The 133,827-nt window shown below is 44.1% G+C and overlaps 3 protein-coding genes and 1 pseudogene across 5 annotated transcripts; 2 read left to right on the top strand and 2 right to left on the bottom strand.

Moving 5' to 3' along the window:
- Window positions 1-18,408: 18,408 nt before the first annotated feature.
- LOC308251452 (uncharacterized protein) lies at window positions 18,409-117,139 on the bottom strand. Its single transcript, XM_080674860.1, has 4 exons — window positions 117,074-117,139; window positions 24,908-25,034; window positions 24,188-24,260; window positions 18,409-22,403 (listed from the first exon to the last, which is right to left on the bottom strand). The coding sequence occupies exons 1-4, from the start codon at window positions 117,074-117,076 to the stop codon at window positions 19,763-19,765; spliced, it is 2,844 nt and encodes a 947-aa protein (XP_080530986.1). The 5' UTR covers window positions 117,077-117,139; the 3' UTR covers window positions 18,409-19,762.
- On the bottom strand, window positions 74,374-79,498 carry LOC308251453 (uncharacterized protein). 2 transcript variants are annotated; one of them, XM_080674861.1, is made up of 3 exons: window positions 79,375-79,498; window positions 78,918-78,978; window positions 74,374-78,081 (listed from the first exon to the last, which is right to left on the bottom strand). In XM_080674861.1, exons 2-3 carry the CDS (start codon window positions 78,926-78,928, stop codon window positions 76,209-76,211), a joined length of 1,884 nt encoding a protein of 627 aa, XP_080530987.1. In that variant the 5' UTR covers window positions 78,929-78,978; window positions 79,375-79,498; the 3' UTR covers window positions 74,374-76,208. The 2 variants fall into 2 exon arrangements, with proteins under 2 accessions (XP_080530987.1, XP_080530988.1); XM_080674862.1 differs by having other exon boundaries at window positions 78,918-78,975; window positions 79,375-79,495.
- Window positions 84,487-85,162, top strand: LOC308251259 (small ribosomal subunit protein eS8-like; annotated as a pseudogene). Its single transcript has one exon. The product of its transcript is annotated as a small ribosomal subunit protein eS8-like (transcript).
- LOC308252283 (high mobility group protein B1-like) lies at window positions 108,910-110,048 on the top strand. Its single transcript, XM_080676653.1, has one exon. It carries the CDS (start codon window positions 108,949-108,951, stop codon window positions 109,594-109,596), a length of 648 nt encoding a protein of 215 aa, XP_080532779.1. The 5' UTR covers window positions 108,910-108,948; the 3' UTR covers window positions 109,597-110,048.
- Window positions 117,140-133,827: the final 16,688 nt, after the last annotated feature.

The raw sequence follows: 133,827 nt of genomic DNA, 5'->3' as shown, positions 1-133,827 counted from the left end.
ACAGGGAAACAGAGGTCTCTAATGACACATTAGATCCAATAGTTTTAATTGATTTACATAGAACATTTTACCCCAAAGCAACAGAATATACATTCTTTTCATGTGCATATGGAACATGTTCCAGGACACACCACCTGTTGGGCCACAAAATAAGTCTCCATAAATTTACAAAATTTGAAATCATATCAAGAATGTTCACAAATGACAATGGGATAAAAGTAGAAATCAATTACAAGAAAAAAAAAACCTGAAAACCAGAAACACTTGAAGGCTAAATAGTACTCAACTAAATAATGAAGAGTTGACAAAGAGATCAAGTAAAAAATCAAAAGGTACCTTAAGGCAAATAAAAATGAAAAGACAATGACCCCATATCTAAGGGACACAGCTAAAACAGTTCTAATAGAAAAATTTATAGCACTATAGACAAAGCTAATAAACAAGTAAATCTCAGTTTAAAAATATAACCTTACACCTAAAGAAACTAGAAAAATAACAACAAGTAAAGGAAATAGTAAAGAAATGAGTAGCCCAGCCACTGTGACTCAATGTTTGAGCATCGACCCATATACCAAGAGGTCCCTGGTTCGATTCCCAAACAGGGCACATGCCTGGGTGTCAAGGTTGCTGGGGCTTGAACCCCAGCAGGGAGCATACAGGAGGCAGCAGATCTATGATTCTCTCTCTCTCCGCCCCCTGTCTCTTCCTCACTTTCTAAAATCAATAAATCTTAATTTAAATAATAAATGAGCGCCCTAGCCAGTTTTGCTCAGTGGATATAGATCGCTGGCCTGGGGACTGAAGGGTCCCAGATTCAATTCTGGTCAAGGGCTCATACCTGGGTTATGGGCTCGATCTCCAGTAGGAAGGAACAGGAGGCAGCCGGTCAATGATTCTCACTCATCATTGACATTTCTCTCTCTCTCTCCCCTTTCCTCTCTCTAAAATCAATAAAAATAAATAAATAAATAAATAAATAAATAAATAAATAAATAAATAAATAAGCAACCACATAATAGGGTCTAAAAATATATAAAAGATCAATGAGCCCTAGCCAGTTTTGCTTAGTGGATAGAGTGTCAGCCTGAGGACTGAAGCGTCCCAGGTTAGATTCCCAATAAGGGCTCAAGCCTAGGTTAAGGCTTGATTCCCAGTAGGGGGCATGCAGAAGGCAGCCAATCAATGATTCTCTCTCATCATTAACGTTTCTCTCTTTTTTTTAAAAAAAAAAATTTCTTTATTGTTGAAAGTATTACACATGTCCCTTTTTTTTTGTGTTTATTTGTTTTAATCCTCACCTGAAGATATTTTTCCATTGATTTTTAGGGCATGTGGAAGAGAGAGAGAAATATCGATGTGAGAGAAATGTATCCATTGGTTGCCTCCTGCACAAGCTCTGACCAGAACCTGGGCCCAGGAGGAGCCTGCAACCGAGGTACGTTCCCCTGACCAAAATCTAACCCCGGACACTTTGGTCCTCAGTCCGACGCTCTATCCACTGAGCCGAACCGGCTAGGGCTCATCATTGGTGTTTCTATCCCTCTCTTCCTCTCCCATCCTCTCTGAAATCAATAAAAATATACTTAAAAAATAAAAATAAAAAAGAAGAAAATATTTTTTTAAAAAGATCAATGAAACCAAGAGCTAGTTCTTTGGGGGGGGGGGGGGATACACAAAATTAATAAAACTTTAACTAGAGTCATAAAAAAATAAAGGATAGGATCCAAATACATAAAATCAGAAGTGAAAGAAGATAAGTGAAAAAGAAGCCACAGAAATACCACAAAAAATAAAATATTACAAATAACGATATGCCAACAAATTTGAAAATTTATTAAAAAGGATAAATTCCAAGAAACATACAATCTTCCAAGACTGCATAAGAAGAAACAGGAAATCTGAATAGACATATAATTACTAATAAAGTTGAATCATTAATCAAAAAGTTCCAACAAACAAAAGCCCTGGACTGAATGGCTTCACAGGTAAATGTCACCAATTTAAAAAAAAGAATTAACACCTATCCTTCTCAAACTATTCCAAAAAATTCAAGAGAAGGGATGGATGGCTCCCAAACTCCATTTATGAGGTCAGAATTACATGGATTGCAAAATTAGACAGGCCAATATCTCTGATGAACATAGATGCAAAAATCCTCAACAAAATATTAGCAAACCAATCCAGCAATATATTAACAAGATCATATACCATGGTCAAGTGGGATTTATTCCCCGGATGCAAGGTAGCTTCAACATTCTCAAATCAGTCACCTGATACACCACATGAACAACAACAACAACAAATCATATACTCATATCAATGAATACAAAAAAAGCATTTGACAAAATTTAGCATTTATTTATGAATAAAATTAACAGCGAAGTGGGGTTAGAGGGAATATACCTGAACCTAATAAGAGCCATATGTAACAAACCTACTACAAATTAATTAATTAATTAAAATTTTTACAAAAGGGGAGGGCAGTTCTGCTGCACCACTGGGGAGGGAGGGATGGGGACGGGACCTGGGTTTCCAGGGTTCCGGGTGGGAGAGGAGGGGAGGTCAGGGATTGGCACGAGTTTGGGTCGGGGGCGGCAGGTGAGGGTCCACAGGTGGGACAGGCCCTGGGAGTGGGACCCAGACCTCTAAGTGCCTCTACCTTTGCCCCCGAGGCTGGGAAGAGCCCCACCCCTGCTGGAGCCAGTGGTGGAGGCCCCGTTGGTGGAGGTCTAGGGCCCCCGGAAACTCCGACCAAAGAGGGGCGGCGGCGTTGGTCCCCACAAAGTCAAGCAGTTGTTTGAAAAGTTGGATGATGGTTTCAAAGCTACTTGGACTTAGCCTGTGCCTGTCGTAGCCAGAAAAGCAGACTCACTCACTGCAGTGTGTTTACTGAACACTACTTGCTGGAGAAGGAGGAGCCCACTCCTCAGAGGAGCCTGATGGCTCTGACCAGTCTGGCCAACCTCCATGTCAATCTCCCACATGATAGAGGAGCACTTGCTGCAACCTCTGTAGCCCTGGGAGATGCCTTCTTAGTGCACTGGTTGTGCTCTAGCCTCTGGAACCAAAGGGCATGTCTGAATTCCAGCTCTGCCCCTGGCTAGGTGATGAGGTGGCTCTGAGACTGCACCTCACTGACCCGCACAACAAGGAGCTTAACTGACCAACGAGCCCAGCTGCTGGGCTCTGAAGTGCAGCCCTGCACCTGTGCCAAGGCCTTGCTGCTTTCAGAGCTCAGCGGCCAAACATGACAGAGATGCTAAGGTAGGCCTGTTTCTAGGAGACACCATGTTAGGGTTGCCGAAGGAGGAACACAGGAGGCCAAAGTGGTAAGGGATTATAAATTTACTAGGGGCCCAGTGCACGAATTCGTGCAACTTGAAAGTAACTGTGGGCCGTGATGCTGTGGTGGGCACAGGGGCTGGTCTTGCCCCTTCCTCCGTGCCCCTGCCCAGCTCCTCCCACCGCAGGCCCTGATCCCCAGTCTGCCAGCAGCCCTACTCCTGCCGCCACCACTTCCACCACCACCACCGCTCCCATGCGCTGCCGGCGCCAGCCCCACTCATACCCACTAATGGTGCAAAGCGATTGGGGCCGGCACCAGCAGTGGGTGCGAGCAGGGCTGGCAGGCACCATCAGCAGGTGCGAGCAGTGTCTGATGCCCCACCCTAATTGCCCCTCAGGAAGAGAGGGAGGTGGAGAAGGCCTCAGGGGTGATCAGGACTGGCAGCCGCTGCTGGCACCCAATGATGGCACCAAGTGAATGGGACTGGCACTGGGCACCGGCAGTGGGTGCAAGTGGTGGCTCTGGCACCAGCAGGGGTGCAAGCAGGGCCAGCACCAGCAGCAGGTGCGAATGCCAGGCAGGACCGCAGCATGTGAGAGCAAAGAATTTTCAGTAACCACAGGAGGCTCACTTCGATGACAGCGACCAGTGCCCCAACTTGGTCTGCCGCCCCCGTTCACCTGATCCACCATCCCACCACAGCTAACAACTGCCATGTTCCACACATGCCCCCTGGTGGTCAGCGCACATCATAGCAACTGGTTGTTCGGTTGTTCTGGTTGTTCTGCCATTCAGTCTATTTGCATATTAGCCTTTTGTTATATAGGATAAGATCATCTGGAGACCTAGTGGGCTGAGCCCCCAAATGGCTCCAGCACCCAAAGTCAGAGGTTTTTAAAGGACTCTAGACGGGCTTTCTCTGGGTAGAGAATTCTCTGTGCAAGTGCAGATTCTGGGAAACTCGGAGGGGAGAAATAATGGTCTTAGCAAGTGGAATGTGGTCTAAGTAAGTGGAATGCCCATTGTGAAGTGGCCTAAAGGTCAGTAACCAGGGGAGAGGGTATTGATTCAATTACTTGATCAGACCTAACATTCCAGCCTTTTTGTTTTATGGAATAAGGAGGAAGGTCCTATCTTCCATATTGACTTCCTGCTGAGGGGGGACATGGAGATCACAGGGGAATGGACTTTGATAATCCTGGACTGGACAAGGGGTCGCAGCAGCATGATTTCCCTGAGAGACTGGTTGGTGAAGGCTAGAAAACAGTCCTGTTGAGTGACGTGGGAGGTAAAAGCTGGTGCTGGGGTTGCCACAGCCTCACTTGTCTGGTTTTGCTGCTTTTCTGGGCCTGGAGCTGAAATACACCTGAGGTCTAAATGTTATCTTTAGGGAGGGAAAGCTCAGGGGTCTAAGTTGCCTGACTAGTGATATGAAAGGGGAGGATAGGTTACCCTGGGGGTGAGGTTCTTGTTTTCCCAGTTCTGGCCCTTGTGCATCCACAGCTTTCTGGTAGGTCCTGAGACAGGATTTCAAACTAGGTAGAGCAGTGGTTAAGCTCCCTATGGCAGTTCCAGCCCCTGCTGTGATGGCAAGGGTTAGGAGGAGAGGGATTATCTGGACTGCCTTTTTGTGTCAGATATGATGGGCTACCGGGACAGGTAAATACTGATTGTTGGGGACCATATCTACATTGGGTGAGAGATAGAGGAGACTACAGGTTCCTGTCCAGTCGATCAGGAGGCAGATGTATGTGTGTGTTTTCCCTACGGAGGAAGAAAAATCCCTGATCATGGAGACAAGATGAAAGGTATAGAGAGAAGAGGTGGACTAAAGGATATGAGGTTCCTTTTCCCCGTTCCATCCTCTGAGCCAAGAGGGTAGTCACCAGGGCATTACCAATAAGGGGTGACAGATGAGTGGTTGAGAGTCTATTGCAGTGAAAGTGGCAAGGGGAAAAGAGAAAGGGGAGGAAAAGAGCAGTTGGAAGCCTGTGGCCTGGATGGTTGGATAAGAAGTAAAACAGACCGGCTATAGGAAATAACCATTGGCTTCCGGGGAGACCTGGTAGTCAACTCACTGGTAGTTCTAGGTTAACTGTGCTGTTGCAAGGTGATGATGGGAGATGGCCTATTGTTATACTGCCCTGTGACCTTGTAAAGCATATAGGGGCTTGGGCGATTAGTGGGGTGTGTGGAGTGATAGGACTTGTGACTGGGAGGGAGGAAGGAGCTACCTTAGTAAGAGACAGAATATAAGTACAGAAAGGAAGAGAGGCCTGATTTGTCTGGGCTGTAGGATAATTACCTGGAAGGGTGTCTGCCTTTTTGAGAAATATAGTTACTTTTTCCTTCTTATAAGTTAGAGTGATTTTTGCCTGATTCCATCTCTTGATTGGGATAGGGATGGTGGTATACGCTGAAGAGGAGAGGGAAAGGCAGAGCCAGCAAACCCTGGCAAAGGTTGGATTGGTCTGGTTTAGGAGGGAATGGGTTAAGTGTTCATTCGAGATGAGTGGAGGTGAGAAGTTTCCTTATGAGGTAGGAGAGGAGGGCTGGAATAGGATGAGAAGGAGAGATAATCCCCACTTCCAGGGCCGGGATTGTCCCAAGGAGGGAAAAGGGTATGTTCGGGACCTAGAAAGAAGGAAATCTCATCTCATGGTACTCGAAGTCCCCTTGTAGAGGGATGTCCCATAGAAAAGCGAGAATCTTGATGCAAATGAAGAGGGGTAGTAGCTAGGACCTGTAGGATTTGTATTGGGAGAGGAGGTGGGCTTCCCGGGAGTCAGGGTTGGTTGGGTCAGTACATAGGGGGCACGTGCATAGGTGCTCACACATTCGTTCTCTTCCTCTGGGATGTGGGTAAGACGGAGTCTGGTGGGCCCAATCTGGTGGCTGTAATACTTAGGGGATGGAGGTGATTTGGGAAAGGAGGAACCATGGGGAACGCCCTGATAGTTTAGCTGGAACTGGGGCAGTTAAGAGTTCCTGATAAGGGCCTTGCATCAGGGCTGTAAATTACTGATGGATGGATTTCCTTTAGGAGGTCCCAGTCCCCTGGCTATAGAGGAGCAGGGGGACTGTCTCCTGTAAAAAATCGAGGGAGGACCTGATCAGCACGCTCTCTCAGTAATTGTCAGATGAGATTTAAAATGGGGACACAGCCCTAGCTGGTTTGGCTCAGTGAATAGAACTTTAGCCTGTGGACTGAAGGGTCCCAGGTTCAATTCCAGTCAAGGGCACATGCCCGGGGTTGCCAGTTCAGTCCCCAGTTGGGGGCCTGCAGGAGGCAGCTGATCAATGATTCTCTTCCATCATTGATATTTCTATATCTCTCTCCCTTCTCCCTTCCTCTCTGAAATCAATAAAAATATATTTTAAAAAAATGGGGACACAGTCTCCTAGAGGGGTCCCTGTAGAAGGGAAGTTTCCTAATGAGAAGGGTCTTCCATACATGAGTTCAAAGGGACTAAGAAAGGATGGTGCATGGGGGTTGGGGGTTGCCCTTATGTGCATAAAGGCTAGAAGTAGGAGAGTAGTTTAAGGTTCTTTAGTTTGGAGAGTTAATTTAGTTAGTTGAGACTTAATTAAGGAATCTGCCTGTTGTACCTTGCCTGAAGATTGGGGCTGGGTTTGGCGGCGGGGGGGGAGCGTGTAAGTTCCACTAGATGTTTAGAGTTGAGGAGGCCTGTTGAGTTACTTGAGATATGAAAGCAGGCACATTATCTGATTGTAATGAGGTGAGTAGGCTGAATCTGGGAATGATATGCTGAATGAGAGTTTGAGAGACCTCGGAGGACTTTTCAGACCTAGTGGGGAATGCTTCTACCCAGCCTGAGAAGGTATCTACTAAGGTTAAGAGATATTTGTGTTTTTTAATAGGGGGCCTGTGAGTGAAGTCAATCTGCCAGTCTGGTCCAGGGATTTGGCCCCTGGACTAATGAGTGGGGAAAGGAAGTCTAATCTAAACTGTCCTTGGGGAGATACTGAGTAACAAGTAGAACAGGTTTTGGTGATACCTTGCAGTAGGAAAGCTAGGCTAAGACACCTGATGTGGGGTTTTAGATTGTAAATGGGTCCCTGGCGTACGTTAACAAATGAGCCTTGCTGAATTCCGCCTTCCGGAATACACTCCAGGCCCGCTGTGCACAAAGAGAGGCTTGGGTAAATACTTGAGGGTGCAGATTCAATTGCTGTTGTACATCAACATATGGTCCCCGCCCCTGCAGCATGGGGGCCATAATGTGACCAGCACCTGCTAAATTGTTTTAGTTAGTCTTCTGTTCACAGATCTCATCATATTCTGCTCTCCATAATAAATATTGACTGGCGTCTAAAGTCGTTTTAGCCAAAATATGCCAGTCCCAAGGCGTCATGGGAATTTTCAGACAAGGCATTAAAGCAGACGTCCTCAAACTACGGCCCTCGGGCCACATGTGGCCCGCTGAGGACATTTATCCGGCCCGCCAGGTGCCACTGCCTGTCCTGCTTAGCAGCCGACTCGTCCCCGGCCCGCAGTGCGCATAGAAATTTGTTCATTTTTTTTTTTTAAACTATAGTCCGGCCCTCCAACAGTCTGAGGGACAGTGAACGGGCCCCCTGTTTAAAAAGTTTGAGGACCCCTGCAAGGAGTCCTTTTGTAAATTGACTGTTAGCCCCTTTTTCTCTAAAACTTTTCCTTACTTCTTTAAAGGTATTAAAGGGGAGTAGCACATGAATCCTATTACCTTGCTGATCTTGTATAACTGGGCAAGCGAAAAGCTCTACTTCTAACATAGCTTGACTGACACAGGATCCCATAAAGGAGGATCTAGTTGATGAGCCTTCCCGCGCCTGAGGCAGGGGATCAGGAAAGGGTTCCTCTGGAGGCAGGGTCTTAGGTATTACAGGCTCTGCAGGCCCTACTACAGGAGGAAAGTGCGCGGGGTGGGGGGGGCCGCAGTAAATCCTCCTGGTGTTCTGAAGGCTTTTTTTTTCTTTTTTTAAAATATTTATTTATTTTATTTTATTTTTTAAAATAAATCTTTATTCAGATTATTACAATTGTTTCTCCTTTTTCCCCCATAGCTCCCCTCCACCCGGGTCCCACCGCACCTTCTGCCCTTACCTCCCCCCCACTGTCCTCATCCATAGGTGTATGATTTTTGTCCAGTCTCTTCCTGACCCCCCATCCCCCTTTCCCCCTGAGAATTATCAGTCCACTCCCTTTCTATGCCCCTGATTCTATTATATTCACCAGATTATTCTATTCCTCAGATTTTTAATTCACTTGATTTTTAGGTTCACTTGTTGATAGATATGTATTTGTTGTTCATAATTTTTATCTTTACTTTTTTTCTTCTTCCTCTTCTTTAACAATACCTTTCAGCATTTCATATAATACTGGTTTGGTGGTGATGAACTCCTTTAGCTTTTTCTTATCTGTGAAGCTCGTTATCTGCCCTTCAATTCTGAATGATAGCTTTGCTGGGTAGAGTAATCTTGATTGTAGGTTCTTGCTATTCATTACTTTGAAAATTTCTTGCCACTCCCTTCTGGCCTGCATAGTTTCTGTTGAGAAATCAGCTGACAATCATATGGGTGCTCCCTTGTAGGTAATTAACTGTTTTTCTCTTGCTGCTTTTAATATTCTCTCTTTGTCTTTTGCTCTTGGCATTTTAATTATGATGTGTCTTGGTGTGGTCCTCTTTGGATTCCTTTTGTTTGGGGTTCTGTGCGCTCCCTGGACTTGTAAGTCTATTTCTTTCACCAGGTCGGGGAAGTTTTCGGTCATTATTTCTTCAAATAGGTTTTCAGTATCTTGCTCTCTCTCTCTTCTTCTGGCACCCCCATAATTCTGATGTTGGTACGCTTGAAGTTGTCCCAGAGGCTTCTTACACTATCTTCAACTTTTTGGATTTTTTTTCTTTTTACTTTTTCGGTTGAGTGTTTTTTGCTTCTTTGTATTTCAATTCTTTGACTTGATTCTTGTGTTCCTTCGGTCTCTGTATAATATTTTTTATTTCAGTCAGTGTATGTTTAATTTCTAGTTGGTCCTTTTTCATATCTTTGAGGGTCTCGTTATATTTATCAGCCTTTTCTAGGATATTCTTGAAAAGCCTTATAACCGTGGTTTTGAATTCTATATCCAGTCCTTTGTTTTCCTCCATTTCTTTCATTTGTGATCTGTTTCTTTGACGCCGCATTTTCACTGCTTCCCTGAGTTGGTAGGGTAGATGTGTGCTAGGTTTCCTATATGGCCCAGTGGGTCGGCCTCCCCAGTTAACCTGAGGTGGACACTCTTGGTACACCCCTTTGTGGACTGTGTGTACAGCCTTGTTGTAGTTAAGTCTTGATTGTTGTTGGTATCACTGGGAGGAATTGACCTCCAGGCCAGTTGGCTGTAAGGATCAGCTGTGTCTACGCTGGGAGAAGTTCGGTGCTGGAGACAGCCTTATAGGATTAGACTTGCCAAATTGCAATAGCCTCTGTGCTCAGCTTGGATGGGGTGGAGTCTCAGGGCGGAGCAGACAGTCTTGGCTTCCAGTCAGCCTTGCCCTTGCGCGCGTGCGCGCCACCAGACCTCTGCCTTCCCTGGCTCCCAAGTCTCTGCCCGAGAGTCCAGATTCCCCCCACAAGAGCGTGGGTGCCCAAGGGCTTGCCTGGAACTGGGGTTCAGTGCAGTCAGAACTGTGGCTCAGTGCAGTCAGGAGCTTCTGACTCCCTTCCACTAGGGAAAGCCTGTGGCAACCTCCACAGCCTTTGTGCGCACTGGCACATGTGCGCCTCCAGTCCTCTGCCTTCCCCGGCTCCCGAGTCTCCGCCCAAGAGTCCAGATCCCCCCCCCCACCGTAAGAGTGTGGGTCCCCAGGGGCTCGCCTGGAACTGGGGTTCAGTGCAGTCAGAACTGGGGTTCAGTGCGGTCAGGAGCTTCTGACTCCCTTCTGCTAGGGAAAGCCTGTGGCAACCTCCGCAGCCTTTGTGCGCACTGGCATGCGCGCCTGCAGACCCCTGCCCACCGGGGCTCCTCCGGGTCTCCCCCGGGTCTCCAAGTCTCTGGGTGCCTTTCTCTCTACCTGACAGTCCCCCTGTATGAGCCTGGGTCCACGGGGTTTCGTCCGTGACTGGGGTTCAGTGCAGTCAGAACTGGGGTTCAGTGTGGTCGGGGGCTTCCTTCCCCCTTCTGCCAGAGAAAGTCAGCCAGGCTCTCAGCCGCCTTCCTCTCTGCGCGCACAAAGACCCTTTGCCGTACCTCCAATTTTCTGTGAGCTTTTCTCTTTCCTTCTAGTTGTAGAATTTTCACTCAGCCAGTTTTCCTGTGGCTCTGGATGGTGTCTGTTCTGTCTTTTAGTTGTAGTTTTGAAATTGTTGTGCAGTTTAGGTGCTTACCTATGCCGCCATCTTGGTTTCTCGCTGTTCTGAAGGCTTTTGATCCTCAATATGAAGTGGGCATAGTGCAACTCGAACAAGAGCCCACATAGGTAAAGATGACAAGGGCACTCATTTTCCTTGGGCTGCTTTCTCTTTAAATTCCTACCTATTGCCCTAGCCAGTTTGGCTCAGTGGATACCACGTTGGCCTGCGGACTGATCAGTCACAGATTCAATTCCAGCCAAGGGCATATGTCTGGGTTGCAGGCTCGATCCCCAATAGGGAGGCGTGCAGGAAGCATCCTCAATTCTCTCATCATTGATGTTTCTATCTCTCCCTCTTGCTCTCTGAAATAAAGAAAGATATATATATTTTTTAAAAATAAATTCCTACCTATTGCCCTATCCGGTTTGGCTCGGTGGGTAGATCGTTGGCCTGTGGAATGAAGGGTCCCAGATTTGATTCCAGTCTAGGGCACATGCCCAGTTTGTGGGCTCAGTCCCCAGTAGGGAGGCGTGCAGGAAGCATCCTCGATTCTCTCTCATCATTGATGTTTCTATCTCTCTCCCTCCCTCTCTGAAATCAATAAAAAATTTTAAAATAAATAAATAAGTTACTACTTATTTGTTACAGAGATCAAGGTCTAGTGTTCCAGCATCAGGAAACCAAGGATTATAAATTATAACAGTCTCCAACGGGCCCTTTCATTGTTCTTCTGTAACCGAGGCACCATTTGCTTTTAATAACTGTTTAAGTGAGAAAGAAATCTGTTATTTTGTGGACAGCTGCTGTCCTATTGTGAAACCTTAGCTGAAAAACATACCCTCAAACTTGGCAATCCCAAGTGGACTCCAATGACTTATGCACAGTTACTCTTCATTTTAGAGTTTTCCACCACATCTCAGTGGGTTCCTTGGTCTTCACATGGGGCATCACTTTGCCAGGGCTCACCAGCACACCCTGAGTGACAGATGAATGACACAGGATTGCTGTGAAAGAGAGGGCAAGGGACTGCCTGGTTAAAGGAACCAGATAGCCTCAATCACCTGCCTCATCAGCTTTTATCATAACAGCAATTTGAGATAAAGTTTATCTTTTAGATACAATTAGTAGGGTGAGTAATCTTGGGAGGACACACATGTCTCCAGTGACGTTTAAGCAAGGGCACCTAAAGATTAAGCATAAAGATTCCAGTAAAACACCCAGGGGCTCAGACATGTTTGGAAAAGTCAATGCAGGCTCTGAAGCCTTTGGCATGGTCCCCCGACTTTCGAGATTCCTCCTTGCAGTCTTTCCAACCAAGTTCTGTGAATCTACTGCAGGTGACGGAGGGGATGTGTAAGGGGGTGAAGGGTCAAACCCCCTTAGTCTGCTGGGTCAAAAGTAGATTCAGAATCAGAAGTGTTAGGGGTATGATGTTTTGTGTGAAGGAGCAGAATCTGATGGGTAGAGCCGGACTGACAGAGAGAGGGTGGAGACTGGAGGGTGAAAAGGCCTGGATGTAGGGAATCTCTAACCATTTTCCATTTCGGTGACAGCAATTATCACAATTGTGCAATGTGTTAAAATTGCAAGTGCTGTTTCACTGTTTTGATTTCCATTTTCTGCATTTTTTCACATGCTCTTGACCATTTGCGTATCTTCTTTGGCAAAATGTGTATGCAGATACTTTACCATAATTTAGACTGATTGATTTCACTTTTAAGAAGTAGGTTGTGCCCTAGCTGGTTTGGCTCAGTGGATAGTGTCAGCCTGAGGACTGAAGGGTTTCGTTTTGATTCCAGTGAGGGTACATGCCCAGGTTGCAGGCTGGATCCCCAGTACGGGACGTGCAGAATGATTCTCTCTCATCATTGATGTTTCTATCTCTCTCCCTCTCCCTTCCCCTCTGAAATCAAGAAAAATATATATAAATAAAATCTCTTGAGCAAAACATGTTACTAAAAAAGAATTAGGTTGCAAGAGGTCTTTAGATATTTCAGACACAAGTTATTTATCAGATAGAAGATTTGAAAAATTTTCCCCCACTCTGTGGATTGTGTTTTCCCTCTATTTCCCTAAAAATTTTACTCTAATTTTGGTAATATACACAGAATAAAATGTATACTTTCACCATTGTAAGTGTATAGTCAGGAGTGTAAAATGCACTGACATTGTGAAACTAATCTTTGGAATTGTTTTCATCTTGCAAAAACGAAACTCTACTTCTTAGATGACAATTCCTCCTTCTCCCTTTACCCCAGCCCCTGGTAACAAGCATTCTACTTTTGGTCGCTGTGAATTTGACTATTCCAGGTACCTCCTACAAGTGTAATCATAGTGTGTGATCTTTTGAGACAGGCTGAATTCACTTAGCACATGCCCTCAGGGATCATCCCTGTTGCAGCATGTCAGATTTGCTTTCTTTTCAAGCTGCCTAATGCTCCTGATATGTGTGTCCATTTTTTTTTTAATGTATTCAACTGTTGATGAGTGGTTATTTACTTCTACCTTTTGGCTGTTGTGAATAATGTTAATATGAACATGTATCTGTTTAAGTCCCTGCTTTCTATTCTACTTCTAGTCTGAGAAGTAGAACTGTTCATCAGTTTGTAATTTTTAAGTCATTACAATGTTGTTTTTCATACCATGACAAAACACCATATCCCCAGGAGTAGCACACCGGGTTCCAAAGAGTGTTGATGCGTAAGTCATTAATTTGATGAATTTGATTACCTGTTTCCCCCTCACTAAATGTTCCTTAAAAGGGGGGCAGCCTAGGGACCTTGAACCACAGACAGGTGACCTTGGAGACCCAACAAAATAGTGGAAGCTGTTGCAAGACCATGGGTGTGGCTCATTTCTGACTCTTCAAGTACAGGGGGTGTGGCTCCAACAAGGGGACAGGACACCACTTCCTGCACCTGTGTTCTTCAGGGAAGTGGGAAATCACTAGCGTTTTGAGACCCTTAGTGAGATTTGGTGCTGCACTGCATTCTGGGAGACAAGTAAGGTGAGACTGACCCCGGGGGTGCTGAGACGTCATTTGCCACAGGCCATGGAGATGGAATTGTGGAGCGTTATTCCACAGGAGAAGGCACCAGCTTTGGTGGGTGGGCTGCACACTGTAGAGGCAGATCTGAGGTGAGGAGGCCAGGTGTGGTCAGCACATGCACTTCTAAAATCACAGGGGAGTGTGCACAGGACTTAGGAAAGGCTCTTTAGGGACCAGTAGGCTCCTGGGGGGCTCCTAGAGGCTAGGAAAAGGCAGGGCATCCCCTTTGACCTTGGTGGATTGGAGACTTGTGAAATGTGCTTCCTGGCATAAGGGGGTGTTCATGGCACAGAGAGGCGTGTTCCTCATGACATGGGCTCTGGGTTCTGTCCTGCTTTACCTCAGAGTCACCTGGGGCTACATTTTGCCAACATTAGTTGTCTTCCCAAACACTTAGGAAGAAGGAAATATGAACATTAAACTACAGGGACCACCTGTGTTTATTTTGACGTTAGATTTGGCTATTTCCACCTAACTGATCCCATAGCAGGAAACTGACAAAGTGGGACAGGTGTTGCATTTAAACATGTTTCCCAGAGAGCAGGCACAGAGTCAGCTTGAGGACTAGAAAAGGCCTCAAGACCTGCCTGGGAAGGATTAGGTTAGGACATTCCCAGGCTGACCTCACTTGTGCAGACCAGTTAGATTCCCCATTTCAGATCATAGCATTTCCTGAATAGGACTCCAGAACCCTTGTGTCACCTCAAAGGTGGGGGCCAGGAGCCCTATCCCTGTCTCAGCAGTTGTGTGAATGAGGGCAGTGGTTGCCCGAAAGGGTGTTTCCTAAAGTCAAATTCAGTATCATGAACGTCCTGTTGTGACCAGTGTTCTTCTCCAGACCTCTCAGTTCTTCATCAGAAGGACGCCAAGGTGGTGGAAGGAAGTGTTACACATGCAGAACAAGTTTACCGTTTTTTGTTGTTTCACATTGTTTTTAATATTTGCACATACTGTTTCAAGAGCAGTTATGAGTTTTCACGAATGCAGTTACACCACCATGAAGATGGAAAGCACTCCATCAACCCAAAGGACACAGTTGTTGTGGCTGTTTATACTGTATCCGTTTTTGAACACGGATTTGTTAGAGGTTCCTCCAACCCTGGAGCTTTTCCGGAATGTCATGCAGTGAATCACCATGTTGTCTTTTAAGTGCTGTTTAGAAACTTTGACACTGCATTTGCAATGGTACAGAATTATACGACTCTAGCAAAGTTCTTCTAAGTTAAAGTTTTTTATTTTGGACAATTTGGCACACATTAGGACTTCAAAATGGAGATTCTACTATTATAAGTTATGTAAATCGGGACAACATTTCTGCTTGCCTTTCTTCATTTGCATGGTGGGAGGAATGCTGGGGGCAGGGGGTCATAGGAGATACCAATGATTATGAAATCATAAAATATCTACACCGCTAAGAAAACATAAATTAGCACTGGAAAAAAAGAAGAGGGACCAAGTCTGGACGTCCTTTGCTCTTCAAAGAAAAGCAACACCTTTCCCCCATGTTTCATAACATCTCCTGGAAGTGTAAACATGGAAATGATCCCGGAAACAGCAAAAATGAGCATGGACGGCTTGGTGCCTTCTGCTGAAACAAAAAAAATTTCAGCTACTCCTCTTATCAGAGGCACAGAAAAGGCCCTAGATTGAGGATATCAAATATACCTGCTTTGCTGATACTCTGCCTGCAGGTCACCTTAGATCATTATCCTCTGAACAGCAATGGCTTCCTGGTGTTTAAACCAGAAAACCACCTTAGACATGCACAGGAATCACTGTACTTACAGAAAACCCATGATGGGTACAACTGTGCAGATGACCAGAACTTTCTTCAACTGGGAAGAACTCAAAAAAAGTTTCAAGGGGTACACAAATGTGTCACTCTGTTTGAATAGTGACAAAATGATATGCCATTTCAAAAGTGACTTTCAAATTATTTCCATTGGTTTTAAATAGGAACACCATGGCCTAAAGCAATTAGAAGTCCCTCATGTCACACACCCATGCCCATATTTTTAATCAAGTAGCACATGCTCTGAAACATGGAACCATGTCTAGAGCTTTCTGGAAAACCATTGCTGTGAAACCAGGAAGGCAGAACTTTGGGGATGTTTGTCCATTGTTTAAATCCACACTCTAGCAGATCCACAAGTCTTTAAGAAGTATTACGTGGGAGGAAAGTTGATTGATGATGATACCCCATTTACTGAGGCTCCTACCCTCCATAATGAAGATACATAATCCACCCCAGTTCACAATTATCTCACCTGTCAGAGTTTCTGGTTACTTTCAACTTTTTTTCTTTTCTTTTTAAAGTATTTATTTTTTTGTGTTTCGAGATGGAGAGTGAGACAGAAACATCACTGAGAGTGAACATACATCAGCTGCCTCCTGCACACACCATACTGAGGATCGAGCCCCCAACCTGGGCATGTGCCCTGACCATCAATCAAACCATGACTTCCTGGTTCATGGGCTGACGCTCAACTACAGAGCCACACTCACCTGGCAAAAACTTCATGTTCTAAGACAGTCAAGTTTTTTTATTTAACCATTATCTCCTTTCCCACAAAAACATAAGCACCAGCAATGCAAGAAATTTTTTCTTTCATGCCTGTATATCATGACCTGGAAAAGTGTGCTAAATTGGGCATGTTTTCCATGTAAATTGCCTGGCATGTGCAGGACGTTGACATTATCATCATGATCATACGTCCACCTTGGCCAGGCAACTCAGTTGATTAGAGCATTGTCCCAATATGCCAAGCTTGTGGGTTCATTCACACGTCACACACAAGAATCAACCAATAATTACATAAACAGATTGATGCTTCTCACTTTCTGTCTCTCAAATCAACTTTTTTTTAAAAGGTGGGGGGAAAAGTCAAATTCCATCAGCAATAATGGCTTCTTGGAAGAGAGAGAAATCCTAACTTTGTTTTCTTGTTGGTTTGTTTTCTTTGACAATATTCCCAAATTTATAAACCTCAGATGACCCATAAAGGAGTTAACAAGTTACAGATCTTGTTAAGAAATATGTGCTTTTATATTAAAATTATGTAATATAGATACTGAATTGTGGTACTTTTTGGAAAAGTGCCCAATACATCATAGTAAATATTTCAGTATTTGGGTAACAACTGGTTGCTGGCCTGTTGAAAAGAAATACATCTTGTTGAACATGTCACACGTCCATCATCACACAGAGCTACTCCATGACCACAGTGAATCAAGACAACAGCAAAGGCATTCATGTCTGCACATGTGATCAAGGAGAACAGGTTTCAAAGGAATAAAAATAACGAACTTTGCTTTTCTCATTAATATGATCTGTGCTTCTTACAATTTTGGTTTAGCATTTTTTCAGGCTTCAAAAAAATGATTATCATTATGCAAGATAGAAATAAGTTCATTTCCTCCCAGAATTCAATGCAGAAAAATGTATTGCTTCCTTGAATGGAAACCATATTGTCTATTACAAAGCAAAATATAACAAGAAATCCTTTTAAGGCTGCTGTTACTGTTACATCCTCAGGAAGTAACAAAACACCATAACATGTCTTAGCAAAGGAGTGGTTGGGAAACAGTTAATATTTCATTAAAAATTACAGAAGCACTGCCCTAGATGATTTGGCTCAGTGCATAGAGTGTAAGCCTGTGCACTGAAGAATCCCGGGTTGATTCCAGTCAAGGGCACATGCCCGGGTCCAGGCTCGATCCTCAGCAGGGGGCATTCAGGAGGCAGCTCATGAATGATTCTCATCATTGATGTTTCTCTCTATCCTTCTCCTTTGCTTGTTGAAATCAATAATAAATTTTAAAATTAAAGAAGCATTAGAAAAAAATGCACATAATTTGAATCACATACAACCAAAGATACATGAAAACATTGAGATTAGGCTCAGCTCTGAGTGACAGCACACATCAGAGTCTGCCTGAAATGACGAAAGTGCCAGTTCTCACATGGAAGGACTGGCTCAGAGCCCTCACTGCAGAGGGTGGTACAAGAACAAACTGTCACGGGGCTCCTTGGCACTGCACCATTGCAGCTGTCACAGTGGGATCTGAATCGCAGTCAGTAGTAAAACCAACAGGACAAGATGATTACTAGTCAAACTAGACCTCATGCAAATGCAAACTAGATAACAGTACGTACCTTTCAGAAAACAGCCCTAATCATGACCGTCTACGTTTGTTGCCTGGTGGACACCTATGGGCTCGCAGGAAAAGCCAGCCTATGCTGGGACTTTAATGTTGAATTGTGAACATCTGTAAATCTTCCACCTGACATCAATGGAAGTAAAGCACTGGCTGGCTGTTTTGAGGATATTCTTGGCTGCCAGGGCAAAGACTGAGAAAAACAAACTAAAATATTCTCCTCTTAATGTGAACTCCATACACAATTCCCAGCCAAAAGCAAAACACACACACACACACACACACACAAAGACACACAAAGACACACGAAACTAAACACAGTGGGACTCTACAGTGAACAGTAAGTATGTACAAATATATGGTAAATACTTATTGACTCAAATAATAGTGAATATCAAGTACAATTGAAAAATTAAAAAAGAACATACAGGTGTGTAGGGCCTATTCATTCAATACCTGTCAGGGCACAGGGAAGAAAACCCATTGATGTTTCCCTCTACTTCTCTGTCTTCCTCACTCTAAAGCATCAATTTAAAGAAACGAACAAAAAAAGAATGAGTACTGATAATGACCAAATGTGTCAAAAGTTTATAGGACTTCTTTAATGTTGTGAGTGAGTTTTGGGGAGTATATGACTTAATTGGCAACAGGCTTACATGTACCAGTTAGTTACACTAATGGGATTTCCTTCCAGTGCAGTTTTCAAGCTACTCTGAAAGTATTTGTTAAAAATTTTAAGTTTTTTTTTTTTAGTTGTCAATTATACAGTGTACACTCTCACAAGGGATATGAGGCAACATGAAGGTTTTCCTACATTTTTACATTCAATACAGTTCTTCACTTTAAGTGTTTTCATGATGTTTCTGAGGAAAAGGGACAGCTGAAGGCTTTCCCACCTTCTCTACATGTATACACTATTTCTCCAGGTGCATTCTTCCACGTCCAAGAAAGGCTCTCCCACATTCCTTATGTTCATACACTTAGTCTTGGGTGTGAGTCCCTTCATGATTTTGTAAAGAACTAGGATGGCTAAAGGCTTTTCTACAATCTTTACATGACAGGCCTTCTCTTCAGTGAGTTCTTTCATACTTTACAATAAAATGGAAGAAATGAATGCTTTCTAACCCTCTAACATTTCTAGGGTACATCCCCAATATGGATAATCATACATGATGGCACAGCTGAGAGATAAATGAAAGCTCTTTGTTATTCTTTACATTAACAGTGTTTACCAATACATTTTGTTTTCACATGTCTGTAAAACTAGTTTGGAACCTGAAGGCTTTACCACATTCCTTACATTGATATGGCTTCTCTCCACTATGAGAATTTTTGTGAATTTGAAAGGATCTGGGATGACTATAGGTTATTCCACATCACTTGTATTCATAGGGTTTCTTCCCAGTATACATTTCATGTATCTGAGAGAAAAGGCATGGCAAAGAGGTTTACTTCATTCCTTATCCATGAGGATTCTTTCTATCATGACTTCTTTTGTCTTCCAAGATGTGTGATGCAAATGAAGGTTTTCCCACACTGCTTTCATTCATAAGGTTTTCCCCTAGTGTGTCCTTCCATGCTTTCTAAGAGACTTGGAGAAACTGCAAGTTTTACCAAATTCCTTACATTCATAGAGCTTTTCTCTACTGTGTGTGTTTTCACTTCTGGCCCATGACAGAGTCAACCAATTGGTGTTTCTCTCACATCAGTACTGCTCACTATCTTTCTCTTATATTTCCACTCTAATGGAAAAATATCCACAAGTGAACATAAAAAAAAAAGAACAAGGATTGTCAAAGGCTTTTCTACAATCTTTATATGATAGGGCTTATTTTCAGTGTGCATGCTTTCATTCATTATGCTTTCTCTCCACTATGAGTGTTTAGTTGAATTGGAAAGGAACTGGGATGAATAAAGGCTTTCCCACATTGCTATCATGCATAGGGTTTTTCCTTACTATGAGTTCTTTCATGACGTCGGAGGGAAGTTGGATGAGAGAAAGCTTTACAACAACAGTTACATTCATAAGGTTTTTCCCCGGTATGAATACTTTCATGAACTCGGAGGGCACATCGATCACGGAATGTTTTACCACATTCTTTACATTCATGAGGCTTCTTTCCATCATGACTTCTTTTATGTCGTCGAAGAGAGGTGCCATAACTGAAGGCTTTGCCACATTGCTTACATTCATAGGGTTTTTCCCCAGTATGAATATTTTCATGAAGTCGGAGGTAAGATTGATCATGGAATGTTTTACCACATTCCTTACATTCATGAGGCTTTTTTCCATGATGACTGCTTTTATGATTTGCAACAGAGCTGAGACAACTGAAGGCTTTCCCACATTGCTTATATTCATGGGGTTTTTCCTTCTTATGAGACCTTCCATGACGTCGGAGGGAAGTTGGATGAGAGAAAGCTTTACAACAACGGTTACATTCATAAGGTTTTTCCCCAGTATGAATACTTTCATGAACTCGGAGGGCACATCGATCACGGAATGTTTTACCACATTCTTTACATTCATGAGGCTTCTTTCCATCATGACTTCTTTTATGTCGTCGAAGAGAGGTGCCATAACTGAAGGCTTTGCCACATTGTTTACATTCATAGGGTTTTTCCCCAGTATGAATATTTTCATGAAGTCGGAGGTAAGATTGATCATGGAATGTTTTACCACATTCCTTACATTCATGAGGCTTTTTTCCATGATGACTGCTTTTATGATTTGCAACAGAGCTGAGACAACTGAAGGCTTTCCCACATTGCTTACATTCACAGGGTTTTTCCTTATTATGAGATCTTTCATGACGTCGGAGGTTAGTTGGATCAGAGAAAGCTTTACCACAATGGTTACATTCATAAGGTTTTTCCCCAGTATGAATCCTTTCATGAAGTCGGAGGTTATATCGAAAAAGGAATGTTTTACCACATTCCTTACATTCATGAGGCTTCTTTCCATCATGACTTCTTTTATGTTTTGCAAGAGAGCTGAGAGAACTGAAGGCTTTCCCACATTGTTTACATTCATGGGGTTTTTCCTCATTAAGAGACCTTTCATGACGATGGAGGTAAACTGGATCAGAGAAAGCTTTACCACAATGGTTACATTCATAAGGTTTTTTCCCAGTATGAATACTCTCATGACGTCGGAGGGAATATGGATCACAGAAAGTTTTACCACATTCCTTACATTCATGAGGCTTCTTTGCAACATGACTTCTTTTATGTTTTGCAAGATCGCCTCGATAACTGAAGGATTTCCCACATTGCTTACATTCATGGGGTTTTTCCTTCTTATGAGACCTTTCATGACATCGGAGGTAAGCTGGATGAGAGAAAGCTTTACCACAATGGTTACATTCATAAGGCTTTTCCCCAGTATGAATACTCTCATGACGTCGGAGGGAATATGGATCACAGAAAGTTTTACCACATTCCTTGCATTCATGAGGCTTTTTTCCATCATGACTTCTTTTATGTATTCCAAGATGGTTGAGACAACGGAAGGTTTTCCCACATTGCTGACATTCATAGGGCTTCTGTCCAGTATGCATTCTTTCATGATATCGAAGGGAACTAGAATACCTGAATGCTTTCCCACATTGCTTACATTCATAGGGTTTCTCCCCAGCATGCATTATTTTATGATTTCTAAGAGATGTGGAAAAATTAAAATGCTTACCACATTGCTGACATTCATAAGGTTTTTCACCAGTATGAATTCTTTTATGTTTTCGAAGCGAAGTTGAATGTGAGAAAACTTTGCCACAAAGCTTACATTCATAGGGTTTTTCCCGAGTATGAATTATTTCATGACTTCTAAGGAAAGAGGGATAAGGAAATGTTTTACCACATTCCTTACATTCATGAGGCTTCTTTCTGGCATGACCTCTTTTATGACTTCCAAGAAAGCTGAGAGAACGGAAGGCTTTCCCACATTGCTTACATTCATAGAATTTCTCACCAGTATGAGTTCTTTCAAGATTTCTAAGAAAAGTGGAACTGAAAGCTTTACCAGATTTCTGACATTGATAGGGCTTTTCTGCAGTGTGTGCTCTTTCATTTTCTCCAGGGTACTTAGGAGTACTGAAAGCTTTTCCACATTGCTTACTGTGATATGGTTTCTCTCCACTATGAGTGTTTTTGTGAAGTTTAAAGTAAATGAGATGACTAAAGCCTTTCCCACATTGCTTACACTCATACGGTTTCCCAGCAATATGCATTCTTTCATGATTTCTAAGGGAAGGTGAATAGTGGAAAGCTTTCCCACTGGGGCTGCCTTCATGGCTTTCAATATGTTGGTGATGCCTGAAAGCTTTCTCAGGTTCCGTACATTTATAAGGGTTTTCTTTATATTCCTGACACAGGTACAGTTTGGGTCCAATGTGAGAGCTCAGGTGGTTATTCAAGGATAAATAACGCACGAAGATTTGCCTACACAACCTGGACTTCGGTTGTTTTATTTCAGTAGGAGTTTCCTTCTTTTCATTATGATTTGGAGTCTGGCTGAAGATTTCTCTGCAGTGACTACCATCCTTCCTTGTACAGAGTCTCTCTACCATATGATTGCTGTAAAAATCAGAAGTATATTATTAATACTCTGTTAACAATTTAATATTTATTAATAGTATGATAAGGACATTTTTACCATTTTCAAGGAAAGTGGGGGGTTTCTGTACATTCTGATTTTTGAAAGTGGATATCCTAAAACCTCTGAAATAGGCTGGATCATAAATATTATGAAAACACTTATACAGTAGGTCCTCAGGTTACATTGGAGATCTAATCCTTCGGTATGATGGGACGCAATTTTCGCCGTGAGTCAGAACCCACCTACATAAGCACCTATGTCATTCACATGGAGCACGTACACAGCAGTAATGAAGTGAAACAGTAAAAAAAATTTAAAAGAAAGATACCAATTCCTGAACTTTACTTGTGGTAAATACAGTCCTATATAATAAAGAGTAATTTGCAAATTGACCATCACATCCTCACAATATGGCTTCCTACGACCAGGGCGGTAGGGGGATTAGTGTGGGACGACTAAATGACTGAACAAATAGGCTATGTAGGGTGACCAGGCTGGCTAGGGTGGCTGTGAAGGTTGATCAGGCCAGCATGGGGGGCAGTTGGAAGCCACCAGGCCAGCAGGGGGGGCAGTTGGAGTTATTAGGCTGGCAGGGGGGCAGTGAGGGGTGACTAGGCCAGCGGGGGCAGGGGGGTGGGGAACAGTTGGGGATGATCAGACCGGCAAGGGGGAAGTAAGGGTTGACCAGGGCGGCAGAGTGGGGCAGTTAGGAGTGACCAAGCCAGTAAGGAGGGGGAAGTTAGGGACGACCTGGCCAGCAGGGGGGGCAGTTAGGGGTGATCAGGCTGGCATGCAGAGGCAGTGAGGGCTGATTGGGCCAGTGGGGGTGGTGGTGGAAGTAGTTAGGGGTCACCAGGCAGGCAGGAAGGTAAGCGATTAGAAGCCACTGGTCCAGGTTTTTAAACCAGCAGTCGGACATCCCCCAAGGGGTCCCAGATTGGAGAGGGTACAGGCTGGGCTGAGGGGACCCCGCTCCCATGCACAAATGTCATGCACTGGGCCTCTAGTAAATAATAAAAAACATAATGCACATATGTCGAAATGACGGAATTTATTTTATTTTATTTTTTTATAAATAAATGGGAGATGGCGACGTAACCACAAAAGGACATACGTCGAGTCCGACTTAACCCAAGGACTGCCTGTTTTCATTACCAGTACTTCTGTATATTGTTTTTGATGAGATTATTCTATGAATCAATAAATTTAAAACTGGGCTGATACAATTGGATTACCTGTTTTTAAGCTTGTTTTATGGACCGTGCCCATGTCGCTCAGTGGTTCAGCATGGACCCACCCACCAGGGTGTTGTCAGTTCAACTCTCTGAATGGGAACATGGCCAGGTTGCAGACTTATTAATCCCTGTGTAGGGCATGCAGGAGGCCGCCAATCCATGTTTCTATGTCTTTCACTCACCTCCACTCTAAAACCAATAAAAACATATTTTTGCACCACTGGCATGGCTCAGTGGTTGAGCGCCAATCTCTGAAGCAGGTCACACTTCAATTCCCGGTCCAGGCACATGCCTGGATTGTGGACTTGATTCCGAGTGTGGGGCGTGCTGGAGGCAGCCGATGAATAATTCTCTCTCATCATTGATGTTTGTCTCTCTTTCTCTTTCTCCCTAACTTTCTGAAATAAATAAATACATATTAAATAATTGAATAAGTAAATGAAATAAATATATATAAAAAATATTAACAACAACAACAAAAAAGATGCTCTTACAAGGTAATGCTTTCTCATGTCAATGCGACTCACCTAAGATTCATCCCATGATTTTCATACTGATCTTCACTGTCATGGTCTTCCCATTTTTCTTCTAAAATACATGCTAGAGAAAGCATTATAAACTATTAAAGGATATTAAAATGGTTAGACTTTAGGTACACAATGAGCTGTGATCATTCATAGTTTAATTAGCAATGTATCCCCTTTCCACATTTAAATTCTTGAAATAGCATTGATGAGCAAGGAACACTAGTTTTCCAACTGACTAAATAAGTAACAATTGTTGCCGGCCAGAGTCGCTTTGTGGTTGACGGTCAACCTATTAATCAGGAGGTCTGGGGTCAAATTCCCAGTAGGCCCGGTTTGCAGGCTAGATCACCAGTGTGAGGCAAACAGGAAGAAGGAAATCAGTGACTCTCTCATCATTGATTTTTCTATTTCTCTCTCCCTCTCCCTTCCTCTCTGAAATCAATAAAAATATATTAAAAGAAAAAAAAAAAAAAGGCCGAAACCGGTTTGGCTCAGTGGATAGAGCGTTGGCCTGCGGACTGAAGGGTCCTGGGTTCGATTCCGGTCAAGGGCACGTACCATGGTTGTGGGCACATCCCCAGTAGGGGGTGTGCAGGAGGCAGCTGATCGATGTTTCTCTCTCATCGATGTTTCTAGCTCTCTATCCCTCTCCCTTCCTCTCTGTAAAATATCAATAAAATATATTAAAAAAAAGAAAAAAAAAGAATTTGTGATAACTACCTACTGATGCGAGGTTCCAGAAGGTTTCCAGCATCACATCTGTGTAGAGTTTCTTCTGGGTTGCATCCAGGAAAGCCCACTCCTTCTTGGTGAACTCCACATTAACATCCTCAAAGGCCACCGAGTCCTAAAACATCCCACATATGCATGGGTGAGACAGACAGCACTGCGAAGCTATACATACTTCATGAGAAGTTTGTATGGTCCCCAACATTCAGTCTATGACTTGATTGTAAGACTATCAAGACTTTATTTGGCTTTAACTGGTTTGGTTCAGTGGATAGAGCATCGGCCTGTGGACTGAAGGGTCCCAGGTTCGATTCTGGTCAAGGGCATGTACCTTGCTTGTGGGCACATCCCTAGCAGGGGGTGTGCAGGAGGCAGCTGATCAATGTTTCTCTCTCATCGATGTTTCTAACTCTCTATCCCTCTCCCTTCCTCTCTGTAAAAAAAAAATCAATAAAATATATTTTTTAAAAAAGGCTAGTTATTTGCCACATTCACTTCCTGATGAACACCTGGAATTTATTGATATGATTTTGTTGTGATCACATCAAGTCTTCATTGCTCTCTAATGTCAGGGTAAAGAGCACCTTGAACAACATCTATATTTATAAATTAAAATACTTCCATTATGCCCATGGATTCCTTGTTAGAAAACTCATCTCCATTATAACCACCATTTGATATAGCAGACCATGAAACATACTGTCATATTTGCATAAAGTTTTAATGACTATGAATAAAATAAAGGCCTGGTAGCTTTCTCTTCTATTCTTATCGCCAGTGAGGAGAAGCCAAGAGGTGTGTGGAAATTCAACTTGGAACAAAATGTACTTGGCCATATTGTCCTGAAGTACTTCAGAGTACAGTAGGTCCTTGGGTTACATTGGAAATCCGTTCCTACGGTGCGACATAATGCGATTTTCGCTGTAAGTCAGAACCCACCTACATAAGTACCTACGTCACTCACATGGAGCAAATACACAGCAGTAATGAAGTGAAACAGTAAAAAAAAATTGAAAGATAACAAGTCCTGACCTTTATTTGAGGTAAATACAGTAAATAATAAAAAACCAGTTTGGCTCAGTGGATAGAGCATCAGCCTGCAGACTCAAGGGTACCAGGTTTGATTCCGGTCAAGGGCATGTACCTTGGTTGCAGGCATATCCCCAGTGGGGGGTGTGCAGGAGGCAGCTGATGATGTTTCTCTCTCATCGATGTTTCTAACTCTATATTCCTCTCCTTTCCTCTCTGTAAAAAATTAATAAAATATATTTAAAAATAACAACAATAAAAAACAGAAAGCACATGTACATACATCGAAATGATGGAACGCTTTTTTTTTTAATAAATAAATGGGAGATGGAGACGAAACCATGAAACGACATACATCGAGACCGACGTAACCCAAGGACTGCCTGTATTAGAAGTAGTCAGATACACCTGAATGAATGAAAATATTCTTGAGGATTATGAATGATCATTTCTGGTAGTAATATTTGTTAGTTTGACCTTTTTTTGCCTCTCTCATTTCATGGGAATAGGACGTTAGAGTTAGAGCTCAGGCATGAGAAAGACACAACTTCGCCCTCTACTAAAGTCCTCTACTGATGATTTTTAGGACATATAGACATAAATCTATCTCTCTTTCTATATATAAAAAGGTAATATGCTAAGTGTCCCTCAACCCGTGGCTATGACACACACTGACCACCTGGGGGGGCAGACGCTTGACGCAGCTGGCGCTGTGATGCACACTGGCTATTTACAAAGAACGGCACCACAGACCTGGCACCGACAAAGCAACACTCGGCTTCCCCCAAGAGGGACACAGGCCCCGCCACCACGTGGGAGCAACAGCCCACCAAATCATAGCCAACACTGCCGAGACCCCATGGTGCACAATTCAGCCCACAGTCCAGACCAGCCCAAAAACGGTGGCTATGATCACCAGGTAATTTCGTCACGAAGTAATGCCTGGCTTCTTCTCCCTAGAGACGAGTATCTTTGGAATTTCTTCAGCCCAGGAACACAACTTGTTTATAGCCAGGTGCAAACATTTTACACTTTAACCAAATATCTTTGAAGCATTTTCAGGTGCCTCATCTCATTTGATCCTCAGAGAAGTCCTGGAGTAGGTAGATAGGAGACTCGGTAGAATCCTATTTTCATTAGCCAGAAAATGAAGATTTAAAAGGTTAAAAACTTAACACGACTAAAAAGAAGTAAAAAATGGTGGACTAGAAAATGACTTCAGGTTTTCTCAATGCGCAGAATACAGTTTAACACTGCTAGAGGAAAATATTTCACCCTTTGTTCTCCCTGCGTGATCTACAATAATATTGTGCTTCATGTTGATATTATTGTTGTGTCACTGACAATTACCTGAAAGAGAAATTGGGCTGCTTCACTGGGCTGGAAAAACTTTAGTTCAGGGGTCCTCAAACTACAGCCCATGGGCCACATGCGGCCCGCCGAGGACATTTATCTGGCCTGCCAGGTGCCGCTGCCTATCCTGCTTAGCAGCCAACTCGTCCCGGGCCCGCAGTGCGCATAGGAATTTGTTCATAGTTGTTTTTTTTTAAACTAGAGTCCGGCCCTCCAACGGTCTGAGGGACAGTGAACTGGCCCCTGTTTAAAAAGTTTGAGGACCGCCGAAACCAGTTTGGCTCAGTGGTAGAGCGTCGGCCTGCGGACTGAAAGGTCCCAGGTTCGATTCTGGTCAAGGGCATGTACTTTGGTTGCGGGCACATCCCCAGTGGGGCGTGTGCAGGAGGCAGCTGATCGATGTTTCTCTCTCATCGATGTTCCTAACTCTCTATCCCTCTCCCTTCCTCTCTGTAAAAAATCAATAAAATATATTAAAAAAAAAAAAAAAGTTTGAGGACCCCTGCTTTAGTTAAATCAGAAAGCAGGTCTAATTAAGCAAGTTTATCTATATACATAAAGCTCTCGCTGGCACCAATCACACGCGTGTGTTTCTGTCATTGTTGTTCGTGAATTTCGTTGACACTTATATTACGGAGAGAAGGCAAATAATGATATTAAAATATTTCTTGTAATTAATTTCCCTGCAATGTGCACAAATTTGTGCACTGGGCCTCTGGTATATATAAAAGCCTAAGCGACCATCTGACTGCTAGCTATGACGCACAATGACCAACAGGGAGCAGACTCTCAACACAGGAGCTGCAGAGCTGCAGTGACTTGGCAGCTGCAGTTCTCAGGTGACATACCCAAAAACAGAAAGGAGGGAGCCCAAGTTCAGAGTGCGTCACCTAAGAACGGCCCTCTCGCAATCCGGGTTCCCTTGGGGAATGTCGTAGAGCCGGTTTCAGTCCAATCCCCACAGGCCAGGCTGAGGGACCCTACTGGTGCACAAATCCATGCACCGGGCCTCTAATGAAATCATAAGATCACATGCAAAAAAAGTCTTTCCGACAGAATTTAACAATGTAACCAGGGCCTGGACCCGAGGAGCAAATTAAAACTTGGCATGTATAAGGCCCTTTATTAAAATATGCTACTAGTATATTTTCATGTTGAAACAGCACACGATGACAAAATACATAAGGGGCTAGGGGGTACTGAAAATATCAGGTGTGAAACTGTAAAATTTACCTAAACAGTATGTTCTATAGCTAAAATATGCAAAGTAAAATTAAATGTAAACTGTAATTGGAATGTACACTATATGTTTTTTATGGTTGGAAAAAATTAATATCACTAAGGTGTTCATACAACCCAAAGCAATCTATAGATTCATTGCCATTCCTATCAAGATACCAATGGTGTATTTCACATAACTAGAACAAATATTCAAAAATTTTATATGGAACCACAAAACAATATTACTGAATACCAACAGTAATACTGAGAAAGAAGAACAAATGTGGATGAATCACACTACGTAATATTCAACTCTACTACAAGGCCATAGTAATCAAAACAGCATGATCCTGGCATAAAAACAGCGTATAAATCAGTGGAACAGAACAGAGAACCCAGAAATAAACCCATGCCTTTAAGGTGAAGGAATACTAGACAAAGGAGGCAAGAACATACAATAAAGATAGTATCTATATAATAAAAGCCCAGTGACTGTTACGGCAGGATGACCAGAACGGCCAGTCGCTATGATGCGCACTGACCACCAGGGGGTAGACACTCAACACAGGAGCTGCCCCCTGGTAGTCAGTGCGTCAGAAGCCGGGCTCATGGCTGGGGAGCGCTGGTGCGACGTGCGAACCTCTCCCGCCTCCGGTAGGCGCAATCTCCAGTGAACAGACTGCAGTCCTGACGCTCAGGTGGTGAAGGTGCAGCCAGAATGACCACGGATCAGCCGCTGCCAGCCCCTGGAACTCTCCTTTCAGACCCTGGGGCTGCTCCGAGCACCTTACCTATTGCTCTCTGGGTCTGCGGATGCGGGCTCAGGAAAATTCCAGAGGCGCTTCTCGCACATACTGCCTGGGCCGGCTCCCATCTCGAGAGTGAACACCAGTGAAGTCCAGCCCAATGACCAACACCCACACATGTCCATAGGCAAGCCCTTAGCAACTTTCACCTACCACCCAGCCTCGGCTCCATCTCCCGGAAAGGTTGGAGAAATGGATAGAGAACATGTTTGAAGAAATAATGGCAGAAAACTTCCCTAACCTGATAAAGGAAAAAGTCACACAAGTTCAGGAGGCACAGAGAACCCCAAGCAAGAAGAACCCTAACAGGCCCAGGCTGAGACACATAATCAAAATGCCAAAAATTAAAGACAAAGAGAGAATCTGAAAGGCAGCAAGAGAAAAGCAAACTGTTAACTACAAAGGAGTTCCCATAAGGATGACACCGGATTACTCATCAGAAACTCTACAGGCCAGAAAGGAAAGGCATGAAGTACTCAAGGTAATGGAAAGCAAGAATCTTAAACCAAGATTACTATATCCAGCAAGGCTATCATTCAAAATCAATGGTCAGGAGGGCCTGGGGGGAAGGGAATAATGGCGGCGGAATAGACAGACGTGTTCCGAGCCTTGTCCCGGAGCAGAAAGAAAGAACAGCTGAGGGTCGCACAAGGAGTGTTTGTTGGCCGGTTGGGAGACAGCTGAATTCCAGAAGGAGGTGGGGGACTGCTGAACGGGGTTCCCCTGACCTGGCAGCACCAACTGCGGCTGGGTCCCCTCCCGGAGCTGCGGGGTTGGACGCGGAGTCTGCGCCATCTTGATCCGGAAAGTGGAGCTTATCTGAAGCCTGAGAATCCACAACTGCGGCACCCCAGGAACAGCTGCGAGCCCCAGAACAACGCTCCCCAACTGGCGCAAGCACACGGGTTCAGAGGAGCTCTACACTCCACCACGGAAAGGTCAGATTTCGCCTGGGATAAGGTGAGGTCTCTGGTCCCGGAGGGAGAGAGGAACGCGCGTTTTGCGGGAGCTGGAGGACCAGGGAAGTCTGTGCCTAGAAAAATCCGTGGCTGTAGGGGCTGGCGTGATCTGTGATTGTGGAAAGGGGTCCTCAGAGCTGCTAAGAGAAGGGCACTCTAAAAAGCAACCCATTTTGATCTGAAGTGCAGGGACACCCTAAGAATTTCAGGCAGTCCAGACTTACGCGCAGCCCCTGCGTTCCCTGGGTGCCTGGGCTTACGCGGAGTCCCGGAGTTCGCACAACTGAGCTTTTTCCTCTTGAAATTCTGGCCTCTGATTACTAAGCCCAATACATAGGATCACCCAGTTGGGGACACCCTGGGAGACTGCAGGGGAAGGTTGTTTTTCTGGAACCTGGGGATTGGAGCTGGGCGTGACCATCAGAGAGTCAGCTCTGAGGCAGACCACTCCCACAGGCCAGTGGCGAGTGCGGGAAAGAAGGCTCTAACACTGCCTAGAGAGGCCATAGATAGACCCGGAAGTTAATCCAGAAACACTGCCACCCAGGGGCTGAATCACAAATTGACTCTTGTGTAATCAAAAATAAAGGAATACGAGAAATTAAGACACACCGCCTGCTTAAAATCAGGACTGGCTTACAACACCGAAGAGCAGTGGATCGCAGGGAACTGCAATACTGTCTGGACTGAGAAACAGGCGTGCCAAACAGAAAAACAGAGGAAGTGAATGACCTTCACTACTTCACATTTTATTTTTACCTTTTATTTTTTTATTCTTTTTTATTTTCATTTTTTGCATCTTTTAATCAAGAAACTTTTTTTTCTCTTTTTTCATCACTTGATTTTACCTTTTTAATTATTACATTTTTATTTTCAATCCGTATTATTACTACTGCTATTTTATCTTTTTTTTTTTTTTTAAGTGTCATTTTATTTTCTCTTCATTTTATTTTGGGATTAGGGTTCTACATTCTATTTCTATCTTTCCTTTAGCATCGTTTTACTCTATCTCAACTCTACCTTTAGGCCATCACTCCCCTCCTAACCTCCCCCTTTTCAGTGTCCTGTTTATCTTACCCTTTTACTGCTTTAGATTCTCCCTATTCTTTCTGTTTACCCCTTGTTAAAATTTCACCCTACTTACATATCTAATCTCCAATCCCCTGCTCCAAGTCCACATACACCTCTCCCTTCGCTGTCTGAGCTATCCATAAACTTGTCCTTCTCTCTGTCCTTTTGTTGTTGTTTGCTTGAATGTAGATTATATCCAATTTTTATGCTTTTTTGTGAGATTGTTTTGCTTATTCTTCTTTTGTTTATTTTTTTGTTTGTTTTGTGCTTCAGCTTTCCCTTGCCTCACTCCGTATTAGTTGGTGTTGTAGTTTGTACTAATCCCCAGGCACTTGTTGCTGGCATTTGCTGGGATTAGTGATTGTTCTATTGGAGTTTTATCCCCAATATATATAGTCTGTTCCCCTATCTCTCTTAGTCACTTTCTTGTCTCTCTTACTTTTTTTTTTTTCTTTTTTTTCTTCTCTTTACTTTCCCTTTTCCCAATTTCATTTTCACACAACTTTTTTCTTTTTTTCTTTCTTTCTTTCTTTTTTCCTCTTCTTCTTTCTCTCCTATCACCTAATTTGCCTTTTTCTGGTGGTCACCTTTATTGGAGGTTATTAATATCGTGAATACATTCCTGTTCAGTGCCTTGTGAGTTGTACCTGGTAGTGCTGTATTTTGTGCCTTTAAATCAACCCAGGAGAGAAAGAACTACATAACCAGACACCCAGAGAAGAGAGACCATGGGGAGACAAAGAGGCAGCCCGCATATGAAAGAAAAGCAGGCATCACCAGAAAAGGAAGTAAACGAAATGGAGGCAAGCAACTTTCCAGAAAAAGAATTCAGAGAAATGGTCATGAGGTGGCTGAAAAGAATGGAAGACAAATTCGACAATATGAGCAAGAACCAAGAGGAAATGAAGAAGAACCAAGAAGAAATGAAAAATGACATCGCTGCTGTAAAGAACTCAATAGAAAGCATCAAGAGTAGACTAGAAGAAGCAGAGGACCGCATCAGTGAGCTAGAAGACAAGATGGAAAAAAATACCCAAGAAAAGCAACTTCTAGAAAAAAAAATTAAAAGGCAAGAGGAGAGTCTAAGGGAACTTTGGGACAACACGAAACAAAACAACATCCGCATAATAGGGGTTCCAGAAGGAAAGGAAGCTGAGCAAGGAATAGAAAACCTCTTTGAAGAAATAATGACAGAAAATTTCCCAGATATAGGGAAGAAAAAACACACACAAATCCAAGAAGCTCACAGAGTCCCAAGCAAAATGAACCCCAAAAGACCGACGCCAAGGCACATTATAATTAAATTGGCAAACAACAACGACAAAGTAAGAATCTTAAAAGCAGCAAGAGAGAGACAGAAAGTTACATACAAAGGAACCCCCATCAGACTAGCAACTGATTTCTCAACAGAAACTCATCAAGCCAGAAGGGAATGGAATGAAATATACAAAGTCATGCAAAGGAAGGGGCTGAATCCAAGAATACTGTACCCAGCAAGGCTGTCAATCAAAATTGAAGGTGAAATCAGGAGCTTCACAGACAAAAAAGGACTAAGGGAATTTATTACCACCAAACCAGCAATGCAAGAAATGCTAAAGGGTCTGCTGTAAAAAAAAAGAAATAGGAAGTGAAGAAGTAACACAGGGGTAAAGAATAGGAATGGCGACAAATAAGTACCTATCAATAATAACTTTAAATGTAAATGGATTAAATGCCCCAATCAAAAGACATAGGGTAACGGATTGGATAAGAAAACACGACCCATATATCTGCTGTCTACAAGAAACCCACCTCAGAAAAAAAGACGCACACAGACTGAGGGTGAAGGGATGGAAAAAGGTTTTCCAGGCAAATGGAACTGAAAAAAAAGCTGGGGTAGCAATACTTATTTCTGACAAATTAGATCTCAAACTGAAGGACATAACAAGAGATAAGGAAGGCCATTTCATAATACTAAAGGGAGCAATCCAACAAGAAGAAATAACTCTGGTAAACATATATGCACCCAATACAGGAGCACCCAAATACATAAAAAAACTCCTGGAGGATATCAAGGGAGAGATTGACAGCAATACAATCATAGTAGGAGACTTTAATACCCCACTATCACCATTGGACAAATCCTCTAAACAAAACATCAGCAAAGAAACATCAATCCTAAATGACTCACTAGACCAGATGGAATTAATTGACATCTTCAGAACATTTCACCCCAAAGCCACAGAATATACATTCTTCTCAAGTGCACATGGGTCATTTTCAAAGATAGACCATATGTTGGGACACAGGCAAAGTCTCTTCAAATTCAAGAAGATAGAAATCATATCAAGCATCTTCTCAGACCACAGTGGCATAAAACTGGAAATCAACTACAACAAAAACAACCCAAAGAAATCAAACACATGGAGACTAAACAGCATGCTATTAAACCATGACTGGGTTACCAGAGAGATCAAAGAAGAAATAAAAAACATCATGACAACAAATGACAATGAAAACACTACAATCCAAAATCTATGGGACACAGCGAAAGCAGTCTTGAGAGGGAAGTTCATAGCTCTACAAGCCTACTGCAAAAAACAAGAAACAGGGGTAATAAAATACCTAACCCAACAACTCAAAGAGTTAGAAAAAGAGCAACAAGAAAAGCCCAGTGTAAGCAGAAGGAAGGAAATAATAAAGATCAGAGCACAGATAAACGACATAGAGACCAAAGAAACAATTCAAAAGATCAACAAGACCAAGAGCTGGTTCTTTGAAAGGATAAACAAGATTGATGAACCTCTAGCCAGGCTCACCAAAAAGCAAAGAGAGAGGACCCAAATAAACAAGATCAGAAATGAAAGAGGTGAAATAACAACAGATCCCGCTGAAATACAAAGGATTGTTAAAAAATACTACGAACAACTCTATTCCAACAAACTGGACAACCTGGAGGAAATGGACATATTCCTAGAAAAATATAACCTTCCAAAACTCAATCAGGAAGAATCTAAACAGCTCAACATGCCAGTAACTATGGAAGAAATTGAAGCAGTCATCAAAGAGCTTCCGGCAAACAAAAGCCCGGGGCCAGACGGCTTCACAGGAGAGTTCTACCAAACATTCAAGGAAGAACTAAAACCTATCCTCCTCAGACTATTCCAAAAAATTCAAGAGGAAGGAACACTTCCAAGCTCCTTCTATGAAGCCAGCATCACCCTAATACCAAAACCAGATAAAGACAACACAATGAAGGAGAATTACAGGCCAATATCCCTCATGAATGTAGATGCCAAAATCCTCAATAAAATTCTAGCAAATAGGATCCAGCAGTACATCAGAAAGATCATACACCATGACCAAGTAGGATTTATCCCAGGAATGCAAGGATGGTTCAATATCCGCAAATCAATAAATGTGATACATCACATAAACAAATTGAGAGATAAAAATCACATAGTCATATCAATTGATGCAGAAAAAGCATTTGACAAAATCCAACACCCTTTCTTGATAAAAACTCTCAACAAGGTGGGAATAGAAGGATCATACCTCAACATAATAAAAGCTATATATGATAAACCCACAGCTAACATCATACTCAATGGGCAAAAACTAAAACCATTTCCCCTAAGAACAGGAACAAGACAGGGATGCCCACTCTCACCACTCCTGTTTGACATAGTACTGGAAGTATTAGCCACTGCAATTAGACAAGAAGAAGAAATAAAAGGCATCCAAATTGGAAAAGAAGAAGTAAAGCTGTCCTTATTTGCAGATGACATGATATTGTACATAAAAAACCCGAAAGACTCCATAAAAAAACTAACAGACTTAATAAATGAATTCGGCAATGTAGCAGGATACAAAATTAATGCCAAGAAATCTATGGCATTTCTATACACCAACAATGAACTTACAGAAAGAGAGACTAAAAAAGCAATCCCATTTTCCATTGCACCAAAAAAATTAAGATACTTAGGAATAAACCTAACCAAGGAGGTAAAAGACCTATATGCGGAAAACTATAGGACCCTGAAAAAAGAGATAGAGGAAGATGTAAACAGATGGAAGAACATACCATGTTCATGGATTGGTAGAATCAACATCATTAAAATGTCCATACTACCCAAAGCAATCTATAGATTCAATGCACTCCCCATTAAAATACCAACGGCGTATTTCACAGACCTAGAAAGAACTCTCCAAAAATTCATCTGGAATAAAAAAAGACCCCGAATAGCCACAGCAATCCTGAGAAAGAAGAATAAAGTAGGAGGGATCTCAATACCAGATTTCAAGCTGTATTACAAAGCCACTGTCCTCAAAACAGCCTGGTACTGGCACAAGAACAGACATATAGATCAATGGAACAGAATAGAGAATCCAGATATCGACCCAAACCAATATGCGCATTTAATATTTGACAAAGGAGGCATGAGCATACAATGGAGTCAAGACAGTCTCTTTAATAAATGGTGTTGGGAAAACTGGACAGATACATGCAAAAAAATGAAACTAGATCACCAACTTACACCATACACAAAAATAAACTCAAAATGGGTACAGGACTTAAATATAAGACGGGAAACCATAAAAATACTAGAGGAATCCACAGGCAGCAAAATCTCAGACATATGCCAAAAGAACTTTTTCAGTGATACTGCCCCTAGGGCAATGGAAGCCAAACAGAAAATAAACAAATGGGACTACATCAAAATAAAAAGCTTTTGCACAGCAAAAGAAACCATCAACAAAACAACAAGAAACCCCACTGTATGGGAGAACATATTTGCAAATGGTATCACTGATAAAGGTTTAATTTCCAACATCTACAGGCAGCTTATACAACTTAATAAAAGGAAGATAAAGGATCCAATAAAAAAATGGGCAACGGACCTAAATAGAATCTTTTCGAAAGAAGACAGAAGGAAGGCCAAGAGACACATGAAAACATGCTCAAAGTCACTAATTATCCGAGAGATGCAAATCAAAACAACAATGCGATACCATCTCACACCTGTCAGAATGGCTATCATCAACAAATCAACAAACGACAAGTGTTGGCGAGGATGCGGAGAAAAAGGAACCCTCGTGCACTGCTGGTGGGAATGCAGACTGGTGCAGCCACTGTGGAGAACAGTATGGAGTTTCCTCAAAAAACTGAAAATGGAACTCCCATTTGACCCAGTAATCCCACTCCTAGGAATATATCCTAAGAAACCAGAAACACCAATCAGAAAGGATATATGCACCCCTATGTTCATAGCAGCACAATTTACAATAGCTAAGATTTGGAAACAGCCTAGGTGCCCATCAGCAGATGACTGGATCAGAAAACTATGGTACATCTACACAATGGAATACTATGCTGCCGTAAAAAAGAAGGAATTACTACCATTTGTAGGCACTTGGACGGAATTAGAGAACATTATGCTAAGTGAAATAAGCCAGTCAATGAAAGAAAAATACCACATGATCCCACTCATTTGGGGATAATGAAAAACATTATAAACTGATGAACAAAAAGATAGTTACAGAGGCAGTAAAGCATCAAACAGACTGTCAAATTACAGGGGTAAGGTTAGGGAGAGGTGGGGGAAATAAGAGATCAACTGAAGGACTTATATGCATGTATATAAGAGTAACCAACGGATGCAAAACATTGGGGGGTGAGGGCATGTATGGGAGTGGGGTGGGGGTGAGGGGCAATGGTAAGATATGTACACATATAATACCTTAATAAAAATTTGAAAAGAAAAAAAAAAAAAAAAAAAAAAAAAACAAAATCAATGGTCAAATAAAGAGCTTCCAGGGGGGGGGGAAATAAAAAGGCTAAAGGTGTAAATCCCCACCAAGCCATCTTACAAGAAATGCTAAAGGGGACAAAGGACCAAATAGACACTTTTCGAAAGTGGACATACAGAAGAACAAGAGACATATGAAAACATGATCAAAGTCACTAATCATCTGAGAGATGAAAATGAGGTACCATCTCACACCTGAAAGAATGGTTACCATCAAAAAATCAACAAATGATAAGTGCTGGTGAGGATGCGGAGAAAAAGGAACCCTCGTGCAGTGCAGCCACTGTGGAAAACAGCATGGAGTTTCCTCAAAATTTAAAAATGGAACTCCCATTTGACCCAGTCACCCCACTTCTAGGAATATGTCCCAAGAAATCAGAAACACCAATCAGAAAGAATATATGCACCACTATGTTCATAGCAGCATAATTTACAATAGCTAAGAGTTGGAAACAGCCTAAGTGCCCATCAGCAGATGAGTGGATTAAAAAACTGTGATATCCCTAGCTGGTTTGACTCAGTGGATAGAGCATCCACCTGTGGACTGAAAGGTCCCAGGTTCAATTCTGGTCAAGGGCACGTGCAGGGGGCATGCAGGTGGCAGCCAATCAATGATTCTCTATCATCATTGATGTTTCTATCTCTCTCTCCCTTACTCTCTGAAATTAATAAAAAATATATTTAAAAAAATAATAATAGCCCTGACAAGCTTGGATCAGAGGATAGAGCATTGGCCTGCGGAATGAAGGGTCCCAGGTTTGATTCCAGTCAAGGGCATGTACCTTGGTTGCGGGCACATCCCCACTATGGGGTGTGCAGGAGGCAGGTGATCGTGTTTGTCTCTCATCAATATTTCAACTCTCCATCCCTCTCCCTTCCTCTCTGTAAAAAATCAATAAAATATATTTTAAAAATAAATAATAGTAATAAATAGTAAGTAAAAAGCTGTTGTACATCTACACAATGGAATACTACACTGCTGTAAAAAAGAACTCTTACCATTTGCATCAGCATGGATGAACCTGGAGAGGATTATTCTAAGCGAAATAAGCCAGTAAGAGAAAGATAAATATCACATGATTTCACTCATTTGTGGGATATAATGGACAACATAAACTGATGAACAAAAATAGATCTATAAACATAAAAGCATCGAACAGACCGTCAAACCTCAGAGAGATGGCAGGGAAGGGAGGTGGATAAGACATCATCCAAAGGACTTGTATGTGTACAGATCAGCATAACCAATGGACTCAGACAGGAGGGGATGGGGAATGTGCTAGGGATAGGAGCAGCTGGGGAGAGGTCAATGGGGGGAAAACGAGATATATGTAATAACTTTAACACTAAAGAATTTAAATTAAGGGAAAAAAAGAAATGCTAAAGGAATTGCTGCAATGAGTAGAAGAAATAGAGAAACCTAGGTATACAGAATTAAAATGGCAATAAATAACTACCTAGCAATAATAACCCTAAATGTAAATGGATTAAATGCTCCAATCAAAAGGCATAGGACAGCCCTAGCCAGTTTGGCTCAGTGGATAGAGCGTCGGCCTGCAAACTGAAAGGTCTCAGGTTCGATTCCAGTCAAGGGCATGTACCTTGGTTGTGGACACATCCCCAGTAGGGGGTGTACAGGAGGCAGCTGATCGATGTTTCTCTCTCATGGATGTTTCTAACTCTCTATCCCTCTCCCTTCCTCTCTGTAAAAAAAAATCAATAAAATATATTTAAAGAAAAGAAAATGGCCAACCTATAAAAAAAAAAAAAAAAGGCATAGGGCAGCCTTAGCCAGTTTGGTTCAGTGAATAAAACATCAGCCTGGGGACTGAATGGTCCTAGGTTCAATTCTGGTCAAGGGCACATGCCCAGGTTGCAGGCTCAATCCCCAGTGTGGGACGTGCAGGAGGCAACTGATCATTGATTCTCTCTCATCATTGATGTTTCTATCTCTCTCTCCCTCTCCCTTTCTCTCTAAAATCCATTTTTCTTAAAAAAGGCATAGGGCAGCTGAATGCATACAAAACCATGATCCAACTATATGCTGTCTACAAGAGTCCCACCTCAGAACAAAAATAGCCTGTTACTGACATAAGAACGGGTATATAGATCAATGGAACAGAACAGAGAACCCAGAAATCAAACCAAGTCATTACACTCAATTAATATTTGACAAAGGCGGCAAGAGCATACAATGGAATCAAGAGAATCTCTTCAATAAATGGTGTTGGGAAAATTGAACAGACACAAGCAAAACAATGAAACTATGCCACCAACTTACACCATACACAAGAATAAACTCAAAATGGATAAAAGACTTAAATGTAAGTCATGAAACCATAAAAGTCCTAAAAGAAACCATAGGTAGCAAAATCTGAGACATCTCTCCTAGCGATATGTTTTCAGATACATCTCCTAGGTCCGTGGTTGGCAAACTGTGGCTCGCGAGCCACATGCGGCTCTTTGGCCCCTTGAGTTGGCTCTTCCACAAAATACCACGGCCTGGGCGAGTCTATTTTGAAGAAGTGACATTAGAAGAAGTTTAAGTTTAAAAAATTTTGCTCTCAAAAGAAATTTCAATCGTTGTACTGTTGATATTTGGCTCTGTTGACTAATGAGTTTGCCTACCACTGTCATAGGTCAAAGGAAACAAGGAGAAAATAAACAAATGGGACTACATCAAAATAAAACGCTTCTGCACAGCAAAAGAAACCATCAATAAAACGAAAAGAGAGCCCACTGTATGGGAGAACATATTTAGCAAAAGGAACTTTTACCATTTGCAACTTTATACGTCTGGTAAATGGTTAATATCCAAAATATATAAGGAACTCATACAACTTAACAGAAGGAAGACAAACAATCCAATTAAAAAATGGGCAAAGGACCTAAATAGACACTTCTCCAAAGAGGACAAACAGATGACAGAGACTTGGCCGACAGCAGCTGCCCTCTCACTGCAACAAGACTTGTTTGAGTTGTCTTGTACCCATGGTGTGGAGAAGTGGGTTTTTGATATCTAAATTCAACCTAGCACCAGGAATGCGCAGGGCCTACTCAAGAGGGCAAATAATCCTTTCCACTAATATTTACAGGGTAAAATAAGATTGTTGTTAGAGTACTAAATTTTACAGTAAAATAGTAGTCAAGTTCTCAGACTAATTTAAATTGGCTAAATGAAATAAGCGAATATTCTAGAAAAATTAATGGTACTGGACAAAAAGCTGTTCCTAAAGTGTTAACTAAAATTTTTATTGGTAGTTCATCTCGTGGTAAAATTGCATAACATGTAATGAACCTAAAGCAGTCATATTTTAGTGCAAAAAATTAAAATTTAAAAGCTATCAAGACTACATTATAAAATTTCCAAAAGCCTCCTAATATATAAATCAAAAAGGGGGGATAGTAGAAGAATATCATGTAAGGAAAAATATCCTATAAGTAAATTACATCTAGAAAATTTTTACTTTAGAAAATTAACTTTCACTTGTAATGCTAACAGCAAGACACCCATGAAAAACACACATGGTGTCAAAACAAGCCAAAGAAAAGTTGTTTGGGCAAAAAATGAAAAAGGATCCCAAGTCAAATTTATAGAAAAGATTCCTTTATTAACTTTTGGTCGAGAATATATTTGTATATTTTCAGAAAACACCTCCAAGACCATGTGGATTCCTGCAACAGAGAGGAATTGACAGGACTGCTCCAGCCATGAAGACAGAAGAGAAACAGTCCCGAGATGGAAGACGCTGATGACGCCTTGCCATACTAGCAGTCAGCAGCTGTGCGTCGTGGCAGGTTGCTCAGGACCAAACCAGAGAGGGTCGGACCTGCATTACCACCATTTGTCCACCATCCAGAACTGAAATATCATTGCTGACATGTACACATAAGGAACTGTTTGACATTGAAATTGGGACTCAAAAGAACTGTTGGCCCAGAAAGAAACTCACTACAGACTGATTCATTTGCCTCTCAGCATAACCATTATTGCTTGTCTCATTTTCGGTTCTTATAAGTGTATTTCTAGTATCACATGATCTCACTCATCTGGGGGAAATAATGAACAACATAAACTGATGAACAAAAACAGACCCGGAGACAGGGAAGCATCGATGAGACTGTCAAACCTCAGAGGGAAGGTAGGGAAGGGTGGGGGTAAAGGGGAGAGATCAACCAAAGGACTTGTATGCATGCATATAAGCCTAACCAGTGGTCACAGACAACAGGGGGGTGGGAGCATGCATGGAGAGGGGTTTGGGATGGGAATTGGGGATGAGGACAAATATGTGATACCTTAATCAATAAAGAAATTAATGAAAAAATAAAACTAAAAAAAAAAGAGAGCCCACTGTATGGGAGAACATATTTACAAAAGGAACTTTTACCATTTGCAACTTTATACATCTGGTAAAGGGTTAATATCCAAAATATATAAGGAACTCATACAACTTAACAGAAGGAAGACAAACAATCCAATTAAAAAATGGGCAAACAGATGACCAGGAGACATATGAAAAAATGCCCAAAGTCATTAATCATCTGAGAAATGCAAATCAACACGACAAGGAGGTATCATCTCAAACCTGCCAAAATGGCTACCATCAACAAAATGCTGGTGTGGATGTGGAGAAAAGGAACCCTAGTACACTGCTGGTACAGCCATTATGGAAAACAGTATGGAGTTTCCTTAAAAAATTAAATATAGATATGCCATTTGAACCAGTGATCCCACTTATAGGAATATATCCCAAGAAAACATGAAACACTAATCAGAAACAATGAATGCACCCCTATATTCACAGTAGCACAATTTACAATAGCTAAGATCTGGAAACAGCCCAAATGCCCATCAGTAGATGAGTGGATAAAAAAGCTGTGGTACATTTATACCTCGGAATACTTCGCAGCAGTAAAAAAAAAGAATCTCTTACCCTTTGAGATGGCATGGAGGGACCTGGTGAGTATCATGCTAAGGGAAATAAGTCAGTCAGAGAAAGACAAGTATCACATGATCTCACTCATATGTGGAATCTAAGTAACAAAAAATGATGAAAGGAATGGATCCAGACACATGGAAGTATGGAGCAGAGTGTGGAATCTCAGAGGGAAGGCGGGGGAGGATGGTAATCAACCAAAGGCCTTGAATGCATATATGCATAACCAATGGACACAGACAATAGAGAGCTGAAGACCTAGAGTGGGGGAGTGGGGGCGGGGTTTGGAGAGGGATGGAGAGGGTCAACAGGGGAAAAAAGGTGACATATGTAATACTTTCAACCATAAATATTTTTTTAAAAAAGGGAGCTCTCAAAAAAAAAAGGAAGTACAAATTGGTAATTACAAAATAGTGATGGGCATGTAAAGTATAGCACAGGAAATACCCTATGTAATAAAAGGGTAATATGCAAATAGACCAAACAGCAGAACAACCAAACAACCAATCTAAGCGTAATATGCTAATGCTATGCTAAGGCTGCTCAACCGCTCACTATGACGTGCACTGACCACCAGGGAGCAGACAGTCAACTAGTCAACCAGTCGCTATGATGTGCACTGACCACCAGGGGGCAGACACTCCGACCAGTAGGTTAGCTTGCTGCTGGGGTCTGGCTGATCGAGACTGAGTAAGATGGGCTGGACACGCCCTGGAGCCCTCCTGAGGACCCCTCCCCAGCCCAATCATGTACCAGTGGGGTCCCTCAGCCTGGCCTGTGCCTTCTCACAATCCGGGACCCCTTGGGGGATGTCAGAGAGCTGGTTTCAGCCTGATCCTGCAGGCCACTCCCCTTGGGAGGGCACCAGATGCAAGGCTCAAGGCTGGTGAGCGCTGCTGCAGCAGTGTAAGCCTCTCTCAATTGGGACTGATTGGGCTTGAGCCCGTGGCAGTCACAGTGGGAACAGGATGAGGGGGAGCAGCAGGTGGGAGCTGCAGGTGGTGTTGGACTGTGGGTTTCAGCCCGATCCCTGCAGGCCACCCAGAGCGACCCCACCTGTGCACAAATTTGTGCACCAGGTCTCTAGTAGTTAATAATATTCTATTAACTATGTGTGGTATCTCAGGGGTATTAGACTTTGTAAGTAATGTACATGTCTACCAGTAACCACTATGTTGACACCTGAAACTAATATTTTGTGTCAACTTATTAAAAAAAAATTAAGCCCTAGCCAATATCACTCAGTGAATAGAGCAGGGGTCCTCAAATTACGGCCCGCGGGCCACATGCAGCCCGCCGAGGACATTTATCTGGCCCGCCGGGTGCCACTGCCTGTCCTGCTTAGCAGCCGACTCGTCCCGGGCCCGCAGTGCGCATAGGAATTTGTTCATAGTTTTTTTTTTTTAAACTATAGTCCGGCCCTCCAACGGTCTGAGGGACAGTGAACTGGCCCCCTGTTTAAAAAGTTTGAGGACCGTGCTCGCTTTGGCAGCACATATACTAAAATTGGAACGATACAGAGAAGATTAGCATGGCCCCTGCGCAAGGATGACACGCAAATTCGTGAAGCGTTCCATATTAAAAAAAAAAAAAAAGTTTGAGGACCCCTGGAATAGAGCATCGGCCTGGGGACTGAAAGGTCCTAGGTTTGATTCCAGTCAAGGGCACACACCTTGGATGCAAGCACCCCTGACCAGCCTGGGCTCTGGTTAGGGCATGTGCAGGAGGCAACCAGGTGATGCGGTTCTCTCACATTAATTTTTCGCTCTGTCTTTCCCTTTCTCTTCCCCTCCCTCCAAAAATCAATGTAAAAATGTCCTTGGGTGACACTTTTAAAAAAGAAAATGGTGCATGATTTGGAAACAGCCTAAGTGCCCCTCAGCAGATGAGTGGATTCAAAAACTGTGGTACATCTACACAGTGGAATACTACGCTGCTATAAAAAAGAAGGAACTTTCACCATTTGCAACACCATAGATGGGCCTGGAGAGCATTGCACTAAGCGAAATAAACCAGTCAGAGAATGATAACTATCACATGATCTCACCCATATGTGGGATATCTACACTAATAAAAGAGAAAGATGCAAATTGACTGTACCTCCGTGACACCCACCAGCCAATTAGGAGTATGCAAATTAACCCAACAAAGATGGTGATTTGATTTGCATACACAGGCGTGGAGCGGACAGGCGGAGCAGGACGCCTGCTATGAAGGGGAGGGTGGGGGGCAGAGGGAGCTAAAGGAGCGGCGCCCCGGCCGAGAGTGAAGACTTGCAGGCTCCCGGGCAGCCGGGAGTGAGGACTGCAGGCTCCCAGGCAGCTGGGAGCGAAGCCAGGGGAAGGAAGGCCTATTCTTGCACAAATCTTCGTGCAACAGGCTTCTAGTAATGAACATAAACTGATGAACAAAAATAGATCTAGAGACCAAGAAACACTGAACAGACAGTGCAACCTCAGAAAGAAGGGAGGGGAGGAGAGAGGGGTAAGAGATCAACCAAAGCACTGGTATATATGCATATTAGCATAACCAATGGACATGGACACTCGGCAGTGGGGGCTTGTCCTATGGCCAGTGGGGGCGGGGGGGGTCAATAGGGAAAAAGAAGATATATGTACTACTTTAAACAATAAAAATAAAGAAAATGGTGCATACACACACACACACACAGAGGACTATTATTGTATTATTCAGCCATTAGAAAAAGAAATTCTGCCACTTGTAACAACACATTCATGGACCTTGAGGGCAGGATGCTTTGTGAAATAAGTCAGAAAAAGAGAAATACCATGTGTTCTCACTCATCTGTGGAATCTTTAAAAAAACAACTCCATACATACAGAGCACAGATTGATGGTTGCTAGAGGTTGCAGGAGTGGTGTACGGGGGTGCGCTGGGGGTCGGATGAAGGGTGTGAAAAGGTACAAACTTCCAGTTATAAAATAAGTCATGGAAATGCAGCTTACAGCATGGTGACTGCAGTTAGTAATACCATATTTCATATTTGAAAGTTGCTAAGAATAAATTTTAAAAGTTCTCTTTAGAAGAAAAAAATATTCTGTAAATATGTATAATGACAGATGATAACTAGACTTATTGTGATGATCACTTCATATTACATACACATCAAATCATTATGCTGTACACCTTAAACTAATATAATGTTGTATGTCAATTGTAACTTAATAAAAAATAAAATCCCTTCTATAAAACAAAAAGATTACAGTGGATTTGAAAAACTGCAATCACCTAGTGATGTCATACCCATCACAATGTCATAGGGAAATGCATTGCTCAGATGTTTATGATGATGCTGGTGTAAACAAGCTTCCTGTGCGGCCGGTCCTATGAAAGTCCAGCACATACAGTTACGGTCACTACATAGAATACCTGATGATGATGAACTGGTTCATGTATTTGCTATACTATCCTCTTTATCTTTGTGAGCTTTCTACTTAGTGAAAGAAAACTTTGCTGTGAAGCAGTATGCTGTTTGATGCGGGCAGCAGCCTCAGAGGTCTTGTGTTGCCTGTGCCTTTTGATTGCATCATTGCCTCCTGGGCTTGATGAATCTGTTTTTTGTAAATTTCCTGGCCTAAGTGTACAGAGTCATAAAGTCCACAGCTGTGCACAGTAACGTCCTAGGCCTTCATATTCACTCACCAATCACTGACTCCTGCAGAGCAGCCTCCAGTCCTGTAGCCCATTCAGGGTCAGAGGCCCACACGGATGTACCATTTTCTACCTTGCACACCACATTTTTACTGCACCTTTTCATAAATGCTTACTACCATTGCATTACAATTGCCGACAGTATTCAGTACAGTAGCACGTTGTACAGGATTGTTGACTAGGACCCACAGGCTACACCATATGGCCTAGGTGTGTAGTAGGCTACACCATGCAGGTGTGTGTGAGAGAACTGAAAACAGCAAAACTGCCTCAAGATGCACTCCCCAGGTTCAGGGTGCATGCCTGTATGTAACTGCAGTTTCACCTCTCTCAGGAGTAAAATTCTAACCCAGTCACTCTGCAACTTGCTGTTCAACACTAATCTGTCTAAAAGACTCCTGCTGTTCCTTCCCCTAAGGAAAGGGGACCCTGCCTGAAGTAATCCTTTCTTTCCTTTACTAATAACCTCTCAAAGCCACTTCCTTTCTGCCTATTGTAAAAGCCTTCCATTTTGAACAGCCGCTCATATTTACTAGACTAGTAACCCATCACGCGATATCGCGTGCAGTAGGCCGCCTGCCACTTTCGTGGGAGCCAGCGGGAACTGCAGCGTGTCCCCGGGAGCCCCGCTGCTTCCACGGGAGTTGTGTGGCTTCCGTGGGAGGCAGAAGGGAGCTGCGCGGATTCCGTGGAGGTGGGAGGGAGCCCCGCTGCTTCTGTGGGAGGCAGGCTGGTTGTCTCCTCTCTGGGCCTATGCTTGGCGGTGGAGGCTGCAGGCCGGCCCCCTTGTCCCCCAGAGGCCCTCCGGGGCCTGGGCAGACGCTTGCCTCATCACCACCGGAATGAAGCAAGCATTCCACCAGGCCGCTCACACTGTCCGCTTTCAGCGGCAGTCCCCCGAGGACTGAGGGGTCTCCTGCAGGGCTGAGGGGACTGGGTGCGGTCACCTTGTGGCTATGGGCACCACCTTCTTTGTGACGGAGTGATGGTTAATTTGCATATTACCTTTTTATTAGAGGGTATTAGAGAATTATATTAGATTAGATAGGATGGGATGCGGCCTGATTTGTGAATGGGGAATCAAGCCAGTTAGACCTTCCAATTTATAAAGCTAAATTTTGTTTTTAACAGTTTGAAAAGCACCACAAAACAAATAGCTGATAAAGATGCTGTGACTCAGAGAAGGAAAGATGGGGTTTAGGATCGGGGGAGAGACTGGAAATGCAGGCATTTGCTGCAGAGCTAGGCCTGGGGGACAGGGGGTGGACTTGAGAGCCTGCTCCACAAACATCAAAACCCAGGAGAAAGCGGGCTCCTTCTGGGGAGAAAGGAGGGACAGGGGACCCACAGATGACAGCTCCTCCCATGCACGAACCGCGGAGACCGAGTCACCATTGTCCCCAATGACCCTCCTCCCCGTGGTCACCGCACCAACTTTGGAGCCGCGGGGATGTGGGTGCAGAGCTGCCCAGACACGCTCCGCAGCCGAAGGCCCTGCTGCGGGGACAAACTGGACGCCCGGGTCCCGGCTGAGCCCCACACTGCGAGCCCGAGGGGCCTGCAGTTTCAACGGAGGCCCCGGGCGCCTTGGGTCCGCAGGCCCCGGACCTGACCGTGCAGAGATGGTCCCGCCACGGCGGCTCCACCCGCCCCTCCTCCCGGGCCTCACACTCACCATTTCTAGTTTCCTGGGCCTCCCTGAGTCCCGCCTGCAGCTCCCACCACGAAGCAGATGGAGAAATGACGGAAGTACAAGGGAGCCTCTATCTTCCGCGTGGTAGCAGAGCGTAGCCGCACCCACCTGCCCCCAATAGCCCCACCCTCCACCCGCCCCACCGCAGCAGCTCCACCCACCTGGCGCCAAGCTCAGATGACAGACATCGCTGGACATCGCCTCCTAGCGCCTGAGGTGCACAGGCCTGAGCCCAAAGCAGCCAGATCTGCTGTCCAGGGACTTTGCATTGAGAGGCAGGGCTGAGAGTCCCCAGGGAACAGGGTTCCTTCCTTGCAAACACACACACTTAAAATGAATCTGGCTCCATTTTGATCTTTGTTGACAACTGGCGTCTGACGTGTGCATTTGCAAAAAGGTTCCCAGGCTCAGGGACCAGGATGCCTTAGGGTGGTATCCTTCCAGAACTACAGCCAGATTCCCAGAAAGAGCATTGAAACCAGAAACAAGCCACCATGTCCAGCGGGAAAAGTGACTTCTGCGTATTTAGAATGGTTACCTTTAGAAAATGTTTTTCACGTGAAAAAATGTGTTTCCACTGGTGATTCAGTCACGGTCCTCCGAGGTCATGAGCCACCCCTTACTTGTGGTTATCTTGTAGGCAGTTCCACAGACCTAAGCAGAGCAGGGAGATGGGCCAGGTACAGAGGTCACCAGGGTGGAAGGCCAGGTGTCTAGCAATGGGCAGTCATTTGTAGGGTGGGCCCTTGTCCCCAGAGTGACTTTTCCTCCTCTAGCTCCAGGCCCAGATAAGCAATAAAATGCCAGGGCTGACATCAGTACCAGCTGCATTGAATAATGACCCCTGTTCTGGTGCTGGCCAACCCATCAGTGGAGGCCACATCCCTGAATGGACATACCTGGAAAGCCACAAAATATTCCGTTCAGCTCTTCCCCTGGGACCTCCCCTGAAATCTCCACCCTTAAAACCTTTGGGAAGGAGGACCCAGTGTGATCTCCCTCCCTGGAGCACACCTATACCTTCCTATTCTCCCTCCATCTCTTCCTCCCCCAGCAGATTACCATTAGCTTGCACTCCCAAGCTCCAAATGCCCTTTCATTACCTCCTTAACTCCTTTCCTAAGCCCATTTCTTCTGAGAATTACTTCTCACACCTCTGTAATTTACCCAGTAAATGTTCTCTTACACATTGGGTCTTGTTCTGAATTCTTTCCTAGCCAGAACCCAACTACCCAGGCTGCTGAACCCACATTTGGTCTGAGCCCAGTCAGACACCTGGTGCCATTCCTGTTGCCTACCACAGTTACACTGTTTAATCCAACAATAATGAGATTCATCAGAAAACCGGGTTCCATCTGTCAATGTAAGAATCATTCAAACCTAAAGAGAATGTTTGTGAGTTTATTGTCAGGAAGCAAAAGGTCAATGGATTGAGATATCATTCCAGGGAATGGCAGTTTTGTACCTTATCTATAATAATAAAAGCGTAATATGCTAATTAGATCAGATGTCCTTCCAGATGAAGTCAGGGCTGGGAGGGAAGCTAAGGTCCCGGGTGTAAGGTCTGGGTCTGGGAAAGCAGGAACTTTACAAACTTTGCTTTCTAGCCTGCTTTAGCCTGCTTGAATAATGAGGAAAATAAACTTAAGCTGTCTGACCTTGTAGGCCAGAGACTAGATATGCCCATAATTTCAATGCCATGCCAGGTGCATTTTTTAATTGGATAGAACTGTGTTGTTTTCAAGGCCAGCAGCGAGATAACCACTAAGTGCACATAGGGCTGGCTCTTTAATAAAAAGGGAAGTTCTGCTTGTAGCCTTGCTTAGAATTTGAATTCATTTTCTCTAAGCCCACCGGTGAACCCACCGGTGAATAAAGTGTGACTCCCCCGGCCTGTGCTCTCGGACCGCGGGACCTCACCCGAGAGCTTTCAATAAACGCGATTTTTTGCTTTTAACCTGCTTGTCTTGGTCAACTTATTGGTTTCGGTCGGGTTAAGTCTTACATCTCTGATTAAACCTTACAATTTCATTGTCAGGTGGCAAAATCTAAATGAATTCAGATAATGTCCGGAGTAAGGCAGTTTGGTACCTTATTTTATACATTACAATCCAAAGAGATGATCCAAGTGGGTTACATGAAATCCATTGGTGATATAGATTAGGGAGCTGGGAGAAAGCAAAGCAGGGAAACCCCTGGGATAAGATGAAACGTAAAATGATAGACATACATATATATTTTACATAGCTGGGTACAGGGCAGTTAATAGTTACTGATTAGCATGATAACAATAACAATGAGAGGAGTTATGGTCTCAGCCCTGCTGCACTGGTTGTGCACTGAGGGATCTGAAATAGGGGGATTCACCCTGACATTGCCAAGGAATGCTATCTTAGATGCAAAAGACAATGGACAGTGTAGGTAAGGGAAAGATTGAGTTTTGTCAGGGGAGATTCTAGCCTGGGACATGACTATCTCCCATAAACTGCTTCTAGTTAAAATAGTTTAATTTCAGACCATCCTTTGTGGTTATTCTAGCTCTCTGAATTTTCAAGGCCATCACACACAGGCCTTCCCTGAACTTGTCAGGTTAGCAGGTGGCATCTTTTCATCCCCACATCTAAATAATAATCCCCCTGATTGGTGAGTCTGTGATACTAGCATAACACTCATTGTAACGGAAAAGGAAAATGGCGGGGGGTGGGGGGGGGACGGCTTGCAACCTAGTTCAGTATCTGGTTAAAACTGTAGTCTTCCTTCCCCACTCTGACTGACTTGGCCGCGCTGCAGAGCCTAACCTCAGGGCCTGACCTCAGCTGACTTGGGCGGAGCTGCAGAGCATGCCCCAAGACCCGGCCAAGACTGACTTGGGCGGAACTGTGGGGGCCCTCAGAGGAGATATATAGGTCAGAGCCTCCCCATGACTTCAGTTCAGGCTTTGGATTCAGAATTCACCTGGACTAGCAGCTCTACGAAATAAAGGTTAAACTTTCCTCCCTCAGAGTGCTGGCTGATCGTTCTCCCATGCATTCTGCCACAACAATTAATTCACTTATTTTTAAATAATATATTATTTTTATTTCACAGAGGAAGGGAGACAGAGAGATACATCAATGATGAGAGTCATTTACTGGCTGCCTCCTGCATGCCGCACACTGAGGATAAAGCCCGCAACCTGGGCATATGTTCCAACTGGGAGTCGAACTGTGACCTCCTGGTTCATAGGTCTATGCTCAACCACTGACCACGCTGCCTGGGTCACTGTTATTTTTAACAGAATTTTAGTGAGTAGGCTAAATGTTGGAAAAAACGCTGAAGCAATTTTACCAATGTAAATAAATATTACATATCTACAACGATATCTTCATATTTAAATCTAAGAGTCACTGCTGGTCAACAGTGTTCAGCAAATGATTAGCACATGATCCCACTGCATCACACAAGGTAATTGGTTCTGTTGTCCTGTGGGGTGACCTTTCTGCAGCAGTTTTAATGGGTGAAGGCCAATGTTCCCACTTACACTAAGCCAGCCCCAGCCCTGTGCATTTGTTGCTGTAGGTGACACCGATTTACCAAATCTATTCAGTATATAATTAAAACTGCTGTAATACATATTGAAAAGAGTTATGTGAAATTAAACATTTATATACATTTAATTTAAATTACACAAATGTGTCTACATAAGTAAATACAGGTAGTCTAATTTGTCAAATTTTCCCTTTAAAAAAAAACAACAACAATGTTTTTATTGATGTCAGAGAGAGGAAGAGAGAGATAGAAACACCAATGATGAGAAAATCATTGATCAGCTGCCTCCTGCAGGCCTTCTACGGGGAATCCCTGAGCCCACAACCCAGGCCTGTGACCTGACTGGGATTCGAACTGTGACCTCCTGGTTCATGGGTTAATGCTCAGCCACTGAGCCACACCGCCCGGGAGCCTTTGTCAAATTATTTTTAATATATATTTTATTGATTTTTTACAGAGGGAAGAGAGTTAGAAACATCAATGAGAGAGAAACATCGATCAGCTGCCTCCTGCACACCCCCTACTGGGGATGTGCCAGCAACCAAGGTACATACCCTTGACCGCAGTCGAACCTGGGACCCTTCAGTCCGCAGGCTGACGCTCTATCCACTGAGCCAAAAGGGTTAGGGCTGTCAAATTTTTAACATACACATTCAGAAAGTCTACTTTATTATATAATAGATTTTCAGCTTTAACGGACACCCCCACATTTCCTAAATTAATCCGTTCTATGGAGGCTCTACTGAAACTAAGAAATACCATATTTTCTTTTTTTTAAAAAAAGATACTTTATTATTTTTTACAGAGAGGAAGGGAGAGGGATAGAGAGTTAGAAACATCGATGAGAGAGAAACATCGGTCAGCTGCCTCCTGCACACTCCCTACTGGGTATGTGCCCACAACCAAGGTACATGCCCTTGACCAGAATCAAACACCTGGGATCCGCAGGCCAACACTCTATCCACTGAGCCAAACCCATTATGGCAGAAATACCATATTTTCATCACAGTTTCCTTATTTGCACAGACCTCCACTGAAAATAACCTGCCTAACCCTCCTTGTGTCCTCCTACTCCTCCCTCTTAATCTCTGCCCTTTTGTCTGACACTTCTTAGAAGTCAGTCCTGCTCTCACACATTTTTTCTACATCCACACCCTTTCTGGGCCATCCCACTCATTCCTCTGGCTACAAAAACCATTAATGAACTAGATATGCCCATGGAATCAGTGTAATCTTCCTTCAACACTGAGGCTCAGATTGCCATCTGCCCACTCTTCCCATCTCTGCTAGTATCGCTGACTCAACTCACAGAGACCAGGTGCCATGCCCAACCAACCAGTTCCCCAAATATTTCACCACTAACTCAGGGTCCCCTAGAGTCACTTGGTGCTAATATCCTGTGTAAGCCAGTGCCTTTCTGGACACCCTGGCATCCCACTAGACTAATGCATGTCTGATAAGGTGTTAGGTATAAGTAAGTGATGTGAGAAACAGTCAGGCCAGGACAGAGACCGTGAGAAGGAGTGGAGGGATGAAGGATGAAAGGTCAGGAGGGATAAAGAAAGAAAAGAACTACAATTCTTGATGCCAAAGAGATTAAGGAAAAACTAACTGATGACATATCTGATTACAGAACTGAATTTATTTATTTATTTAATCCTCTCCTGGGGATATTTTTCCATTGATTTTTAGAGAGAGGGAAAGACTGAGAGAAATATCAATGTGAGAGAAACACATCGATGATTGCCTCCTGCACGCACCCCGACTAGGGCCCGAGCCAGTTAGGAGCTGTAACTGGGGTACATGCCCTGAACCGGAATTAAACTTCAGTCAGCAGGCCAACGCTCTATTCCTTGAGCCAAACCAGTGTGGGCCTAAATTTTGGTTTAAATGACCAAGTACATTGTATGCAAACATTTTCCAGAGAGGGACACAATTTAAACAGTGCAGGGTCAAAAACTACTTCCAAGAAACCAAGATGGCGGCATAGGTAAACACCTAAACTGCTGCCTCGCACAACAATTTCAAAACTACAACTAAAAGACAGAACGAACACCATCCAGAACCACAGGAAAGCTGGCTGAGTGAAAATTCTACAACTAGAAGGAAAGAGAAAAGCTCACAGAGAATTGGAGATACCTTACCAACTCAGGGAAGCAGTGAAAATGCGGCGTCAAAGAGTCAGATCACAAACGAAAGAAATGGAGGAAAACAAATGACTGGATATAGAATTCAAAACCACGGTTATAAGGCTTTTTAAGAATATCCTAGAAAAGGCCGATAAATATAACGAGACCCTCGAAGATATGAAAAAGGACCAACTAGAAATTAAACATACACTGACTGAAATAAAAAATATTATACAGAGACCCAAAAACAGACTAGAGGAACACAAGAATCAAGTCAAAGAATTGAAATACAAAGAAGCAAAAAACACTCAACCGAAAAAGCAAAAAGCAAAAAAAAAAATCCAAAAAGTTGAAGATAATGTAAGAAGACTCTGGGACAACTTCAAGCGTACCAACATCAGAATTATGGGGGTGCCAGAAGAAGAGAGAGAGCAAGATACGGAAAACCTATTTGAAGAAATAATGACCGAAAACTTCCCCCACCTGGTGAAAGAAATAGACTTACAAGTCCAGGAAGCCCACAGAACCCCAAACAAAAGGAATCCAAAGAGGACCACACCAAGACACATCATAATTAAAATGCCAAGAGCAAAAGACAAAGAGAGAATATTAAAAGCAGCAAGAGAAAAACAGTTAATTACCTACAAGGGAGCACCCATACGACTGTCAGCTGACTTCTCAACAGAAACTATGCAGGCCAGACGGGAGTGGCAAGAAATTTTCAATGTGATGAATAGCAAGAACCTACAACCAAGAGTACTCTACCCAGCAAAGCTATCATTCAGAATTGAAGGGCAGATAAAGAGCTTCACAGATAAGAAAAAGCTGAAGGAGTTCATCACCACAAAATCAGTATTATATGAAATGCTGAAAGGTATTCTTAAAGAAGAGGAAGAAGAAAAAAGTAAAGGGAAAAATTATGAACAACAAATACATATCTATCAACAAGTGAACCTAAAAATCAAGTGAATTAAAAACCTAAGGAACAGAATAATCTGGTGAATATAATAGAATCAGGGGCATAGAAAGGGAGTGGACTGATAATTCTCAGGGGGAAAGGGGTGTGGGGGGTACGGGAAGAGACTGGACAAAAATCATACACCTATGGATGAGGACAGTGGGGGGGAGGTAAGGGCAGAAGGTGGGGTGGGAAATGGGTGGAGGGGAGCTATGGGGGGAAAAAGGAGAAATAATTGTAATAATCTGAATAAAGATTTATTTAAAAAAATAAATAAATAAATAAAATAATAAAAAAAAAAACTACTTCCAATTTATAGTGAGATGGATGTTGGTTAAACACAAAGCAAAGTCCAGCCTGTGTTGCTCAGTGGTTGAGCGTCAACCTATGAACCAGGAGGTCATAGTTCGATTCCCAGTCAGGGCATATACCTGGGTTTTGGGCCCATTCCCAGTGTGGGGCGTGCAGGAGGCAACCGAGCAATGACCTCTTTCTCCTCATTGATATTTCTATCTCTCTTCTTCTCCCTTCATCTCTGAAATCATTACAAATATATATCTTTAAAAAATAACAACAACAACAAAAAATACAGAGCAAAACCACCCTGGCTGATGTGGCCCAGTTGGTGGAGCATGGTCCTATACACCAAAGTTTGTGGGTTCCATTCCCGGTCAGGACACATATCTAGGATGTGGGTTCAATTCCTGCAATGGGAGGCAACCAATTGATATCTCTCTCTCTCTCTCTCTCTCTCTCTCTCTCTCTCTCTCTCTCTCTCTTTTCCAAGAAAAAAAATCAACCAATGAAACACAAAGCTAAGACAAAACAAAAACATCGGGCCTATTAACCCAAGGACGTTTTATATACAAAAAAATGGAAAAAGTCTACCCTCAGGTGAGGATTAACAAAACAAAACAAAACAAAAAAATGAAAGAAAACTGTTACAGAAATGTTGTAGTAAAATATAGAAATGTTTAAAAATGCTTAAAGAATATTTAAAAATATTAGGAAGGTTTTAAAATGTTTGTGTTAACTTCCTTTGAAACTTAAAGTGTGATATTAAGGACACATTCCCCACTGCCCTGAAGTGTGTGTACCCCAGAGATAAGGATTTAAACTGATTCAGAGTGACTTGTCAAGAGAACCATTTGTGTGAGTGATGTACTCTCCCTAACCACATGTAGCCCCTCACCCTGTTTGAGATTGACATGTATACATTGATGTAATTCATTGATAGCCACCTGAACTGCTGCGAGTTTATACCGGCAGCATCAGGAAATTGTGTGTGTAATAAAATGCTGTGTGATTTGCAACTACATATGTGTTATGTGATGTAATTCCTCCCGCAGTTAATTGAATTATTTTGCGTATGCTTAAAATTTAAAGTAAAGCTTCTGGTCTTTTTGGTCCTAAGCCTTCCCTTGGTCCTGCTAGCATAGAGTAGCCTCTTCTCTAGCAACTACTTGAATGTCCCAACTCCTGCACAGTTAAAATTTATCAAAAGGGACACCTTAGAAAAACGCTCCAGATTCTTTCCTGGGATCTACTTGGGATTATTCCCACTGCTTGTTCTTTGAACACCTGAATTAGATCTGATCTTAAACCAGGAAAGAATGAATGATATCTCACAGTGGATTACCACCACCTTGAAGCTATGGTTCCACCAAATAAACTCCTATTTCCAGGCCCCAACTTTATGGGAAACACTTCTAGCTTGTCCTTGAACAAAGGGGGCTAGTTTCCCTATAGAGAGCAATGTAGTTTGTTTCTATTTGATCTTATCAGTGTTCATGCAAAAAGAAAACATTTAAAGTATACTGTTCTCGCTCCTCTTTGACAAGCACAGGAGATGTTTTGAAATATGCTTTTCCTCTCTCATTCATTTAAAAATAAATCCTGCTCTAATTTTCAGGTCCATGGTGCTGTGCCACCAGCACACGTGATGGAGAGCGGCTGCCACTGTCCCTAACCCAGCCATCCCTGCTCTAAAATGGGATCCAATGAACAGCAAGATAAGTCACCTCCAGGCAATCATGCCACAGGATGCCCTGGCTAATGGTTGACCTCATCTGTACATGTTTACAACTTTTAGGCCATTGCCAATGGTCTAGCTCTCTGGCACCAAGAGCAGCAACTCCTAATTGAAGATCACCCTTTGGGATAAAGCGCTCTGGAATAATCCTGCTCACAATTACTCAAAAAGAAGAGAATGTCGCACATCTCTGCACTTGGGACAAATGAAACCACAGGGCTTCATTCCAATCACAGCCGGATAAATTAGTGCAAATTTCTGAAACATACTGACACTTCAAGTGCACTCAGAAGCAGAGAGAAAAACAGGGGGTGAGGGAACCCAAGGTTGTAGTATCAAGAAAGTGAGGTGTCCCTGTGCTTCATGGGAGGATGTAATAGGGTCTTTAATACTTCTGTGCACAGACATGGAAATGACCCCCGCTACACTGTAGGCTGAGAAGACTGCAATACTGTTCTGTAAAATATGCTATACAACACCCTGTAAATAAATTATATGTTCATTATATAATATATTCTAATTATCCAAAATATATGCTAAGATGTCCTATTGTACTATATATTACCAACACTATACAAATATACAAAATACACCACATTCTACATCATATTTACATACACAGATACACATAGATACACACTATATATAATAATTTTGCACTATATAATCTATATATAGAAAGAGCCAGGGTCCCTCACATCCAAAACGAACAGAGGCTCAACCGAATGCCAGGCTAGGGAGCTGAGGGAGCAGGACGAAAGGTCACCATGAAGGGACCCCTGCCTGGATCGGGGGTGTGGCTGGCCTCCAAACTGCGGGCGGCCCTAGCCCAGGCCAGCCAGCACCCCAGAGGAGACCCCCGCCAAGATAGGGACCATGGCCGGCCTTTAAACTGCGGTGGCTCCTAGCCTGAGGAAGCCTCCTAGCCGAGGACGCCTGAGTCTGTTCTGAACCTAGAGCTGGGCTCTTCCCGCGAGCGACTTGAAAGCCGCTAGTATCTAACTGCCAGTCTCTGGGAGGTGGGAGTGCATGCATGGTCCACCAAAAAGTAGGACCATCGAACCATTCACAGTCTCAGTGCAGGCACGGGTCCATGGCTGACGGGGTGGAGGCCAGACCAAAACAAAACAGCAGAAACACCCTGCCCACCTCGGCAGGTGCAGCTGCAGTCCACGTGGCCTGGGCAGTGTAGAAAGCTACCTTCTCCTGGGTCCTGTGCTGGCACCACTGCCTTGCTCACCCTCAAGCCCCCTGAGTCCTGACAGTGAAGTGTGTGGGGCATCCTGAAGGACTTGTGCTGTTCTGGGTGCTTTTGCCCAAAGACACCCTTTGGGATGAATTCAGAGCCACATCTCACTTCCCATGAGACTGGAAGAATCATGTAAAGGGAATTTAACAAAAGCTTTCCACATCTCTGTTTATTCTTTGAATCCATAAAATGACCTTAATAAAAGCATTTGGGCCACCTAAGAGAGAACGCACTTTCTGGCCAGGGCATGCAGGATTCTTTTGCCCAACAGGTTAAAGGAAGCAGAGAGCTGGCACAGTGGAAATGGCCCTGGTGCCCTATGAGGAGACAGTGGGAATGGGGTTGCAGAAATTCCACAAGTCTCTTGCCACCTTCTTTGCAAACCACACTATCCAGATCCACCAGGACTGGAGGCAACTGGGAGTCGCAGCCATGGATTGGGATACAATAAGCAAATCCTGGGGGGCCTCTGAAAACATCTGCAATTGATTATAAGACTGGTCTTTATTTAAAAAGAAATAAAAGGCCCTAACCGGTTTGGCTCAGTGGATAGAGCATCGGCCTGCAGACTGAAAGGTCCCAGGTTCGATTCCAGTCAAAAGCATGTATCTTGGTTGCAGGCACATCCCCATTAGGAGGTGTGCAGGAGGCAGCTGATCGATGTTTCTCTCTCATTGATGTTTTAACACTCTATCCCTCTCCCTTCCTCTCTGTAAAAAATCAATAAAAAATATTTTTTTAAAAGAAAGAAAAGAACAGCTTTGTTGAGATATAATTCATATACTGTACATGTCACCTAAAGTGTACAATGAACTGGTTTTAAAGTAAATTCAGAGTGGTACAACCATCACCATGCTCAATTTTTAAATATTTTCACGACTGCATCCCCTCCAAATAAAACTCTACCCACTAGAATCACTTTCCTGATCATCATCCCCAAAATAGATTGCATTTTATGAGTAGGTAAAGGAAAGTTGATGGAAGTTAAAATACTGCACAAAGGATATTGTAAAATGACAAAGCCCAAAGCGAAGATCATGTGTTTTCTTTTTTAAAAATATTTTTTTAAAATATATTTTATTGATTTTTTACAGAGAGGAAGGGAGAGGGATAGAGAGTTAGAAACATCGATCAGCTGCCTCCTGCACACCCCCTACTGGGGACGTGCCCGCAACCAAGGTACATGCCCTTGACCGGAATCGAACCTGGGACCTTTCAGTCCGCAGGCTGACGCTCTATCCACTGAGCCAAACCGGTTTTGGCTTTAAAAATATTTTTATTGATTTCAGAGAGAAAGGGAGATGGAGAGAGAGATAGAAACATCAATAATAAGAATCACTGATCAGCTGCCTCCCGCAGGCCCCCTACTAGAGACTGAGCCTGCAACCCAGGCACGTGCCCCTGACCAGAATCAAACCTGGGACCCTTCAGTGCACAGGTTGATGCTCTCTCCATTGAGCCAAACCGGCCAGGGCCATGTGTTTTCTTTCAGTTCTGTGTGGTTGTAATGGTCCCCACATCTATACTAATAAAAGGGCAATATGCTAATTAGAGTGGTCGTCTTCCAGACATCCTTCCAGACAAAGCCACAGCAGCTGCAAGGGCTGAGGCTCAAGCAGCCGTGGGCGGCTGCAAAGGGCTGAGACTCAGGCCGGCAGTGGCAGCAGCAGCGGAGTAATGGGGGCAGTGCCTTCCCCTGACCCGCCAGGTCGCCTCCCACAGAGGGAGGCCAGACTGGGGGCCGAAACATAGGCAGTTAGGGGCGATAAAGTCGGCAAGGGGACAAGTTAGGGTTGATCAGGCCAGCAGGGGGGCAAGGTAGGGGCGATCAGGCTGGCAAGGGGGCAAGGGAGGAGCAATCAGGCCAGTAGGCAGAGGGGTTAGGGGCAATCAGGCAGGCAGGCAGGTGAGTGGTTAGGAGCCAGCGGTCCTGGATTGTGAGGGGGATGTGAGAGGGACATCCCCTGAGGGGTCCCAGATTGGAGAAGGTGCAGGCCGAGCTGAGGAACACCCCCTCCGTGCAAGAATTTCATGCACCGGGCCTCTAGTCTATAATAATAAAAACGCAATATGCTAATTAGACTGGACGGAAGAATGACCTTCTGGACGAAGCCAGGGCTGTGAGGGCCAAGCCCCTTGCATGAATTTCGTGTATTGGGCCTCTAGCCCATTATAATACAGTACACAGAGACAAGGTTTTTTAAAAAATTTTTAAATTGATTTCAGAGAGGAAGGGAAAGGGAGAGAAAGATAGAAACATCAATGATGAGAGAGAATAATTGATCAGCTATCTCCTGTACACCCCCAACTGGGAACTGAGCCCACAATCCAGGCATGTGCCCTTGATCAGAATCAAACTCGGGACCCTTCAGTCCCCAGGCAGACACACTATCCACTGAGCCAAACCGGTTAGGATCAGAGAACACTTTTTATATAGATGCAAAAGCCTTAACAAAATACAAACAAACTGAACTGAGCAATATATAACATGACCTATACACCCTGACCAAGTGAGATTTAACCCAGGAAAGAAGGGTTGGTTTTGCATCTGAAAATGATGTAACATATGGTTGATAGAATAAACCTCAAAAACTACAGGATCATCTCAATCAATACAAAGCACGGCCCTTCCTCAATTTGCTTCTGCACTGGAAGCTCAGGGAGGACAACAAAGGGTGGCCTGTTCTCACTCAGCTGCCAAGTCCTCAGCTGCAGGTTCATGGGCAAGGTGTCCCCCACCTCCTTGAGGTCTCCCCTGTGCACAGGCCTCCCTGGGTCAGCCCCCCTGAGCCTGTCCTCACCCAGCCTTTCACCTCTGCCCCTCACTCAATATGCCTTGATGGGGATGGGTGGCAGCCTGGGGACCTTGAACTACAGACAGGAGACCTTGGGGGCCCAGGAAAACACGGGAAGCTGTTGCAAGACCCTGGGAGGAGTTTGGGCTCATTTCACACCCTTCCTGCAAGAACAGGGGGTGGTTCCAACAAGGGGACCAGTGTGCCTGCTCACTTCAGGGAAAAGGCAAAATACTTGGCATTCTTTAGCCCCTTATTAGGTGTGGTGCTGCACTGCATTCTGGGAGCCAAGTGAGGTGAGGGGGGACCCCACAGGGATGCTGAGTTCCTGGCTGGGATGGTATTTCCCACAGCCCCTGGGGCTGACATTGTGCAGGGGGAGGAGTCCTGTTCCGGAAGAGTAGGCACCAGACTTGGTAGGTGGGCTCCGCACTCACTCTGGAGGCAGCTCTGAGGAGAGGGGGCTGGGTGTGGTCAGCCTCTTCCCTTCTGAAACCACAGGGTGGAATGGCCCCCAGGACTCAGGGAAGGCGCTTTAGGGACGGCCCAGCTTCTGAGGGACTCCAAGAGCTAGGACAGGCAGGGAGGGCATCTCCTTTTGACATTGTTGGTGGGTTTGAGACTCCTGTGCAACGTGCTTCTTGTCACAGGAGTGATGTTCACGCAACAGTGGGGATCACTGTCTCTGAGGGGCCTGCTCCTCATGACATGGGCTCTGGTTCTATCACTGTTTCACCACAGTCACCTGGGGTGGCAACTGAAAATTTCCAGACTTGGACCGATGCTGCCTTTAAACATGTTTCCCAGAGAGCAGGCAGAGTTGGCTTGAGATGGGAAACTTAAGAGCTGGAAACAGGCTCAAGACCTGCTGATTCCCAGGATTAGATTAGGATTTCCCAGGCTGACCTCACTAGTGCTGACCAGTTAGATTCCCCATTTCAGATCATAGCATTTCCTGAATAGGACTCCAGAACTTGGTGTCACCTCAAATGTGGGGAGTCCTATCACTGTCTCAGCAGTTGTGTGAATGAGGCAGAGGTTGCCTGAGAGGGTGTTTCCTGAAATTCAGTCCTGTTGTGTCCTCCCCCAGACCTCTCAGTTCTTCTTTTTTAAAAAGAAAATATATTTTATTGATTTTTTACAGAAAGGGAGAGATAGAAAGTTAGAAACATCCATGAGAGAGAAACATTGATCAGCTGCCTCCTGCACACCCCCCACTGGGGATGTGCCCGCAACCAAGGTACATGCCCTTGACTGGAATCGAACCTGAGACCTTTCAGTCTGCAGGCCGATGCTCTATCCACTGAGCCAAACCGGTTAGGGCCCTCTCAGTTCTTTATAAGAACCCCAAGGTGGGGGAAGGAAGTGTTGCACATGTAGCACTCCAAGTTCAGGACAGTTCAGCATTCTCCCAGCAGGAGAAAACACTTCTGTGGTTGTATTTATTTATTTATAGATATATTTTTATTGATTTCAGAGAGGATGGGAGAGGGAGAGATAGAAACATCCATGATGAGAGAGAATCATTGATCAACTGCCTCCTGCACGCCGCTTACTGGGGATCAATAGAAGTAAAAGAAAGCTCTAGCTGGTTTGGCTCCATGGATAGAGCTTGGCCTGTGGATTGAAGGGTCCTGGATTCAATTCCGGTTAAAGGGTACATGCCTGAGTTACAGGCTTGATCCCCAGTAGGGGGTGTGCAGGAGGCAGCCGATCAATGATTCTCTCTCATCATTGGTATTTCTATCTCTCTCACCCTCTTCCTTCCTCTCTGAAATCAATAAAAATATATTTAAAAATAAAATGTAAAAGAAAGTCATACTCTTATCACTAAGAACAGCTTCTTTGGAAGAGAGACTCTAACTTTGTTTTCTTGTTTGATTTGTATTCATTGACAATATTCCTAAATTTATGAATTTCAGTTGATTCATAAAGAAGACAACTTTTTAAGGAGTAAATGATTAGAAATTATATATATACTAGAGGCTTGGTGCACGAAATTCTTGCACTCAGGGGGGTCCCTCAGCCTGGCTTGCTCCCTCTTGCAGTTTGGGACCTCTTGGGGGATGTCGGACTGATGGCTTAGGCCTTCTCCTCATGGGCCTAAGCCGTCAGTCGGATATCCCTCTCACAGACTGGCAGTCCTCGCTCGTTACTGCCCGCCTGCTCACTGTTCCATACCACTTGACTCGCTGATCCTTACCACTCAATTCGCTGCTCCTTTGTGCTGCAGCGGAGGCCGGGGGGGCTCCCACCACCACCACTGCCGCTGCACTCATGAGCCATGAGCAAACTGACCACCAGGGGGAGCTCCTGCACTGAGCGTCTGCCCCCTGGTGGTAAGTGTGAATCATAGTGACCAGTCATTCCACTGTTCAGTCGATTTGCATATTAGCCTTTTATTATATACTAGAGGCCCAGTGCATGAAATCATGCATGGGGGGGGGTGTCCCTCAGCCCAGCCTGCACCCTCTCCAATCTGGGACCCCTCAAGGGATGTCCAACTGCCTGATCCACTGGGATCGGGCCTAAACGGGCAGTCGGACATCCCTCTCTCAATCCAGGACTGCTGGTCCCCAACCGCTCGCCTGCCTGATTGGCCCTAACTGCTTCTGCCTGCCAGCCTGATCACCAACTAACCCCTTCCCTGCCAGCCTGATCGACACCTAACTGCTCCCCTGCTGGCCCAATTGCCCCTAACTGCCCTCCCTTGCCAGCCTGGTCACCCCCAACTGCCCTCCCTTGCCAGCCTGGTCACCCCCAACTGCCCTCCTCTGCCGGCCTGGTTGCCCCTAACTTCCCTCCCCTGCAGGTCTGATTGCTCCCAATTGCCCTCCTTTTCAGGCCTGGTCCCTCCCAACTGCCCTCCCCTGCCGGCCATCTTGTGGAAGCAATTTTGTGTCCACATGGGGCGGCCATCTTTGACCACATGAGGGAGGCCATCTTGTATGTTGGAGTGACAGTCAATTTGCATGTTAATCTTTTATTAGATAGGACTAGAGGCCCAGTGCACAAATCGTGCACCAGTGAGGTCCCTCGGCCTGGCCTGCAGGATTGGGCTGAAACCAGCTCTCTGACATCCCCCGAGGGGTCCTGGATTGTGAGAGGGTGCAGGCCAGGCCGAGGGACCCCACTGGTGCACAATAGAGAGATGTGGGAAGTTGGTCAGCAAGGGAGGGACTGCAGGAAGGCTCCAGGGCATGTCTGCCCCAACTCACTCATTCCTGATCTGCTAGATCCCAGCAGCAAGCTAACCTACCAGTCGGACTGGAGCGTCTGCTCCCTGGTGGTCAGTGCATGTCATAGTGAGCAGTTGAGTGGCCTTAGCATATCATTAACATATTACTCTTTGATTGGATGAACAGCCGACCAGACAACCAGACACTTAGCATAGTAGGCTTTTATTCTATAGTATGATAACTTTCTGGAAATGCATCCAATACACTCTAGGGAATATTTCAGTATTTAGATAACAGGAAAGGCAAAAGCTGTCTCAAACACCTTGTTAAAGGCCTTGCACTACCTGCCAGCTCTAGATATACCTTGTTGAAAAGAAAAGGTCACACATGTCCACCATCACAGAAAGCTACTCCATGACCACAATAAATCAAGACAAAAGAAGAGGCATTCATGTCCGTATATCATATGAAAGAGGACAGGTTTCCAAAGAATAAAAATAACAAACATCCCCCTTTTCTCACTAATATGATTTCTGTTGCCTACAATTCAGGGTTAGCATGACTTATTATTATTATTTTTTTGCCTTTTAAATAAAAATTAGTATCATCACCCAATGTAGAATTAAGTTCATTTCCTCACAGAATCCAGTGCAGAAAAAAATGTCTGGCCTCCTTGAATGGCAAACAAATGCTCTATCACCAGGCAAAACACAACAAGAAACTCTTTTCAGTGTGCTGTTACTGTCACACCCCACAGTCATTTAAGGTTTGTGGTCATTGTTATCATTGGAATTCATTCCATTCCATGTCTCTTTTACCACATACATGATTTTGCTGTATTTGGCTGGACGGGACTAACAAAAACATGATTGAAGTTTTTAATATTTTGAATGAATAAGAAAGCAGTCTGTGCCAAATAAATATAAAAAATAAAATGTCCCTGAGAAAACATGTCTCAGTTTATACACACATGATAATTGTTACTCAGATTGTATGTTTAAGTGGAAAAGATTACATGTTAATCTGAAAATACATAATTACAATGGGATATTTAAATACACGAAGTGGCCATATTATTATGATCTCTGAATGCATAATAATCTGGCCACTCAGTGTGTGTGTGTGTATATATATATATATATATATATATATATATATATGAGGCCTGGTGCATGATTTAGGGCATGGGTGGGTCTGGCCAGCCAGGGGGAGGGGACATAGGCAATTGGCCAGCCTGCCTGCTGGTCGAACTCCTGGTGGAGGGGACAATTTGCATATTAGGATATTTATTATATAGGATATACACTGAGTGGCCAGATTATTATGCGTTCAGAGATCATAATAATCTGGCCACTCAGTGTATATCCTCAGGAAATAATAAAATGCAATAGCTATTAGCATAAGAGTGCTTGGCAAATAGTTAATATTTCTTTAAAAAGTATAGAAGCATTGATTAGAGAGAAAAAATGCATATAATTTGCCCTGGCTGGTTTTGCTCAGTGGATAGAGTGTTGACCTGCAGAATGAAGGGTCCCGGGTTAGATTCCAGTCAAAGGCACATGCCCAGGTTGCAGGCTCAATCCCCAGTGGAGGGAGGGGGCGGGGTTCAGGAGGTAGCCAATCAATGATTCTTTCTCATCATTGATCTCTCTAGCCTTCTCCCTTCCTCTCTGAAATCAACAAAAATACATTTTTAAAAATGCATATAATTGCTGAAACCGGTTTGGCTCAGTGGATAGAGCGCCGGCCTGTGGACTGAAGGGTCCCGGGTTCGATTCCGGTCAAGGGCATGTACCTTGGTTGCGGGCACATCTCCAGTGGGAGTTGTGCAGGAGGCAGCTGATCGATGTTTCTCTCTCATCGATGTTTCTAACTCTCTATCCCTCTCCCTTCCTCTCTGTAAAAAATCAATAAAATATATTTTTTAAAAAATGCATATAATTTTAATCACGTACAAAGATAACTGAAAACATTGAGAGATTACACTCAGCTCTGAGTGACAGCACACATCCACAGTCTGCCTGAAATGAGGAAAGTGCCAATTCTCACATGGAAGGACTGGCTCAGAGCCCTCACTCCAGAGGGTCGTACAAGAGCAAACTGTCATGGGGCTCCTTGGCACTGCACTATTGCAGCTGTCACAGTGGGATCTGAATCACAGTCAGTAGTAGTATCAACAGGACAAGATGATTACTAGTCAAATTAGACCTCATGCAAATGCAATCTAGAGAACAGTGCGTACAAAAACAGCCTCAACCATGACCATCTATGTTTGTTGCCTGGTGGACACCTATGGGCTCGCAGGAAAAGCCAACCTATGCTGGGTCATTACTGTTGAATTTTGAACATCTGTAAAGCTTACACCCGACATCAAGGGAAGTGAAGCAGTCGCTGGCAGTATTGAAGATATTCTTGGCTGGCAGGGCAAAGATTGAGAAAACAAGCTCAAAGCCAATGTACACAAACTCTATGCTCTGGCCATCTCCTTTATACAAGTGGATTCAAAACCAATCTAATCCTACTTCACGTCTGCATTCAAGTTTCATGGAAGTGAGGCCTTGGTGATTTCTAACATGGAACCATAAAGGCACCAGATTGTGCAAAATGTAGTTCACAACATTCCTCACATTGATGTAACAGAGTCAGGCAGGGCCATCTCTGACTCTAGATCTTATTGTCCAATCACAGGTATTCTTCTCTTAATGCAAACTTCATAGTCCAAACCCAGCCAAAAGCAATGACAAGCAAAGGATATAGATGAAAATAACTCACATTGGACTCTACAGTGCACTTTGCATACTCACACATATATGGCAAATATTTATTGACTAAAATAATACTGAATGTCACCTGCAATTGAAATATTACAAAAACATTTATGGACAAGAAAATGGAGTAAGCCTCTTCTGGTCAATGAAAAGGCACTTTTCTGTTAAGGTAGAATCTATATAATAAAAGCCTAAGCGACCCTTACGGCAGAATGACTAGTCACTATGATGCACACTGACCACCAGGGGGCAGATGCTCAATGCAGGAGCTTCCCCCTTGTGGTCAGTGCGCTCCCACAGGGGTAGTGCCACTCAGCCATAAGCTGGGCTCATGGCTGGTGAGCACAGCAGCAGTGGCAGGAGCCTCTCCTGCCTCCACAGCAGCACTGAGAAGCAGCAAGCAGGTGGGCAGTAAGGAGTGAGGGGTCCCAGACTGTGAGAGGGTGCAAGCCAGGCTGAGGGACCCCCTTCCAGTGCACGAATTTCGTGCACCAGGCCTCTAGACTATAATATTCACTCAATGTTTGCCATGGGAGGCCCATAGGACAAAATGAACAAATACCAAAGTAACATTTTTCTTTCCTTATTTTTGTATTGATGTTTTAGAGAATGGAAGAGAAAAGGAAAGACAGAGAGAAACGTTGATGTAAAAAAAACACATAGATTGGTTGCCTCCTGCATGAGCCCCAACCTTGGCCCGGCCTGGGAAGAGCCTGCAACCATGGTACATGCCCTTGACTAGAATAAAATCCAGAACCCTTTGGTCTGCAGGCCGATGCTCTAATCATTGAACCAAACCGGCTAGGGCTGTCTTATATCTTTTTTAAAAAATATATATTTTATTGATTTTTTTACAGAGAGAACAGGAGAGGGATAGAGAGTTAGAAACATCGATGAGAGAGAAACATCAATCAGCTGCCTCATGCACACCCCCTCTTTGATTGGATGTGCCCACAACCAAGGTACATGACCTTGACCGGAATTGAACCTGGGACCCTTCAGTCAGCAAGCTGACGCTCTATCCACTGAGCCAAACAGGTTAGGGCCGTCTTATATCTTTTAAATATATTTCTGTAGATTTCAAATAGGTAGAGAGAGGGAGAGAGACATAGAAACATCAATGATAAGAGAGAATCATTGATCAGCTGCCTCCTGGGGATCAACCCCCAAACGGGGCAAATGCCCTCAGGAGAAATAGAACTGTGGCCTCCTGGTATGTAGGTTGATACTCAACCACTAAGCCACACCGACTGAGCTATACATGCCAACTTTTTAAAAGCAGTGCCTGGAATTTGGAAAAAAACAAATTACATGGTAGCTATTAATACCTCAAGTGAGGATCATTTCCTTCATCTATGATATGGTAGAGAAACTAGATACAATCCTACATAATGAAAGCCTAATATGCTAACTGTCCCACCGTGCATTCGACCAGTCACCATGATGTGCGCTGATCACCAAGGGGCAAACGCTCCAACCGGTATTTTAGCTTGCTGCTGGGGTCTAGCTGACTGGGACTGGGCAAGAGGGGCTGGACACACCCTGGAGCCCTCCTGGCATCCCTTCCAGGCCCAAATTGTGTACTGGTGGGGTCCCTCAGCCTGGCCTGTGCCCTCTCCCAATCTAGGACCCTTCAGGTATGTCAAAGAGCCAGTTTTGCCCAATTCCCACAGGCCAGGCCAAGGGACCCCCACCAGTGCACGAATCCGTGCACGGATTTCTAGCAGCTCTATAATAAAATGCAGAAATCTGATTATTTTACCTGTGACATCATTTTCCAAAAAACAATTATTACCACATTGAAAAAATTTTCTGGACCAAGAGAAGTAAAGAATCTATTTCTTTGTCTCCTCCCTTGCCAAGAAGAAGCCATTTGTCTTTTACCTCTCTACCAATGCTTGCACATTTTTCAAATGCTATCCAAGATTTTGGTTTCTAACACTGGAATAGTTTTTTATTTACATGTTTTTATTGATTTCAGAGAGGAAGGGAGAGAGAGAGATAGAAACATCAATGATGAGAGAATCATTGATCGGCTGCATCCTGCAATGCCCGCTAATGAGGATTATGCCCACAACCCGGGCATGTGCCCTTGACCAGAATCGAACTTGGGACACTTCATTCCGCAAGCAGACGCTCTATCCGCTGCGCCAAACCAGCTAGGGCTTAGTATGTCTTTTTATTACAGGAATTTCTCAGCTCAGAACCTAGGAGGGTAGAGGGACAATTGTATTTCCTTATATAATACCAGAGGCCCGGTGCACGAAATTCGTGCATGGGGTGGGGAGGCTGTCCCTCAGCCCAGGCTGCAGCCTCTCCAATCTGGGACCCCTTGAGGGATGTCTGACTGCCCGTTTAGGCCCGATCCCACTAGGATTGGGTCTAAATGGGCAGTCGGACATCCCTCTCACTATCCAGGACTGCTGGCTCCCAACTACTCGCCTTCCTGCCTTCCTGATTGCCCCTAACCGCTTCTGCCTGCCAGCCTGATCACCCCCTATCCACTCCCCTGCCAGTCTGAATGATGTCTAACTGCTCCCCTGCCAGCCTGTTTGCCCCCAACTTCCCTCCCTTGCAGGCCTGGTCCCTCCCAACTGCCCTCCCCTGCTGGCCCTCTTGTGGTGGCCATCCTGTGTCCACATGGGGGCAGCTATCTTGTGTGTTGGAGTGATGGTCAATCTGCATATTACTCTTTTATTAGATAGAATAGAGGCCTGGTGCACGGGTGGCGGCCAGCTGGTTTGCCCTGAAGGGTGTCCTGGATCAGGGTGGGGGTTCCCTTGGGGCATGGGGCGGCCTGGGCGAGGGGCCTGTGGTGGTTTGCAGGCTGGCCACACTCCCCGGTGACCCAAGCGAAGGCCCTGGTATCTGGGATTTATTTATCTTCTACAATTGAAACTTTGTAGCCTGGAGTGGAGCCAAGCCTTCTGCTCCCTCTGTGGCAGCAGCCATTTCTGTTGGGATTTATTTATCTTCTATAATTGAAACTTTGTAGCCTTAAGCGGAGGCCTGGGCCGGCCAGGGTGTGGGGAAAGCTTGGCTTCCTCCATCGCCGGGGAAACCCAAGCCTCCCCCCTGCTCTCTCCCTGGCCGCAGCCATCTTGGTTGGGGTTAATTTGCATACTCGCTCCTGATTGGCTAGTGGGTGTGGCTTGTGGGTGTAGCAGAGTGATGGTTAATTTGCATATTACTCTTTTATTAGATAGGATACTGTAGAGTAAGGTTGAAAAAGCAAACTAGCCCTAACTGGTTTGCCTCAGTGAATAGAGTGTCGGCCTGCGGACTGAGGGGTCCCAGGTTCGATTCTGGTCAAGGGCATTTACGTTGGTTTCGGGCACATCCCCAGTAGGGGGTGTGCAGGAGGCAGCTGATCGATGCTTCCCTCTCATCGATGTTTCTAACTCTATCCCTCTCCCTTCCTCTCTGTAAAAAAAATCAATAAAATATATTTTTAAAAGTATTTAAAGAAAAAGCAAACTAAATTTGGTAAATGTGAATTTGGAGCCATTATAAATACTGTCTCAAGACGAGGGCTTTCTTAAACTTCTATAGCCTCATAAAACAAAAAATTATAGTGATATTATTATTATTATTATATACCTGACTACTAAGAGTTTGGGATTGTATGGGAGGAACAAATTTCCCGTATGCCATTCTAGGCTGGTCTAAGAATTAGATTGACATTGAACACATTTGTTGCAGGCGATGGGAACGGCAACAGATGTCTGACCAGTAGGGTCAGACCAAACCAGGGTTCAGCAACCTTGGTACTTGGGTTCTGGCTGGGAAAGAATTAGGAGCCAACACCCCAACTGTAAGAGAACATTTATTTGGTAAGTCACAGAAATAGAAGTAATTCCTAGAACAGATGGGCTGAGGAAACTAATTATAGAGATAAAAGAAGGTCCCTTGGAGCTTAGGAGTGAGGAAGCTAATGGTAACATGCCTGGAGGAAGGGGGTGAGGGGGTGAGGGAGGGTGAAGGAAAAGGGATGAGGGTGCTCTCAGGATCTTTCTCAGACCTAAGGGTTTTATGGCAGGGGTTTTAGGGGAGGTCCCAGGGGAAGAGCTCAATAGAATATTCTGCAGTTTCCCAGGTGTGTCCTTTCAGGGTTGAGGTTGCCACTGAGTGATTGGCAGGCACCAGGACAAGGGCTCATTATTCAATGCAGCTGTTTCTGAGGCTGATTTTATTGCTTACCTGGGCCTGGAGCTGAAATAATACTGAGGGATAGAGGTTGTCTACAGGGTGGAAAGGTCAGGGGGCCCAAACTCTGTGGATATGCAGGGTGAGGAAGTCACCCTGGGGGAAGGGTCCCACCCTATAACGGATTGTTCCTTGCTAGGAACCTGGGGGTTTTCCACCCTGATGACCTTCTGTACTGCCCTTCTTCCTTGCTCTGCTCATGCCTGTCTAACTGCCTAACACGGGTTAACAAGAAACAAAAACTTTTTAATTAGCATTTTTTATATGCAGTAATTTTACAAAGATTTGAAACGCAACTGGTGGTCAGAGAAGTGAGACTTCTATGCCATCTGGAGGTGAGGAAAGGCTAGGGGTTTGGATCTTCTGGGGATGTGGGAGGCAATTCACTGGAAGGTGAGAGGAAGAAATGTTTGGTAAGCAAAGGTGGTCCAGTTAATAGGTAAGTCTCTTAGGTGAAAAGGGTATCTCTGATAATAGTTCTCTTCCAGGTACAAAGATCCCTTTGCTAATGTAAATTTCCTTTATAATTGCTGATTATCTCACAAATGGGGAATGTTATATTTCTTGGGGTTGGGGAGGACAATGAGGAAAGAGCTAAGGGCTTTTCATGAGTCTATTGCAGGGGTGGGCAAACTTTTTGACTCGAGGGCCACAATGGGTTCTTAAACTGGACCGGAGGGCCGGAACAAAAGCATGGAGTGTTTGTGTAAACTAATATAAATTCAAAGTAAAAGAGCGGAGGGGAGAGCAAGAGAACCGGATAGAACAGACAGATCCGGCCCGAGGGCCGTAGTTTGCCCAAGGCTGGATTGGGTTTTGATTGCTCTCAACTCAAAATAAGCCACATCCAAAATGATGAAAGGAGTTTTTAGGAGTAAAATAGGCAGATTTAGGAAATTTTTTAAAATGAAGGGGTCCATAGGGAAAACACAGGGCTGCAAAAAGTATACATTCACAGAATAAGGGAGCTGCCAGAAGGTACACATTTCCATAGAATAAGGGAGCCCAGAGCTGCAGAAGGTCTACATTTATAAAGTAAAGGGGAGGGAGTACCTGCTTCAGAGAGGGAAGAAGAAAGCCCAAAGGGAATAGGAAGACAATAAGGGAGAAGAGGAGAACCTCAGGTACCTCACCTGTGGTTTGAGCTCTGGAGTTGCTATAGTGACAACTCAGAGGGGATAGTGACCAATCCGAGGGGGTATCAAGGAACAAAAAACTACAGCCTTTATAAACCATAGAAAAAAGGGACATAGTGGGATTCTCTCCCCCTCCCCACATGGGAGTCTGTGCTTGTTTCTCAATAAATTTCCATCCTTTACTATACCAACTTTTGTCCATGGTTTCCTTCTTCAACTCCACCTGGACAAGGACCTGGGAATCATCCTGCCCAGAAGACTACCACGCTTTCCAGTCCAACTTTCGTGATTCAATGGCATATTTTGAGGTGGCATGTTCTGAACCCTTCAGGATGTAAACTAAATTCTCCCAGGTTACATGGAGAGGTGACAAAGGCTGCATTGTAATCTGGGTGTGGTCCATCTCTCTGTCCCAGAGCCTGTGCCCTTTGCATAGCCGCAGGTGGGTGAATGGAAAGTCAATGGGATTCATGGATGGTGGTGCCCAGTGGGCAGAAGTAGATGGGCTTGATGATAAAAGCATGAGAATGAGCCCTAACCAGTTTTGTTCAGTGGATAGAGTGTCGGCCTGCGGACTGAAAGGTCCCAGGTTCGATTCCAGTCAAGGGCATGTACCTTGGTTGCGGACATATCGCCAGTAGGAAGTGTGCAAGAGGCAGCTGATCAATGATTCTCTCTCATTGATGTTTCTAACTCTTTATCCCTCTTCCTTCCTCTCTGTAAAAAAAATCAATAAAATATATTTTTTTTAAAAAGCATGAGAATGAAAGATTGGGGTTAGGAGAGAGAAATCTGTGTTTGATTGGAACCACTTGAAATAAACTCAGGGATTGAAGGAAGAAATATTTTCTCACACACAGCAACTAATGATTCCAGGTAACAACTGTTCTTCTGACCAAGAAAGCTGCTTAGATGGCATCGTTTTCTTTGAGCTTCCAAATCTGGAGGCGCAGTTGTCCAGCTGAGCTGTGACTGGCTACAGGTTGGGGGAAGGGCTTCTCTTGCACCTGGAATTAAAAGGTCAGGAGACTCGCAGGACTCATAGGCCACCAGCAAAGTAAGGACTGAGATTTATGGGGCATCCACTTCTCACTGCAGAGCCCAGTGTCCTGAAGAAACCCACCTCAGTCCAGTCCTTCATTCAGGGCCCACTGGTGGTTGAAGCAGCTCTGGCAGGACTCCCGGCAGAAATAAACTGGATGACCTGAGAGAGCCTGTCACCATCAAAAGTGGGCACAACGTCTGTCACTCCTGCATCCAGCAGTCCTGGGCTGATCTACAGGACAGGTGCCCTTACCCTGTGTGCCATCACCCATGCGAAGAGATGCATGTGAGGAGCAACACCTAGCAGGAAGGATGGTTGACATCACCAAGCTCCTCCAGACCACCAGGGGCAAGAAGAGCCAGGAAGAGAGGCACTTGTGGGACAAGCACAAGGTACTGACATACAGCTGTAGGGTCCACTGTGCACTCAGCCCCCTGACCATCAGGTGAGGCCCATGCAGGAGGCTGCCTCTCATCATAGGCAAAGGCTCAGCAGTTACATTGAGCCCCTAAAGAAGCAGGTGGCAGATGTTCAGAAATTAATAAGCATTAAAAGCAAAAAACTCTTAGAACTGAGAGAGAAGGTGGAAAACCAAAGGCTGGAATTACTCTCTGAATTTGAGCACCTGAGCGGTTTTTAGAACGTGATCAAGAAGCAGATCTTTCAAGATTAGCTGACGAAAAGGCTATTGAAAAGAAACTCAGCACTAATATAACTGCATTTTCAAAGTACAATTCCACATCCAAAGACCTACTAAGTAAGGTGCACTGTGCTGACGGAAGTGGAAAGAAAGGTTTATTTATTTTCCACGACTTCCATTTCATGCTCCTTCTCGTCTAACCTGAATGAGCTTTCTGGAGTGCCCCACAAATACACTTATTTCCTTTTAGAATCCAACCAATCTTTCAAAATCCCAGCCAAACAAAACTTGTTCTCTGTAAAAGTTGTCCAGACAAGTCTTTTCTTTCTACTTGAAAACTCCTATGAAACATACTACCCTTAGTATTTAGTTGCAATATTTCTTACGCTGCCTTGTCTTAATTGCATGACTACATTGAAGGGTTTGGGTCCTACAATACAGTGTCTTCTGTCTCCCATCTGATGTTCAATAAATACATGTCTACATTAAATACACTGTCCAATGGATCTGACAGGAAATATAATAAATCCATACAAATAGCACCCATCATTTTCTAATTCACATCTGCAAGTGAAAGGGGAAGGGAAGATGCCTCCCGAATACAAATAATTTCATTTCCTACCTGTAGAACATAGCTCTTGTTTTTGCCCACACCATATCTCTTCTCTCTTCTTTTGTGGCAATAACTCTATTTTCGTTGGGGACCCACCATCTACCTCTGCATTAAGTCTCAATGGGAACATCTATCAATACTCTTCCCCCTCCTCTGGCTGAGGGGTGGTCCTGGAACTAACGAGATCTGGGCAATTCAACTCTGTGGGCAGTAGAGCCAAGGGAGACCCTGGTTAACCCAGATCCATTCCAGGGCAGACCCTGACAGGACTTGAGCTGCCCTTGTTGGGTCCTTTCAGGGGCCTGTGTTCATCTGCCCCACTTCAGAGAAATGCCTGCCTTCCTTAAATTAGCCAGAGTTGGTTTCACTGCTTGCAAACAATAAACCTTAACTAAAAATCCTTCACCTTTTTGAAGTCATTGACGTGTCTGGGCCTATGGCATGGCAGATCATTTTTAGTTTTTTACTGAATGGTAGAATTCATATCCATGAAATACCAAAGCAGGCATTTGCTCAGATTGAAAGTGATTTAGCTATGTAATTGTTGCTACAGATCCAAGAACTCTGGGGTAGCTTAGCATCAACCAAGAAGGTTTTAAGAAAAAAAAATAATAAAAAAGAACAATTTACTGCATGCATTTTTGTCTCAATTTACTTATTCATTTTATTTCCATACATTGTCAGTTCATGAATCCCACCCTTAAAAATTTAGAAACAATCAAATTGTCTTTAAAGTTTATTTCATTCTCTCAGAGACATACTTTTAAAAAATCTATTTTTATTGATTTCAGAGATGAAGGAAGAGGGAGAGATAGAAACATCAATGATGAGAATTATTGATCTGCTGCCTCCTGCACGCCCCCAACCCAGGCATGTGCCCTAGATCAGAATTAAACCTAGTACCCTTCTGTCCCCAGGCCAATGCTCTATTCACTGAGCAACCCTGGCCAGGGCCACATTATCTTTAAATATGAGTCTCAAATCTACTTGCAAGTAAAAATGGAGGAATTTTTAGTCTTATTAGGAATTGTTTGGTCATTATTTACTCAAGATTAATTTAACAATGGTAAATTTTTAAAAAATATTTTTTATTGACTTCATAGAGGGAGAGAGATAGAAACATCAATGATGAGGGAGAATCATTGATTGGCTGCCTCCTGAACGTCCACTACTGGGAGGGATAGAGCCTGCAACCCAGGCATGTGCCCTTGGCTGGAATCAAACCTGGGATCCTTTAGTCCACAGGCCAACGCTCTATGCACTGAGCAAAAATGGCTAGGGATCCATAGTAACTTTTTACAATCTAAGCTTTTGTAGGGCTGGAACTGTCTTTCATGTCCTGCCTGATGGACCTCATTCAGTGATAAGATCACAGTAATATTTCTATTAACTTATTAATCCAAATTAGTGGCTCTCAACTTTGCATTTTTCACGGTCACTCATTTTATTTTGTGCCAGCAGGGTAACTCAGTTAAATCTAGGCACAAATATGTTCCCCCTAAAACCTTGTAATATACTTAAGATTTTTTTGCAATTATGCTATCACTCCATACAGTATAAAATAGGGCACTGTATTCTAGTAATCTGCTTTGGATCCATCTAAGAAAGGAGACTCAAAAATCCTTTCATTCCTACTAGGCATGCCTAAATTCAAAACATCTCATTGTTTTTCTCCAAAGTTGGTTTCCTGGTGATGATAGCCACGGGTCTGCCTGTGGGACGTTGGTGGCTGGTCTGCCTACTGTAGCAGCTCCAGGTCCCACAGCCCTTCAGAGCCAAGGCAGGAGACCCACAAGAAGGGGAGATTTGCCCCATGTGCCCAGGCAGGATAGAGAGGAGCCCAGCGGCCAGGACTGAACGGAGCCAGGACTGAGAGGCCAGGTGCACATCAGGTGAAGCGCTCAGTTCCCGGAGCAGATGTGCACTGCACATGGGTTGGGCACCTCCCTGGGCCCGGGCATCCCAGCAGCCACCACCCAGCAGCCCACCACACTGGAGACTTGGGAAAATAAGGCAGAAGCTGGCTGGACGGAGAACCCACCCCACCCTGGTGCCTCCTCCTACAACCCCAGGCCCAAGGCCAGCCCCTCTCTTGAAGATTATTTCCATCATGTCTTCTTTTATGTCTTCCAAGATGTGTGATACAACTGAAGGTTTCCCACATTGCTTACATCATAAGGTTTCCCCCCAGTATGCGTTCTTCCATGCTTTCTAAGAGACTTGGAAAAACTGAAAGCTCTACCACAATCCTACCATTTATAGAGTTTTTTTCCACTGTGTGTACTTAAATGTCTGGGTGTGTGCAGGAGGCAAACAATTGATGTGTTTCTGTCACATCAATATTGCTCTCTGTCTTTCTAATTTCCACTCTCTCAAACAAAAAAAATATCCTCAGGTGAGGATAAAAAAAGAAAACGAATTAGGATTCTTTTTCTACAATCTTTATATGATAGGGCTTATTTTCAGTCTGAGTTCTTTCATTCATTATGATTTCTCTGCACTGTTTTTGTGAATTTGAAGGGAACTGGAATGAATAAAGTTTTCCCCACATGGCTTACATTCATAGGGTTTTTCCTTATTATGAGTTCTTTCATGACATCGGAGGGAAGTTGAATAAGAGAAAGCTTTACCACAATTGTTACATTCATAGGGTTTTTCCCCAGTATGCATTCTTTCATGATTTCTAAGGAAAGAGGGATAAAGGAATGTTTTACCACAGTCATTGCATTCATGAGGCTTCTTTCCATAATGAGTTTTTTCATGTTCTCTAAGACATTTGGTAGAAAAGAAAGCTTTCTCACATTCCGTACATCCATAGGTTTTCTCCCCAGTGTGCATTCTTTCATGATTTCGAAGAGAAGCAGAATATCTGAAAGTTTTCTTACATTGCTTACATTCATAGGGTTTCTCCCCAGTATGCATTTTTTCATGATTTCTAAGAGATGTGGAAAAACTAAAATGCTTACCACATTGCTGACATACATAGGGCTTTTTCCCAGTGTGTATTCTTTCATGACTTCGACAGGACTTTGGATACCTGAAGGCTTTTCCACATTGCTTACATTCATACGGTTTTTCCCCAGTATGAGTTCTTTCATGATCTCGGAGGGAATCTGGATAAGAGAAACCTTTACCACAATGCTCACATTCATAGGGTTTTACCCCAGTATGAATTCTTTCATGACGTTGGAGGTCACCTAGATCAAAGAAAGTTTTGCCACAATGCTCACATTTATAGGGTTTTTCCCCAGTATGAATTCTTTCATGACGTCGGAGGGAAGATCGAATATTGAAATCTTTACCACATTGATTACATTTATAGGGTTTCGTCCCAATATGGGCTTTTTCATGTTTTCTCAGGGCATAGCGATGATGGAATATTTTACCACATTCCTTACATTCATGAATCTTCTTTCCATCATGCCTTCTTTTATGTCTTGCAAGAGAGCTGGGAGAACTGAAGGCTTTCCCACATTGCTTACATTCATAGGGTTTTTCCCCAGTATGAGTCCTTTTATGATATTGGAGGGAAGTTGAATAAGAGAAAACTTTATCACAAAGCTTACATTCATAGGGTTTTTCCCCAGTATGAGTTCTTTCATGAATTCTAAGGAAAGAGGGATAAGAAAATGTTTTACCACATTCCTTACATTCATGAGGCTTCTTTCTGGCATGACTTCTTTTATGTGTTTCAAGAGAGCTGAGCCAACTGAAGACTTTCCCACATTCCTTATATTCATAAGGTTTCTCACCAGGATGTGTTCGTTCATGATTTCTTAGACAAGTGGAACTGAAAGCTTTACCAGATTTCTTACATTGATAAGTCTTTTCTCCATTGTATGTTCTTTCATTTTCTTGAGAGTACTTGGGAGAACAGAAAGCTTTGCCACATTGTTTACTTTGATATGGTTTCTCTCCACTATGAGTGTTTTTGTGAAGTTTAAAGTAAATGAGATGACTAAAGCCTTTCCCACATTGCTTACACTCATACGGTTTCCCAGCAATATGCATCCTTTCATGATTTCTAAGGGAAGTTGAATAGTGGAAAGCTTTCCCACTGGGGCTGCCTTCATGGCTTTGAATATATTGGTGATGCCTGAAAGCTTTCTCAGGTTCCATACATTTATAAGGGTTTTCTTCATATTCCTGACACAGGTATAGTTTGGGTCCAATGTGAGAGCTCAGGTGGTTATTCAAGGATAAATAACGCATGAAGGTTTGCCTACACAACCTGGATTTAGGTTGTTTTATTTCAGTAGGAGTTTCCTTCTTTTCATTATGATTTGGAGTCTGGCTGAAGATTTCTCTGCTGTAACTACCATCCTTCCTTGTACAGAGTCTCTCTACCATATGACTGCTGTAAAAATCAGAAGCATATTATTAATACTGTTAATGATGTAATATTTATTAATAGCATGACAACAACATTTTTACTGTTTTAAAAGAAAGTCCAAGGTTTCTGTACATTCTGATTTTTGAAAGTGGATATCCTAAAACCTCTGAAATAGGCTGAATCACAGATATTATGAAAACACTAATATTCATTAATAGTACTTCTTTATATTGTTTCCAAGTGTCATTATTTTTTATACACTAAATATTAGGTCATAGTTCAGAAAAAAAACATTTTGATGAGATTATTCTAAGAGTCAATAAATTTAAAACTGGGCTGATACAATTCGATTACCTGTTTTTAAGAATGTTTTGTGGCTCAGTGGTTCAGCATGGACCCACCCTTCAGGGAGTTGCCAGTTCAATGCCCCAAAAGAAACCATGGCCAGACTGCAGACTTTTTAATCCCAGTACAGGGCATGCAGGAGATAGCCAACTTATGTTTATATTTCTCCCTCTCACCTCCATATATTAAAATCAATAAAACATATTTTCACGTCATTGGCGTGGCTCAGTGGTTGAGCACTGACCTCTGAACCAGGAGGTCACAGTTTGATTCTCAGTCAGGGAACATGCCCAAGTTCTGGGCTTGATTCTGAGTGTGGGACATGTAGGAGGCAGCCGTCAATAATTCCCTCTCATCATTGATGTTTGTCTCTCATTCTCCCTCTCCCTACCTCTCTGAAATAAATTTTTAAATTAAGTATATAAATAAATAAAACAAATATATAAAAACATATTGAAAAAAAAAAACAACACAAAAAGGTGCTCTTTATGCTTTCTCATGTCAATGCGACTCACCTAAGATTCATCCCATGATTTTCATACTGATCTTCACTGTCATGGCCTTCACATTTTTCTTCTAAAAAAAGCATTATAAATTATTAAATAATATTAAAAATGGTTAGGTTTTAGGTACACAATGAGCTGTGATCATTCCTAATTTAATTTCCAATGTATTCCCTTTCCATATTTCAGTTCTTGAAACAACAAGAACTAGTTTTCTATTTGACTAAATAAGTAACAAGTTGTTGCAGGCCAGAGTCACTATGTGGTTGGCCATCAACCTATGGACTGGGAGGTCACAGGTCAATTCCCAGTAGGCCTGGTTTGTAGGCTAGATCTGCAGTGTGAGGTGCACAGGAGGTAGCCAATCATGATTCTCTCTCATCATTGATTTTTCTCTTGTTCTTTTTCTCCTTCCTCTCTAAAATCAATAAAAATATATTAACAAAAAGAATTTGATATAACTACCTACTGATGCCAGGTTCCAGAGGGTTTCCAGCATCACATCTGCATAGAGTTTCTTCTGGGTTGGATCCAGGAAAGCCCACTCCTCCATGGTGAACTCCACATTAACATCCTCAAAGGCCACTGAGTCCTAAAACATCCCACATATGCATATAGAAGAATGGGTGAGACAGACAGCACTGGGGATCTATACATAATTCATAAGAAGTTCACATAGGCCCTAAAGTGTTTGGTTCAATAGATAGAGCGTCAGCCTGCAGAGTAAAGGGTCCCAGGTTTGATTCCAGTCAAGGGCATGTACCTTGGTTGTGGACACATCCCCAGTAGGGAGTGTGCAGGAGGCAGGTGATTGATGTTTCTCTCTCATCAATGTTTCTGACTCTCTATCCCTCTCCCTTCCTCTCTGTAAAAAATCAATAAAATATATATTTTTTTAAAAAGAAGTTCACGTAGGACATGTGGTCCCCAACATTCAGTCTATGACTTGATTGTAAGACTATGTGTTCCTCATGAACACATGGAATTTATTGATACGATTTTATTGTGATCACTTCAAGTCTTCATTGCTCTCTAATGTCAGGGTAAAGAGCACCTTGAATAACTTCTACATTAATAAATTAAAATACTTCTATTTTAAGCCCATCAATTCCTTGTGAGAAGACGCATCTCCATTATAACCACCATTTGATGCAGCAGTTCATGAAGCATACTGTCATGTCTGCATAAAGTTTTAATGACTATTGTAGGGAGCACCTGAGCCAAGGGTCGTCAGCTGAGTCAGCAAAGCCAGTCCCGTAGACATACTTTGCCAAAGGCAGGGATGTCATCAGTCCTGACCTTTAGCTCAGGCACCAGGGGGTGGGTGTAATTTTCTAAGCTCAGCCAGGTGCCAGGTGGGGATGCAATTATCAGGGTCCAGTCAGGCCTGACGATTACGGGAAGCCACAAGAATGAAGAATTGCAGCTTGATCTTTTACAATGACTTCACATAATTTTCTTTGTCTTAAATAGTAGTAAAATATTCTGGTATCCTGCTGTATATAATAAACGCACTGCACTAGCTCTGGGTCACTGCCTCTCCATCCAAGAACAGTGTCCCACCTGGTCCCAGTTCTCCCTACTGTCTCTGTGTCTGTCTCTTTCTTTTTCTCAACATCCAGCCGCCCCTTCTCAGGACTCATCTACTCTCTAGCCGCGCTGGTTGCGGCCAAGAGAGAACACTCATAACTATGAATACAGTAAGGGCCTGGTAGCTTTCTCTTCTATTCTCATCACCAAACAGGAGAGGCCAGGCAGTGTGTGGAAATTCAACTTTGAAAAGAATGTACTTGGCCATATTGTCCAGAAGTACTCCAGATTCTTAGAAGTAGTCAGATACACCTGAATGAATGAAAATATTCTTGTGGAGGAGTATGAATGATCATTTGTTTTCATAATATTTATTAGTGACTCATTTTGACCTTCTTTTGCCTCTCTCATTTCATGGAGATAGGACATTACAGTTAGATCTCAGGCATGAGCAAGACAGGACAACTTAGCCCTCTTCAAAAGTCCTCTACTCATGAGCCTGAGGGTTACTTCATACTGATTTTTAGGACACACAGACACGTATATTGAAATCGTAAGATCACACTCAAAAGAAGTCTTTCTGGCGGAATTGTAACACTGTAATCAGGGCCTGGACCTTGAGGAACAATTTAAGACTTGGCATGTACAAGGGCCTGTATTGAAATCTGCAATATTTTCATGTTGAAGTGGCACATGATTCCAATATACATAAGGGGTCTTGGGGGTACTGAAAATATCAGGCAGAAAACTGTAAAATTTGTCTAAACACTATGTTCTACACCTGAAACTAATGCAAAATAAAATTAAATGAAAACTGTAATTGTAATGTAAACTATAAGCAGCAGCAGCATATATGGTGTTTATGGAGAGGAAAAATTAAAATCATTAAAATGTCCATACTACCCAAAGCAATCTAAAGATTCAGTGCAATTCCTATCAAGATACCAATGGTGTATTTCACATAACTAGAACAAATATTCAACAATTTTATATAGAACCACAAAGCACCCTGAATAGCAACAGCAATCTTGAGGAAGAACAAATGTGAATGAATCAGACTACCTAATATCCAACTGTAGTACAGGCCATAGTAATCAAAACAGCATGGTCCAGGCATAAAAACAGCATATAAATCACTGGAACGGAACAGAGAGCCCAGAAATAAACCCATGCCTTTATGGTCACAGAATACTTGACAAAGGAGGCAAGAATACATAATAAAGTAAAGATGAGAAGGCTAAAGGTCTAATTCCAATGTAACCATGATATTTGGGGTGGGGGGGAAAGAGTGCTAGCAATCTGAATCCATGCCAGCCAGCCCAGTGTACATTTTTGATAACCTATAATTAAGTCACTACCTCTTTCCCAGAAACTGGTCTTGCAGAACCTGTTACAGAGGGCATAAAACTGTGAACAGTGCACTGCCCCAGAGGGAGGGTTATTAACACTGGCACCAGGCCAGACAATCAGATATGGCCTGGAGACTGGCCCACGAAAAGGACCAGAAGCATAATCCATATGTGTGGGACAAAAACCCCAGGAAGATATAAAAGAGAAGCCCCCTGCATGTTACTTTATACAGATTTGGAAAGTTATTCCCTAAGTCCGCCGGTGTAAACAAACAGTATCACTTCTTTTCTCTAAGGCGTCACTTGGTTTTTCTCTGGTCTTCTGAAACAATGATAGTATATTCAATAAATGATCCTGGGAAAATAGAAGAAGAAGAAAGAAGAAGAAGAAGAAGAAAGAAAGAAGGAGGAGGAGGAGGAGGAGGAGGAGGAGGAGGAGGAGGAGGAAGAAGAGGAAGAAGAAGAAGAAGAAGAAGAAGAAGAAGAAGAAGAAGAAGAAGAAGAAGAAGAAGAGGAGGAGGAAGAGGAGGAGGAGGAGGAAGAGGAAGAGGAAGAGGAAGAGGAAGAGGAAGAAGAAGAAGAAGAAGAAGAAGAAGAAGAAGAAGAAGAAGAAGGAGAAGAGGAGGAGGAGGAGGAGGAGGAGGAGGAGGAGGAGGAGGAGGAGGAGGAGGAGGAGGAAGAAGAAGAAGAAGAAGAAGAAGAAGAAGAAGAAGAAGAAGAAGAAGAAGAAGGAAGAAGGAAGAAGGAAGAAGGAAGAAGGAAGAAGGAAGAAGGAAGAAGGAAGAAGAAGAAGAAGAAACTAGAACAACATCTTACACCATACACAAGAACAAAAGACTTAAATGTAAGACTCAAAACCATAAAAGTCCTAGCCGAAAAAACTGGCAATAAAATTGTGGACATTTCTCCTGGCAATACTTCTTCTGATAGGTCTCCCTGAGAAAGAGGGGAAAAAAAAAAAAGGAAAAAGAAACAAATGGTACTACATCAAACTAAAAGGAAACCATCAACAAAATAAAAAGGCAAACAACCAAATGGGAGAACATATTCACCAATGAAACCTCTGGTAAGGGGTTATTACCCAAATTTTATAAAGAATTTATATGAGGAGAAACAAAGATGGTGGCATAGGTAAACACCTGAAATTGCTGCTTCACACAACCACTTCAAAACTACAACTAAAAGACAAAATGGACATCATCCAGGACCACAGGAAGGCTGGCTGAGTGGAAATTCTACAACTAGAAGGAAAGAGAAAAGCACACTGAGACTCAGAAGAGCTGCGGAAGTAAAGTGCAGAGGTACAGAGGCGCACGTGCGGGGAGGGCTGGCAACTGAGTACGCGGTTGGCTTTTTCAATTGGGAGGGAGACAAAAGCTCCCAACAGCTCTGAACTCCACTTCCAGGTGAGAATCTGGGGACCCAGACCCATACAGGGAGAAACTGGACTATCTGGCATCGGGTGGAACTCGAGGGTGACTTTCTCTCATAGGTGCTTGCAGCGATTACCATAGGACACTGAGACCCAGGCCTGTTAGGGCAGGGCTGAGGATCAGCCATAGATGTTTGCTCCACCCTGTTGATTCCCTGAGACCCCACCCCATCCAAGCTGTGCAAGAGGCCTTTGCACATGAATGGCCTGGCCCTTTGCATTCTAAAATTACCTAACAAACTGCAGCTGAGTCAGTGAGACCTAGAACATCCAAAAGTAGGCCCAAGGCCCCACAGCAGCTTGCATTGCTTCACAGCTGGGCCTCATGTGGGCACCTCCAAAACCCAAACAAAGAAGAGGAATCTGCAGATCTCTCCGTAGCTCCTGCTGGGTGGCCTCAGGAAGAGACTAAATTAGCACCTCCTTGCAGATCCAAGAACCAGTGTACCCAGCGGTCAGAGTGGGACCATCCAGATTACAACTCCTCAGATCCATAAGGGACACACTCAGGGGGCAGACTCAGGGAGCACCAAAGCCCCACTGAAGCAAGTCTTGTCTCATAAGGGTGTCTCCAGCACAGAAGTTCTCCCAGCATAGACACAGCTGATTCTCACAGCCAATTGGCCTGGAGGTCAATTCCTCCCAGTGATACCAACAACAATCAAGGCTTAACTACAACAAGACTGTACACACAGACCACAAAGGGGTGCACCAAGAGTGTCCACCTCAGGTAACTGGGGAGGCTGAGCCACTGGGCCCTATAGGGCACCTAGTACACAAAGCCACTCTATCAACACAGGGAAGCAGCAAAAATGTGGAGACAAAGAAACAGGTCACAAATGACAGAAATGGAGGAAAGCAAACGACTGGATATAGAACTCAAAACCATGTTTATAAGGTTTTTCAATAATTTTCTAGAAACCGCCGATAAATTTAGTGGGACCCTCGAGGATATGAAAAAGGACCAACTAGAAATTAAGCATACACTGACTGAAATAAAAAATAATATACAGAGATCCAAAAGCAGACTAGAGGATCGCAAGAATCAAGTCAAATATTTGAAATACAAAGAAGCAAAAAACACCCAACCAGAAAAGCAAAAAGAAAGAAGAATCCAAAAATATGAAGATAGTGTAAGGAGCCTCTGGGACAACTTCTAGCATACCAACATCTGAATTATGGGGGTGCCAGAAGAAGAGAGAGAGCAAGATATTGAAAATCTATTTGAAGGTGATTCTTTGCATTTTCTCTTTCCAGCCGGCGCCGAGCTATGGGTATCTCTCAGGACAACTGGCATAAGCGCCGAAAGATCGGGGGCAAGATGAAGTCCTATCACAAGAAGCGAAAATATGAGCTGGGACGCCCTGCTGCCAACACTAAGATTGGACCCCGCCGCATACATACAGTCCAAGTGCGCGGAGGCAACAAGAAGTACCAAGCCTTGAGGCTGGACGTGGGCAACTTCTCCTGGGGCTCAGAGTGTTGTGCATGCAAAACAAGGATTATTGATGTTGTCTACAATGCATCCAACAACAAACTGGTCTGCACCAAGACCCTAGTAAAGAACTGCATCGTGCTTGTTGACAGCACACCGTACCGACAGTTGTACTAGTCCCACTATGCACTGCGCCTGGGCCGCAAGAAGGGGGACAAGCTGACTCCTGAAGAGGAAGAGATTTTGAACAAAAAATGATCAAAGAAAATTCAGAGGAAATATGATGAAAGAAAAAAGAATGCCAAAATCAGCAGTCTTCTTGAGGAGCAGTTCCAGCAGGGCAAGCTTCTTGCATGCATCGCTTCAAGACCAGGCCAATGTGGCCGAGCAGATGGCTATGTGCTCGAGGGCAAGGAGCTGGAGTTCTATTTGAGGAAAATCAAGGCCCGGAAAGGCAAGTAAATCCTCTTCCCTCCTGTCTTAGCTCATGTAATAAAGGTGTTTATTCTAAAAAAAATAAAATAAATAAAATCTATTTGAAAAAATAATGACAGAAAACTTCCCCCACCTGGTGAAAGAAATAGACTTACAAATCCAGGAAGCGCAGAGAACTCCAAACAAAAGGAATCCAAAGAGGACCACACCAAGACACATCATAACTAAAATGCCAAGAGCAAAAGACAAAGAGAGAATATTAAAAGCAGCAAGAGAAAAACAGTTATCTACAAGGGAGTACCCATATGACTGTCGGCTGATTTCTCTACAGAAACTATGCAGGCCAGATGGGAGTGGCAAGAAATATTCAAAGTGATGAATAGCAAGAACCTACAACCAAGACTACTCTACCCAGCAAAGCTATCATTCAGAATGGAAGGGCAGATAAAGAGCTTCACAGATAAGAAAAAGCTAAAGGAGTTCATCACTGCCAAACCAGTATTATATGAAATGCTGAAAGGTATTCTTTAAGAAGAGGAAGAAGAAGAAAAAGGTAAAGATAAAAATTATGAACAACAAATACATATCTATCAGCAAGTGAATCTAAAAATCAAGTGAATAAAAAATCTGATGAACAGAATAAACTGGTGAATATAATAGAATCAGGGGCATAGAAAGGGAGTGGACTGACAATTCTCAGGGGGAAAGGGGTGTGGGGGTGCGGGAAGAGACTGGACAAAAATCGTACACCTATGGATGAGGACAGTGGGGGGTGGTAAGGGCAGAGGGTGGGGTGGGAACCGGGTGGAGGGGAGTTATGGGGGAAAAAAGAAGAACAACTGCAATAATCTGAACAATAAAGGTTTATTTTTTAAAAAGAATAAAAAATAAAAAAGAATTTATACAACCAAACACCAAAATAAAATAAAAATTTTAAAAAAGTAGTGGGTTCAGTTCCCGATCAGGGCACATGCCCCAGTTTTGTGTTTGATACCCAACTGGGGTGTGAATGGGAGTCAGCCAATAGATGTTTTTCTCTGCCTCTCTCTCCGCCTCAGCTATCTCTTCAAACTCAGTAAAAAACATACCAGTCGGTGCAGATTTAAAAAATGAAATAGCCCTGACTGGTTTGGCTCAGTGGATAGAGCGTTGGCCTATGGACTGAAGGGTCCCAGGTTTGATTCCAGTCAAGGGCATGTACCTTGGTTGCGGGCACATCCCCAGTAGGAGGTGTGCAGGAGACAGCTGATCAATGTTTCTCTCTCATTGATGTTTCTGACTCTCTGTCCCTCTCTCCTCCTCTCTGTAAAAAATTAATAAAATATATTTAAAAATAATAATAATTAAAAATAAAATGAAATAAAAAATAATGAAAACAGCTAATAGAAAAAGAAAAATGGGCAAAGGACCTGAATAGATGCCGTGTTTCCCCAAAAATAAAACATCCTCCGAAAATAAGACCTACTTACAGGTTTCCTTCTGAGTGAAATATAAGGCATCCCCCGAAAATAAGGCCCCCAGGCTCTGTCTCAGAATGAAAATTAATTTACCGTAAACTGGTCACTAGGGCCGCCCCGACTGGCGTCTAGCAACCAGTGACGTTACGCGGAGTCCTGATGTCACTGCTGTGTGGAGGCAGAGCGGAGGTCGGAGTGAGCGGTGAGCGCGGGGCGGGAGAGAGGAGGAGACTTTCGCAGATGCGTGTAGAAGAACAGGAGGATTAGAGCGGACAGGATGCAGCGAAGGTGGTGAGTGCTGGTCTGTCTCTGGTGACACTACCTGATGCTCGCGGCTGCCTTCATGATGACTGAAGGTTCTCACTCAGTGGCAGACCCTGCTCCAGCCCAGATTCAGGCCCCAGCAAGCCCAGTGACAGTCCCCAGGCAGGCCCCAAGGGGTAAATGTCTGATAAAGGGGTAGGGGAGATGTCTGGTGAAGGTGTTCAGTGGCACAGGGGTAGGGGGAGGGGGATCACTTAAAATGACACAGGAGGATCAGAGGGGGCAATCAAAATGACACAGGAGGATCAAAAGGGGTTACTAAAATGGTAATCCCCCCTCTGATTCTCCTGTGCCATTTTGATTCCCTCCTCTGATCCCCCCTGTGTCATTTTGAGTGATCCTCCTCCCCCCACCTTGATACCCCAATTCCTTTTTTTTTACCCCTAGAAATGAGCGCAAAAAGAAAAAGCTACTCCGTGGAGTATAAGAAAGGAATCGTGGAAGACTCTTGGGGCCAAAATCTTACTGCTTTCTGCAAAGAGAAGATGTTGAGTATCCGATTGGTCCAAAAATGGCGAGCAGAGTATGGTAACCTCATTGAACAAGTGGACAAGGGAAATGCTAAAAAGCGCAAGTGTGGATCAGGTCGGCAACCATTATTTTCCGAGCTGGAAGACCTGATCTGTGAATGGGTTGTTGACAGGAGAGCAAAGGCTTTGGTTTGTGAATAGGGCTCAGATTCAAGAATTTGCCCTTGCAATGGCACCACAGTTTGACATAGCCCCCGAAGACTTCAAAGCATCACAACACTGGCTGGATAATTTCCTTCAGCGAAGTGAACTGTCTTTAAGAAGATCTACAACATTGTTTAGGTTGGAAGATACTCAAGTTATTAAGCGAGCACTTGCATTCAAGTCCTTTATTGATGATGCTGACTTCTCTAAATACAATCTTTCCAACATGATTGCTATGGATGAAACTGCAGTGTTTATGGGCCAATCATCTCAAACAACAATTGAACAGTGGGGTGCCTCCTTAGCGTACATTCCCTCCACTGCTTATGAAAGTGCACGTGTTTCCTGTATTTTGGCAATTCGTCTGGATGGCACTAAAATCCCACCTTTAATCATTTCTAAGGGCAAGAAGGAAAAGATTGAACGTGTTTTTGGGCGTTTTTATTCTTGAAACTGAAAAAGCCTGGGCCACACAAGCAGTTATGAGGAAGTGGGTCGATTTAATGCTGCCGCTTGTTATGCGAGGGAGCCAAAGAGGTCTGCTAGTCTGGGATGCAGCCAGCACTCACCGCGCTAAAGACATGAAGACATTTCTTCATGAAAGAAAAATAGATCAGATAATGATTCCTGCAGGAATGACGGCCTATCTCCAGACTCTTGATATTGCAATAAACAAGCCATTCAAAGACAATTTGCGCATGGAAATTAATGACTACATTGAAAATAGAATGGAGAGAAATCAGCGTGGAAACTTTGTGAAACCTAAACTGCAAGAAGTTGTGACTTGGGTGAAGAATTCATGGGAGAAAATCACTGACAGTTGCATTGCAAATGCACTGCGAGCAGGCTACCTTGACAAGAAGTACTCATTTAAAGACAGTGCTATTGCTAAACATGAGAGATTTGGTCCACTGATTCTGAAAGAAATGGAGTCACAAGAAATTCACCAGGAAATTCAGGAATTGCATTGTTATGATGTTCCAGAAGATGATGACATGATTGTCATTGAATAAATGAGTAAATTCTTGATACTGTAGGATTCACAGTTTGTCTGGTTTGTGTTGACAACTACTGTACTACCCGTACCGTATACAGGTAATAAATTTCCTTTATTTTCATTTAACAATAAATGTGTACCGTATTCTTCTTCATGGAAAAATAAGACATCCCCTTAAAATAAGACCTAGCGCATCTTTGGGAGCAAAAATTAATATAAGACACTGTCTTATTTTCGGGGAAACAGGGTACTTCCCCAAAGAGGACATACAGGTGGCCAATACCCATATGAAAAATGCAAAATAAGCCCTAAGCAGTTTGGCTCAGTGGATAGAGCGACGGCCTGCAGACTGAAAAGTCCCAGGTTCGATTCCGGTCAAGGGGCTATACCTCAGTTGCGGGCACATCCTCAGTAGGGGGTGTGCAGGAGGCAGCTGATCGATGTTTCTAACTCTCTATCCCTCTCCCTTCCTCTCTGTTAAAATCAATAAAATATATTTTAAAAATAAAAAATAAAAGCAGTTACTGGGTCCCTCCTGAATCCAGGAGTGGAGTCAGGCACCTGCATTTTTAAAAAATGCAAATTAAAAGCACACTGAAAATTCACCTCACACCTGTCAGAATGGCTATCATCAATAAAGGCACAATAAATGACAAGTGTCAGTATGGAGTTTCCTCTAAACTGAAAAATACAAATGACTCATAACCCAGTGATTTCACTTCTGGGATTATACTGAAGACATTCAAAAGAAAATATGCACCCTGCATTCATTGCAGCATTATTTGCAATAGCCCCAATTTGGAAGAAGCTCAAGTGCTGATCAGTAAATTAGTGGATAAAAAAGCCATGGTCGAACTCAATTGAGTATTACTCAGCCATAAAAATGAAGGAAATCTTACCCTCTATGACAGCACGGATGGACCTGGAGAGCGTTATGCTAAGTGAATAAACCAGTAAGAAAAACACAAATATCACAAGATTTCATTTACCTGTGGAATCTAAGGAAGAAAAAAAGCTAACAAAGTATAAAAAAACTCAGATGTAGAGAACAGACTGACAGCTGTCAGAGGAAAAGGGGGATAGGAGACTGGATGAAAAAAGGGGTAGGGATTAATTAAACAAAACAAACAAACTCTTAGACTCAGACAACAGCATGGGGATTACCAGAGGGAAAGGGGGTGTGAGGAGGTAGAAGAGGGTAAAGGAGAGGATTAAATGGTGATGGAAGGAGACTTTGAGTGGGGAACACACAATACAATGTACACATGATGTGTTATGAAATTATACACGTGAATCTTATATAATTTTCCTAGCCATTGTCATCCCAATAGGTTAAAAACTTTTTTCAATCTGAAAACATAAAACTTACAAAAATGATTTCTCCAAGAACTTGATGCTATTCTAGAGGCTCCTCTCCCAACTGGTTTCATTTCTGAGCTCTCCTGTGAGTTCCAGCAGCAGGACAGTCTATCCCAGGCATAGGACCTGCCCACAGCATAATTCCCCTAAATGCTGCTCCCAGAGAGACATCATACCCACTGATGTCTATGTGTAGGGAACAGAGAAAGGTTCCCACTCACCACTTGTGATGCCAGAAAAAACAATGATCTATTCAGTAGAGCAATGACAAAATAGGAAAACCTCTCTTGTCTTAGGTCCAGGGAGAGGAGGAGTAAGACAAGCTCCCGGTAGAACCCTAATTATTTTTTCTACAGAGCCGGGGTTGGGAACCTCATTTCTCCCGAGGGCCATCTGGATAGTTATAACATCACTCATGGGCCATACAATATCAGCAACTCAAAAATTAGCCTGCTATCTTTGGTCACACATTTATTGAACTAGCAGAGCCAGAGCAAATGATTCCAGGACCACTTTACAGAGGGACCAATACCATACTCTGCCTGCCATCTGCCTAGAAATGCATGAAAACTCCCACTCTGGTACATAGAAATGAGGCGCAAAAGGCTCAGCCACGCCACATGGGGCAGCACAGCTTCCAGCACCATCTGCCCGGCACCCAGCAGCCACAGGTGAGCAAGTCTGAGAAACAGAAGACAGACCCACACAGCTGGATGTTGGGATGTGCTGTTCCTGGCAGCAAGTTCAAGTGTTGTGTTCACCTGCAGAGGTGTGGATGAGAGTGATGCTGGTGTATCACCCCTCACACCCACACCAAGAGAGCAGGAAAAGCCTTAGGACTCACATAGAGGTCTCAAAGGAGGGCTGGGCTGGCCTCTCAAGCAGCTGAGACCTGGCGTCAGAGCCAGAAATGGAGCCTGGTGTGGTCATGTGGGGCTTTGAAGATGGGTCCTGGGCAAGAGTTCTGCACAGGCAGGGATTCTGTGGTTTGAATCACCTGCCTGCTCTATAGGAGACACCACCCAGGCTTTCTTATCAGCTTCTTCAACTGGGAGGCAATAGGGACAAGAGTGACTGAGGCTCAAGCTGTCAGCAGGCAACCATCAAAAAATGCATATTCCGAGTGCTAATTACAAGGTAAGAAAAACCCTGTGGATCTTGTGCTCTGCTGGGGAGTCAAATGCCTGGGCCTGAGTGTAGGCAGACTCTAAGGTGTCAGTGACCGAGTTGTGTGCCTCCAGGGAAGGGATCATTCCCCAATGTTTCCTGTGGACCTGACTGGTGCCTCCCCCTCAAGAGAGATGCCATAGTCCCACCTCAGGACTCCCAGCAGCAAGCCACCTTGGTGGCTCCACCATGCTGAGGTGAGGGCAGAATCCAGGACAGCCTGAGTTGGGTGCTCAAGGCTGAGTGCCACTCCACCCAACTTCCCCCAAGCCTGACGGGCACCTCAAGGGAGACCCCGAGCCACACCTGCCTCACACTTAGTGGTCCTGTCCTGCAGAGGTCAGGTTCCTGGAGAATCTGGCACAGACTGAGTTGTGCAGCTCTAATTCTGGGGCTGTTTTTCCTTTACAGGCACCACCTGTACATGGTCAAATTTTGGTCTTTTTTCATCTGATAAACTCTGCTGGCCTCATCCTGAGGACTTCCTGAGGCCCTGCCCACCACAAAGGTGTGGAGCATTCAGCAGTAGTGGCTAGACTTGGTATACAGTGGGACATTTGCTTAGAAATGATCAAAACTGTATTTGGGGGGGATTGGAGGAACAATTGCTGGATGTATCAGTGTATGTGGGCCGTGAGCCTTAAGTTGGACCTTTCTATGTTACAGATTTATTGGAAATAAATGCAGAAATTTACATACTCTTTTTATATTTTGTACTTAACAATCCATTCTAGAATGTAAAATTCCTTTAAATAATAAGTTTAGCACATAAAATGTATTGAATTTTCAGAAATTTAGATTTTTTTAAAAAAAATTTTTGTATTGATTTCAGAGATGGAGAGTGAGAGATAGAAGCATCCTACATAATAAAGAGATAATATTCAAATTGACTGTCATGCACTCGCACAAGATGGCTGCCCTCATGTGGTCACAAGATGGCCACCACAAGATGGCCGGCAGGGGAGGGCAGTTGTGGGCAGCCAGGCGAGCAGGGGAGGGCAGTTAGGGGCAACCAGGCCAGCAGGGGAGGAAGAGCAGTTGGGGGGGACCAGGCCTGTAGGGGAGGTCAGGTGGAGGTGACCAGGCCTGCAGGGGAGGGCAGTTGGGGGCGACCAGACCAGCAGGGGAGGGCAACCGGGCCTGGAAGGGCAGTTGGGGGCGACCAGACCAGCAGGGGAGGGGCAACCGGGCCTGGAAGGGAGGGCAATTGGGGGCGACCAGGCCTGGAAGGGAGGGCAGTTGCGGGCGACCGGGCCAGCAGGGGAGGGCAGTTGGGGGCAATCATGCCAGAAGGAGAGCAGTTAGGCGTCTATCAGGCTGGGAGGGGAGCGGTTAGGGGGTGATCAGGCTGGCAGGCAGAAGCAGTTAGGGGCAATCAGGCAGGCGAGCGGTTGGGAGCCAGCAGTCCCAGATTGTGAAAGGGATGTCCGACTGCTGGTTTAGGCCCAATCGCTGTGGGGTCCCAGATTGGCAAGGGTGCAGGCTGGGCTGAGGGACACCACCCCCCCAGTGTATGAATTTCATGCACAGGGCCTCTAGTCCTATATAATAAAGAGCTAATATTAATTAGAATGAATAGCAGAACAACCATCCAGACGACCTTCTGGATGAAGCCGGGGCTACAAGGGCTGAGCTTCTTGCATGAATTTAGTGCATCGTACCTCTAGTCAATAATAACAGAGAATCATTGATCAGCCGCCTCCTGCTCGATCCCTACTGGGGATCAAGCCCACAATGGGGCATGTGCCATGACCTGAATCAAACCCAGGATCTTCAGTCCACAGACTGATGCTCTATCCACTGAACCCAAATGGCTAGGACTACATAATTTCTTGTTTTTTTAAGGGAGAGTGGAAGAGGGAAAGACAGAGACAAACATGGATGCGAGAGAAACACATCGATTGGTTGGTTGCCTCCTGCAGGTGCTTCAACAAGGGCCTGGGCCAGGGAGGAGCCCACAACTGAGGTATGTGCTGCTGACCGGAATCGATCCTGGGACCTTTCAGTCCACAAGCCAATGCTCCATCCATTGAGCCAAACTGGCTTAAGGCTACATAATGTTTTAATAGTTGTCACAACAATTACAATACAAATTCAATCATGTTACCATTTCTAATGTCCATGTTCTCTAAAGACATGCCACCCAAACAATGATCTAAAAATAAAAAATGTGCCTGGTAGGTGTGGCTCAGTGGTTGAGTGTTGACCCATGAACCAAGAGATCATGGTTAGATTTCCAGTCAGGACACAACTGAATTTTGGGTTTGATTCCCAGTAAGAGACATGCAGGAGGAAGCCAATCAATGATTCTTTCTCATCATTGATGTCTCTATCTCTCTCTCCCTCTCCCTTCCTCTCTGAAATCAATAAGAATATATTTAAAAGAATAAAAATGATCCAAACCCCAGCCGTTTTGGATCAGTGGATAGAGCTTCTGCCTGGGAAACAAAGGGTCCTGGGTTGGATTCAGTCAAGGGCATGTACCTTGGTTGAAGGATCCTCACCGGCTGGGGACCTGGTCAGGGCTTCTGCAGGAGGCAACCAATTGAAGTGTTTTTCTCTGTCTTCCCCTCTATCTCCCACTCTCTCTAAAAATCAATGGAAAAATATCCTTGAATGAAGATTTAAAAAAAAAGTGCCTGAAATCCTAAATATATTCATTTTACATCTAGAGGTTTTCTTGCCAAAAAGGGGAAAAAATACACACAAACTATTTGCTTTCACAAATTTCCTTGCTTTTTTCATCTTGTATCTTTCTCTCTTATTTTTTTCCTACTTTGTATTTTCAATCACCTGACATTTTCATTCTCAAGGAAACTAGAGTGAAAGGGCTTCCCTACAGAGTGGATAAAGGCTCTGAAGGAAAGAAACACATACATTGGATTCAGCTCAGATGAGCAGCCTGCTTCCCACAGGACAGAGGAAAGCCACTTTCAGAAGGTTCTACATTCTACACTCTCCCGGCTGAGACAGAACCCCTGGAGTGTTACAGTCCCTGGGGAAGCAGAGGAGGGACAACTGAGCAGCCACCCCAGGAATGAAGTCTGGAGCTCCAATACCCCCCTCTCCCTGGGGAATAATGGAAATGTGCTGGGCAGTTAGACAGACATGAGCAGAGCAAGGAGAATGGGCCAGGGGCAGAAGGTCATACCTAGCAGCAGACAACTGTAGGCTGGGACCTCATCCCAGGGTGACCTTTCATCCCGTAGCATATTGCTGCCATGCAGTTTAGAGCCCAGACCTTTTTCTCCCTAGAAATAACCTCTAGGCCACACTTCTATTTTACCTGCAGGCCCAGAAAAGCAGCAAAGCCAGAAAAGGGATGCAGGGCTGACCTCAGGACCAGCTGCACTGAATGATGACCTGGGCCCTGGCCACAACCAATCAATCGGTGCAGACCCAGACCGTGAAGGGACACATCTGGAAAGCTGCTGAATATTCTGAGATTTTCCCCGGGACCTCCCTTAAAATCTCCACCTTTAAACCCCTAGGGCAGAGAACCCAGCTTGTTCTCCTTCCTGGGAGCATGTCCCACCCTCTCTTCACCCACCCATCCCCCCAGGCCTGTAACAGCTACCTTTCTCACTTCTAAGAGCCAAGGGCCCTTCCATTACCTCTATAACTTGTTTCCTAAGCCCATGCCTTCTAAAAATTACTTCTTCTACCTCTGTGATTTCCCAAATAAATGTTCTCTTATACTTTGAGTCTTGGCTCTGAATTCCTTCCCAGCCAGAATTCAAGCACCTATGCTGCTGAACCCAGATCCGGTCCAACCTCTTGGGTCTAACATGAGGTGCTGTTCCCACCATGCCACCGCCAACAGACGTGCTCCCTCTCTCAGGCTGCAGCTCACAGTGAGGGGGTGCTCAGCTGGATTCAGTGTAAGGTTCTGACCCAAATGAACTCCCAATCTCACAATCCCTACCCCAGGACACACACTCCTGACTTTCCCAGATTTTCTCAATGTGCACCCACACCCTGGATGCAAAACTTCAACCAATGCCTAGAAACAGGCCTAGGGGGACCTCAACTAAAACCTCAGAAGGGGCATCACCCCCTCACGCAGGTGCACTAGTTCCCCAGCTCTCCAGGGCTGTAGCTTCTCTCACTATAAAGGCTCCTTCCATGGTGGGTGTGAGCAGGTAGGACACCTGCAGGGGGAGGCTCCCCCAGAAGGTCAGTGGGCCTTCAAGTACTTCCCTTGGCAGGCTCAAGGGCGTGGGGGGCTTCCTTAGCTTAAAGCACCTGGCCTCAGACCTCTGCTCCCCCTGACGTTGCTCTGGGCCACCACTGATGTTTCAAGTGACTCAAAGCCAGTGTTGGAACAATCAGCAAACTGGCTTAAACCCAGTGTTCATGTGTAAAGAAGGTATTAAAATGGTAAGACACTTTGCTAGCGCAACAAGAAAATCCACAAGTATCTATTATTGCATTAAAAAATATGCTAATGAATTATTGTTCCCATGGCAAGAATTTGTTTTATAAACTATTAATCATACTTCAACACTTCCAGTTTAAGCTCTAAAAATCCATTTCACTCAGTCAAAATAATGGAACTTGTAATATTCCTACCCACTGGAAAGAAACAAGCCAAACAATAATGTACTACATGCAATGTAACAATAAAATATGTTATTTCTCTGAGAGGCACTTGTGTTGAAAATATTTTATACTTTTTTTTTAATTTACTAAATTTTTATTGTTCAGATTATTACAGTTGTTCCTCTTTTTTCCCCCATAACTCCCCTCCACCCGGTTCCCACCCCACCCTCTGGCCTTACCTCCCCACAACTGTCCTCATCCAAGGGTGTACGATTTTTGTCCAGTCTCTTCCTGCACCCCCCACACCCCTTTCCCCTTTGAACTGTCAGTCCACTCCCTTTCTATGCCCCTGATTCTATTATATTCACCAGTTTATTCTGTTCATCAGATTTTTTACTCACTTGATTTTTAGATTCACTTGTTGATAGATATGTATTGGTTGTTCATAATTTTTACCTTTACCTTTTTCTTCTTCTTCCTCTTCTTAAAGAATACCTTTCAGCATTTCATATAATACTGGTTTGGTGGTGACGAACTCCTTTAGCTTTTTCTTATCTGTGAAGCTCTTTATCTGCCCTTCAATTCTGAATGATAGCTTTGCTGGGTAGAGTAATCTTGGTTGTAGGTTCTTGCTATTCATCACTTTGAATATTTCTTGCCATTCCCATCTGGCCTGCATAGTTTCTGTTGAGAAATCAGCTGACAGTCATATGGGTACTCCCTTGTAGGTAACTAACTGTTTTTCTCTTGCTGCTTTTAATATTCTCTCTTTGTCTTTTGCCCTTGGCATTTTAGTTATGATGTGTCTTGGTGTGGTCCTCTTTGGATTCCTTTTGTTTGGAGTTCTGTGCGCTTCCTGGACTCGTAAGTCTATTTCTTTCACCAGGTGGGGGAAGTTTTCGGTCATTATTTCTTCAAGTAGGTTTTCAGTATCTTGCTCTCTCTCTTCTTCTGGCACCCCCATAATTTGGATGTTGGTATACTTGAGGTTGTCCCAGAGACTCCTTACACTATCTTCAAATTTTTGGATTCTTATTTCTTCTTGCTTTTCTGGTTGGGTGTTTTTTGATTCTTTGTATTTCAAATCTTTGACTTGATTCTTGTGGTCCTCTAGTCTGCTGTTAGGTCTCTGTATAATATTTTTTATTTCAGTCAGTGTATGTTTAATTTCTAGTTGGTCTTTTTTCATATCCTCGAGGGTCTCGCTAAATTTATCAGCCTTTTCTAGGAAATTCTTATAAACGTGGTTTTAAAAAACCTTATAACCATGGTTTTGAACTCTATATCCAGTCGTTTGCTTTCCTCCATTTCTTTCATTTGTGATCTGTTTCTTTGTCTCCGCATTTTGGATGCTTCCCTGAGTTGGTAGAGTAGCTTTGTGTGCTAGGTGTCCTATATGGCCCAGTGGGTCGGCCTCCCCAGTTACCTGAGGTGGACACTCTTGATGCACCCCTTTGTGGACTGTGTGCACAGCCTTGTTGTAGTTAAGTCTTGATTGTTGTTGGTATCACTGGGAGGAATTGGCCTCCAGGCCAACTGGCTGTGAGAATCAGCTGTGTCTACGCTGGGAGAACGTCTGTGCTGGAGACACCCTTATGAGGCAAGACTTGCAAAATTACAAAAGCCTCTGTGCTCAGCTTGGATGCGGCGGAGTCTCAGGGCGGAGCAGACAGCCTTGGCTTCCTGTCAGCCCTGCCCTATGAGGCCTCTGGGTCTCAGTGTCTGTCAGTAATCTCTGCAAGCACCTCTGAGAGAAAGCCGCCCTCAAGTTTTGCCCACTGCCAGACAGTCCAGTTTCTCCCAGAATGAGTCTGGGTTCCCAGAGTCTCACCCGGAACTGGAGTTCAGCGCAGTCGGGAGATTTTTGTCTCCCTCCCGCTTTAGAAAGCCAGCCGTGCACTCAGCAGTCAGTCCTCTCCACACGTGTGCGTCTCCATACCTCAGCCTTTTGCAGCTCCTCTGAGTCTCCGTGTGCTTTTCTCTTTCCTTCTAGATCTAGAATTTCCACTCAGCCAGCTTTCCTGTGGTTCTGGATGATGTCCGTTTTGTCTTTTAGTTGTAGTTTTGAAATTGTTGTGCGAGGCAGCAGTTTAGGTATTTACCTATGCTGCCAACTTAGTTTCTCTATGATCTATACTTCGTTTTAAGTTGCAAAGATTGCATACATTTTTATTAATTGGAAACCTGAGACTAAAATAAAGTGAATAAATATTTAAAGACTAGAGGCCTAGTGCACGAAATTCGTGCACGGGGGAGGGGGGTGTCCCTCAGCCCAGCCTGTACCCTCTCCAATCTGGGACCCCTCGAGGGATGTCCGACTGCCCGTTTAAGCCCGATCCCGGTGGGATCGGCCTAAACGGGCAGTCAGACATCCCTCTCACAATCCAGGACTGCTGGCTCCCAACTGCTTGCCTGCCTGCCTTCCTGATTGCCCCTAACCACTGCCCTGACAGCCTGACTGATGCCTAACTGCTCCCCTGCCAGCCTGTTTTCCCCTAACTGCCCTCCCCTGCAGGCCTGGTCACCCACAACTGCCCTCCCTTGCAGACCTGGTCCCTCCCAACTGCCCTCCCTTGCTGCCATCTTGTGGTGGCCATCTTGTGTCCACATGGGGGCAGGATCTTTGACCACATGGGGGCAGCCATCTTGAGTGTTGGAGTGATGGTCAATCTGCATATTACTCTTTTATTAGATAGAATAGAGGCCTGGTACACGGGTGGGGGCCAGCTGGTTTGCCCTGAAGGGTGTCCCGGATCAGGGTGGGGGTTCCCTTGGGGCATGGGGCAGACTGGGCAAGGGGCCTGTGGTGGTTTGCAGGCTGGCCATGCCCCCCAGCAACCCAAGCGGAGGCGCTGGTATCTGGGATTTATTTATCTTCTATAATTGCAACTTTGTAGCCTGGAGCGGAGCCAAGCCTTCTGCTTGCTCCATGGCGGCAGCCATTTCTGTTGGGATTTATGTATCTTCTATAATTGAAACTTTGTAGCCTTAAGTGGAGGCCTGGGCCAGCCAGGGCTTCAGAAGCTTGGCCTCCTCCATCGCCGCAGGCAACCTTAGCCTCTTGCTCTTTCCAGCTCCATGGCTACCGCCATTTCTGTTTGGATTTATGTATCTTCTCTCATTGAAACTTTGTAGCCTTGAGTGGAGGCCTAGGCCGGCAAGGGCAGGCGGAAAGCTTGGCTTCCTCCATTGCCAAGGAAACCCAAGCCTCCCTCCTGCTCTCTGTGGCTGTAGCCATCTTGGTTGGGTTTATTTGCATATTTGCTCCTGATTGGCTGGTGGGCGTGGCTGTAGGTGTAGAAGAGTGATGGTTAATTTGCATATTACTCTTTTATTATATAGGATAACAAAACTTGGGAAGAAGCAGGGCTGATGTACAACATCCAGAAAGTTACCCAAGAGTAACCACCCAAAGGACTTCTCATAGGATTTCTGTTCCCCAGGAAAGATCCTGGAAAGACAGGTACAAAGCTTTGATGCAAATTACTTCCAGGTGGTTATTAGCTACCTGGAAACACACACACACACACACACACACACACACACACACACACACACACTCACACTAAACACTTCTTAAAAACAGCCAATCATTGACTCAGGGAAAATAATAATTAAAATTTTGCATCTGTTCTATTAAAAAAGGGGACAGTAGGTGTACAATAAATCACTTGTGTAAAGTCACATCATCAAAAGCAAAACTTAATATAGTCATGAGCCACATAATAACCTATGGTCAACAACAGACCCCATTTAGGATAGTAGACCCATAAGATTAAATGGATTTGGAATAAAAAATAAAATCCCTAGGAATAAATTTAACCAAGGAGGTAAAAGACCTATACTGAAAAAATTATAATACACTGAAGATACTGGAGAAGATACAAATAAATGGAAGTAAATATTATATTCATGAATAAGAAGAATTAACATCATTAAAATGTCCATACTACCCAAGGTGATCTATAGATTCAGTGCAATTCCTACCAAAACACCAATGACGTTTTTCACAGGACTAGAACAAATAATTCAAAATGTTGCCAGCTGGTTTGGCTCAGTGGACAGAGGGTTAGCCTATGGACTGAAGGGTCCTAAGTTGGATTCCGGTCAGGGGCATATGCCTGGGTTGCAGGCTTGATCCCCAGTGTGTGGCATGCAGGAGGCAGCCGATTGATGATTCTCTCTTATCATTAATCTTTCTGTCTCTCTCTCCTCCCTTCCTTTCTGAGATCAATAAAAAATATATTTTTTAAAATAGTAATAACTCAAAATTTTATATGAAACCACAAAAGACCCCAAATAGCTATAGCTATATTGACGAAGAAGAACAAAGTCAGAGATACCACATTAACTGGTATCAAACTATACTACAAAGCTATCATAATCAAACCAGCATGGTATCAGCATAAAAACAGACATATGGACCAATGAGAGAGAACAGAGAGCCCACAAATAAATCCACACTTATATGGTAAATTAATATATGACAAAGGAGACAAGTACACACAATGGAGTAAAGACAGTCTATTCAATAAATGCAGTTGAGAAAATTGGAAAACGCATGCAAAAAAATGAAACCTAGATGAGGTTCTTACACCATATACACAAGAATTACCTCAAATGGCTTAATGACTTAAATGTAAAACTTCTACAGTAAAAACTCTTAATATTTCTCTTAACAATAGTTTTCTGACATGTCTCTTTGAGCAAGGCAAATAAAAGGAAAAATAAACAAATAAGACCATCTCAAACTAAAAAGGTGTTGCAGGGCAAAGGAAACCATCAACAAAATGAAAATACATCTAACAGAATGGGAAAACATATTCGGCAATGATCTATCTATAATAATAAAAGCCTAAGCGACCATCGCAACTGAACGGACAACCAAACAGGCTGCGTGGGGCGACTAGGCCGGCAGGGGGGTTAGTGAGGGACAACAAAATGACTGAGCAGCAGGCTGAGTGGGGTGAACAGGCTGGTAGGGGGGTTAGTTAGGGGCGACCAAACGACTGAACAAGCAGGCTGTGTAAAGTGACCAGGCCGGCAGGGGCGTTAGTGAGGGGTGACTAAACGACTGAGCAGCAGGCTGTGTGGGGCAACCAGGCCCGCAGGAGGGGCAGTTGAGGGCACCTGGTGGCAGGGGCGGGGTAGTGAGGGGTGATTAGGCCAGCAGAGGGGGGCAGTGAGGGGCGACCAGGTTGGTGGGGGGGGGGACAATTGGAGGTAAACAGGCTGACAGAGGGGGCAGTAAGGGGCAACCAGGTTGGCGGGGGGAAGTTAGGGGAAACCAGGTCGGCAGGGAGAGGGCAGTTGGGGGTGACCAGGCCAGCAGGGGGGGCAGTTAGGGGCGATGAGGCAGGCAGGCAGGCAGGTGAGCAGTTAGGAGCCAGTGGTCATGGACTGTGACAGGGATGTCCGGCTGCCGGTTTAAGCCCGATGCCCAGGATCTGGCCTAAACCAGCAGTCAGACATCCCCCGAGAGGTCCCAGATTAGAGAGGGTGCAGGCTGGGCTGAGGGACACCTTCACTCCATTGCACAAATTTCATGCACTGGGCCTCTAGTATACTAACCAAAGAGGAATATGTAAATTGTCTGGGACACCCGTCACAGTAACAACCGAACAGCAGGCTGTGTGGGGCAAGCAGGCCGGCGGGGGGTTAGTGAGGGACGACCAAATGACTGAACAGCAGGCTGTGTGGGGCAACCAGGCTAGCAGGGGGGCAGTTGGGGGCAACCAGGCTGGAGAGGGGGGGGACAGTTGGGGGCGACCAGGTCGGCACAGGGGGCAGCTGGGGGTGACTTGGCCGGCAGATGGGGGTTAGTTGGGGGCAACCAGGCCGGCAGTGGGGGCAGTGAGGGGCGACCAGGCCAGCAAGGGGGGAGGCAGTTGCGGGTGACCAGGCTAGCAGGGGAGGAGCAGTTAGGGGCAAACAGGCCAGCAGAAGGGGGCAGTTAGGGACAACCTGGCTAGCAGGAGGGGGCAGTAAGGAGCGACCAGGTTGGTGGGGCGGGGGGGAGGACAGTTGGGGGAAACCAGGCTGACAGGGGGCCAGGTTGGGGTGACCAGGTTGGCAGGGGGGGCAGTTAGGGACGACCAGGCTGACAGGCAGAAGCAGTTAGGGGTGATCAGGCTGGCAAGGGGGCAGTTAGGGGCGATCAGGAAGGCAGGCAGGTGAGCAGTTAGGAGCCAGAGGTCCCAGATTGAGAGAGGGTGCCAGCAGTCGGACATCACCCAACGGGTCCCAGATTGGAGAGGGTGCAGGCTGGGCTGAGGGGACCCACCCCCGCCGTGCAAGAATTTCATGCACTGGGCCTCTAGTACATCTAATAAGGGGTTAATATCCAAAAGTTATAAAGAATTCATATAAGTCAACACCAACAAAACAAACAATCCAATTAAAAAGATGGGCAGAGGACCTGAATCTCCAAAGAGGACATACATTACAGATGACGAACAGACATATGCAAAGATGTTCAGTGTTACTATTCATCAAAAAAATACAAATTAAAACTACAATTGTTTCCATTGGTTGGAGCATCATTCCCAAAAGGGTGCAGGTTCAGTTGTGGTCAGGGAACATACCCTGGTTGTGGGTTGGATCCCCAGTTGATGGTACAGGAGGCAACTGATTTCTCTCTCTCTCTCTCTCTCTCTCTCTCTCCCTCTCCAATAAACAAATCCTCAGTTGAGGATTACAAGGAAAAAAACACAATGAGCCATTAACTCACACCTGTCAGAATGGCTATCATCAGTAAATCAACAAACAAGTGCTGGTGAGGATGTGGAGAAAAGGGAATCTTTATGCTGGTGAGAATGAAGATTGCTGCAACTACTATGGAAAAACAGTATGGAGGTTCCTCAAAAAATTAAAAATGGAACTGCCTTATGACCCAGCGATTCCACTTCTGGGTATATATCTGAAGAAACCCAGAGCACTAATTTAAATGAATATATGTTCATTGCAGCTTTATTTACAATAGCCAATATATGAAAGCAACCCAAGAGTCTTTCAATAGGCAAGTGGATAAAGAAGAAGTGGTACATATATACAATGGAATATTACTTGGCCGTAATAAAAATGAAACCTTACATTTTGCAACAGTATGGATGGACTTAGATGTTAAACTCAATGAAATAAGTCAGACAGAAAGATAATTACCATATGATTCTAATTATATGTGAAATCTAAAGAAAAAAATCAATGAACAAACAAAATAGAAAGACTCATAGAGATCAGAACGATGGTTGCCAGAGGGGAGGATGTTTGGGGGATGGGTGAAATGGTGAAGGGATTAAGAAATGCAAATTGGTATGATTAAAAATAGTGGCAGCGTAAGTTGATGTTGCACAGACATGGTTCTGGGAAAAACTTGAAGAACAACTAATATATAGAAAAACTTTCTGAATAATCAGTGGAAGATTTGCTGGAGAGAACCCCGATAACCAAGGACCGAATGTGGAGACCCCATAGAGATTGGTAGGTGGGGCGGAAGTGCAAAGGAATGGCCAGGCACTCAAAGCCAGCAACTAAAGTTCTGGAGACATATCTCAGCTGTGGGGGGTAAGGGGGGTCACAGAGAACTCTGGGATCTAATCCCCAAGTTGGGCACCCCCGCAGAGAGCATAACTGAAAAGGGTACCCACATAATATCTGGCTGTGAAAATCAACAGAGTTGCTATCTGTCAGGGAGTGATGGGTGAAAATTAAGCCACCCTCTGAAATGGCTAACACACAAAATTCTCTGTAGAACCACTGACCTTATGCTCTGCCAGAGGGACAGTGGAGTGGACTGAAGCTCTGTGAGCAGAAGCCAGGATTGGGGACTCAGAAGGTAGAGTTGACGAGGCATACATGCCCAGTTTCCTGGGCTGAATTATTTCCTTACACAGTAGAGGGCATCTTTCCCACATAGACATTTGCCTTACATGGGGGAAAGGCAGTTGACACACCCTATTGGAAAACACCTTGCCCTGAGGCCACTTGGGAGACTAAAAATAACAATTAGCCTCCAGGCAGAAGACACTGCCCTACCCTGTTGAAAAATACTCTCCCCACAACTCAGAACCATTGCCTGTGGGGACAATTCAAGTCAGATTCCTATCAGTGTGTAGGTAGAGGTGGTCTCTGGAGACTTTGAGTCTTTGCCTGATCTAATTAGTTAGAAACCATGTTTGACACTGTCCTGCACTAGAGTTTGAGAGGCCTAGAGGATCTACTTGGTACATAGTCACAAACCCAAACAGATAGCCAAAATGAGGAGACAAAGAAACAACCCCCAAACGAAAGAACAAAAGAATTATCCAGAAAAAAAAAGAGACAAATGAAGCAGAGATAAGAAATTTATCTGTGGAGAGAAACCAAGATGGCGGCATAGGTAAGCACCTAAACTGCTGCCTCACACAACCATTTCAAAACTACAACTAAAAGACAGAACGGACACCATCCAGAACCACAGGAAAGCTGGCTGAGTGAAAATTCTACAACTAGAAGGAAAGAGAAAAGCTCACAGAGAATTGGAGGTACGGCAAAGGGTCTTTGTGCGCGCAGAGAGGAAGGGCGGCTGAGAGCCTGGCTGACTTTCTCTGGCAGAGGGGGAAAGGAAGCCCCCGACCGCACTGAACTCCAGTTCTGACTGCACTGAACCCCAGTTCTGGGCGAGCCCCTGGGGACCCACGCTCTTGTGGGGGGAATCTGGACTGTCGGGCGGAGACTCGGGAGCCGGGGAAGGCAGTGGTCTGAAGGCGCGCGCGTGCCAGTGTGCACAAAGGCTGCGGAGGTTGCCACAGGCTTTCCCTAGTGGAAGGGAGTCAGAAGCTCCTGACTGCACTGAGCCCCTGTTCTGACTGTACTGAACCCCAGTTCCAGGCAAGCTCCCGGGACCCACGCTCTTGTGGGGGGAATCTGGACTCTCGAGCGGAGACTCGGGAGCCGGGGAAGGCAGAGGTCGGATGGCGCGCGCGTGCACGCAAGGGCAAGGCTGACGGGAAGCCAAGACTGTCTGCTCCGCCCTGAAACTCCACCCCATCCAAGCTGAGCACAGAGGCTATTGCAATTTGGCAAGTCTAATTCTATAAGGCTGTCTCCAGCACCGAACTTCTCCCAGCATAGACACAGCTGATCCTTACAGCCAACTGGCCTGGAGGTCAATTCCTCACAGTGATACCAACAACAATCAAGACTTAATTACAACAAGGCTGTACACACAGTCCACAAAGGGGTGCACCAAGAGTGTCCACCTCAGGTTAACTGGGGAGGCAGACCCACTGGGCCATATAGGAAACCTAGCACACAAATCTACTCTACCAACACAGGGAAGCAGTGAAAATGCAGCGTCAAAGAAACAGATCACAAACGAAAGAAATGGAGGAAAACAAACGACTGGATATAGAATTCAAAACCACAGTTATAAGGCTTTTCAAGAATATCCTAGAAAAGGCCGATAAATATAACGAGACCCTCGAAGATATGAAAAAGGACCAACTAGAAATTAAACATACACTGACTGAAATAAAAAATATTATACAGAGACCCAAAAACAGACTAGAGGAACACAAGAATCAAGTCAAAGAATTGAAATACAAAGAAGCAAAAAACACTCAACCGAAAAAGCAAAAAGCAAAAAAAAAAATCCAAAAAGTTGAAGATAGTGTAAGAAGACTCTGGGACAACTTCAAGCGTATCAACATCAGAATTATGGGGGTGCCAGAAGAAGAGAGAGAGCAAGATACTGAAAACCTACTTGAAGAAATAATGACCGAAAACTTCCCCCACCTGGTGAAAGAAATAAACTTACAAGTCCAGGAAGTGCACAGAACCCCAAACAAAGGAATCCAAAGAAGACCACACCAAGACACATCATAATTAAAATGCCAAGAGCAAAAGACAAAGAGAGAATATTAAAAGCAGCAAGAGAAAAACAGTTAGTTACCTACAAGGGAGCACCCATACGACTGTCAGCTGATTTCTCAACAGAAACTATGCAGGCCAGACGGGAGTGACAAGAAATTTTAAATGTGATGAATAGCAAGAACATACAACCAAGATTACTCTACCCAGCAAAGCTATCATTCAGAATTGAAGGTCAGATAAAGAGCTTCACAGATAAGAAAAAGCTAAAGGAGGTCATCACCACCAAACCAGTATTATATGAAATGCTGAAAGGTATTCTTAAAGAAGAGGAAGAAGAAGAAAGTAAAGATAAAAATCATGAACCACAAATACATATCTATCAACAAGTGAACCTAAAAATCAAGTGAATTAAAAACCTGAGGAACAGAATAAACTGGTGAATATAATAGAATCAGGGGCATAGAAAGGGAGTTGACTGATAATTCTCAGGGGGAAAGGGGTATGGGGGGTTCATGAAGAGACTGGACAAAAATCATACACCTATGGATGAGGACAGTGGGGGGGAGGTAAGGGCAGAAGGTGGTGTGGGAACCGGGTGGAGGGGAGCTATGGGGGGGGAAAGGAGAAACAATTGTAATAATCTAAATAAAGATTTAAAAAATAAAAATAAAAATAAAATATTTTTTTTAAAAAAGAAATTTATCTGTAACGAAGTTCAGAGTATGATGTTAAAGATGATCCACAGCATGAAAAAAGATACAGTAACTATGAAAAAAGAACAGCTGGAAATAAAGAATGACATAACATTAATAAACAACACATTGGAAGGAATACACTGCAGATTAGGAGAAACTGAGGATCAAATCAGTGAATTAGAAGACAGAATTGAAAATATCACTCAATCAGAGAACCAAAAAGAAAAACCAATTAAAAAAACAGAATAGCTTAAGGAAGCTGTGGTACAATGTGCAATGTAACAATAGTAGAATACCAGGTGTGCCAGAGAGGCAGAAAGGGAGAAATGGATAGGGAGCTTGTCTGAAGACATAGTGGCAGAAATCTTCCCTCACCTGGTAAAGGAAAAAGTCACACAAGTTCAAGAGGCACAGAGAATCCCAAGGAAGCAGAACCCAAACAGACCGTGGCACAGACACATCATAATTAAAATGCCAAAAATTAAAGACAAAGAGAGAATCTTAAAGGCAGCAAAAGAAAAGCAAACTGTTAACTACAAAGGAGTTCCCATAAAGCAGACACCTGATTTCTCATCAGAAACTCTACAGGCCAGAAGGGGATTCCATGAAGTACTCAAGGTAATGGAAAGCAAGAATCTGAAACCAAGATTACTATATCCAGCAAGGCTATCATTCAAAATCGATGGTCAAATAAAGAGATTCCCAGACAAATAAAGGCTAAAGGTGTGCATCACCACCAAGCCAGAATTACAAGAAATGCTAAAGGGGGCAAAGGGCCTAAATAGACACTTTTTTTTTTTTTAATATATTTTATTGATTTTTTTACAGAGAGGAAGGGAGAGGTATAGAGAGCTAGAAACATCGATGAGAGAGAAACATCGATCAGCTGCCTCCTGCACACCCCCTACTGGGGATGTGCCCGCAACCAAGGTACATGCCCTTGACCGGAATCGAACCCGGGACCCTTCAGTCCGCAGGCCGACGCTCTATCCACTGAGCCAAACCGGTTTCGGCAGACACTTTTCCAAAGCAGATATACAGAAGGCCAATAGACATAGGAAAACACGATTAAAGTCACTAATTATCCGAGAGATACAAATCATAACAACAAAGAGGTACCATCTCACACCTATCAAAATGGCTATCATCAACAAATCAACAAATGACAAGTGCTGGCTAGGATTTGGTGCACTGCTGGTGGGAATGCAGACTGGTGCAACCACTGTGGAAAACAAGGTGGAGTTTTCTCAAAATATTAAAAATAAAACTCCCATTTGACCCAGTAATTACACTTCTAGGTATATATACCAAGAAATCAGAAACACTAATCAGAAAGGATATATGCACCTCTATGTTCATAGCAGCAAAATTTACAATAGCTAAGAGTTTGAAATAGCCTAAGTGCCCATCAGCAAATGAGTGGATTATCTATACTATGAGTGGATTATCTATACGTGGCATATCTATACTATGGAATACTATGCTGCTGTAAAAAAGAAAGAATTCTTACCATTTACAACAGCATGGATGGATCTAGAGAGCATGATGCTAAGCAAATAAGCCACTTGGAGAAGATAAATATCACATGATCTCACTCATTTGTGGAATATAATGAAAAACATAAACTGATCAACAAAAAATAGATCCATAGACATAGAAGCATCAAACAGACCGGCAAACCTCAGATGAAAGGGGGGGAGCATAAAAGATCAAGCAAAGGACTTCTATGCATGCATAGAAGCATAAGTAATGGACACAAAAAGGAGAAGGGTGAGGGCATGTGCTAGGGGTGGGAGTAGCTGGGAAGAGGTCAATTAGGGAAAAAGGAGATATATGTAATATTTTAAACAATAAAGAATTTAAATTTTTAAAATTGCTAAAGAGACTCCTGTAAATGAGAAAAAGAAACAGAGAGAAACCTAGGCATACAGAATGAAGATGGCAATAAATAGCTACCTAGCAATAATAACCCCAAATGTAAAGCGATTAAATGCTCCAATGAAAAGGCATAGGGTAGCTGAATGGATGCAAAAACATGACCCAACTATATGCTGTCTACAAGAGACCTACCTCAGAACAAAAGACACACACAGAATGAGAGTGAAAGGATGGAATCAATTTTTCCATGCAAATGGAAAAGAAAAAAAATGCTGGAGTAGCAATATTCTTATCTGACAAAATACTTTAAAATGAAGGCCATCACAAGAGACAACAAAGATCAATACACAATACTAAAGGGAGAGATCCAACAAGGGTATATAACCCTGTTAAACATATATGCACCCAATATAGGAGCACCTAAAACATAAAAAAACTTCTGGAGGACTTAAAGAAGATACTGACAACAATACAGTCATAAAACGAGACTTCAACACCCCGCTGACTTCACTGGATAGATCTTCCAGATAAAAACTTAACAAGGAAACAGTAACTCTAAAGGATACATTGGATCAGATGGATTTAATTGGCATTTATAGAACATTTGACCCCAAACCAGCAGAATATACATTCTTCTCAAGTGCACATGAATCATTCACAAAGACAGACCACATCGGGACACAAAACAAGTCTCTACAAGGTCAAGAAGATTGAAATCATATCAAGCATCTTCTCAGATCACAGTGGAATGAAATTAGAAATCAACTACAGGCGTCTGGCTCCCGCTCTCACAGCCATTGCAGTACATTGAGCTCCATAGAGACAGCGCCGGGGCAAGTGAGAGCCGGCCGGGCACTGGGTGACTGTGTGCTCGGGCACTGGGTGACTGTGTGCTCGCTGAGGGAAAGTAATTAAACATGGGCAAAGGAGATCCTAAGAAGCCGAGAGGCAAAATGTCATCGTATGCTTTCTTTGTGCAAACTTGCCGGGAGGAACACAAGAAGAAGCACCCAGATGCTTCAGTCAACTTCTCAGAGTTTTCTAAGAAGTGCTCAGAGAGATGGAAGACCATGTCTGCTAAGGAGAAAGGAAAATTTGAAGACATGGCAAAGGCGGACAAGGCTCGTTATGAGAGAGAAATGAAAACTTATATTCCTCCTAAAGGGGAAACAAAAAAGAAATTCAAGGATCCCAATGCACCCAAGAGGCCTCCTTCGGCCTTTTTCTTGTTTTGTTCTGAGTATCGCCCAAAAATCAAAGGAGAGCATCCCGGCCTATCCATTGGTGACGTTGCAAAGAAGCTGGGAGAGATGTGGAATAACACTGCTGCAGATGACAAGCAGCCTTATGAAAAGAAGGCTGCTAAGCTGAAGGAGAAATATGAAAAGGATATTGCTGCCTACCGAGCTAAAGGAAAGCCTGATGCTGCCAAAAAGGGAGTTGTCAAGGCTGAAAAAAGCAAGAAAAAGAAGGAAGAGGAAGAAGACGAGGAAGATGATGAGGAGGAAGAAGAAGAGGAAGATGAAGAAGAAGATGATGAAGAAGAAGATGATGATGATGAATAAGTTGATTCTAGCGCAGTTTTTTTTCTTGTCTATAAAGCATTTAACCCCCCTGTACACAACTCACTCCTTTTAAAGAAAAAAATTGAAATGTAAGGCTGTGTAAGATTTGTTTTTAAACTGTACAGTGTCTTTTTTTGTATAGTTAACACACTACCGAATGTGTCTTTAGATAGCCCTGTCCTGGTGGTATTTTCAATAGCCACTAACCTTGCCTGGTACAGTATGGGGGTTGTAAATTGGCATGGAAATTTAAAGCAGGTTCTTGTTGGTGCACAGCACAAATTAGTTATATATGGGGATGGTAGTTTTTTCATCTTCAGTTGTCTCTGATGCAGCTTATACGAAATAATTGTTCTGTTAACTGAATACCACTCTGTAATTGCAAAAAAAAGTTGCAGCTGTTTTGTTGACTTTCTGAATGCTTCTAAGTAAATACAATTTTTTTTATTAAAAAAAAAAAAAAAGAAATCAACTACAGTAAAGACACCCAAAAACTTTCATACACATGGAAGCTAAAGAGAATATTATTAAAAATGAATGGGTTACCAACAAGACCAAGAATGAAATGGAAACAAATGAAAATGAACACACAGCAACCCAAAATCTCTGGGACACAGCAAAAGCAGTCCTGAGAGTGAAGTTCATAGCACTGCAAGTCTACCTAAAAAAAAAAAAAAAAAAAAAAATCTGCAATAAATTATTTAACCCTACAACTTAAAGAACTAGAAAGGGAACAACAAGAGCAGAGTAAGTAGAAGGAAGAAAATAAAGATTAGAGCAGAAACAAATAACATATAGGCTAAAAAACAGCCTATCTAATAAAAGGGTAATATGCAAATTAACTGTCACTCTGTCATAAATATGGCGGTGCCCATAGCCACAAGATGGCGGCGCCCAGTTCTCTCAGCCCTGTTGGAGTCCCCCAGACTCAGTGGGGGTGGCCACTAAGAGCAATCAACAGACAATGGGGTATCACCTCACACCTTGTCAGAATGGCTACCATCAACAAGTCAACAAAAGACAAGTGCTGGCGAGGATGTGGAGAAAAGGGAACCCTAGTACACTGCAGGTGTGATGCAAACTGGTGTAACCATTATGGGAAACAGTATAGAGTTTCCACAAAAATTTAAATATGGATCTGCCATTTGACCCATTCATCCCACTTCTAGGAATATATCCTAAGAAAACCTGAAACACCAATCAGAAACAATGTATGCACCCCTATGTTCATAGTGGTATAATTTACAATAGCTAAGATCTGGAAACCGTCCAAGTGCCCATCAGTAGATGAGTGGATAAGAAAGCTATGGTACATTTATACCATGGAATACTATGAAACAGTAAAAAAGAAGAATCTCTTACCATTTGATCAGCATGGAGGGACCTGGAGAGTATCATGCTATGGGAAATAAGTCAGTCAGAGAAAGACAAGTATCACATGATTTCACCGTTATGTGGAATGTAACAAAAAATCTATCTTCTCTATCTATCTATATAAAAGGCTATCTATATATATAAAAGGCTAATATGCTAAGTATTACCGTCCTGGTAATGATGTTACATAGCAATGCCCAGCTTCCTCTCCCTAGCGACTAGCCTCCTTGCAGTTTCTTCAGCTCAGGAACACCACTTGCTTTATAGCAGGTGGGAACATTTACACTTTAACCAAATGTCTGTGAAGCATTTTCACATGCCTCATCTCATTTGATCCTCACAGAAGTCCGGAAGTAGGTAGATAGGAGACTCGGTGGAATCCTATTTTCTTTTCATTAGCCAGAAAATGGAGATTTAGAAACCTTAGGAACTTGACCCAACTGAAAAGAAGTAAGAAATGGTGGACCTTAAAAATAACTTAAGGTATTCTCAGTGCACAGAATATAGTCAAACACTGCTGTAGTTAAATATTTTACCTTTAGTTCTCCCTGCGTAATGTACAATAATAATCTGCTTCATGTTGATATTCACTGCTGTGTTGATGACAATTACCTGAAGGAGAAGTTGGGGTGCTTCACTGGGCTGGAAGAGTTTAGCTACATCGGAATGCAGGTCTAATTAAGTAAGTTTATTCTTTTTTTTTTTTTTAAATATATTTTATTGATTTTTTTACAGAGAGGAAGGAAGAGGGATAGATAGTCAGAAACATCGATGAGAGAGAAACATCGATCAGCTGCCTCCTGCACACCTCCTACTGGGGATGTGCCCGCAACCAAGTTACATGCCCTTGACCGGAATCGAACCTGGGACCTTTCAGTCCGCAGGCTGACGCTCTATCCACTGAGCCAAACCGGTTTTGGCAGTTTATTCTATATCTATAAAAGGCTAAGTTGACTAGCGCCTGCTCGATACAAATAAAGGTCTCACTGGTGCCAATTGCACACGTGTGTTTCAATCTGTCATTGTCGATCATGAATTTGGTTGACACTTCTATTATAGAGAAAGGGAGATTGGCAATATTAAAATATTTATTCTAATTAATTTCCTTTCAATGTGCACAAATTCGTACACTGGGCCACTAATAAACAGATCAAAGGAGTGAATCCAGAGGCATGAAAGCATGGAAGAGAGTGCAGAATCTCAGAGGGAAGGTGGGGGAGGGTGGGTGGGTGGGATTTAATCAACCAAAGGCCGTGAATGCATATATGCATAAACCATGAACACAGACAATAGGTTGTTGAACAGCTGGGAAGAGGGATGTGGTGGGGGGAGGTGGTCAGGAGAGGGCTGGAGGGGATCCATAGGGGGAAAAAGGTGATATATGTAATACTTTCAATAATAAAGAATTATTTTTTTAAAAGAGGAGGTACAAATTGGTAGTCACAAAATGGTCAGGGGGAAGTAATGTATAGCACAAGAAATATAGTCAATAATATTTTATTAACTATGTGTGGTATCTGATGGGTATTAGACTTTATAAATTATGTACATGTCTAACCACTATGTTGACACCTGAAACTAATGTAATGTGTCAACTTATTGAAAAAAAATTTAAGCCCTAGCCAGTTTGGCTCAGTGAATAGAGCATCGGCTTGTGGACTGAAGGGTCTTGGTCAAGGGCATGGACCTTGGATGCAAATGCCCTCGCTAGCCTGAGCCCTGGTCGGGGCACGTGCAGGAGGCCACCAGTGGATGTGTTTCACTCACATCAGTATTTCTCTATGTCTTTCCCTTTCTCTTCCACTCTCTCCAAAAATCAATGAAAAAATATCCTCAGGTACATATTTTTTAAAAAAAAAATTTTTTTTAAAGAAAATGGTGTACACACACACTGAGGACTATTATTGTATTATTCAGCCATTAGAAAAAGAAATTCTGCCACTTGTAACAACACATTCATGGACCTTGAGGGCAGGATGCTTTGTGAAATAAGTCAGAGAAAGGGAAATGCCACGTGTTCTCACTCATCTGTGGGTCCTTTAAAAAAACAACTCCATAGATTCAGAGCACAGATTGATGGTTACTAGAGGTTGCAAGAGTGGTGTATGAGGGTGTGGTGGGGTTCAAATGGATGAATGGTTTCAAAAGGTACAAACTTCCAGTTATAAAGTCAGTCATGGAAATGGAGCTTACAGCATGGTGACTGCAGTTAGTAATATATTTCAAATTTGAAAGTTGTTAAGTCTAAAAAGTTCTCTTTACAAGAAAAAACATTCTGTAAGTATGTATGATGACAGGTGTTAACTAGACTTATTGTGATGATCATTTCACAATCCTATCAAATAGGGCAATATGCTATTTAGCCCTGACGCTATAACATCATGACTGGTCAGCAGGAGGCATGCACAACAGGAGCCAGTGGGCGGGGACTACCATCAACAGGAGGGCCTCTGTGCGGGTGGCCCAGGGCGGCCAGGCCTGAGGGTGGCAACCTGCTCTGCTATCTTGAGTTTGTGGTTTCCAAGGAAACAGCCAGAAGGGATGATAAACCCTCCTCCGCAAACAGTGCAGGCTCGCCTATCTAAACAGCGGCTTGAGCCTTTCCCGCAGTGAATGACCCTAACCCTCCCTGGATCAGGCAGGTTCCTGTGAGTGCAATCTCCACGCAATACAATGGGTGCTGAGTTTCATCTCCGGCAATATCATGCTCGGGCAGCGGGGAAGGAAGGGAAAAGGCATCATGTGGGGTAGCTCTGGCGAGCAAGCAGAAGGAAACCATGTCTGGCAGACACTCCCCTGCCACCCCATTCAACGTGTAAGAAGAATCAAATAAACCAATACAAACACCTCGCCCCTGCCCCGGGAGAGATCTGGGACTGAGGGGCGTCCTGCCCAGACATTGCATACCTGCTTCCCACCCCCTTCATCCAAATGGACAGGTTAGGGAGTTAAGGGGAGGAGGAGCCTTACAGGAAAGGGATCCCCGCAACAGCACCCCTGCCCTCCCTCCAGACCTGACCCCTTGGAGCGCAGGGCCTGACCCCACCCCCAGCAGATTTCCATATCCCAGACCCTCCAGTGCTTCCAGGCACTGGGTAGGTATTCCGAGTCTTCCCTGCCTTGCAGAAGCTGACCCTCACTGTCTCCTACCCCAGAAGCACTCTGTCCTTCCCAACTTTCAGTCTTTATAACCTAAATACATGGTGGGCATAGTTGCTTCTCCACGGATTTAATTTGGTAAGAACCCAGTGAAGTTGCTTAGCAACTGAGCTGCTCAGACTTCATCAGGGACAACGAATGACACACCTTCCTTGGCTTTGATAGCAAAGCAATCTTATTCTTTTATTTTTTTAAATAAATTTTTATTGATTTCAGAGAGGAAGGGAGAGGGAGAGAGATAGAAACATCAATGATGAGAGAGAATCATTGATCGGCTGCCTTTTGCACATGCTCTCCTAGGGATCAAGCCCACAACCCAGGCATGTGCCCTTGACCAGAATCGAACCTGGGATCCTTCAGTCCTCAGGCTGAAGCTCTAGCCACTGAGCCAAACCAGCTAGGGCAAGCAATCCTATTCCTAAAGACTTGATTTTTTTCTCATAAACAAGTGGATTTGAATCATATCAAATGAATATACATTTTTAAATGAAATGTCTCTTCATTTGTAATAATGCAATTCTGCCTTAAAGCTTGTTGTATAATCTATACTAATAAAAGGGTAATATGCTAATTAGAACGGACATCTTCCGGACATCCATCTGGACTTCCTTCCGCACAAAGCCATGGTGGCGGGGGCCAAGGCGGGGGCCAAGGCGGAGGTGGTTAGGGTCGACCAGGCCAGCAGGTGAAGGCAGTTAGGGGCAACCAGACCAGCAGAGGAGGGTAGTTAGGGGCAATCAGGCTGGCAGGCAGGTGAGCAGTTAGGAGCCAGCGGTCCGGATTGTGTGAAGGATATCTGACTGCCGGTTTAGGCCCGATCCCACAGGCACTCAAACATCCCCCAAGGGGTCCATGATTAGAGAGGTGCAGGCCAGGCTCAGGAACCACCCCCCTCCATGCACAAATTTCACGCACTGGGCCTCTAGTATGTATGTAAATATCAAATCATTATGATGTACACCTTAAATTAATATAATGTTGTATATCAATTGTATCTTAATGAAAAATAAAATCCCTGCCCTAGCTGGTTTGGCTCAAGGGATATAGTGTCAGCCTGCAGAATGAAGGGTCCCACTTTCAATTCCAGCCAAGAGCACATCCCTGGGTGGCACGATCCCCAGTAGAATTGAAAGGGTCCCACTTTCAATTCCAGCCAAGAGCACATCCCTGGGTGGCACGATCCCCTATGCAGAAGGCAGCCAACCAATGATTCTCTCTCATCATTGATCTATCTCTCTCTCCCTCTCCCTTTCTTTCTAAAATCAATAAAGTATAAAAAAAAGAAATAAATAAAAAATAAAATCCCTTCTATAAAAATAGATTACAGTGCATTTGAAAAATTTCACTCACCTAGTGATGTCATACCCATCACATTGTCATAGGGAAATGCATTACTCAGATGTTTATGATGATGCTGGTGTAAACAAGCTTCCTGTGTGGCCAGTCCTATGAAAGTCCAGCACATACAGTTACAGTCACTACCTAGAATACCTGATGATGAGAAACTGGTTCATGTATTTGCTGTACTATCCTCTTTATCTTCGTGTGCTTTCTACTTAGTGAAAGAAAACTTTGCTGTGAAGCAGTATGCTGTTTTATGCGGGGAGCAGCCTCAGAGGTCTTGTGTTGGCTGTGCCTTTTGATTGCATCATTGCCTCCTGGGCTTGATTGAATCTGTGTTTTGTAAATTTCCTGGCCTAAGTGTACAGTGTGATTAAAGTCTACAGTCCTGCACAGTAATTTCCTAGGCCTTCATATTCACTCACCAATCACTGACTCCTGCAGAGCAGCCTGAAGTCCTGTAGCCCATTCAGGGTCAGTGCCCCACACGGATGTATCATTTTCTATCTTGCACACCACATTTTTACTGCACCTTTTCATAAATGCTTACTACCACTGCATTACAATTCCCTCCAGTATTCAGTACAGTAGCATGTTGTTCAGGTTTGTTGACTAGGACCCACAGGCTACACCATATGGCCTAGGTGTGTAGCAGGTGTGTGTAAGAGAACTGAAAACAACAAAACTGCCTCAAGATGCACTCCCCAGGTTCAGGGGTGCATGCCTGTATGTAACTGCAGTTTCACCTCTCCCAGCAGTAAAATTCTAACCCAATCACTCTGCAACTTGCTGTTCAACACTAATCTGTCTAAAAGACTCCTGCTGTTCCTTCCTCTAAGGAAAGGGGACCCTGCCTGAAGTAATCCTTTCTTTCCTTTACTAATAACCTCTCAAAGCCACTTCCTTTCTGCCTATTGTAAACGCCTTCCACTTAGAACAGCTCCTCTGAGATTCTATTTACTAGATGGGATGCAGCCTGATTCGTGAATGGGGAATTAAGTCACTTAAATATTCTAACTTACTCAGCTGAATTTTGTTTTTAACAGTTTGAAAAGCACCACAAAATAAATAGCTGATAAAGATGCTGTGACTCAGGGAAGGGAAGATGGCGTTAGGATCCGGGGGAGAGACTGGAAATGCAGGCATTTGCTGCAGAGCTAGGCCTGGGGGACAGAGGGTAGACTTGAGAGCCTGCTCCACAAACATCAAAACTCAGGAGAAAGCGGGATCCTTCTGGGGAGAAAGAAGGGACAGGGGACCCCACAGACCACAGCTCCTCCCATGCACGAACCGCGGAGACCGAGTCACCATTGTCCCCACTGACCGTCCCCGTGGTCACCGCACCAACTGCGGAGCCGCGGGGATGTGGGTGCAGAGCTGCCCAGACACGCTCCGCAGCCGAAGGCCCTGCCGCGGGGACAAACTGGACGCCCGGGTCCCGGCTGGGCCCCACACTGCGAGCCCGAGGGGCCTGAAGTTTCAGCGGAGCCCCCGGGCGGGCGCCTTGGGTCCGCAGGCTCCGGACCTGACCGTGGAGAGACGGTCCCGCCCCCGCGGTTCCACCCGCCCCTCCTCCCCGTCCCAGCACCCGCCGCACACTCACCATTTCTAGTTTCCTGGGCCTCCCTGAGTCCCGTCTGCGGCTCCCACCACCCGTAGGGATCACAGCTCCACAGATGAGGACGGAACAAGGGAGATGCGATCCCAACGCAGCTGAAGCAAAGGGAACAGCCAGTTAGTGGCAGAGCTTAGCCCTAAGCGCCCGCCCCCACCGCTACTCAGAGGATGCAGACATCGCCCCCTAGCGCCTGAGGTGCACAGGACTGAGCCCAAAGCAGCCACAACTCCTGTCCAGGGACCTTTGCATTGAGAGGCAGGGCTGAGAGTCCCCCAGAGAACAGTGTTCTGTTCCTTGCAAACACTCACACTTAAAAGGCACCTAATGAACCTGGCTCCATTTTGATCTTTGTTGACAACTGGAGTCTGACGTGTGCATTTGCAAAAAGGTGCCCAGGCTCAGGGACCAGGATGCCTTAGGGTGGTATCCTTCCAGAACTACAGCCAGATTCCCAGAAAGAGCATTCAAACCAGAAACAAGCCACCATGTCCAGCGGGAAAAGTGACTTCTGCGTATTTAGAATGGTTACCTTTAGGAAATGTTTTTCACATGAAAAATGTGTTCCCACTGGTGATTCAGTCACCGTCCTCTGAGGTCATGAGCCACCCCTTACTTGTGGTTATCTTGTAGGCGGTTCCACAGACCTACGCAGAGCAGGGAGATGGGCCAAGTACAGAGGTCACCAGGGTGGAAGCAAGGTGTCCAGCAATGGGCAGTCAATTGTAGGGTGGGGCCTTGTACCCAGGGTGACTTTTCCTCCTCTAGCAGATCACTGGTCCTGGGGTTTGGACCCCCTAATCTTCCTCCCTAGAGATAACATCTATGCCTCATTGTATTTCAGCTCCAGGCCCAGATAAGCAACAAAATGCCAGGGCTGACATCAGTACCAGCTGCATTGGATAATGATCCCTGCCCTGGTGCCGGCCAATCAATCAGTGGAGGCCACATCCCTGAATGGACACACCTGGAAAGCTACAGAATATTCCATTCAGATCTTCCCCTGGGACCTCCCCTGAAATCTCCACCCTTAAAACCTTTGGGAAGGAGGACCCAGTGCACTCTCCCTCCCTGGAGCACACCTGTACCTTTCCCTTTCCCCTCCATCTCGTCCTCCCCCCAGGCAGGTTACCATTAGCTTGCACTCCCAAACTACAAGGCCCCTTCCTTTACCTCCTTAACTCCTTTCCTAAGCCCATTTCTTCTGAGAATTACTTCTCACACCTCTGTAATTTACCCAGTAAATGTTCTCCTCCTCTTTGGCTCTTGCTCTGAATTCTTTTCTAGCCAGAACCCAAGTACCCAGGTTGCTGAAACTACATTTGGTCTGAGCCCAATCAGACACCTGATGTCATTCCTGCTGCCTTACCACAGTTAGACTGTTTATTCCAGCAATAATGAAATTTATCAGAAAACTGGATCCCATCAATGTAACAATCATTCAAACCTATAGAGTATTTTTATGAGTTCATGTCAGGAAGCAAAGTGTCAATGAATCGAGATAATGTCCGGAGTATGGCAGTTTGGTACCTTATTTTATACACTAGAGGCCCGGTGCATGAAATTCGTACATGGGGGGGGGGGCGTGTCCCTCAGCTCAGCTTGCATCCTCTCCAATCTGGGGCCCCTCAAGGGATGTCTGACTGCCCGTTTAGGTGGGCAGTCGGACATCCCTCTCACAATCCAGGACTGCTGGCTCCCAACCGCTCACCTGCCTGCCTGCCTGATTGCCCCTAACTGCTTCTGCCTGCCAGCCTGATCACCCCCTAACCACGCCCCTGCCAGCCTGATCAACACCGAACTGCTCCCTTGCCAGCCCGATTACCACTAACTGCCCTCCCCTGCCGGCCTGGTCACCCCTAACTGCGCCCCTAACTGTCCGCCCCTGGAGGCCTGGTTGCCCCCAACTTCCCTCTCCTGCTGTCATGGTCACCCCCAACTGCCCTCCCCTTCAGACCCGGTCACCTGCAACTGCCCTCCCTTGCATGGCCTGGTCCCTCCTAACTGCCCTCCCCTGCCGGCCATCTTGTGGCAGCCGTTTTGTGTCCACATGGGGGCGGCCATCTTGTGTGTTGGAGTTATAGTCAATTTGCATATTATTCTTTTATTAGATAGGATTACAATCCAAAGAGAAGACCCAAGTGGGTTACATGAAATCCACTGGTGATAGATTAGGGAGCTGGGAGAAAGCAAAGCAGGGAAACCCTAGGATAGGCTGAAACATAAAATGATAGACATACATATATATTTTACATAGCTGGATACAGGGCAGTTAAAAGTTACTGATTAGCATGATAACAATAACAATGAGAGGAGTTATAGTCTCAGCCCTGCTGCACTGATTGTGCACTAAGGGTTCTGATGGGGGAGTTACCCTGACATTGCCAAGGAATGCTATCTTCCATGCAAAAGACAATGGACAGTGTAGGAAAGGGATTTCTAGCCTGGGACATGACTATCTGCCATAAACTGCTGCTAGTTAAAATCTTTTCATTTCAGACCATCCCTCGTGGTTATTTTAGCTCTTTGCATTTGCAAGGCCATCACACACAGGCCTTCCCTGAACTTAGCAGGTTAGCATGTGGACTCTTTTCATCCACATATCTAAATAATCATCCCCCCGATTGGTGAGTCTGTGATACTAGCATAACTTTCATTCTAACCATGATGGAATCACTCCCTGCCAGGCAGCCTCTCCATAGAGTATGCACAGCTTCCTGGTTCCGACCATTGCCTCTCTCCAGTCCCTGAGGAAGTGCTCACCTTCAGTACCATCTGAGACAAACAGCCCCACCCAAACAGCAGCAATAACCCCATCCTGCCTGGGACACAGAAGAACCTGGAGGCCATCTGACACAGGCAGCCTGAGGGCAGAGCCACAGACCCACAGGTGACCTCAATGGAGAGAGGAAAGGAGGGCACACGTTTCACCCAGGACTCAGCTTACCAGGAGGACCACCACAGGGAGGAGCAGCATCAGTCATCATACACAGCAGGAAGAGAGGTCTGTGGGCATTCACCATGAAGAACTGAGAGATGAAGAACATATTTGCTTTTCATCATCTTTTTTTCACCTTCCTTTTCACAGCTATCTGAAAAACAATAGTCTCTAGGCAGTTTTTCTAGAAATCATTCTGATTTCCTAAAGTCTGTAATATCTCTGGGTTTTTGCTGTGTTTTCTCTCTCTTCTCAACCTCAAATAAATGACCTTCTACTAAGAATGCGTGTTCACTGGGAAAGATGCACATGTTTGGTCTCTTCTCTGAACTTCAGGAACCTGCCGCTACAGAAATTACATCCCATCCCTGCCCTTCCACACCCTGCTGTTACTTGCACCTGTGGGAATTGTATAGTTCCAGCTGTGGCCCCATCTGGGCAGAAAACGCTCTGCCTCTTACAGGTACCAATAGGGAGAGTTGGTCGCTTTGCTGAGGCCACTTCATGCTGCTCTCCAAGGAGCTTGAAAACTGGGTTGTGTTTTAGTAAAAGGAGGTGGTTCCTATAGTCTCCATCATGGCAAACACAAGGGCCAGAATAGACTTAGTGTTGCTGCATCCACCTGCACCATGGAAACCATGAGGTCTCAAGACTCACCCTACAAGATGATCTTTTCATCAAAGAGCTCCACTGAAAAGGCACAAGGAGTTCCTGTATGTATAGAGAGATTTTCCCCGTAGCCTTGGCATATGGCCCTAATGGAAAGAGTCACACACGGTTCAAGCAGCTGCTCTGTGGGAGGGTCAACTGAGAAAACATGACTGCTGGTCAACCCATGAGCTGGGCAATGAGATCCATTCCTCCAATCCCTGTCCTTGGGATATATGTTCTGCCCACGGATGGAGAACTAAGAGCCATTTCAAGGACACAGCTTTGAGAGAACAATGTGTTGCTGATCCCACCTGAACCATGTACATGACCCAGTGAAGGCTTCTAGGTAAACTTGGAATTATCTGGTGGGCAGTGTGGAGGTCTACTCCTCTTGTGTCCACCCAAGACAAACCTGGTATAGGAATTCCTTTATTTATTAAAACTGCCACTTAAAACTCAGGAGTGGCCCAGCTGGCATGGCTCAGTGGTTGAGCATCAACCCATAAATCACAAGTAAAATATGGGTAATACAACATTTTTCATCATAAATTGTTTATTTGAAGATCAAGTGTCAAAAACTAAAGCTGAGATGGAGAAGTGTGCATGAGGAAATACTTCTAGCTTGTCCTTGAACAAAGGGGGCTAGTTTCCCTATAGAGAGCAATGTAGTTTGTTTCTTTTCAACCTTTTCAGTGTTCATGCAAAAAGGACACCATGTAAAGTATACTGTTTTCTCTCCTCTTTGACAAGTACAGGATATGTTTTGAAATACGCTTTTCCTCTCTCATTCATTTAAAAATAAATCCTGCTCTAATTTTCAGGTCCATGGTGCTGTGCCACCAGCACACATAATGGAGAGCGGCTGCCACTGTCCCTAACCCAGCCATCTCTGGTCTGAAATGGGACCCAATGAACAGCAAGATTAGTCACCTCCAGGCAATCATGCCACAGGATGCCCTGGCTAATGGTTGACCTCATCTGTACGTGTTTACAACTTTTAGGCCATTGCCAATGGTCTAGCTCTCTGGCACCAAGAGCAGCAACTCCTAACTGAAGATCACCCTTTGGGATAAAGTGCTCTGGAATAACCCTGCTCATAATTACTCAAAAAGAAGAGAATATCACATGTCTCTGCATATGGGACAAATGAAACCACAGGGCTTCATTTCAATCACAGCCGGATAAATTAGTGCAAGTTTCTGAAACATACTGACACTTCAGGTGCACTCAGAAGCAGAGAGAAAAACAGGGGTGAGGGAACCCGAGGTTGTAGTATCAAGACAGCGAGGTGTCCCTGTGCTTCATGAGAGGATGTAATAGGGTCTTTAATACTTCTGTGCAGAGGTATGGAAATGACCCCCGCTACACTGTAGGCTGAGAAGACTGCAATACTGTTCTGTAAAATAATGCTATACGTCAACCTGTAAAATAAATTGTATGTTAATTATATAACTTTTCTAATGATATGAAATATATGCTAAGATATACTACTGTACTATATATTACCAACATTATGAAAATATACTAAATACACCACATTCTACATCATATATATAAATATATACAGATGCACATAGATACACCCTATCCTATATAAAAGGCTAATATGCAAATCGACCAAACTGCGGAACAACCAGACCTTTTGACATACACTGATAACCAGGGGCAGACACTCAACGCAGGAGATGCCCCATGGTGGTCAGTGCGCTCCCACAGGGGGAGCGCTGCTCAGCCAGAAGCCGGGCTCATGGCTGGCGAGTGCAGTGGCCGTGGCAGGAGCCTCTCCCACCTCCATGGCAGTCGGACATCTGCTGAGGCTCCCAGACTACAAAGAGGGTGCAGGTTGGGCTGAGGGACACACCCCCCCCCCCAGTGCACGAATTTCATGCACCAGGCCTCTAGTATATAATAATTTTGCACTATATAATCTATAATAATAAAAGTATAATATGCTAATTAGTCCGGAGGGAAGAACAACCTTCCAGACGAAGCCAGGGCTGTGAGGGCCTAGACTCTTGCATGAATTTCGTGCATTGGGCCTCTAGTCCTATAATAAAAGGCTAATATGGAAATCGACTGAATGGCAGAACAACCGGACATTATGACATACACTGATAACCAGGGGGCAGACACCCAACACAGGAGCTGCCCCCTGGTGGCCAGTGCGCTCCCACAGTGGGAGCACTGCTCAGCCAGAAGCCAGGCTCATGGCTGGCAAGCGCAGTGGCGGTGGCAGGAGCCTCTCCCACCTCCACGGCAGTCAGACAACCCTTGAGGCTCCTAGACTGCAAGAGGGCACAGGTTGGGCTCAGGGACACCCTCCCCGAGTGCACGAATTTCATGCACCAGGCCTCTAGTACATTATAATACAATACACAGAGACCACGTTTTAAAATAATTTTTTAAATTTATTTTTGAGAGTAAAGGAGAGGGAGAGAGAGATAGAAACATCAATGATGAGAGAGAATAATTGATCATCTGTCTCTTGTACACTCCCAACTCAGAACTAAGCCCACAATCCAGGCATGTGCCCTTGATCAGAATCAAACCTGGGTCGTAGCTGATTTGGCTCAATGGATAGAGCGTCGGTCTGCGGACTGAAGGGTCCCAGGTTCAATTCCAGCCAAGGGCACATGCCTGGGTTGCAGGCTCAATCCCCAGTAGGGGGCATGCAGTAGGCAGCCAATCAATGATTCTCTCTCATCATTGATCTTTCTATCTCTCTCTCCCTTTCCCTGCCTCTCTAAAATAAATAAAGTATACTTCAAAAAAAAAAAGAAAAATAATCGAACATGGGACCCTTCAGGCTGCAGGCAGACACACTATCTACGGAGCCAAACCAGCTAGGATCAGAGAACACTTTTTAATATATTTATTTTTTATTTTTTTAATATATTTTATTGATTTTTTACAGAGAGGAAGGGAGAGGGATAGAGAGTTAGAAACATCGATGAGAGAGAAACATCGATCAGCTGCCTCCTGCTCACCCCCTACTGGGGATGTGCCCGCAACCAAGGTACATGCCCTTGACCAGAATCGAACCTGGGACCCTTCAGTCCCCAGGCCGACACTCTATCCACTGAGCCAAACCGGTTAGGGCAGAGAACACTTTTTATATAGATGCAAAAGCCTTAACAAAATACAAACAAACTGAACTGAGCAATATACTGTATAACATGACCTATACACCATGACCAAGTGAGATTTAACCCAGGAAAGAAGGGTTGGTTTTGCATCTGAAAATGAATTAATGTAACATACCATTAATAGAATAAACCTCAAAAACTACAGGATCATCTCAATCAATACAAAGCATGGGCTCCTCCTCACTTTGCTTCCCCACTGGAAGCTCAGGGAGGACAACAAAGGGTCGCCTGTCCTCACTCAGCTGCCAAGTCCTCAGGTTCATGGGCAAGGTGTCCCCCACCTCCCTGAGGTCTCCCCTGTGCACAGGCCTCCCTGGGTCAGCCCCCCTGAGCCTGTCCTCACCCAGCCTTTCACCTCTGCCCCTCACTCAATGTGCCTTGATGGGGATGGGTGGCAGCCTGGGGACCTTGAACTACAGACAGGAGACCTTGGGGGCCCAGGAGAACACGGGAAGCTGTTGCAAGACCATGGGAGGAGTTTGGGCTCATTTCACACTCTTCCGCCAAGAACAGGGGGTGGTTCCAACAAGGGGACCAGTGTGCCTGCTCACTTCAGGGAAAAGGCAAAATACTTGGCATTCTTCAGCCCCTTATTAGGTGTGGTGCTGCACTGCATTCTGGGAGTCAAGTGAGGTGAGAGGGATGCTGAGGGCCTGGCTGTTATGTTATTTCCCACAGCCCCTGGGGCTGACATTCTGCAGGGGGAGGAGTCCTGTTCCAGAAGAGTAGGCACCAGAATTAGTGGGTGGGCTCCACACTCACTCTGGAGGCAGCTCTGAGGAGAGGGTGCTGGGTATGGTCAGCCTCTTCGCTTCTCAAATCACAGGGTAGAATGGCCCCCAGGACTCAGGGAGGGTGCTTTAGGGACAGCCGGCTCCTGAGGCACTCCAAGAGCTAGGACAAGCAGGGCAGATCCTTTTAACATTGTTGGTGGGTTTGAAACTCCTATGAAATGTGCTTCTTGGTACAGGAGTGATAGTCACGCAACAGTGGGGATCACTGTGTTTGAGGGGCCTGCTCCTCATGACATGGGCTCTGGGTTCTATCACTGTTTCACCAGTCACCTGAGGTGGCAACAGAAAATTTCCAGACTTGGACTGATATTGCCTTTAAACATGTTTCCCAGAGAGCAGGCAGAGTCGGATTGAGATGGGAAATTTAAGAGTTGGAAACAGTCTCAAGACCTGCTCATTCCCAGGATTAGATTAGGACATTTTGAGGCTGAGCTCACTTTTGCTGACCAGTTAATTTCGCATTTCAGATCATAGCATTTCCTGAATAGGACTCCAGAACCCTGGCGTCACCTCAAAGGTGGGGACTCCTATCACTGTCTCAGCAGTTGTGTGAATGAGGCAGAGGTTGCCCCAGAGGGTGTTTCCTGAAATTCAATCCTGTTGTGTCCTCCCCAGACCTCTCAGTTCTTTATAAGAACCCCAAGGTGGGGGGAGGAAGTGTTGCACAAGTAGCACTCTAAGTTTAGGACAGTTCAGCATTCTTCCAGCAGGAAAAAACACTTTTTTGGTATGTATGTATGTATGCATGTATTTATAGATATACTAGTGGCCCGGTGTAAAAAATTTGTGCACGGGAGTGGGTTCCCTCTGCCCAGCCTGCACCCTCTCGCAATCTAGGACCACTGACTCCTAACTGCTCAGCTGCCTGCTTGCCCCTAACTGCCTCTGCCTGCCTGACCGCCCCTAACCTCTCTGCCTTCCTCCCTGATCACCCTTAAATGCCTCTGCCTGCCTGCCTGCCCACCCCTAACTGCCCTCCCCTGCCAGCTTGATTGCCCCTAACTGCCTCTGCCTGCCTGATCACCCTGAACTGCCCTCCCCTGCTGGTCTGATCTCACTCCCAACTGCCCTCCCCTGCAGGCCTAATCTCACCCCCAACTGCCCTCCCCTGCCAGCCCAATCGCCCCTAATTGCCTCTGCCATGGTCCTCACCACCATGGCTTTGTCCCAAAGGAAGTCGAACGTCTGGAAGATGGTTGGTTGACCCATTCTAATTAGCACATTACCCTTTTATTAGTATAGATTATATAGAATAGGATTGCTTAAATGAGGGGGGGGGAGCCTTTTTCAGCAGGAGATGCTCTTGGCAGACAAAAATACATAAGCCCTATATGACTGATAGCCAGCCATATGCACTATACTGCCAAACCGTTCATTAAAAAATTGAAACGCTTTCTTACGCCAAACAGCTGTTGCCTTTAAAACCCCTCCTCAGCCCCCACCTTAGCTCTGCCTTCCCAGTTGACCCAGATTAGATTCTGACTGGTCAGTTTCTATACCAGTCATCGTCAAAAGCTCCACCTCCTGCCCTAGCTGGTTTGGCTCAGTGGATAGAGCGTCGGCCTGCGGACTGAAGGGTCCCAGGTTCGATTTCGGTCAAGGGCATGTACCTTGGTTGTCGGCACATCCCCAGTGGGGAGTGTGCAGGAGGCAGCTGATCGATGTTTCTCTCTCATTGATGTTTCTAACTCTCTATCCCTTTCCCTTCCTTTCTGTAAAAAATCAATAAAATATATTAAAACAAACAAAAAAAAAGCTCCACCTCCTGCATATAAGCATAACCAATGGATACAAGACACTGGGGGGGTGGGGCAGGTAAAGGCATGTACTGTGGGGTAGGGGAGGCCGGAGGGAGGTCAATGGGGGAAAAAAAAGGAGACATATGTACTACTATTTGTAATACTTCAAACAATTTAAAAAATTTACAATTAAAAAAAAAGCTCTACTTCCTAGGCAGCCATTAGCCCCTCACAGTTCACCTAGATTTGGTTCCGATTGGTTGGTTTATATGCCAGTCAGCATCAAAAGCTCCGCCTCCTAGGCAGCCATTGGATCCTCGCAGTTCACCCAGATTTGGTTCCGATTGATGGGTTTCTACGCCAGTCAGCGTCAAAAGGTCTGCCTCCTAGGCAGCCATCTGGTGAGGGTGTGAGGATTAATTTGCATACTACCTCTTTATTATATAGGATTTTTATTGATTTCAGAGAGGATGGGAGAGGGACAGAAACATCAATGAGAATCATTAATTGACTGCCTCCTGCACACCGCCTATGGGGATCGAGCAGACTTTGGGCATGTGCCCTTCACCAAAATCGAACCCGGAACCCCTCCATCGCAGGTCAATGTTGTCACCACTGAGCCAAACCAGCCAGGACCAGTGTAAGACAGAGAACTCTCCATCAACCCAAAGGAACACAATTATGGTGGCTGTTTATACTAAATTTGAGATTCCTCTAAACCTTTACTTTTTCTTTTCTTATTTAAATATTTTTTAAATTGATTTCAGAGAGGAAGGTAAATGGAGAAACAGAAACCTCAATGATGAGAATCATTGGTTAGCTGCCTCCTGCACGCCCCCTACTGGGGATCAAGTCTGCAACCCAGATGTGTGTCCTGACCGGAAATCGGACCATGGCCTCCTGATTCCTAGGTCGACACTCAACCATTGAGAAATACCAGCCAGACCAAAATGCCTTTTACAAAATGTCATGTAGTGGATCACCATGTTGTTTTTCAACCTGGCAGGGAAAGCTTAGATGATTAGAGGATCATCCCACAAAAAATCAACCAATGAATGTATAAATAAGTAGAATGATTGATGTTTCTCTCTTTCTCTCTCAAATCAAATATATGTATTTTTTAAAGTAAAAGAGAGCTCTAGCTGGTTTGGGTCAGTAGATAGAGCGTCGGCCTGCCAATTATAGGGTCCTAGGTAAGATTCTGCTTAAGGGCACATGCCTGGGTTGCAGGCTTGATCCTCAGTAGGTGGTGTGCTGGAGGCAGCCAATCAATGATTCTCTCTCATCATTGATGTTTCTATCTCACCCTCTCCCTTCCTCTCTGAAATCAATAAAAACATTTAAAAATGAAAAGTAAAAGAAAGTCATACTCTATCACTAAGAACAGCTTCTTTGGAAGAGAGACTCGAACTTTGCTTTCCCACTTGGTTTGTATTCTTTGACAATGTTGCTAAATTTATGAACTTCAGTAGACTCATAGGGGAGATAACTTTTCAAGGAGTAAATGATTAGAAATTATATATATATATATATATATATATATATATATATATATATATATATATATATATAACTTTTTGGAAATGCACCCAATACCTTCTAGGAAATATCTCAGTATTTAGATAACAAGAAAGACAAAAGCTGTTCCAGAGGAGTTGCAGGCCTTGCTCTCCCTGCCAGCCCTAGACATGCGTGGTTGAAAAGAAAATGTCACACATGTCCATCATCACTCCATGACCACAATGAATCAAGACCAAAAAAAAAAAAAAAAAAAAAAAAGACATTCATGTCTGTATACCTGATGAAAGAGAACAGGTTTCCAAAGAATATCACAGAATCCAATGCAGAAAAATGTCTGGCTTCCCTGAATGGCAAACAAATGATCAATCACAAGGCAAAATACAAGAAACTAACAAAAAAACAAACAAACAAACAAAAAAACACACAACCCCACAAATAAAACCCATGATTGAAGTTTTTAATATTATGAGTGAATAAGAAAGCAGTCTGTGCCAAATAAATATAAACAATATAATTTCCCTGAGAAAACATGTCTGAGTTTATACACATATAATTGTGACTCAGATTGTATGATCAAATGGAAAAGATTACATGTTGACCTGAAAATACATAATTACAATGGGACATTTAAACATATTTCAGGAGACAATAAAATGCAATAGCTATTAGTGTAAGAGTGATTGGCAAACAGTTCATATTTCTTTAAAAAGCACAGAAGCATTGATTAGAGAGAAAAATGCACATAATTTTAATCACAGACAACCCAAGATAGCTGTAAACATTGAGAGATTAGGCTCAGCTCTGAGTGACAGCACACATCAGAGTCTGCCTGAAATGAGGAAAGTGACAATTCTCACATGGAAGGACTGGCTCAGAGCCCTCACTGCAGAGGGTGGTACAAGAACAAACTGTCATGGGGCTCCTTGGCACTGCACCATTGCAGCTGTCACAGTGGGATCTGAATCACAGTCAGTAGTAGTATCAACAGGACAAGATGATTACTAGTCAAATTAGACCTCATGCAAATGCAAACTAGAGAACAGTGTGTACACTTCAGAAAACAGCCTCAATCATGACAATCTACGTTTCTTGCCTGGTGGACACCTTTGGGCTTGCAGAAAAGACAACCTATGTGGGTCATTACTGTTGAATTGTGAACAGTTGTAAGCGTACACCTGACATCAAGGGAAGTGAAGCAGTCGCTGGCAGTATTGAGGATATTCTTGGCTGGCAGGGCAAAGGTTAAGAAAACAAACTCAAAGCCAATGTACACAAACTCTATGCTCTGGCTATCTCCTTTATAAAAGTGGATTCAAAACCAATTAATCCTATTTCACGTCTGCATTCAAGTTTCATGGAAGTGTGGCCTTGGTGATTTCTAACACGGAACCATAAAGGCACCAGATTGTGCAAAACGTAGTTCACAACATTCCTCACATTGATGTAACAGAGTCAGAAAGGGCAATCTCTGACTCTAGATCTTATTGTCCTATCACAGGTATTCTCCTCTTAATGCAAACCTCATAGTCCAAACCCAGCCAAAAGCAACGACAAGCAAAGGATATAGATGAAAATAACTCACTTTGCGTACTCACACATATATGGCAAATATTTACTGAATAAAACAATACGGAATGTCACCTGCAATTGAAATATTACAAAAACATTTATTGAGAAGAAAATGGAGTAAGCCTCTTCTGGTCACTGAAAAGGCACTTTTCCATTAAAGTAGAATACATATATGGATGAGGCACATTGATTTAATACTTGCCACAGGAGGCCCATAGGACAAAATGAAGAAATACCAAACTAACCTTTTTACTTTCTTATTTTTCCATTGATGTTTTAGAGAATGGAAGAGAGAGGGAAAGACTGAGAGAACATCAATGTGAGAGAAAGATATTGATTGGTTGCCTGCTGCACAAGCCTGGACCATGGCCCAGCCAGGGAAGAACCTGCAACCAAGGTATGTGCCCTTGACTGGAATCAAATCCAGGAACCTTTGGTCTGTAGGCTGACACTCTAATCCTTGTGCCAAACCGGCTAGGGCTGTCTTATACACTGAGTGGCCAGATTATTATGATCTCTAAGCGCATAATAATCTGGCCACTCAGAGTATATCCTATATAATAATAGGCTAATATGCAAATTGTCTCCTCGACCAGGAGTTCAACTAGCAGACAGGCCAGCCAACCGCCCATGTCGCCTCCCCCTGGCCAGGCTGGCCGGACCCCACCCATGCACGAATTCATGCACCGGGCCTCTAATAATATATACACTGAGTAGCCAGATTATGTGTTCAGAGATCATAGTAATCTGGCCCCTCAGTGTATATTTTAAATATATTTTTGTACATTTCAAATAGGGAGAGAGACATAGAAACATCAATGATAAGAGAGAATCATTGATCGGCTGCCTTCTGGGGATCGAGACCCCAAACAGGGCATATACCCTGATGAGAAGTCTAACCGTTACCTCCTGATATGTAGGTCGTTATTCAACTACTGTGCCACACTGACTGGGCTATAGATGTCAAGTTTTTAAAAACAGTGCCTGGAACTTGGAAAGAACATATTACCTCAAGTGAGGATTATTTCCATCATCTACAATATGGTAGAGAAACTAGATACAATGACTATAATAAAACACAGAAACTATAATAAAAGTTCCTTGGAGTTTTCTAGAAGATTCTTGAGTAACCTTATAACTGTGGTTTTGAACTCTATATCCAGTAGTTTGCTTTCCTCCATTACTTTCATTTGTGAAATGTTTCTGTCTCTGCATTTTGGCTGTTTCCCTGTGTTGATAGAGTGGTTTTGTGTGGTATGTGTCCTATAGTACCCAGTGGCTCAGCCTCCCCAGTCACCTGAGGTGGACAATCTTGGTGTACCCCTTTGTGGGCTGTGCGCACAGTCTTGTTGTAGTTAAGCCTTAAATGTTATCTGTGGGAGGAATTGACCTCCAGGCCAATTGGCCGTGAGGACCAGCTGTGTCTACAATGGAAGAACTGTTGTGCATGAGACTTCCTTAAGTGGCTGGACTTGATTCAGTCGGACTTTGGTGCTCACTGAGTCTTCTCCCTGAGTGTGTCTCATGGATGTGAAGAGTTGTAATCTGGATGGCCTTACTCTCACCACTGGGTACACTGGATCTTGGATCTCCAAGGACGTGCAAAGTCAGCCACTGCCTGAGGCCACCCATCAGGAGCTACAGAGAGATCTGCAGATTCCTCCTCTTTGTATGGACTTTGGAAGTGCCCAAATGAGACATAGCTGTGAAGCAAGGCAGGCTGATGGTGATGGGCCTTCTTTTGGAAGCTTTGGTGCTCTCTGACCCAGCTGCCCTTTGATAGGTATTAGGCTGAGAAAGAACAGGCAATTCATAGGCAAAAGCCACTGTGGACAGCTTGGGTGGGGTTGTAACTTGGGTGGGGTGGGGTCTCAGGGAATCACCAGGATGGAGCAAACAGCAATGGCTGCCAGTCAGCTCTACACTGGAGAGGTTCCCGTGTTTTCATGTCCCACACACCCACATGGGAACAATGATCACTGCAAGCAACTCTGAGAGAAAGATACCTTCACGTTCTAACCCAATGGCAGACAGTCCAGTTTCTCTCTGTATGACTCCCTGTATGGGTCCCCAGAGTCTCAACCGGAACTGGAGTTCAGAGCAATCGAGAGCTTATATCTCCCGATTGGAAAAAAAAATAGTGCACCTAGTCGCGAGCTAGTTCTGCGTGCCTCAGCACCTCGTACCAGTCTCAATGCACTTTTTTCTTTCTTTCTAGTTGTGGAACTTCCACTCAGCCAGCTTTCCCGCAGTTCTGAATGAGTTATTTGTCTTTTAGTTGTAGTTTTGATGTGGTTGTGAGAGGGTGCAAGTACGGTATTTACCTATGCCGCCATCTTCCAGGCTCCCCCATCGTGTCTTCCTTTATGTCTTACAAGATGTGTGACACAACTGAAGGTTTCCCACATTGCTCACATTCATAAGGTTTTTCCTCAGTATGTGTTCTTCTATGCTTTCTAAGAGACTTGGAGAAACCGAAAACTTTACCACTTTCCTTACATTCATTGAGCTTGTCTCCACTGTGTGTGCTTAAATGTCTGGGCATGTGCAGGAGGGCAACCGATTGATATGTTTCTGTCACATCAATATTACTCTCTGTCTTCTCTCTGACTTCCGCTCTCTTAATAAAAAAATATCCTCAGGTGAGGATTAAAGACAAAGAAAGAAAGAACTAGAATGGTCAAAGGCTTTTCTACAATCCTTACACAATAGGGCTTATTTTCAGTATGAGTTGTTTCATTCATTATTATTTTTCTCCACTATTAGTGTTTTTGTAATTTTGAAGGGAACTGGAATGAATAAAGGGTTTGCCCCATGGCTTCCATTCATAGGGTGTTTCCTTATTTTGAGTTCTTTCATGATATCAGAGGGAACTAGGGTAAGAAAAAGTTTTAGCACATTGATTACATTATTCATAGTGTTTTCCCTAAGTATGAAATTTTTCATGATTTCTAAGCAAATAGGGATAAAGGAAAGTTTTACCACATTCCTTACATTCATGACGCTTCTTTCCATGATGAGTTATTTTATGTTCTCTAAGACATCTGGCAGAAAAGAAGGCTTTCCCACATTCTTTACATTCGTAGGGTTTCTCCCCAGTATGCATTCTTTCATGATTTTGAAGAGAAGCGAAATACATGAAAGCTCTCCCACATTCCTTACATTCGTAAGGTTTCTCCCCAGTATGCATTCTTTCATGATTTTGAAGAGAAGTGAAATATATGAAAACTCTCCCACATAGCTTACAGTCATAGGGTTTCTCCCCAGTATGTATTTTTTCATGATCTCTAAGAGATGCAGAATGACTGAAAGTCTTACCACATTGCTGACATACATTCGGATTTTTGCCAGTGTGTGTTCTTTCATGATATCGGAGGGAACTTGGGTAAGAGAAAGTTTTAGCACAATGGATACATACATAGGGTTTTCCCCAAGTATGAAATTTTTCATGATTTCTAAGCAAAGAGGGATAAAGGAAAGTTTTACCACATTCCTTACATTCATGAGGCATCTTTCCATGATGAGTTATTTTATGTTCTTTAAGACGTTTGGCAGAAAAGAAGGCTTTCTCACATTCCTTACATTTGTAGGGTTTCTCCCCAGTATGCATTCTTTCATGATTTCGAAGAGAAAAAGAATGTCTAAAAGCTCTCCCACATTGCTGACATACATGGGCCTTTTTTCCAGTGTGTGTTCTTTCATGGTTTCGACAGGACTGTAGAACACAGAAGGCTTTTCCACAATGCTTACATTCATAGGGTTTTTCCCCAGTATGAGTTCTTTCATGATCTCGGAGAGAAGATGGATAATTGAAACCTTTACCACAATGCTCACATTCATAGGGTCTTACCCCAGTATGAGTTCTTTCATGACGATAGAGGGCACTTCGATCACAGAAAGCTTTGCCACAATGCTGACATTTATAGGGTTTTTCCCCAGAATGAATGCTTTCATGACGTCGGAGGGAAGTTCGATTAGATAAATCTTTACCACATTTCTCACACTTATAGGGTTTTTCACCAGTATGAATGATTTTATGATTTCGGAGAGTAGTTGAATGAGAGAAAACTTTACCACATTGCTTACATTCATAAGGTTTCTTGCCAGTATGAATTCTTTCAGGATTTCTAAGAGAAGTGGAACTGAAAGCTTTACCAGATTTCTTACATTGATTGGGCTTTTCTCCAGTGAGTGTTCTTTCCTCTTCTCGAGAGTACTTGGGAGAACGAAAAGCTTTGGCACGTTGTTTTCTTTGATATTGTTTCTCTCCACTATGAGTATTTTTATGAAGTTTAAAAGAAAGGAGACTACTATAGCCTTTCCCACATTGCTTACACTCATACGATTTCCCAGCTATATACGTCCTTTCATGATTTCTAAGGGA

The sequence above is a fragment of the Plecotus auritus genome (assembly GCF_963455305.1).
Source record: "Plecotus auritus genome assembly, chromosome: 6".
Lineage (NCBI taxonomy): Eukaryota > Metazoa > Chordata > Mammalia > Chiroptera > Vespertilionidae > Plecotus > Plecotus auritus.
This window is presented reverse-complemented; position numbering and strand designations above follow the sequence as displayed.

Bases quoted from the DNA above. Each gene is read 5' to 3' on its own strand.
- LOC308251452 (XM_080674860.1), bottom strand. The intron at 24,261-24,907 runs GTAGTTATCACA...TGCTTTCTCTAG, and splicing joins CTGGAACCTCGCATCAGTAG to CATGTATTTTAGAAGAAAAA. The intron at 22,404-24,187 runs GTGAGTCGCATT...TGATTTTTACAG, and splicing joins AATCATGGGATGAATCTTAG to CAATCATATGGTAGAGAGAC.
- LOC308252283 (XM_080676653.1), top strand. From the start codon at position 108,949: ATGGGCAAAGGAGATCCTAAGAAGCCGAGAGGCAAAATGTCATCGTAT.